We start from the raw sequence: 144,179 nt of genomic DNA, 5'->3' as shown, positions 1-144,179 counted from the left end.
TGTCCTTGAGGCACGTCGTCTCTGCACAAACGAAACACAAACAAAACCAGCCCGGCTCTTTGATCTACCGGGTAGTCGGGGGGGGGGGGGAAACAGGGAATCGGTGCCACGTGCCGTGTGATAGCGGCACGCTTGCCTGTACCGGCGGTCATGGCGTGGAATTAATAGAGGCGAGTTCATGGTGGAAGTCAGCGGCGTGGACACCACTACTTAAATCAAATTTTACGGGGGGGATGACACGCCTTGTTGGTTGGCACTGACTTGCAAGACCCCGGCGGAGTGTGTTTGTGTGTGTGTGTGCGTGCACTCGTGCAAGTGCTGTGACAACATTAAGTGGTCAACTAACCTTAACTGTCCCGTTCGTCTCTGACATTGGTCTGCCCTCCCGGCTGCGGGGATGGGTGCACTTCAAATGATGCGGTGCATATTTAGAAACGTTTCTAAACACTTTTCAAATAAGAACCCCAGCCTCCAAGGTCACCTCCTGCAACGTGGTCCGCCGGTGGTGTGGAGAAAAAACGAAGTGGATAATTCTGACTCACTGGATTCTTCTTCTGCAAGTACGCAGTTAATAGATTCTTCTTTGTGCCCCCTTGAGCCGGCCAACGCCTACTCTCATCCTCACACCCAGAGACTGGGTTTTTATTTAGATGGCTGCAGCCAGGACACGAGAAGCATCAGCCTGAGAAACGATAAACATAATGCATGAGTGAAGGCTCGCCATCCCCTGTCCTAACAGCAGCCCACTGCAACCGCCAAACCTACCCGCAGGTTTTTAATGGCACCGTGTCACAATGCAAAATAATCATCCTAAAAAACAAAATCCAACCACTATTTCCTCTCTCGCTCACTCGCTCTCTATCCATCCATCCATCCATCCATCCACCCATCCATTATCCAAACTGCTTATCCTTACTCAGGGTCGTGGGGGTGTTGGTGCCTTTTCCCAGCAGTAATTTGACGGCAGGCGGGGAGACACCCTGGACAGGCCGACAGTCCATCACCGGGCCCACACACACATTCACACCTAGGGACAATGTAGTACGGCCGAGTCACCTGACCTACATGTCTTTGGACTGTGGGAGGAAACCGGAGCCCCCGGAGGAAACCCACACGGGGAGAACATGCAAACTCCACACAGAGGATGACCTGAGACGACGCCCTAGGTTAGACTATCCCGGGGCTCGAACCCAGGACCCTCTTGCTGTAAAGCCACTGTGCCGCCCTCTCTCTCTCTCTCATGTACAGTAATTTTTTAACAAATGAGGGAAATTTGGTTGTACAAGTGACTACATCGTCCTGGAAGGTTCTGGTTTGTCTAGAAGTGTGTCAATCATCTTCAGGTCACAAACGAGGGAGGAGCGTGTGATGCTTAACCAACCAATCGGTGACGTACTGAGCGCAGTCATCCATTGGGTTATGTTGATAAGTGAAGAGAGTCTGTCGTTAGTCTGGGTGTGTTGCTGTTGTGCATGACCAGGTGTCAGGCCTGGTGTGTTTGAACTGCTCCTGATGAGCAGGGTGCAGCCTCCACCGTCAGTGTGTGTGGATGGGTGGATGTGAGGCGTACACTGTAAACACGCCGAGTGGTCGGTAGACTAGAAAAGCGCGGTATAAATGCAGTCCATTTAATTTCATTCTTATTTTGTTGAAGTACCTCTTCAAGTGTTGTCTTCGAGAAGCCTCGTCTGTGGCTGCCAGACGCCAAACTTCACCGTTTCTTGGCTGGATCGCCCTCGAAAAATAGATCCTTAATCCCGAAGCTGACTTTCTGTTTCAATTGAGGGTAGATAAAAGAAAGTAAGAATAATGAGAATAGAAGGAACAAAGAAAAACAACAAGAAAAGCTTCAGCGGCCACAAAAGTTTAACAGTTCTCCCTCTTTTTTTAAATGTTCAAAATAGCCAAGAGGAACCCTATTTAAGGCATGGGGTGTGTGTGTGTGTGTGTGTGTGTGTGTGTGTGTGTGTGTGTGTGTGTGTGTGTGTGTGTGTGTGTGTGTGTGTGTGTGTGTGTGTGTGTGTGTGTCCCTTTTCCCCCCCAGTTGTATCCGGCCAATTACCCCACACTTCCGACCCGTCCCGGTCTCTGCTCCACCCCCTCTGCCGACCCGGGGAGGGCTGCAGACTACCACATGCCTCCTCCCATACATGTGGAGTCACCAGCCGCTTCTTTTCACCTGACAGTGAGGAGTTTCGCCAGGGGGACACCCCCCCCCCCGAACAGGTGCCCCGACCAACCAGCAGAGGAGGCGCTAGTGTAGCGACCTGGACACCCCCCCCCCCACAGACACGGCCAATTGTGGCTCTAGGCCAGTGTTTCTCAAACCAGTCCTCAAGGAACCCCTATCCTGCAGATTTTCATTGTAACCCTGCATAGGTAGCCCTGCTTGTACTTACTCAGTCAATCATCTCATAGCACTTAATTATGCAAGGTGTGCAAAATCTGACATTCATTGCTGATTGGTTGAATAACTACAAACAGGTACCTATTCAGGGTTGCAAAGAAAATCTGCAGGATAGGGGGTCCTTGAGGACTGGTTTGAGAAACACTGCTCTAGGCTCTAGGGACGCCCGACCAAGCTGGAGGTAATCCGGGGATTCGAACCCGTGATCCCTGTGTTGGTAGGCAACAGAATAGACCGCTACACCACCCAGATGCCCGTGTGTGTGTGTGTGTGAATGTGCATATGAAATGTCATGTATAAAGTGGCCAAGCACCTTTTTTTTACTCTTCATATTTCCTCGTTCAGGCAGAGCGAGTGCACCGCTAGCCAAGAAGCAGTTCAGATGAGATTCAAGTCTTTGTCGGCACCAGAAGTCCAGCAGCTTGTCGTTACAAGGTGTGGATATTAAACGAGGATATGAGCCGTGGGAATGGTGTGTGTGTGTGTGTGTGTGTGTGTGTGTGCGCTCCTAATGATGAGGGACAAGTCGTGGGTGGGCTCAGTCACTGCTCAGGGAAAAAGAGCGGCTTCACAGATTGTGTATTTTGGAGATTGTGATAAGAAAAGCGTTTTACATTTCCCAACTTGTGTTCATTAAATTGAGTCGAAGAAACAAGAGAAGCAGCGGCTCGTGACAGTAATGAGATGCTTTCCAAAACTGCTGTCATGTTACGCTCACGGCCACCGCTGATGCGCAAACCACCAAATATTTAAAATTCATTCGGGGGTTCTGGAGGGGGGGGGGCTTTTCCCGCTGACTTGGGTTCAGTTCTGTTCAACGGGGTGAATGGATCGCGACCGTCTTTCAGAAGGTAGCGTCTGTAAGTAACACGTCCTGTTTCTGAGCAATACTTCTCATATGAGGCTTTCTTTAAAAATGTTGGTCTATTCTGTGGTCTATTCCGTTGCGTACCAGCACGGGGATCGCCGGTTCGAATCCCCGTGTCACCTCCGGCTCGGTCGGGCGTCTCCACAGACACAATTGGACGTGTCTGCAGGTGGGATGTGGGTATGTGTCCTGGTCGCTGCACTATCACCTCCTCTGGTTGGTCGGGGTGCCTGTTCGGGAGGTGGGGGGGGAATAGCGTGAGCCTCCCACGCGCTACATCCCCCTGGTGAAACTCCTCACTGTCAGGTGAAAAGAAGCGGCTGGCGACTCCACATGTATGGGAGGAGGCATGTGGTGGTCTGCAGCCCTCCCCGGGTCACCAGAGGGGGTGGAGCAGCGACCGGGATGGCTCAGAGAGTGGGGTGATTGGCCAGATACGATTGGGGAGAGAAAGGGGAACCCCCCCCCCCCAAAAATTTTTTTTTTTACTTTGGTGCACGAGTGAGCAGTATGGGAAGTAACTTATAGGAAACGTATGGCTTTTTGAAGTATGTCCCTATTTTGTACACAGTACTCTTGTAGTCCATGGGTAGGTTTCATTTTCAGTCATCCATCCTATTCTTCATACTGGACTCACAGCTCCCGCGTGTCACCTCCAGTCCAACGTAATTAATGGAGGACAAATCCTCATCTTCCTCCAGTGTAAAAACACTCCACGGTTCAGACAAACTGTTACTGTGTCGTCAACAACACAATAACTACTGTTTCAACTTGACATCATTTTGCAGTTGTAGTTGTGTTAATTGAGGTCATATTTGTTGAGTTGATGTCGTATCTACCGTGTTGTCGAGCTCCAACGTGGCGGTACGACTTAGCGTGAGCTAAGGTAACTGAGGCCCTGTTCACATGTGGCATTAACATGCATCTTGGGTAATCCCATCAGAAGTGTTAACAAGGTAACTAGTTAGTTAACTAAGCTAGCTTCCTGGCAAATTAGTATTAATTTGGGCAACAGTTCAGAGCTAATTTAGGTAAATGGTTAAAATGGCTAGAAAGGATTGAAGAGGCAAGAAGAGGCGAGTCTCTGAAGGTGGATTGAGCTTGTCATTAGCTAGCATAGCAAGCTAGCGGTCCTCATCTGTATTTTTGCTTTGTGTATAGATTGACATTGTTGTAAAGTGTTATGATATATTTTTAGTATTTATGATTGAAGTTAGTCAGAATGTGTAAATACTTAAAACAATTTTAGCTCAGTAGCTAGCTTGGCCAAAATTAGCATTATAAAAACAATTTTTAGCCCTCCTTTGCTAACGGAAAATTGTCCCTAGGTGTGTGTGTTGGCCCTGTGATGGCCTGGCGGCCTGTCCAGGGTGTCTCCCTGCCTGCCGCCCAATGACTGCTGGGATAGGCTCCAGCATCCCGGCAACCCTGAGAGCAGGATAAGCGGTTTTGATAATGGATGGATGGTTCAGACAAAGTTAACATGATGCTGCAACAGTCTGTCTTACTGAATTCAAAGAGTCATTTTAAAACTTTACAGTTTTTTTATGGTTGCTTGAGGTCGCTTCTAGCTTCTTACAACACAGCCTACAGCAGATGACCAGCAGGGGGTGCTCCACTACGCCACAGCAAAGCAAACACAGAGGGAATTTAGCAATTATAACTCACATAAATGTTTAAAATGATTACATTTGGTATGGTAGACTGCTGTAGCGTCATGTTAGCTTTGAATTGTGGAGCGTTTTTTTAACGGTGAACGAGGATTGTGGATTTGTCCTCCATTAATCACATTGAAGTGTAGATGGAGCCGCGTGTCCCGTATGGAGAAAAAGATGGATGACGGTGGAAATGAAACTACCTATGAACTAACTACACAAGTGGTGAGTTTAAAACAGAGATAGACCTCAAAAATGCGGAATGTTACCTTTAGCTAATGTATAAATGCATTAAAGTAAAAGTTGGACTAAAGCAAATGGACTGCAGGTTCGAAAATTCTCTAAGATAAAGATGAAAAAAGGAAATATAAATGTGATATTCTGTATATACGCTTGTTAATAGCCACAACATATTTTTCATATTACTCCTTGCACTATATGACAGTACTATTTTGCCTAATTCTGTACATGGTAGTGTTTGTTTATTGACTGTATTCTCTAACCCGACCAACCTTTCTTATTACTGTTTAACTTTCCTCTTGTTGGATGTTGTCTAATGTTGATCCATGTGAGCCAAACCGAGACAAATTCCTTGTATATGGAAACACACTTGGTCTCTAAATCTGATTTTCATGCTCACTGCCAACATGAAAAGTCATGCCAGCTCACAAATATATATCACATAATAAAAACAGCAAGTTTCATCCGTTTTATTAATCGCACAACTTGTGGCTTCTGAGGTTGTGGCAGCTGCTTCCTTATAAAGGATATATCACATTAAGTGCTGAGTCAGATGGCTCTCCACCTGATCTCGCCACATTAGCATTCAGACGCCTCCACGTCGGGGCATTTGTCAGCGATTTCATCACGGGGGAATATCTTCATTTCCATAAAGATTCGGTGTCTTTATTATTAATATGAGGTGATTACTATGACTGCCGGAGAGACGAGGGAAACCTTTCCCAACAAAAGGCAGCTCAGACTCGGTGAGGGTGAGCCTCTGCTCTCCTCCGGTTGTCATGGTAACTTATTAGACATGGAGAGGTTCAGAGGCGAGCGAGCGATGCACATTTTCCAGCCCTGTTGGTCTTTTTGGGAACTCGTGCTTAGTGATCTTAACCTTGGCAGTAGGCATCATCTCAACTCTTGTGTGTATGTCAGGATCAGAAATCAGGAATCAGGAACACTGTCATTTCATTTCATGTACTTGCGTACATGAAATATCGTATCCCTCAGCCCACAGCAGTGCAACACAAAGGCAAAAACAAATATCTTAAAAACTACAAGTACACATATATCCAAACTAAGAACACATACTCTATATGTACAAAAGTGTTGGGACACATCTCTTAATCATTGAATTCAGGTGTTTCATTCAGACCTATTGCCACAGGTGTATAAAATCCAGCAGCTAGCCATGCAGTCTGCATTTACAAACGTGTGAAAGAATGGGTCGTTTTGAAGAGCTCAGTGTATTCAAGCGTGGGACTGTCATAGGATACCTCCTTTGCAATAGGTCAGTTCATGAAATTCTTCCCTGCTAGATATTCCATAGTCAACTGTAAGTGGTATTATTGAAAAGTGGAAGCGTTTAGGAACAACAGCAACTCAGCCACAACGTGACAGACCACATAAAGTCACACAGCAGGGTCAACGAGTGCTGAGGCGCATACTGCGTAAAAGTCACCAACGCTCTGTTGACTCAATAACTGCAGAGTTCCAAACATCCTCTGGCATTAACATCAGCACAAAAACTGTGCTCCAGGAGCTTCATGGAATGGGTTTCCATGGCCGAGCAGCTGCATGCAAGCCTTACATCACCAAGCACAATGCCAAGCGTCGCATGGAGTGGTTTAAAGCACGCTGCCACTGGACTCTGAAGCAGTGGAAACGTGTTCTGTGGAGTGACGAATCACCCTTCTCTGTCTGGCAGTCTGATGGATGAGTCTGGGTTCGGGAGATGCCAGGAGAACGTTACCTGCCTTACTACATTGTGCCAACTGTACAGTTTGGTGGAGGAGGGATAATGGTATGGGGTTGTTTTTCAGGGGTTGGGCTAGGCCCCTTAGTTCCATGACAATTCTATGCTTCCAACTTTGTGGGAACAGTTTGTGGAGGGCCCTTTTCTGTTCCAGCATGACTGTGCTCCAGTGCACAAAGCAAGGTCCATTAAGACATGGTTGGGTGAGTTTGTTGTGGAAGAACTTGACTGGCCCGCACAGAGCCCTGACCTCAACCCCATCAAACACCTTTGGGATGAACTAGAATGGAGATTGTGAACCAGGTCTTCTCGTCCAACATCAGTGCCTGACCTCACAAATGCTCTTCTGAATGAATGGACAAACATTCCCACAGACACACTCCAAAATCTTGTGGAAAGCCTTCCCAGAAGAGTAGAAGCTGTTATAGCTGCAAAGGGGGGACCAACTCCATATTAATGCCTATGGATTTAGAATGGGATGTCATAAAAGCTCCTGTAGGTGTAATGGCCAGGTGTCCCGATACTTTTGTCCATATAGTGTATATCCAAACTAAACACATGAATCCAACTAAGCAACAAAAAAATCACTACAAGAGAACGAACGCCAGCCAGGATGACTGTTAGAACTGCCAGTCTGCATAGGCTGGCAGCTAGCCCAGCCCACCCCGTCTTCGTGTTCCGCCAGACCGCCCTCGGTGCCCCCCCCCCGGACACAGCTCCAGCAGGGCTGCGGTCCCTGGGCCCACCAGACGCAGCAGGCCAGGCTCCCCCAGCCGCTCCAATGCCAGCTCTCCCAGCCAGACACCCTCGACACACCTCTCCGTACTCCACACGACGACACCAAAAACACAGTCAACGCTAGGTGAGGCTGCCATCAGACCACCCTCGGTGTTATCGGAACTGCCGGTCTGCATGGGCTAGCAGTTAGCTTAGCCTGCCCCGCTTCCGCATCCTGTCAGACCGCCCTCGGTGTGTCCTCTTTGGGCACAGCTCCGGGGTACCTGGGCCCACAGGACGCACCAGACCAACTCTCTCAGCTGATCCAGCGCCAGCTCTCCCAACCATCAAACAAAGACACAGACGTGGACAAAGACACTGACTGCATGGACAGTACTGGGTGAGGCTGCTGCAAACGTAAGTTCGTGCCGCCATCTTCCCACACCGGTACTGGGTGAGGCCGCTGCAAATGTGAGTTCGCGCCGCCATTTTCCCACACTGGGCGTCTTCTGCTTCCGGTGTGTGTGTGTCCATGTACACAAATGTGTTTGTGTTCCAGTGTGTTGATTAAGGACCTGTGAATTTCACATACATTTTTCAGCAATATGCAACAAGTTTCCAGTTTTCCATTTTCTCATGAGATCATTTCATTTTTTTACAACACGGGTCTTACTTTTTTGGTTTTTGCCATCAGCCTAGGAGGAGTTCAAAAAAGTAGGTTTTGCATATCTTGCAAGTTTGCAGAGAAAGTATTTATAGACGGAAATGGGCGTGGCTTATATCTCGGGATTCAGCTCAAGTCGGGAAACGGGTGCATGTAAGGTTTGTGAATATGCGATGTAAAATGTGTGTTACTCGCCAAAACGCACTTACCTTCCTCCGGGTGCTCCGGTTTTCCTCCCACAGTCCAAAGACATGTAGGTCAGGTGAATCGGCCGTACTAAATTGCCCCTAGGTGTGTGTGGTGGCCTGTCTGGGGTGTCTCCTCGCCTGGCGCCCAATGACTGCTGGGATAGGCTCCAACATCGCCGCGACCCTGAGAGCAGGATAAGCGGTTCGGATAATGGGTGGATGGAATAATAATAAAAACCTGAGCGATTACAATTGGTCTCCCAGGACCACTGGTACTAGGAGCCACATTGCTTTGCAACACGTGGCCCCCAGCCCCCTCAGCTTGGACCCCTAACAAGCACAGTAGTGCCAGTATGTTTGTGCCTACTGCTTGGCTGCAGGATGCAATTGTTGTGGCGTGCTACTGAGATGCGTCTCTAGAGGGACCTCACACATTTTTAAAGCCTACAAAGCCGCGCTGTATAGTCGCCTAAGCTACAGACGGGATTGTAAGATGATGTCGAGGGAATCCAGATACGAAATGAAAGTTCAGTTTCTTATACATCTGCACTAATGGCGTTATTCGTCTTACTGCATCAGCTGGTTCATGGTCATTGCCACTCTCTCACCGTAAGATGTGTCTCGATGGTAACCCTAGATTTGGGGAACTCTCTCACCCATGCACACTTGATTCAGCACAGTAGCACTTGACAATCGTTAGGTTGAGGCTGAGGTTGGGTTACAAATCCCGCGGGAGTTTCACAAATCTAGGGTTACCATCTAGACACGACCAGATATATGGGGCCGTGCGCCATTCTGAAATTATCGTGGCAGGCACAAACCAAAGGGGGGGGCGGCATCCACCCACCCATCCATCCATCCATTATCCAAACCACTATCCTGCTCTCGTGGTTGTGGGGATGCTGCAGCCTATCTCAGCAGTCATTGGGCGGCAGGCGGGGAGACACCCTGGACAGGCCGCCAGACCATCACATGGCGATATGAGGGCACCCATAATACACTTTATTATTTCAAGCAATTATGTGTATCTTGTATTGTCTATAGTGGTCCAAGGTTGTTGTGCTTCATCTTAAATTTAAATAATTCATCATTAAGATTATTATGATGGTCATTAGGTTGCTGTGGTGCCACTACGCCCAGCACCTGATGGCGTGTGTGCGTAGCGGCGGCGCTGCTTTTTCTACTTAAATAGACTAAGTTGTAATGACATGGCTATGTGGAGTACTGGGACAACAACACGAGTGCTCTGCTGACAACATGACGTGTCTCCCCTTCAGGTCGTCAACATTGACAACTGAAAACCTCAAAAGGAACCGAACGTGACGTGAAGTTGGCCGGTCTTCTCATTTACGAGCGATAACGCAAACGGCCTTTACACCACCCGACTACAAACACAGCAGGAGTGAAGGCGGACGAAGGCTGCAGCAGAAGGTGGCCCCCAGTCGTCTTGGTTCTCCGTGCCGTTGGACTCCGGCCACCCCCCGCCAAGGACCGTGTGGCGGCTGCGGGCGCGTCGGCCACTCCACGTAAAAGCTGTCGCGCGCAGGCGTCCTCCCATCGTGTGGCTCCAGCGCTGACCTCTACGCCCACCCGAGGACCCAGAGGGAGGACGGTCATACTCGACCCCGAGTGACCGCCGATGACGGTGAGTGTCTATACCCACACACAGACACTTGTGCGTGCCAGTTGTCTGCACTGAGCTGTCATACACCAGTTCTGTTTCCTTAATCCCTCCACGTGAAGTGATGGACTCCACGCCGCGGCTGCCAGCCGGCTCCCACACTACAGCACAAATGTGTAAATAAGGCCTGTGTGTGTCCCCGACACGCTGCCTCTGCAGCGGAAGAGGTGTCATTCCGATGGCAGCGCCAGTAGAAAACGCAGCAAGGCAAGCCCTGTGCATGCTGCCAGATGGTGGCCTTTCCCCTGCCTGCGTGCCTGTGGGCACAAACTTTGGCTTTGTGCGATGGCTCGGCGTCAAAATGTTAAATAGACACGGAGCCCACGGGCGCCATCATCCCGAGGACCGCTGGGGAATTTTGAGCGGTGCAGCGGTTCAAATTTAAAGAGCGCTCCTCACACATCGTGTGGCTCAGCGTCTCCCAAGAGTGTAAAGTAATTATAACATGTAAATAGGAGGCGGCACGGTGGCGCACTGGGTAGCGCGGTCGCCCCACAGCAAGAAGGTCCCGGGTTCGAGCCCCGGGGTAGTCCAACCTTGGGGGTCGTCCCGGGTCGTCCGCTGTGTGGAGTTTGCATGTTCTCCCCGTGTCTGCGTGGGTTTCCTCCGGGTGCGGCCATACTAAATTGTCCCTAGGTGTGTGTGTGTGTGTGTGTGTTGGCCCTGTGATGGACTGCTGGAATGTCCAGGGTGTCTCCCCGCCTGCCGCCCAATGACGGCTGGGATAGCCGCCAGAATGTAAATAGTATACTATATATTATAGTTTATATATTAAAGCGACATTATGTTACTTGGGTTGAGCGGGTGCGATCTCCTCTTTTTTCACTTGGATGGCAAAGTCATGACCCGCTCTACTCTGCTCTCGTGGCTCACCCTGGTATTCTTACCCAACCAGGGAAGGTAACGAGTACTACTAGCCAATCGGAGGCAGAGTAGGGCGGGTCATGCCTTCGCCGTCCTAAGAAAAAAAAATTCGCTCACAGGAGATCGTACCTGTTCAACCCAAGTTACATCAGAATCAGAACACTTTATTTATCTCCGAGGGGGAATTGGGTTCTATTACAGACACTCGCGCTCTAATAACTAAAAACTAACAAGATAAAATAGAAATAGAAATAAAAGATAAATAAGAAATAGAAATAAGAACAAAATATATCAACAAGCATGGTGCACATAACACCCTATCTATACTGCACTACCGCAGCACACAACAAGCAGCACAAACACGAGCCGGCAGGGCCGGTCCAGTGACCATTAACTCGGAGGGTCTGACAGTCTGAGTCTGAGGGAGTTGTAAAGTTGTTGGCCGCTGGCAGGAATGACCTCCTGTGGCGCTCTGCGCTGCTTTTCGGCAGAACGAGTCTATTACTGAAAGTACTCCTGTGCCCAACCAGCACATCATGGAGCGGGTGGGAGACATTGTCCATGGGGGCACGTAATTTCAACAGCGTCCTCCTCTCCGAAACCGCCGCCGGATAATCCAGTTCCACCCCCACAACGTCACCGGCCTTGCGGATCAGTTTATTGAGCCGGTTTGCATCCGCTACCCTCAACCTGCTGCCCCAACACACAACAGCAAACAGGAGAGCACTGGCCACCACAGACTGGCACCACATCCCGAGCATCGTCTGGCAGATGTTGAAGGACCTCAGCCTCCTCAAAAAGTAGAGACGGCTCTGTCCCTTCTTGTAGAGGGCATCAGTGTTCTCAGCCCAGCCCAGTTTATTGTCCATCTACACCCCCAGGTACTTGTAGTATTCCACAGTGTCCACACTGACCCCCTAGTAGATGGAGACAGGGGTCACTGGTGTCGTGTCCCTCCTTAGATATATACATAGTGCAGGAGCAGGCATCCGGGGTGCGGAGTGGGAATGAAGTCACCGTTCTCCCTATCACAAGTCAGCGTGCCATCAGAATGATTTTGAAGCTGTTATTTTAAGGTAAAAAAAGTTACACAATGTTGCTTTAGGGAAGTATTATTTATATATTATATCATTGTATATCATATTACACTATAGTACATTTATTTACTATATACTATATTACTTATATTATTATTTTATAGTTGTAATTATATTTATATAATTCATATTATTATGATATAATGGTATTAATTATAATTATATATTATTACTTACATTTATATACTCTATTACATTTATTTAATTACATTCATATCAAAAGTGTTTTCATGTTCATATAAATATCATATTCGTATTATATTTCAAAAATATAATTGGCGTTAGAAGTGGCATTAGTAGCCAGTACTGCCTCCTTGCACCTTAGTTTTCATTCAACAGTTCTGCTACGCAAGCCTGCAATTCTACGCCACGTTGTTCCTTTACACGACAATAAAGTTGAATTGAACTGAGGTGAACTGAACAAGGGTGGCTCGGTGGTTAGCACGGCCGCCTCACCGCGAGAAGGTCCTGGGTTCGAGTCGCGGGGTAGTCCAAACTTGGTGGGTCATCCCGGGTCGTCCTCTGTGTGGAGTTTGCAGGTTCTCCCCGTGTCTGTGTGGGTTTCCTCCCACAGTCCAAAGACATGGAGGTCAGGTGACTCGGCCGTACTAAATTGTCCCTAGGTGTGAATGTGTATGTGTGGGCCCTGTGATGGCCTGGCGGCCTGTCCAGGGTGTCTCCCCACCTTCCGCCCAGTGACTGCTGGGACAGACTCCAGCATCCCCGTGACCCTGAGAGCAGGACAAGCGGTTCGAGTGATGGATGGAAGGATGGACTGAACAATACATCAGATAATCTTGATTTTCCTCAACAGTACTTTCTTTTGCTCCTTATTGCAACAGTAATTACTGTGGAAGATGGTGATGACTAAGACCGGGATCGCATGCAAGAGAGAGATGAACTTAAAATCCTTTACGATGGAAGTTATGTCCTCAGTCCTCTTTAACTGCGTATGTAAGAAGTGTTCTCGGTGAGTCGTAATAGCAGGAGTCGGCCTTTCCATGAAAAACACGCATGATTTCAACCCAGTCGTCAACCGTAGGTGCCTCTGGTTTTGACCAAATCTTCGTTATCACATTCTTGTTTGCAGTCTTTATGGGCTTTTCAGAATATTTGTGATATTACACAAGAAAATCACATCAAACTTAAACTCATTATGCCTCTTTTTTAATTTAACGATGAACATAATAAATGACTCTGGCTTAACTCGACCTCATATTTAGTGCAATACTCTGTAATGGTACTATTTATTTCTCTATATTTGTTTTTTGTTTTTTTATTCTTAACAGTGTGGCAGACAGGAAGCCAGGAATGAGGTAGCCATCTTGAATCGGACCCAATCTGCTGGTGAGGCTGCCGGGCGCCGGGGGAACGCCACGGCGGACCACTGATCTGCTGGATCAGCGACGGGGGGATTTATGGAAATGCCACTCGCCACGTTATCTCAGTTTGGACAGCTGGCTGATGGCGCCGCGGTCGCCATGGAAACCTGCCCAGGTTCTGATGGAGAGAGGGGGAAAAAAAACAACGAAAGGCCAAAAAGGAAAGTAAGTTAAGAACCTCTGCTTTTTGTACAAAACGCTGTCTCATCAAAGGCCACAATGTGGGGGGTTGTTTATAAACCAGGTAGACGGTAGTTATCTGAAGATGGTGGTAACTGGGGGCAGATTGGTCTTCATATACTCAGGGCAGCATGTTGTGGTTGTAACCCCGCCGTGATCCCCGCGGGTTCGAACAGACCCGTCTCAGGGAGGTGAGGTTAAGCTGGCCGGTTTGTCTCATCTGAGGTATCGGCTGAGCCGTCGTCTAATTGCCCCGCTGTTTGTTTGCCAGCAGGGGCTGATGAGAACGTCTGAAGACTGCCACGAGGCACAGCGCCCGGTTATTAGAAATAAAAATATCAAAAAAAAAAAAAAAGCTTTTTACAACCAGGAAAGTAGGGCCAGCACAGATGGTTCATATTTCCTTGCGCTTTTGAACTCCCACTAAACTTTTGTATTTTTTTTCCTCTCTCTCCTCATTCCCTCGTTTTTTTTGTTTTTTGTTTTGACGGGCAGCCATCCGCGGCCCTAATGATGATGTGAAGTTTGTGAATGTGTCAGAAGTCAAAATCACCGCTGGCAGAAAACCGACACCTTGTTATCCCGCACGGTGTTTCAAGAGAGCTAATTTGAAAATGGGGGCAGAAAATGTCTTCAGGTAGGGGAAACCGAGACACCGTGTTGCCGACGGACAGGGCTTATATACCCACCCGTGAAATAGCAGCTCTGTATCTGGACAGAACATGGTGTCATATTAAGATGTGGTGCTATGGGTAAGGGATTCACAAAGCTTTCCACACCGTGACCCACACATGGGAACATTTTGTGGCCCGGGACCCAACAAATATGTTGTGCTGTAAAACAAGTAATAATGTCTCCTGTCAAAAAAACAAGATAACTGACAGTCCTCTCTATATTGTTAATCTGGGCGGCACGGTGGCGCAGTGGTTAACGCTGTCGCCTCACAGCAAGAAGGTCCTGGGTTCGAACCCCGGGGTTGTCCAACCTCAGGGGTCATCCCAGGTGGTCCTCTGTGTGGAGTTTGCATGCTCTCCCCGTGTCTGCGGTGGGTTTTCTCCGGTTGCTCCGGTTTCCCCCACCATCAAAAAGACATGCATGTTAGGGTTAACACTCCTGTCTGTGCCCCTGAGCAAGGCATGGCAAGACGAACTGGAGTTGGTCCCCGGGTGCTGCGTGGCGGCTGCCCACTGCTCCTAGCTACACAGCTAGGATGGGTTAAATGCAGAGCGTAATTTCCCTACGGGGATCAATAAAATATATCCAAAAAAAAACAAGAATTGATGCGGCGCTCTCAGTTTCCCTCCTCAGTTACGGCCTACAACAGACGAGGCACGTCGACATTAAACATTGTTTTAGTGATATTTTGGAGTGAAATTACATCATTTTTGATTACAGTATTTTGAGGGAATGCAGCCGCATGCATTTTTCGCTGTCTCCAAAATAAAGTGTTTATCGTGCTCATCCTGCAAGACACATGACCCCCTGCTACAACCCATAGAAAACCCAATGATAGCAGACAGATGGACAGTAGACGGATTGACAATTTGTTGTCCTACTTGAGGAAATTCAATGCCACAGCTTGTATTCAAAATACAAGTTCACCTCAGTGTCTCTAGATAGATACACTGTTGAGCCAAAACATTACGACCGCTGACAGGTGAACTGAATAACATTAATCATCTCCAAACAAGGGCACATGTCAAGGTCTGGGTAGATTAGATGGTAAGCGAACAATCAGTTCTCATTGTCAACGTGTTGGATGCAGGAGAAACGGGCAGGAGTAAAGACCTGAGTGACTTTGACAAGTGCCGAATTGTTATGGCCAGACGACTGGGTCAGAGCATCTCTGAAAGGGCAAGGCTTGTGGGGTGCTTCCCCAGACCAACAGTGGTCTGAGGGGGAAAAAACTACAAACCTGGCGTCAGGGTGTTGGGCGCCCAAGGCTTATCGATGTGCGAGGGCAACGAGGGCTATCCAGTCAGGTCCAAAACAACAGAAAGTCTACTGTGGCACAAGTAACAGAAAATTTTAATGATGGTTACGGGAGGAATTTGTCACAACACACGGTGCATCTCACCTTGCTGTGTATGGGGCTGTGTAGCTGCAGACTGGTCAGAGCGCCTACAATGACCCCTGTCCACCATCGAAAACACTTACAATGGGCATGTGAGCGTCGGAACTGGACCTTAGAGCAGTGGAAGAAGATCGCCTGGTCTGATGACTCCTGTTGTCTTTCAGATCACTTGGATGGCCGTGTACTTGTATGTTTATGTAATGTTTTTTTAGATGGAAGGACTGAGAACAGAACATGAGCGGGGTGGCTGGTGTTCTTAATGATGTTTTGGGTTTTCCTTTTTTCAGAGAGGGGTGTAAATATTATGAAGTTGTGGTAGTTCCATGCCAGTGATTTTCACTGCTGTCTTTACAGTCCTTTGAAGCAGTGTGCGGTCAGGTGGCCAAACCACTCTGTGACACAGCCTGTCAAGACACACTCGATGGTACTGTGATAAAAGTTCATAAGGGGAAGCCTCAGAAAATACAGTCTCTGCTGTGCCTTCTTGAGGATGCAGTTGGTGTTGAGAGACCATGTGAGGGTGTCTGTCATGTGTAAACCGAGAAATCTAAAACTGTCGACAATTTCAACAGATGAACCATTGATGGAAATAGGAATGTGATTTCCTCTGATCTTTCTAGAGTCAACAATGATTTCATTTGTCTTATTGACATTTAGAGAGAGGTTGTTATCATGGCTCCATGTGGTTAAATCTTCCACTTTCCTCCTATAGGCCCTCTCTTCACTGTCACTTATTAGTCCAATCACTATGGTGTCATCCGCGAATGTAATGATGCTGCTGTTGTCATATTTTGCAGCACAGTCCTGTGTAAACAGACTGTACAATAGGGGACTGAGACAGCAGCCCTGAGGCACGCCGGTCCTAAGAACTAATGTAGATGAGTATGTTTTACCTATTCTTACAGTCTCGGGCCTGCCTGTCGGGAAATCAAATGGCCAATTACAGATAGAGTTGCCCAGACCAAGACCTCTGAGTTTCACCACCAGTTTGGATGGTACACTTGTATTAAAAGCAGTACAGTAATCAATATAGAACATTCTGGCATAGGTATTTTTCTTTTCAAGGTGAACTAAAGCAGTATGCAGAACAAGTGAGATGGCATTATCTACGGATCTGTTGAAACACTAGGCAAACTGTAATGGGTCAAGGGTAGCAGGAATGTTATATTTTATATATGATATAACCAGTTTTTCCAGGCACTTCATAATAACAGAGGTCAAAGAAACTGGTTGGTAATCATTACGGCAAGACACAGGTGTTTTCTTAAGTACAGGTACAATGGCGGTTTTCTTAAACCACAGCGGAACCACACACAATGACAGGGACAGGTTAGAAATGTCAGTAAAAACCTGAGCTATCTGAGTCTTAACATGCATTGAGGACACGGGAAGGGATGCCGTCTGGGCCAGCAGCTTTGTGAGCCAAAACCCTTTCAGAAGTTTCACTTATATCAGCCTCTGTCACCTGTAGATCGACTTCATCAGGTGGGCACTGTGCTGCTGTCACTGGGTCCAAGTTGTTAAACTCATCTGGGGGAGAGGCAGAGGGGTTGATAGCCACAATAGGTTTAGATTTATAGTCCGTAATGGCCGCCTGCAGCACCGCGAGTCACAGCCACAGTAGTCATTTTCCAGTTTGTCTCTATATTGTCTTTTAGCGGCTTTGATGGATCTCCTTAAGTCATACCTGAATTTTTTTTGTAACATTCCCTGTCCCCTGATTTAAAAGCGGCAGTGTGCTCCCTCAACCTCAGACGAATGTAGCTGTTAATCCAGGGCTTCTGGTCGGGGTAGGAGCAAATAGACCGTACTGGGGTGCAGTGATCGACACAGAATCAAGCATAGCCAGTGACCAGTTCAGCATAACCTTTCAAACTCGAGGCCGAGTCCTTGAAGATCCAGCAGTCTGTAGATTGAAAACATCGGGATTGCTGCAGTCACAGCATTGTAAGATGGCGACAGATGTATAATGACCGAAACCAACGACCAGTTTCATGACCGAATGTGGGTGTGCCCATTAACTAGAGTTTCGATGGCCATGTGTACTGTTCACAGAGGGTTGGGGAATAGTTGCAATCACAACATTGCAAGATGGTGACAGATGTACTCTTAGCCCCCCCCCCTTGGTTCAGGGATAGTCGTTCTCTGCTCACATAGATGGCCTCTTTGACTCCCCATTCAAACCATCATTCCTCCCTATCAAGGATGTGCACATCCTCATCCCTGAAAGAGTGGCCACTGGTCTGTAGATGGTGTAGACTGGAGTCCTGGTCTGACGTGTTAGCTCTCCTGTGTTGTGTCATCCTCTTGGCCAGCGTCTGTTTGGTTTCCCCAGTGTACAAGTCACGGCAGTCCTCCTGGCACTTGGCTATATTGCTCCGTTTGTGCCGGGCGACCCAGTCTTTTGGGGGTGGACCAAACTCTAGTTAATGGGCACACCCCCATTTGATCATGAAACTGGTCATTGGTTTATGTCGTTATACATCCGTCACCATCTTACAATGCTGTGACCCAACAATCCCTAATCTTCTGTGAATGGTACACATGATCAGTGGTCACGCCATATTTGCATAGGAAGCTGGTCGTTGGTCCAGCCGTAAGGGACTGTATTGTACTGTGCTGTTTATACGGGTGGGGCACCTGCAGTCAGTTGAGACTGAAGAGGTCACTCGGATGATGATGAAACGTGTCTGTCGACAAACACCGTGTCCCGATGAACTGATTCAGCTTCTTTGATGAGTGTACGAGGCAACACTTAAAGACGAGAACCTGACCGCTTTTTTGCATCACGCCATATGTCAGATACCTTGTTTTTTTTTGTCCTCTTTTTTTAACCGGAGACAGTTCTGTGAGCTCTTCGGGCAAAACAGGCGCAGGTGTCTGCTTCTCTCCCGGCCCATCCTTGTCTATTTCCAGATTAATTACTCTCTGGGAGAGAAAAAGAAGAGAAGAAGAAGAAATGGCGGAAGCTTCGAGGTCCCAGAATAGATCTTCTTTCCACCCGCCCACCTTACCAGGAACCCTAAGTGCCATTTGTCTGCTGTGGATAAGCACGCCGTCAGAGCCGGCGCTGTTCGGCTTTTACAGCGGTGTAGTGCACTCAGGAGACTCGCCGTAGTCCGGTCATCACACACACACACACACACACACACACACACACACACACACACACACACACACACACACACACACACACACACAGCAACAGGCTGAGGCTGGATCAAGTTAAGCGTGAAAACTGACAGAACGATTTTTTCTTTTCCTCTCTTTTGTTGTTGTTGTTGTTGACGTGGCAGATTGGTGATGGTGCAGAATTTGATGTCGTTTCCTTCGAGGGCCATACTGGCAATGTTCAAGCCACCTCCGTCAACCCCCGTATCTCGTGAAGGAGGGACTTTCTCCTTTCTCGAAAAATAAAATAAAGCAGATGAAAGGCTTTTCAGGGGAGGGAGGGGGGGGTGTCAAAGGTGAGCCGGCTAACAAGCACCCACTCCAACCTTCGGTCTGTGGGTACTTTAGACCCACCCGGCAGCCCCCCCCCCTCCCCCCAAACTTCACCTCAACCTCCACCTCCACCTCCACTCCTCACTATTTCTCCCTCCTTCCATCCGCCCCCACTGGCAACGGTCAAAAATAGTCTTGTAAAATTAACCAAATGTGTGTTGTGTGTTTGTCTGTACGTGTGTGTGTGTGTGCGCGCGCCTGAATGTTTGTGTACTTGTATTTGTGTACATTTGCATGTATTTGTGTGTTCCTATTTGCCTGTGTGTGTGTGTGTGAGATAGAGAGAGAGAGAGAGAGAGAGAGAGAGAGAGAGAGAGAGAGAGAGGGAGAGAGAGGGAGGAGAGAGAGAGAGAGAGAGAGAGAGAGAGAGAGAGAGAGAGAGAGAGAGAGAGAGAGAGAGAGAGAGAGGAGAGAGAGAGAGAGAGAGAGAGAGAGAGAGAGAGAGAGAGAGAGAGAGAGAGAGGGAGGAGATGGAGAGAGAGGGAGGGAGGGAGAGCGGGAGAGAGAGAGAGGAGGGAGAGAGAGAGGGAGGGAGATAGAGAGAGAGAGAGGGAGGGAGATGGAGAGAGAGAGGGAGGGAGAGAGAGAGGGAGAGAGAGAGGGAGAGAGAGAGGGAGGGAGAGAGAGAGGGAGGGAGAGAGAGAGGGAGGGAGGGAGATAGAGAGAGGGAGGGAGGGAGAGAGAGAGAGAGGGAGGGAGGGAGGGAGAGCGAGAGAGAGGGAGAGAGAGGGAGGGAGGGAGAGCGGGAGAGAGAGAGAGGAGGGAGAGAGAGAGGGAGGGAGAGAGGGAGGGAGAGGGAGAGAGAGAGGGAGGGAGAGAGAGAGGGAGAGAGAGAGGGAGGGAGAGAGAGAGAGAGAGAGAGGGAGGGAGGGAGGGAGGGAGATAGAGAGAGAAGGAGGGAGAGAGGGAGGGAGAGGAGGGAGAGAGGGAGAGAGAGAGAGAGGGAGGGAGAGAGAGAGAGAGAGAGGGAGAGAGGGAGAGAGAGAGAGAGGGAGGGAGAGAGAGAGAGAGGGAGTGGACGGCCGTGTCTGTGCGTCAGCTGCTCCATGGCAACCCAGCTTCCGTGGTGACGCGGTCCTCTGCCTCCCCCCATCAAGCGCTTCTCTTCCGTCAGCATCGAACACACAAAGAAACACTCCTCCCTGATATTGTTAATAACTGCCTTCTGTTTGTGGTCTGTTGTGTAATAAACACACAAACTCACACGTACACAAAAAAGCAAAAACGAACGCCGTGAGAAATACACTTTCTCTCTCCCACATGTACATGAAGGCCGGTATCTGTGTGTGTGTGTGTGTGTGTGTGTGTGTGTGTGTGTGTGTGTGTGTGTGTGTGTGTGTCCGTTCGGACCAGATGAGGCGTAATTGAGGTTGCGTGGGATTGATGTTAAAAATATGGTTTTAATGACACGGTGGGGTAATAAGAAAAGAACTGTTACCAGATTAAAGAGAGACACAACTTTTAAAAGAGCAACGGGTGGACGGGCTCCCGCTGCGTCCAAATCGCTTTACCGAGAAGTGGCGGAGCGCCGCAGACGCACGTGTCCCCGGGAATTTCAGCTGTGAGACGGGATTTGCAAGGAAGGACGTTCCCTCCGCCAGGCCTGGAAGGGGATATTGTGTGTGTGTGTGTGTGTGTGTGTGTGTAATCTCGCATACTTCTGGACCTATCGGCCTAATATTTATTGTGCTCAGTTATGACTGTATAATCAAGAACCTCTCGTGGTTGCGGTTAGCGATGTCCTGATCCGATCTCCGGCACCGGATCAGGCCGATACTGGCCCAGAAGTCTGGATCAGATATTGGAGGGAGAGATATGATCCGGTGTCTATCCGATACAAACCATGAGGAACTGTAGCTTAAGCGGCGTAGCGCGTCAAGTGATAACAACAGTAGTAGCCGTATGGCGCCTAATTAGTCTGAAAACCTGCGGACATACAAACCAGACACGTGCACAGACCAGTATCCATGAGCAGGAAAACCATCCTACCGAGGGAGCATTTCCCAAACGCAGTCCTGTGAGCACGGGGCTGTGACGAGCGTGAGCTCGACCTTCCCTACATGCTCACGAATGCTCAACGCTTGCTCGTTAACCCCCCCCCTTTTTTCACCCCAATTGTATGCGGCCAATTGCCCCACTCTTCTGAGCCATCGCGGTCGCTGCTCCACCCCCTCTGTTGATCCGGGGAGGGACTGCAGACTACCTCATGCCTCCTCCGATACATGTGGAGTCAGTCGCCAGCCGCTTCTTTTCACCTGACAGTGAAGAGTTTCACCAGGGGGACATAGCTCGTGGGAGGATCACACTATTCCCCCCCAGTTCCCCCTCCCCCTTGAACAGGCGCCCCAACCGACCAGAGGAGGCACTAGTGCAGCGACCAGGATACTTGCCCACATCCGGTTTCTCACCCGTAGACACAGCCAATTGTGTCTGTAGGGACGCCGGAAGAAGCTGGAGGTAACACGGGGATTCGAACCGAGATCCCCATGTTGGTAGGCAACGCAATAGACCGCCACGCTATCCGGACGCCTGGTAAGTTGACTTTTGGTGACTTTGGAGTTTGGGATGGAATAGACGGTGGCTGATGTCTCCGCTGCTTTGATTGTTCACTTTGAATGCTGACCATAACCTTTGATTGGCTGTTTGGTTGGATCACTGACACAGTCGAAGACAGGCAGTCGCCTAACCATTTTCATGTGGCCATCATGTCGGAGGAGCAAGTAAATCTCGTGTCGGGATCAGACTACATGATTTCAGCCCGATTTTGACACAATTTTGTCGTCGCTGACAAATTTCCAGCATCGGGCCCAATTATGAATGTTGTAAACTATGAACAGACATCTTTACTCCCTGTAGTGTGACGTAATCGAAGAACAGCGGTGTGGCGTCTGGGACGCGACACGACACTGACAAAAAGTCTAGCATGTCAGAATTTTTTGCATTTTCCTGCCTAGTTTGACAACTCCTACGATGTATTCTTATGTGTTATTATTATTATTTGTTCAAGAGAAACAAAATATTGGATTGATATCAGTATCGGCAGATAGCCAAAGCTGTGGTATTGGAACAGCTCTAGTTGAGAACTTGAAAGACATTTGTTCTCGGTACTGCCGCTCCCTCTCTTCATTCACTCTCTAGCTAGCTCGACCAACGCTGTGCTATGTTGCTGCCCAATCTAAGTCAACCACAGATGTGAGTTGTGCACAGTTGACTTAGATTGGGCAGCAACACTGTCAAAACAATGTCAAGTCAAGTCAATATTATTTGTATAGCCCAATATTACAAATTGGCCTCGGAGGGCTTTACAGCAACACAACATCCTGCCCTTAGAACCTCACATCGGACAAGGAACAACTTCCTAAAAAAAAAGCCTTTAACAGGGAGAAAAAATAGGAAGAAACCTCAGGGAGAGCAACAGAGGAGGGATCGCTTTCCCAAGATGGACAACGTGCAATGGCTGTTGTGTGTACACAATTTACAGAATACAACATTGAAAGAGCAGGGTTTCAAATTACACATTGGCTTTCAGGGGAGCCTTATTTTCCAGTGTGCTACTACACATCACATGCACGCACATACATGGACATGCGCGGTCAATTGCAGGGTTACTATCAAAAACATTCTACTACATAGAAGGACAAGGAGAAGGACAACAGCTGCCTAAGCATAAACCAGTGGTGATTCCGTACGTGGCGGGAGTGTCGGAACAGTTGAGACACGTATTTTCCAAACACTGCGTCTCAGTTGCTTTCAAACCCCAAAACACGCTGCGCCAGAAATTGGTCCACCCCAAAGATCGGGTCCCCCTGCAGAAATGGAGCAATATAGTGTACACTGTTAAGTGCCAGGAGGATTGCCGTGACTTGTACATTGGGGAAACTAAACAGACGCTGGCCAAGAGGACGGCACAACACAGGAGAGCTGACGGATCAGACCAGGACTCTGCAGTCTACACCATCTACAGACCAGTGGCCACTCTTTCAGGGATGAGGATGTGCACATCCTTCATAGGGAGGAACGCTGGTTTGAATGGGGAGTCAAAGAGGCCATCTATGTGAGCAGAGAACGACCATCCCTGAACCAAGGGGGGGCGCTAAGAGTACATCTGTCACCATCTTGCAATGCTGTGATTGCAACTATTCCCCAACCCTCTGTGAACAGTACACATGGCCATCGAAACTCTAGTTAATGGGCACACCCACATTCGGTCATGAAACTGGTCGTTGGTTTCGGTCATTAGGCTGACCATCCGTCAGCCTAATCATTTTTGTGCACAGTTATGACTGTATGATCAAGGACCTCTCGTGGTTTGCGTGACTCAAAACCTCAGAAGAACCTGTTTTAAAATGGAATTGAGTGCTAACTCCTCAGCTGGTTTGTCGCCCAAGTCGGGAGTACGGCAGAAGAGGAGATACACCTGGTAGCGGTCTGAACTGTACTGTGTGAGCACTACTAGTTCAATTTGCAATTGTCTGATGGATGGCTGCATGCTGTCAACATTCATCTGTTGTCAAGTCAAATTTTTTTGTGTAGTTCAATATCACAGATTACAAATTTGGCTCAGGGGGCTTTACAGCAACACAACATCCTGTGCCTAGACACTCACAGCGGATAAGGAACAACTCCCTAAAAACCCTTTCACAGGGAGAAACCTCAGGGAGAGCAACAGAGGAGGGACCTTTCTCCCAAGACACACAACGTGCAATGGATGTTGTGCGTACACAATTTACACAATACAACATTGGAAGAGGATAACACAATTATAATGGAATTATAAGATGTATGAAGAATATGATGAGGAGGATGCTAAGCAATGTCCAGACGCCACCGGAACAGCCCAGGACATGAACCACACGACCACCATCACCATGGAGACCTGGGAGGAGGACAGACTACTCACGCACACGGGGAAGACTCCCATCACACCATTCATAAACATGGGGGACAAGAAAAAAAATTCGATTCCTGTCCTCCGCGATTGTTTGCGTGTGTGTGTGTGTGTGTGTGTGTGTGTGTGTGTGTGTGTGTGTGTGTGTAACTACCATTAGGGAAAGTGGAGCTGTCGGTAAACTCTGCCAGTCCACCAGTTAGCAGATGTTTTCAGTATTCCAACTGAGTCATGAAAAAGAAGATAAGACGATAGTGAATAGACTCCTGTGGCATTTACCCACAAGTCTTTGTGACAGCAAGCAGCCACCGACATGAATACCTACCATATAGCAAAGGACAAAAAGAACATGACAGACCTGCTTTTGTGTTTCTTTTTTTTTCTTCAAGTATTTATAAGTACAGGTATCTTTCAATGATGATATTCTGGTTTTCATATTTTTTAGAGACGTGTGGGGTTGACTGGTCAGTTTTGTCTGTGTGTTCTGCACGCGGTGTGTGTCGTGTCGCTGACATCAGCGGAGACTCTGTGAGACATGACAAATCGAATTGAGTTCAGCTTGTCTGCCTCGCACACACACAGACACACACCCTGAGGTGGATGATGCTTGAGGTTAAAGGAATTGACAAACAGAATCAAACAGTGAGAGTAGATGGGAGATGAGGCGTGACACGTGTGTGTGTGTATGTGTGCGTGCGTGTGTGTGTACATGATTAAAGCCAATCTACAATCTAGGCTTACCTTGACGCGATGCTCAAATGCTCACACCGTCGCCATTCTTCCATCAGAAGCCCACGGCGTTGTTAGCACGTTACAGTGATTAGAAGTGTCTGATAACCAGGCAAACAAGCAGCCGTGCACGAAGCTGCCAAAGTAACAACGCCGCTTGGAAAAAAAGAAATGGAGAAGTAATTTGTTTCTGCAGGGTTGGGATGCAAGGCAAGGCGACTTTATTTATATAGCACATTTTGCACACAGGGCAGACTCAATGTGCTTCACATAAACAAAACATATACAATAAAAAAAAGGATTTATCAATTAATCCTTAAAAAGACATTTAAATTGAAGAAAATGAAAATGTAATGCAAGGTTTACAATTCTGCAAAAGTCAAAAGTGCAGGGTTTGCAGTTTAGCAGAAAGCAGTGGTAAGCATAACTGTTTTTGATATGGTTTTAAAAGTAGTCTGTGTTGGAGCAAGTCTCAAAACTTGTGGAAGTTTATTCCAGCTATTTGCTGCATATTCGCTAAAAAGAAATCAAAAGACATGCATATTAGGGCCAACATTGCCGTCTGTGCCCCTGACCGAGGCAAATTTATCAATATAGCACATCTCCCCAACAAGGCAATTCAAAGTGCTCCACACAAAAGGCATTGAGAAGCAACATAAGGCAATAAATAAAAAACTCAAAAACCATTACAGAGTAAAAGTTACAGTGCAGTGCAAGATGAAAATCAAAAGCTTCAAGCCTTATTCAAGACAAGGCAGCGGCAAAGAGGACAGTCTTCAGCCTTGATTTAAAAGAACTGAGAGTTGTAGCAGACCTGCAGTTTTGAGGGATTTTGTTCCAGATATGTGATGCATAAAAACTGAAAGCTGCCTCTCCATGTTTAGTTTTGACTCTGGAGACAGAAAGCAGACCTGTCCCAGACAATCTGAGCGGTCTGGGTGGTTCATAGTGTAGCAGTGGGTCAGAAATGTATTTTGGCCCTAAACCATGCAGTGCTTTATAAACCAAGCGCAGTTTTAAAATCAATTCGTTGACAGACAGGGAGCCAATGTAGCGACCTCAGGACTTGAGTGATGTGATCCACTTTTCCAGTCTCCGTGAAGACTCCAGCAGCAGTGTTCTGAATCAGCTGCAGCAGTTTGATCGATTTAAAAAAAAAAATTTTTTTTTAAGGAAGACCTGCAAAGACACCATTACAGTAGTTGAGTCGACTGAAGATAAATGCATGGACAAGTTTTTTCAAATCCTGCTGAGACATAAACCCTTTAATTCTTGATATATTCTTCAGGTGATAGTAGGCGGACTTTGTAATTGTCTTAATGTGGCTAGCTAAATTCAGGTCTGAGTTCATGACTATACCAAGATTTCTGGCTTGGTTTGTGGATTTTAACATTACTGACTAGCTGAGTGCTGACTTTTAGTCATTCTTCCTAGGCTCCAAAGACAATTACTTTAGTTTTATCTTTGTTTAGATGAATAAAATTCTGAGACATCCAATCATTGATTTGTTCAATGCACTTACGTAGTGCTTCTATGGGATTATAGTCCCCTGGTGATATGGTTATGTAGATCTGTGTGTTGTCTGCACAATTATAGTAACATATTTTGTTGTTTTCCATAATCTGGACAAGTGGGAGCACATAGATGTTAAACAGAATTGGCCCCAGAATGGAGCCTTGGGGAACTCCACAGGTAATTTTTGTATCCTCAGATTTGTAATTACCTATAGACACAAAGTAGTCCCTGTCCTTTAAGTAGGGTTCAAACCAGTTTAGTGCTGCGCCAGAAAGTCCCACCCAGTTTTCCAATTGGTCCAGTAATATGTTGTAGTTAACTGTGTCAAATGCAGCACTGAGTTCCAATAATACCAGGACTGAGATTCTGCCACTGTGTTTAAGCAGATGTCATTAAAGACCTTAACAAGAGCAGTCTCAGGGCTGCGTTGTGGTCAAAATCCTGACTGGAAGACATCGAAACTGTTGTTTAGGGCCAAAAAGTTGTTGAGCTGCTGGAAAACGGCTTTTTCAATTATTTTACTCAGAAATGTGAGGTTTGCTATGGGCCTATAACGGTTCGTTAGTGAAGTTTCTAGATTATTCTTTTTTAAGAGTGGCTTGATGACTGCAGTTTTCAGGGCCTGTGGGAAGAGACCCTAGAGAAGAGATATGTTAACAATTTGTAGAAGATCTGAGGACAGAGGACATGCAATTAGAAACATTTTTGAAAAAGCCTGTTGGCAGACTATCAAGGCAGCAGGAGGAGGATTTCAGATGTTGTATAATGTCCCCCAAGTTTTTATGGTTGATGGGATCAAATTGTCACATGCTATTTAGATTGATTTTAGGTGGACTTAGTGACAACACATGCCCTGTACCTAGTATGGAGGCACTGGTTGCCTGTCTGATTTTCTAAATTTTGTCATTAAAGAAGGATGCAAATTCATTGCAGGCACTGGTAGATAGAAATTCAGAGGCAACTGCGACTGGGGGGGGTTTGTTAGGCTGTTGATAGTAGAAAACAAGGCACGTGCATTATTATTGTTTTTGGCAATGATATCAGAGAAGTAAGACTGCCTTGCATTTCTCAGTTCCAAATTATAAATGTGCAGTCTCTCTTTATAGATTTCATAATGAAAAATAAGATTTGTTTTTCCACCACCTGCGTTCAGCTTTACGACACCCTCTTTTTTTCTATTCTGACCAGCGTGGCACATCTCCTTGGAGGTATTTTATTACCAGAGACCACCTTCACCTTAGCAGGTGCAATAGTATCAATTACATCTATAATTTTAGAATTAAAATGATCTGATCTACAAGCTCACTGACTGAGATCCGAGAGAGGGCAGGTGTGGAAGAGAAAGCCTGAATAAATATTTCACTGTGCTTTCAGTGATATGCCGTTTTGTGATTACCTCTGTTTGAGCATTTGTGTGCACGGAGATAGTACTCTCAAAGAAAACACAGCTTGTTGTATTTGACTCGGCGGGGGTCTTTGGTCTTGCTCCTTGGTTTAGCCAATAGCAAATACCCAGAGCCGATGTGGTGTCGGTCTCAAGCGGGTTCGGGCCGGACCAGGGAAACGTGTCTGCATAGTCATCGGCGTGGGGCTCATTATGTCCGAAAGCTGCTTTGCAGCAAGTTTCATGCCCCTGGTTCTGATCGTCGGCCAGTTTCGGGACATCAGCTTAGTAGCAAACAAGAGTGTCAATAAGTTTTTCATCCCCTTGTATTTGGTAGAGCAGAGAGATTCCTTTTTCAAGCTCTGTGGTTTTCAGGCTGAGCGTGGCACAGCTGCTGCATTCAGTGGAGGGAGAAGCGAGGGGAGGCATTTCTCCCAAAGCACGAAGACTGAAAATGGAAACACAGCTATATTTCAGAAATGGAAAAAAAAAGCTCTGCGAGGAAGTATAAATAAATAAAAATAAAACTGCCGATTACGACCACGGCAGAGGGCTGAGTCCTTACAGTTTTCACCCCATAAAGTGCAAGCGCTACGGAGTCGGACACTCCAGTGTGAGCAAGTCTGTGCAACAATCGATGAGCAGATAAAACCCAGAAAATTGTACAGACAAACCACAAACTCAATTAAAAGTTGGTAGAAGTTGTTAATAGTTAAAAGTAACTTAAAGTTGTGGTTGCAGGTGAACTTATTGTACGCAGAGCTCAGAACAGGACTACGCATCTATCCATGCATGCATCCCTCCCTGGGTCTATGTGCGCCGGTCAGTCGTACCCTATAGGATGTTCGGTCGGTTCACAATTACCCCTTAAGAAACCAAGGCATGTCTGCAACTACGTGACCAAGGTGAGGCGGGCAGACTGCAACACCAAAAACATGACTCTTACCCTCCCGTCTCAGGATTCATGACTTTATTGCTCAGTAAAGGGAGACACACAGGTGTGAAAAATCTTATTGCTTACAGTTTCGTCAGTTTTGATGGATTTGGCGACGCACCCGTATGGTGGTCTCAATAGTTTGCTTTCATACTGCAAATCCCAGCATTCCATTCGAAAGGAACGTGATCCTGAGTGCACGGAAAGCCATCACGTGCATGTCACAACTTGCACCGGTCGCAGATTTTGGTGTTACACCAGCAAAATAACCTAGCGTGTCAGAGTTCATCGTAAATTACTTGAGTAGAGCTTTAAGGCTGTAAAACGTGTACATGGTAAATAGTAGGTAGGAAATTATCGACCTGCATATTTCTAAAAAATAATTTCACATTTTAAAGCCCTGTGGTGGCCTGGCGGCCTGTCCAGGGTGTCTCCCCGCCTGCCGCCCAATGACTGCTGGGATAGGCTCCAGCATCCCTGCAACCCCGAGTAGGATAAGCGGTTGGGATGATGGATGGATGGATGGGCATTTTAAAGCTTGCGCCTTGATCCCTGAGGTGAAAACTCTCTTGGGCTGCATCTCGTTCACATAAGGTTCGATTTTTCAAATATTGACACAACAAAAGAGCAGAGGAAAGACGGTTGATATTTACAGATACTTTACATCGTCCGAAGTCATGTCACGTCCTGAGACGTTTCACGATGAATGGCGTCAAGCAGGTTCCCTGTTGTAAATTCGAACCTTTGACATATTTCACACCCCTCCGTGTGTCTGGATGTCATTCTGGGTGATTCTGAGACGGATCTCTGGCTTCGACTTTCTCCGCCGAGGCCCCGGGAAGCTGGACAGCGGCGGCAGAGGGGAAGATGGTCTGGTGGCGTCTGACTCGCATACGAGGATGTGAAGGAACGTGACCGGGGGCTCATTCTGGCTTCCTCAGTGTCAGTGTCTGTTACTGCTCTGGGAACCTTTGTGATGACAGACGTCTGTAGGAGTAGATAACAGGCATATCTGTCCTCCCTGGGCATTTGGAGAAAAAAAACCCAAATTGGAAATACTTTCTTACATTTCCTGGAAACACCCCCCCCCCCCCCTCTGCTAAACCAGATTTCCTTTTCCTGTTCTGGTCTCCTTTTCTAACGCTGGTTGTTGTCTGTTCCTTCCTTTGAGGTGTAACAACGACTCAGGTTTTATGTTTGGACTGACATGTCAGTGGTTGTTTTATTTTTTATTGTTTCTTTCAGTTTTGACTTCATGTGTGTGTGTGTTTAAGCATTATAGCTGCCATACAATATTCTGGGTCACGTTTGAGCTTGTTTTAAAGGATTTTGGGGAGCAGAGCAGCATGAAAATGCAACTAAAGAAGAGAGGAGAAGGAAGAAGCAGCTGGATGGTTGGATGTGTATAGTGAAGTATACAAATCAAATGTAGTATACATATAAAATGGACCTGAGGAGAATTGAATAGATGATGATGAGGATGAAACAGAGGACATACATACCTATTAACTAGCTCCAAGGTGACATGTTTGTCTTTATATATATATATATATATATATATATGTATGTATGTATGTATGACGTCCATAGGGTTAGTGGTTGTGTCAGGAAGGGCATCCGACGTAAAATTTTGCCAGATCATTATGCGGATTGACAAGACCGCCATCGGTGTTGTACCCTCACAGGGTACCGATGGAAACTCTCGATTCCGCTGTGGCGACCCCTGGGAAACAGGGAACAAGCCGAAAGGAGAAGAAGAATATATATATGTGTATGAGCTTGTATTTGTCTACTTGTGTATATCTCTATGTGTGTGTGTGTGTGTGTGTGTGTGTGTGTGTGTGTGTGTGTGTGTAGTTTGTTTAGGGCTGTCCAGAATGCTTTTTTTTTCTTTCTCCCCAAGTGTATCTGGCCAGTTACCCCACTCTTCCAAGCTGTCCTGGTCGTTGCTCCACCCCCTCCGCCGATCCGGGGCGGGCTGCAGATGCCTTCTTTTCACCTGACAGTGAGGTGTTTCACCAGTGGGACGTAACACGTGGGAGGATCACGCTGTTCCCCCTCCCCATTGAACAGGTGCCCCGATCAACCAGAGGAGGCGCTAGTGCAGCGACCAGGACACATACCCACATCCGGCTTCCCACCCGCAGACACGGCCAATTGTGGCTGTAGGGATGCTCAACCAAGCTGGAGGTAATACGGGGATTCGAATCAGCGATCCCTGTGTTGGTAGGCAATGGAATAGACCACTACATTACCCAGACGCCGAGCCGAATGCCATTTTTGGGCTGCGGAGCTTCGGTCGTAACCAACAACGAATATGGGGGGGGGGGTGGCATAACTGGGGAATGAATCAGCCAGAAGTTTCTCCGTTGTTGGCTGAGATGGATGGAATAGCAGTGCAACATGTGTCTTTTGATTTAATTAAAGACATTAATTGTTAAGGATTCTGTTATTCTACAGTATTGTTTGTGTTATTATTCGTTAATAAAAAACATTTTCCAAAAGGTTTGATGTGTTTTATGCATGTTTGTAATCCCAAGGGATTTGGTTGAATGAGGTCCTATCTGTGCACTTCTTGTGACATAATAAAAGCTTGTGACATTTTTTTTCTTACCATGGATAAATTATAGACCTACATAAATGCTCATTATAATAGGCTCCGAACCCGAGACAAAGCCTGAACCAGAAGCAAAGAAACCGCATACCAGCTCCAACAAATTTAAGATTTCTATTTATATAAGGTATGTTTATCTATAATATAACAAATAATCTAATCTTCCATTCTTTCAGAAAGTACCAGAGACAGTTGTATATCAATGACTTTCAACCCATACAGAAGAAAACTATCTATATGAACCTTTCAATTGGCTTTCAGGGCCTGTCACTCCACTGAAACTGCTCTGACCAGAGTGGGGAATGATCTTCTACTAGCTGTGGACTCTGATTCCACTTCTGTGCATCTACTACTGGACCTCAGTGCAGCCTTTGACACCACTGATCACTGTATACTATTAGACAGAATAAATTGTAATTTTGGTGTCTCTGGCTAAGCTCCAGCTCGGCTTAAGTCCTACTTATCTGGAAGAACACATTGTCTCTGCTGTAGTAATCCATCCATCAATTATCCTAATCGCTTATCCTGCTCTCAGGGTCATGGGGATGTTGGAGCCTATCCCAGCAGTCATTGGGCGGCAGGCGGGGAGACACCCTGGACAGACCGCCAGGCCATCACAGGGCTGCTATAGTAATATTACATCAAAATTCACTGACATTAAATATGGTGTACCTCAGGGCTCGGTTCTTTGCCCTCTACTTTTCTCTCTTTATATTTCACCTCTTGGCCAAATTATATGCAGTCATGGAATAAATTTCCATTGCAAACTCCTCAGGACAAGACTCAGCAGTCTATCTACACCTAAAGGAGAAGACACACTCCTTCCAGGACAGCAACGTACACATTTTGGACAGAGAAGATAGGTGGTTTGAAAGAGGGGTGAAGGAAGCCATCTATGCGAAACTGGAAAAACCATCCCTCAACAGAGGAGGAGGTCTGCGACACCACCTATCTTCCACCTACAATGCCTTGCTTTCATCTCTACCCAGGAGACTCAAGAAGCCTAGCCTCCAAGACCAACAGTCGCTCACTAACGGCTCCAACGACTCTCATGACCACTGAACAATGAAGTTGAAACTAACCCCCCCAACGACCGTCGCTGCTAAACAAATGCAAATCAACAGCTCCCATGGCGACGGGCCCGGCTGGACATCGGAGCACAGGAGAGCCACGCATATCAATAGCTCCGATAGCGACGGACGCGGCCATAACATCAGTACACAAAAGAGCCACTCAAGAGTCTCATCACCAGCCAGTCAGACTAGCTTGGTCTAGTCAGAAAGGTACGAACTGAGGAAGCCTCTTGGATGAGAGGCGAAACGTCTTCACGGATATATACCAAGTCCAGTTGCACTTGATTCAACTCCTTTGGTTAACTCCTTACAGTTTTAACATCTGAACAGCTCCCATTAAGAAAAATGGTTTGTGTCTTATTAGTTAAATACCTCTTCATCCATGATAATGCAGACTGAGCAAAGCCATACCATTTTGGTTTTTCCAATAATAACTGATGATCAATAATATCAAATGCCACTGTAAAGTCAAGTAGGACAACACCTGCTATTTTCTTCTCTTCAGTTTCTCTCGATCATCAGTGCTTTGAGTGGCTGCTGCAGCTAGGAGAGTGCTATATAAATGCAATCCATCCATCAGTCCGCATGGGTCAGAGCAGTAGCTGTTGAATGCCCCTCGCTGTATGCATGTCGGGAATCGGTGGTTAAATTATGTGTGTGCATGTGCGCGTCTAAAGAAGGATTCTGAGTTGACAGAAAAGGTGACTGTGAGTCCTCAGTGACAGTAATTGGAAGGACTTTGATTTGACTCATTCAAGTTCTTGTCAACCTCACTATTAACATTAGAAGGAAACGTCCATCAAACGGCCTGTGTCACTAATCGGACTGTTTAGGACCAAACAGACAGGCTAGGGCAGCTTGACGTGGACACACACGCACACACACGTATCCCCTTGAAACTAGTTAGTAGGGCAAGTCATGTCTTTTGAGTCGACAGTTATGAATCATCATACTCATCATCATCATTATCACAATTCATGCAGTTCTTCCTCCCTCGCCGTGCACATCCAGCTGTCAGGCTGCTTTATGCTGCTGTACTGTACCTGCTTTTTAAAATAAAAAACAGGCTAATACATAAATCTTGCATTGTTATTTTCTCCGTAATCTCAACAAATCAACCGTGGAGCGGTTTACCGTTTACTAGTGGCTGAGATGTTTTTGAAATTAACTACGTATAGTGATATCGGTGAGGGTGAATCTTAAGGTACTAGTTCAAGTTTTACTTTATTGTCATATACATATAAAAGGAAAATGTACATCCAAATGCAATGAAATGCATGGGCCCTGGCTCTCTCATTCCTTAAAAACTATATATAAGGAAATGATAACAAAAATAATAAATAAGGAATCAGAAATCCCACAAAATAATAAATCAGTGAAGTTATGTAAGGTGCCTTCTGTTCATTATTTTGGCCTCCCGGGTAAAAACTGTGTGCGAGGCGGCTGGTTGGAGCTCTGGTGCTCTGTAAGCATTGTCCTGAGGGAAGAACAGACCATGTGCTGGATGGCTGGTGTCCTCCATCATACTTAGGGCCTTCCCTCTGCAACGGGTGGTGTACATGTCCTGAAGCTGTGGCAGTGCTGTTCCTGTGATGTTTGAAGCTGTTTTTACGGTCCTCCTCAGTTGTTTGTGGCCCTGTTCAGTCAGGTTGCCAAACCACACCAGTATGCTTCCAGTGAGGATGCTCTCTATGGTGGTCTGATAGAAACTGACCAGGGTTTTTGTGGACATTCTGAATTCTTTAAGACGTCTCAGGAAGTATAGTCGCTGTTGTGTCTTCTCAATGATACAACTGGTGTTTAGAGACCAGGAGAAGGGAGTCTGAGATCTGAATGCCTAAAAATTGGAAGTTCTTCACAATTTCAGCATTGTTGATGTAAACTGGTGTCTGAACCGTTTTGGACTTCCTGAAATCAACAGTTATCTCCTTTGTTATCTCAACATGTAGGGAGCAGTTATCTTGACACCATATGGATAGGTCCCTCACCACCTCCCTATAGGTCTATAGTCCTAACAGTCCAATTACTGTGGTGTCATCTGCGAAATTCACTATACTGTTATGATGTTTGGCAACAGTCGTGTGTGAACAAACTGTAGAGGAAGGGACTAAGCCAACAACCCTGTGGTGCTCCTTAGTAACTCTCATGATAACTCCTATAATGAACTCTTACGATAACATCTGTCTGATAACTATTACGACAACTTCTATTATAAATTTTAAGATAACTATGATAACTTATGATAACTTGAAATCACTGTAACAATAATTCATAAGATAACGTATTATAATGGTAATGATAACTCTTATGATAACTTCTACAATAAATGTCATGTTATCTGCTTCGGTAACAGTCAGAATATTACTCAGTATTCATTTCCCTGCCTGTTTGTTGGAGATTTGAATTTAAAGTGTTGTGAGAAATATTTGTAAGGAACTGAAGCCATTCAGGAGCCTCATCTGTATGATGGGGACTCGATGTATGTATGTGATTTCCTTTTTAAAATTAGACAAGACCACTAGAACATGTTAGTACAGCCAAAGTAATACGTGTGAGTGAAAGGTAACTTGTATTTCTTTCAAAGTTTTCTGATTAAAGAAAAAAAACCCTCTCTCTCTCATTCTCTCTCTCTCTGTAGCAAGGACAAAGTGGCCCTTGTCTCAACTCAGTTTGACTGACAATAGACTGGTTGGGAAGGCACACCGTCACCAGTAAATCGTTGGGGTCATTAAGGAGGAAAAGGCTCGCATGCATGATCAACTCCCAGGTAAGAAGAGGGACTTTAGTGGTCAGCGGCTGTGTCGTCCATCACGGGGGATTATGCTTATCGATGTCCTCCCTCAAGTGATCCCTGCTTGATTTAGTTCCTCCTGCCTCGGTCCCACAGAGCCCCAGACAGCCGTCCTGAAAATTACAGTGGGTTGTAATTACTCTGAATGGTCCTTGTGCTGACTGCCAATAAATCAGCTGTTTGTCACCGCAGGTCCTCATCGACAATTGTCTGAGAGATGACACTTAAAACAAACAAATATCTCCACTCTCTCTCTCTCTTTCTCTCTCTCTCAGTAGCTGTGGTTACATGCAAATTCTTTCATTCTGATTGAAATCAATCAAATTTCAGAATAAAAAGCTTCCAAATGACACTTTAGATAAAAATAAATATTTTATATAATCAGTGTTGAATTGTCTTTCCGCCATAGCTCAAACAAGTCTGAAGTAACATATGGGTGCCAAGCATGTCAGTGTTAGCATGCTGGTGTTAGCATACAAGTGTTAGCATGCTGGTGTTAGCATGTCGGTGTTAGTGCTGATACAAGAGCAGGCAGTGTTAGTCAAAATACACCTGAGTGCAGCTGAAACAAAAACACATCAACTAAACTGAGAAAGTAAAATGGATCACCATGGTCACTTGGGGGAGATTTTACTTAGCTCGCCTGTTTACCTTCACAAGTCACATTCACAAAAAAGTTGAGATGTTATTCAATTGTCTGTTTGACTGATTCTTCCAACCATTTAATTTTTCTTTATTATCACATCACATGGTATTGTGTCGAGATGAAATTCTGATCTTGTCATATTGTGATATGTTATTGTCTTTGTCTATATCAATAATAAGAATCTCTGACCTAAAATTTCTCACAAAATGAAGTGTGAAACATTTTATGAGTTATTATTTGAAAACTAGTTTTGACATTATACTTTACATTACCAGTCAATGTGATGAACCTCAGCTGGATTCTTAAGCATGGCTTTTTGAGTGGATATTGTGAAATAACATCAATATTATTATGTAAATTTCCCAGTGATACAATATTTTCTATATTGCCAGCACAATGATCCAGCTACACTGTGAGAGCTTATTGACGGATGCAAAAAAGTGCAGACAAATGAAACTCTTCCTGAAATATTTATGACGTACCTCGTTTTAGTGTTGGTGTGTAAACTTTATGGTCAAACGTGTTGAAGTATCCGGGGTCTTGTTCACGAGTGAGGGTAGGATGCAGCGGGAGATTGACAGGCGGATTGGTGCAGCATCAGCAGTAATGCTGACATTGCACCGGACCGTTGTGGTGAAGAGGGAGCTGAGCCAGAAGGCAAAGCTCTCAATTTACCAGTCAATCTTCGTTCCAACCCTCACCTATGGTCATGAGCTTTGGGCAGTGACCGAAAGGGTGAGATCGTAGATACAAGCGGCTGAAATGAGTTTCCTCCGTAGGGTGTCTGGGCTCAGCCTTAGAGATAGGGTGAGGAGCTCGGACATCCGGAGGGAGCTCGGAGTAAAGCCGCTGCTCCTTCGTGTCGAAAGGAGCCAGTTGAGGTGGTTTGGGCATCTGATTAGGATGCCTCCTGGGCGCCTTCCTTTCGAGGTTTTCCGGGCACATCCAACTGGGAGGAGACCCTGGGGTAGACCCAGAACTCGCTGGAGGGGACTACATGTCCAGTCTGGCCTGGGAATGCCTCGGGATCCCCCAGGAGGAGCTGGAGGGCGTTGCTGGGGAGAGGGATGTCTGGAGTGCCCTACTTAGCTTGCTGCCACCGCGACCCGTCCCCGGAGAAGCAGCTGATGATGAGATGAGATGAGATGTGAAATTTAGAGATGAAAAATTCAGACTTGGTTTGCAAAGGTCTTTATTTTGTATAACTCTGGTTAGGCATGCATGAACATGCACTGCTTCACAGGAAACTAAGCAATTATCCAAAGTAGCAAATTAAGAGTACCCCTGTTTTCCGAAGAGAAAGGCTTGATATAAGGTTTTATCATAAAATAAAGATTATAAAAAGGTTTATGTATAAAAGAAATGGTAACACTACATTAAGTGCATGTAATAAGTTAATAGGTAATAAGGCGCTTATGAGTCCTTATTAAATGCTTATTAGGTGATAAGACTATATAAGTGTTAATAATAGCATCATAAACATGTTTTTGACCACTAGGTGGTGTTTGCGAACTATGCAAAACCTACTTCTTCACATTCGTCTTAGGTTGTACGTCTAAGTCCCTCATGATTACAGGTTATGTCCACAAAATGCTAAAGTTAAGACTTATAAGGGCCTTATTACCTATTTAATAATACTTATTATAATCTTATTAGCACATAATAATGTTAAGAATTTTGCATGGACTTATAAGGGCCTTATTACTTTGACCTAACACTCATTACATGCACTGTAAAGCGTTACCAAAGAAACCTCTCATGCTTAAGAAAGCTGTGTAAAGAAAATATGAAGTGAGTCCAACGAGAGATATAGTTTATTACTTATATTTTCTTGTGTGTTTGAAACAAGAGTGGAAAACGTGAATCCTTTATGTATCTATTTAGGACTTTGTAACATCCAAATACAAATGATACCTACAAAACTATTGCTCACTTAAATTTGTCTCTGAAATACATTTAAAAGTGTTTTACCACTGTTCTCCTAAAGGATTAAACCACAAATCTCATCAAACATGCTTTGAGTCAATCACCATCAGTTAGTATTCATTCCTTATATTTTTCCCTGTTTCAGTGACGTTTAGGAATCAGGAACACTTCGTCGTTTCATTTCATGTGCAACACAAAGACAAAAACACATTCAAAAACTACAAGAACACACATATCCAAACTAAACAAAGAAAAAAATCACTGTCCAAGGGAACAAACGCCAGCCAGGATGACTGTCGGAACTGCCGGTCTGCATGGGCTAGCAGTTAGCTTAGCCTGCCCCACTTCCATGTCCTGTCAGATCGCCCTCGGTGTTTCCTCCTCGGGCACAGCTCCAGGCAAGGCCGCAGTCCCTGGGCCCACAGGATGCAGCAGACCAAGCTCTCCCAGCCGATCCAGCGCCAGCTCTCCCAGCCATCAAACGAAGACAAAACTTAGACGTGGACAAAGACACTGCATGGACGGTACTGGGTGAGGCCGCTGCAAATGTGAATTTGCGACGCCATCTTCCCACACCGGAAGTGGAAGCATTCCTGATTATAATGCATAATCAGTATTACTCTTGTGAGAAATTTCAGCTCATTTTCACAGTTCAAGTCTAGCTTAAGTTCAAATCGGTGTACATGAGTTGGCTCTCATCCATTTTCAATTGGTGACATTTCACGTACAATGTCCAGTATGCCGCCGACAACAGCAGAAGTCTATAGAATAGACATCGGTGGAGTGGTTCAGATAATACAGTACTGCAAGTACAGTACTGCAAAAAGGAGCATACAGTACTGCTAGATAACGAGACAATAATAAGTAACATCAGTTCTGTTGGCTGTTCTCTCTCTGCCTCTCTCAGAATGCATTACTCTGATCCAGAGCTCATAGAGAAGGTCATACAATCGAATCGAATGGGAGGTCCAGCCTTCCCTCAGAGCTCATAAAGCTGCGTATCATGAATTCAGACGAGAGTCAAGAGTTGGACTCAGACGTCCGGGTGTATTAGATTTGACTCGGGCAGGCATTACAAAAGCCCTTTTTGCTTGGAAGATTGGTAGCTTAATGTTGCTATTAAACGTCTCTGTGCGGCTGCCAGAACAAGTTGTAATTCAACCTCGTTGTATCGTCTTGGACGGCCTCCCTCCCTCTTTCTATCTCTCTCTCTCTCTCTCATGCTCGTTCCTCTGGATCTAATTCGTAGCGCCGTATTACCGAGGTTATCGGTAGGGGTGGTAGGGTACGGTAGACTGGACTATAAATTGCTCTGGAGATGGACCGCCGGAGCACGCAGCGCTGGCCTGAGCAGCACACCAAGCATGAGCCGAGCCCGTGTCATCAGAGGTGAAGAGGAAAGAAGCGGTCTGTTCTGCTTTCCATATTATGATGTGGCTTTGCAGAAATATTGCATCTACCAAAAGCCATCCATCCATCCATCCATTACCCAAGCTGCTTATCAAAATCCGATGAATTAAATTCCCAACAATTTGAATTACACTGTTAGAAACTTTGATGACATTGTGCATTGGGGCATTTGTAAAGTCATTAGTTCTCCCCCCTCCCCCTCCCCCTTTGGTTTTCTCACCGTTTTTCTCTCCAGTTGCAGCTCCCCAGCGTCCCGGTCGCTGCCCCACCCCCTCTGCCGATGCCGGGAGGGCTGCAGACTACCACATGCCTCCTCCCATACATGTGGAGTCGCCAGCCGCTTCTTTTCACCGGACAGTGAGTAGTTTCACCAGGGGGATGTAGCGCGTGGGAGGATCACTCTATCCCCCCCGAACAGGCCAGAGGAGGCGCTAGTGCAGCGACCAGGGCACATACCCACATCCGGCTTCCCACCCGCAGTCACGGCCAGTTGTGTCTGTAGGGAAGTCCGACCAAGCCGGAGGTAACACGGGGATTTGAACCAGCGATCCCCGTGTTGTTAGGCAACGGAGCAGACCGCCACGCCACCCGGACGCCCCAAGTCATTAGTTCTTGACTGTAACAGTGCATGGGGCAATTTCAGGAAACTCCACATATTCACCATACACCCGAGGTGGAAGGCCCCACCCACATATTCACCATCCACCAATCACAATCTGCTTGGTGAAGCGTTTTTTTTAAGGACTCGTGCAGAATGCCCTAAAACCATCCTACCCCTCTTGTTTCTCTCCGTCCCGCCAGGTGCTCCCATCCTTCATGATGGTTTAGAAAAAAACTGGCGAGGTCAATTTAAAAAGTGGAACAGGTTCTCAAATCCAGTAATTTACAACCCCGCCGCTCATTAATAATGCTACGGTCATCGCCGTCCTTATGGCCTCCTGTCCTGAAGTACCGTTTTATTTTCTCACCAATGCTGAAGAGAGAGAAAAAGGAAGAAGAATGAGAAGTAAAAGAAATCCATAGCAGTCAGTGGCTCTGGCTGTGAGTGGAATTGATCCTGGCATCGAGAGTTGCAGCGTTGTTTTCACACTAATTATCCTGGGCTGAATGGACAGCCGGGGCATCCATCAGCAAGGACGCCATGGTCCCTCTTGAGGTGGAGAGCTATTAAAAATACAACAACTCCATCCCGACGAGAGGTTCGTTGTAATAATGCACCATTTCTGTTCACACACACACACACACACACACACACACACACACACACACACACACACACACACACACACGAGGTAATTCAAGTGGTTTATGATGACAATAACAATGTACTTCATTTTCAAAGTTTGTAAAGCCTTCAAAAAAAACTGTACAAAAGTGACAGAGCCCCAGAAACAAACACCTCTCATCAGTTTGACTGACGGGCCTTTTCCCCACCGAGCCGTCGGGCGAGTCATGTGACGCGTGGGAGGGTTCTAAGATTTCAACTTGCCGACTCCCGGACGAGGATGAAAAGAGCATGTGTATCATAGACGGCTCCTAAATATTTTATGGATCCGGGCCTTTGTCATCTGTTTTATTTTCCTTCTCCCTCTCTGCCTTTTGGATCAGCGCCAGTGCATAAGATATGGACCTTGGCCTTAATCCACGACGCACAACTCAAACATAAAGTCGCACCAGTGTAGGGTCTTTGGCATGTCGTGAAGCCAATTCCCTAAAGCAGAATTTATATTGTGCTAACGTTCAAAATGCTGCACATACATTTTAAATCATCATTGCTAAAAAGTTTGTGGTTCTGCATCTGAGAACTTAACGGACTCTGTGTGTTAAGGTTAGGGTTAGCTTGTCTTTAGCATTCTCTGTAGGGTTAGGGTTAAGGGGATACGTATAGGAGTAGTTCTTTTCCTAGGTGGCCTTTCGTGGGGTCCTAGACTGGTCTCCGTACACCCAGCATCATGTGAAGTGCAAAATACAGCCTCTCCACGATGAATGACTGACCGTCCGTGGTGAAGAGCCACACCCTCCTCGCGGTAATCCTGTTAACGTTGTCAGGAGACGGCAGAGCAGAACTCGGCGGCTCTAGACGAGTGAACCTCGATAATAAATCCTGCTATTCCTATGGGTAGCGGTAGTCCTAGGTGCATTCGTGGACCGGGGGACATCGTGGCTTTGCAGATGATCAATGCATCCTGATGATGGAAAGGCACAGAATCTCCAGTTAGCAGAGAACCATAGAACTGCATGTGGAGTAGCGCCCCAACCTTTAAACAAACATGCGCAACCGAAACTCTATATTGGGGCGTCCTGACGGACGGGCTAAGCAAGGTGAGGAGGTTTAGGGTTAGCTATTGTTGATTTGTCGTTTTACAGAGCAGGACTAAAGTGACATCCTACATTCCATCATCCATGAGCCAAACCACTTATCCTGTTCAGGGTTGCGGGGACGCTGGAGCCTAGCCCAGCAGGCATTGGGTGGCAGGCGGGGAGACACCCTGGACAGGCTGCCAGTCCATCACAGAGCCGACACACACACACACATTCACACCTAGGGACAATTTAGTACGGCCGATTCACCTGACCTACATGTCTTTGGACTATGGGAGGAAACCGGAGCACCTGGAGGAAACCCACGCAGACACGGGGAGAACATGCAAACTCCACACAGAGGACGACCCGGGACGACCCCCAAGGTTGGACTACCCCGGGGCTCGAAGCCAGAACCTTCTTGCTGTGAGGCGACCACGCTAACCACTGCGCCCCTAACATCGTACATTAAGTACCATAACTGCATTGGATATGTCCCATCAATACATTTGTGACAGCGATCAGTAATCATCCCTTTTTATTAAATATCAACTACCACCGCCGTTCTGCTGTGTCACGTCTTGTGGCCACCTCAGATTGTTCTCTGCACAAGGACATTTTTGACAATTTTAACTTTTGAAAGCTCAAATCAACAGGTAAGATCAATATGATCAATTCTGGAAACTCTGGCTTGTTTCAGTTGGAAATAGATACCCTTTCCAAACAGGTGGAGAGACAGAGACAGAGAGAGAGTGTGTGTGGTTTGCAAAGCCGCTGGCACACTGTCCAGATGACAAAGTGCTACGAATTAGACAGTGAGAGGACGCAACAGGGAAGACCAATGAGACGGGGCCGACCGAGACCGAGGCTCGGCAAACAGATGGCAGAAGACCCGAGTCACGACTGAAGGAAATCTGTAAGGGCAATTCTATTTCAGGACAATGCCCGCACTGATCTGTCACTACAGATTCCAGGAAAAAGGGACGCCATCGATGAGACATATACCGCCCATCCAGAGCAAAACAGCTACAGCCAAGGTTGGACTCAGAAGCGGTCAGCAGCAGTTTTCTATCGTTTTACCCTGCGGTGGTTTGAAAAGCGCCAGATTGCAACACAACAGACTTGGAACTCAACTCCTTGATTCCACCAACGGAGCTTTGTTGGAAATCAAAGAGATCCCATAAAATACACACAATGAAAACTCCAGGCAGAAAAAAATCATTGTTTACTGTTGCTTTTTAAGCCGAGTCGGGCGATACTGTACGCCAGGTTTGCACGTATGAAGAATTTCAGCTGGTGGGACGCTCTATAAAAGCAGAGGACGTAATGCAACGGTATAAAAATAAACACACCGAAGCGTGACTAGAATATTTAAAATTGAGTAATGACAAATCTAAAGAGCATCTATGTGTGGGAATATATTTTTTAGATGTTTTTTTTACATTTTGAATTACTCTGGCGCAGTGGTTAGCGTGGTCGCCTCACAGCAAGAAGGTCCCGGGTTCGAGCCCCGGGGTAGTCCAACCTAGGGGGTCATCCCGGGTCGTCCTCTGTGTGGAGTTTGCATGGTCTCCCCGTGTCTGTGTGGGTTTCCTCCGGGTGCTCCGGTTTCCTCCCACGGTCACCTCGAGTCACCTGACATGTAGGTCAGGTGACTCGGCTGTACTAAATTGTCCCCTAGGTGTGAATGTGTGTGTGTGTGTGTGTGTGTGTGTGTGTGTGTGTGTGTGTGTGTGTGTGTGTCAGCCCTGTGATGGACTGGCAGCCTGTCCAGGGTGTCCCCCCGCCTGCCATCCAATAAGCCCACTGAGGCAAATTTGTAATTTGTGATCTTGGGCTACACAAATAAAATTGACTTGACTTGACTAAGCGGTTTGGATAAAGGATGGGTGGATACTTTATTGATCCCCGCAGGGCAATTCTTCGTCTGCATTTAAGCCATCCTAGCTGTGTAGCTAGGAGCAGTGGGCAGCTGCCGTGCAGCACCCGGGGACCAACTCCAGTTCGTCTTGCCATGCCTTGCTCAGGGGCACAGACTGGAGTATTAACCCTAACATGCATGTCTTTTTGATGGTGGGGGAAACCGGAGCACCCGGAGAAAACCCACCACAGACGGGGAGAGCATGCAAACTCCACACAGAGGACGACCTGGGATGACCCCCAAGGTTCGAACCCAGGACCTTCTTGCTGTCAGACGACAGCGCTAACCACTGGGCCACCGTGCCGCCCAATATGTTCTAAAATGTTAATATTCACTTATCATGAGTATTAACACTGTCATAGCTGACAAGGGAGTGAAGGGGTTTGGGGAATAAGCGTCATTGTAGAGCGTGCATTATCAAAAAAGTTAACGGTAGAAAATCTGAACAGCAGAAAACCTGACTTAGAGCACAGAAATGTGACCTGAAACTGCCATTTGAAGATCAGTTTTGCAGCGCCTGTGATTTTTTTCTGCGTTTTCAGTTATAAATATGCATGTAATCAAACTTTTATAATCCCCCCAGACGGTAGAACCTGTAAAGAATGCAGCTCCCCAGCACAGAATAACAAGATTTTCAAAGATGGCTGTAAAATCTGCTGCCATTCAGGAGCATATTAGTGTGTTCACCGAGTTTGTTTTTGTTTGGTTTTTTTGGGGGGGGGCGTTGGTGTGTGAGATGATTATCTTAATATTTTTCAGATGGCTGAGCAGTTTATGATTGAATCTTGTAATTGCTAATGTTAAGTGACACCCCATTGCTTTCAAGATGGGATTTAAAGCTTTGTAACAAGCAACAATTTCTCGGAGGCAATTAGACGGGCACCCTTCCCTGAACGGGGGGAGACGGAAAGCCACTCATCAGGGGACCGGCTGATGGAGAGCCAATTTTGGGTGTAACGTTTTTAGAAAAATTATACTGCCGCCTTTATGCATGAGAAAAGGATTTGGACTCGGCAGCCCCCCCTAGAGGAGGACCACCCAACAACCTGCAGATAAGCAAACATGAGAGATGCTAAAATCATCACGCTGGTTGTTGCCAAATCTTTTTGTTATGAGGTGTCGGTCTGTCTATCTATCTGGCTGGCTGTCTGTCTGTCTGTCTCTCTCTCTCGCTATATATATATATAATCATACACATGCAGTCAGGGAAGGCAGAGTAGGCAGTGCCTACCCTGTGATAATTTAATCAATATAACCATACAACAAATTCATAACAACATATCAAAATCTCACTCTAGTTACAACTATGCTGTGTTATAACGTATTTTTAATATTTTTATGTCTTTGTCCTTTTTAAGTCCTTAAACTTCTAAGAGTGAAACACCATATAGCGTATAAGCTCGCCTACTTTTTCAATGGGAAGGGTAGGCTCTGCTTTTTTTTTAGGATTGCCGTTAACGTTGTGAATTTGGCGTTTGTGCATGCGTATTGCGTAGCTTAAGACGAAATCAACAGACGAGAAAAGCCACTTCTTATGGCGGGAGTGCGAACCAATCAGAGCCATCAAGGTGCTAAATTGCTACAATGTCATAGATATTTGTGCTATCAATAAAGCAAGCTAGCTCATTTGAATTTGTGCAGCTTAGCTACACTTCAGCGTGAAATCAGCAATGTCGTTAAGAGTTTTAATAAACTGGATTACCAGCAGGGCGGCATGGTGGCGCAGTGGTTAGCATGGTTGCCTCACAGCGAGAAGGTCCTGGGTTTGAGCCCCAGGGTAGTCCAACCTTGGGGGTTGTCCCAGGTCGTCTCATCCTCTGTGTGGAATTTGCATGTTCTCCCCGTGTCTGCATGGGTTTCCTCCGGGTGCTCCAGTTTCCTCCCACAGTCCAAAGACATGTAGGTCAGGTTAATCAACCGTACTAAATTACCCCTAGGTATGAGTGTGTGTGTGTGTGTGTGTGTGTGTGTGTGTGTGTGTGTGTGTGTGTGTGTGTGTGTGTGTGTGAGTGAGTGTGCGTGTGCGTGTGTTAGGGTTATGGTAATGCCTGGTGTTTATTGGCTTTGACCCCCTGCAGGTCTATCCATTTGGCAATTTCTGTAAGGACCTTGTCGTGCCTCCACCTGTATCGGCCTTCTCCCAGTGCTTTGGGACATCCAGTCAAGATGTGATTCAGGGTGCAAAGGGTTGCTCCACACTGCTTGCACAATGGGTCATCTTCTTTGCCCCAGATCTTTAGATTGTTTGGAGTTGGCAAGAGGTCAGTCACAGCATGCAGGAGGAAGGTCAACTTGCCCTGGTCGGTACCCCAGAGTTCTTTACAGGACAATGATCGTTCGAGTGCCTGGTCCCACTGTCCCTGGCAGTTGAGCCCTACCGCTTTTACACGGTGGTCTTCTTCCGCTGCCTCTCCGACCCTCTGCACCACTAGTTCTCTCTTGCCTTTGGCATTGGCCTTACTCCATGTCTTGGCATTATAGTTTCCAAATCCTGTCCATCCTTGACAGACTACCCCAACGATCTCCTGATGTTTCCAGTACACTTCTGCTTCCCTCACTGCTTCCTGAGGCTTTCACTTCCTGCCACACTTAATGGTCTTGTTAGCGTGTCTGACTTTGTCATCCTCAAACAGTAGTAGTGTACTGACTGCTCTTGCCTTGATGGCTTTCAATTCTTCTACCACTGAAGCGGTAGAAGACTGTCGGAACTGCCAGTCTGCATGGGCTAGCAGTTAGCTTAGCCTGCCCCGCTTCTGCACCCTGTCAGATCGCCCTCGGAGCATCTCCAGGCAGGGCTGTGGTCCCTGGGCCCACCAGATGCAGCAGACCAGGCTCCCCCAGCCGATCCAACGCCAGCTCTCCCAGCCAGACACCTTCGACACACCTCACCACACTCCACACGACGACACCAAAAACACAGTCAAGGCTAGGCAAGGCCGCCACCAGACCGCTCTCCGTGTTATCAGAAATGCTGGTCTGCATGGGCTAGCAGTTAGCTTAGCCTGTCCCGCTAGCTCCCTCTCACCTCACTCTTTTTCAGGTGGTGTGTGTTTTATAAGGCACACACCACCAAAAAAAAGGTGAGAGGGAGATTGTTTATATATATATATATATATATATATATATATATATATATATAATAGTTATATATAAAATAAAATCTCCCTTTTTCGAGTGGTGTGTGTCTTCCCTAAGGTCAGGTCTTCTACCAGAGGCCTGGGAATTTTAGGCTTCTGTGCAGTATCTTGGCTGTCCCTAGGGCTGTGCTCTTCTGGACAGAGACCTCAGATGTTGTTCCTGGAATCTGCTGGAGCCACTCTCCCAGTTTGGGGGTCACAGCCCCTAGTGCTCCTATTACCATTGGGACTACTGTGGATTTCACCTTCCACATCTGATCTAGTTCTTACCTCAGCCCTTGGTATTTCTCTAGCTTCTCATGCACTTTCTCCCTGATGCTGCCATCGCTCGGGATTGCTACATCGATCACTACTGCTGTTTTCTGTTCTGTGTCGACCACCGCAATGTATGGTTGGTTAGCCAGCACCTGCTTGTCAGTCTGGAACTTGGAAGTCCCACAGGATCTTAGCTCTGCCATTCTCAACCACCTTTGGCGGTGTCTCCCATTTGGACTTGGGGACTTCCAGTCTATTCAATACGAATATCCCAGCCACTTGGTTATGCCTTTCAGTGTACACTTTCCCAGCTAGCATTTTACACCATGCTACTAAGTGCTGGACTTTCTCAGGGGCGTCTTTGCACAGCCTGCATCTCGGGTCTTGTCTGGTGTGGTCTAGTGTTGTTTTCCACAGCCGCATTGGGTTCTTGATGAAAGCTATTAGTGTCCTGTTGGCTTTTTATAGTGCTAAGCACTCCAGTAACCATGTGTGGGTCATTGAATCATAGGCTTTCTTGTTGTCAATCCAGGCTGTGCTCAGGTTGGTCTGTCTGGTCTTAGAGTCTTGGGTGACTGGTCTATCAACCAGTAGCTGATGCTTTGACTATCTGGTGTTGTTCCCAATACGTTTCTGAGTTCCGCTCATGTATTGACTCATGTACCCATTCAGCTGAGCTGCTATGATGCCTGACAGGCTCTTCCATGTTGTGGAGAGGCAGGTTATCGGCCGGTAATTTGAAGGTGTTGTACCCTTGTGGGGATCTTTCATGGTCAGTTTTGTTCTCCCCTATGTTAGCCAATCAGGGTGAGACTCTGATGTTAGCAGCTGGTTCATCTGTGTCGCCGGGCGTTCATGGAGTGCTGTTAGCTTCTTCAACCAGTAGGCATAAATCATGACAGGGCCTGGTGCAGTCCAGCTGTTCATGTTTGAGACATCGTTGAGATGTCGGTCACTGTGATCATAACTGGTTCTTGCTCAGGGATATTGCTGTGGTCTGCTCTTAGGCCCACCAGCCACTGGGCATTAGTGTTGTATGATGCCTCCTTTTCCCATATATCCTTCCAGTATTGCTCAGTCTCTGCTCTGGGTGGGTCTGATGTTTTTCCCTTGTTACTCTGCAGCTGGGAGTACACTTTGGGTGGTTCTTTGAGGAACAGTCTATTTACTCTTTTGGCTTCTACTCCTCTAGTGTATCTCTTCAGCCTGGTGGCCAGATCTGTGAGCCTTTGTTTGGCAGTTTCTAGGGCCTCACTTATGGACAACTTGCTGTATTTCTTCAACCAGGGTCTGTCTTTCATCACACTTTTCTGCACCTCTGTTAACTGGCTAACATCTCTTCATGCTGCTTTGATCTTGGCTTCCAGCCTTCTCTTCCATGGTGGGTACTGTTGGTGACCTGTGTTCTTAATCCTGTACCCAGCCATCTCCAAGAGTACAGTTGAAGTTGCATATACAAGCTCACTGGTCTCTGTTATGGTGGCATTTGAGATATTGCCTAAGGTTGTGTTCACATCCGCAGGCAGGCTTTGTGATGGTACTTTGTCACTGAGTCGTGGAAGCCGTGCCCGGGAGTTGACTGTCTTTAATCTGGCCATGATTCTCATTTGAACATCGGCAGCTGCAGATGTCATGGCTGGTAGGATTGTTTCAGCTCATTGAGGTCTGTCCTCATGTAGCTCCTGCGTACTGAGCGGCCATTCGGGGTGCTGAACTGTATAGTCATCGTGTTGGAGCCTCTCCATCTCAAGTCGTGACAGTAGCTTCCTTCTATTGATGTTTGAGCATTGAACCACTAGCTGCTTCTGAGTCAGTGTGGAAGTAGGTCTCCTACTGGTCCACAGTTCCCACATTCACTTCGTATAGCCCCTTTCCAGGGGTCTAGTAGCATTCCGTCAATTCCAGGTTCTCAGCCCTTGTCCATGCATGTCTTGTTCCAGTTGCCCATTTCTCATCAGGTTGCCCTGGTTCCCCAACAGCTGACACGGACCTTGTTAACCCCAGCCAAATCCGAGCAGGAATGACTCTGTTCATGTTACTCTAACTCAAATCTGAGGTAGCTAGCTTGTATAGCATTAGTAGTGTAAGTTACGGACTCTTACTGGATGCTTGTCCCAATTGGGGTTTGAACCCCCAATGTCTGGCATGGAAAGCCAACATTCCTGGCACTTTCGTGCACAAATTGGGTGGCACAAAAGACACACAAAAGACTGCTTAGCGTGATGTTTATGGAGTGTTATCCTAACAAGATAGATAGATAGATAGATAGATAGATAGATAGATAGATAGATAGATAGATATAGTTAGTGTTTGAAATCAGGATTTTTTTTCCAAATGACATATTGACATCAGTAGAAGAAATAAAGTGAATGTTTTTCTGTAGCAGAGTACAGTCAGTCTTTACAGAACATGGAGTGACGCACAGGTAGTGTTCACACGTTTTCCCAGTATCCTCTCTGACCTCCATCATATATGCTCTAAAGCTTGGCCCCTGAGGAAAGCCTGACAAGAAGATTCAGTCTTCACCCTGTTGCCATTGGGACTACAAAATGCTTGCTGCAGGCCAGTGATTCATAGCCAGGCTACTTTGGCCAAGGAGCCTAAATCAATTTTAAAAACCACCACTGCCACAAATCCAGAAATCCTAGACCGGAGGGTTATCCAGCACAAGTTAAGAAGCCAGTTTCTGCTGGGAGGAAAGAGTCCCTGTGGGAGCAAGAAGAGGAAAAAAGAAAAAGAAAGAAAGATGAAGAGGGAAAAAAATACACAAGCTTCTTCAAAAAGCTTCCTTGCACTTGGACCGTATAAAGTAGGGCTAAGTTAAATCTCTCGCTCTCTCCGCTCTCTCTCTCTCTCTCTCCCTGTCTCACTGTCTCGCTCTCTCTTTTGTAGGAGATTGAAAATCACATCTGTATCAAATACCCATTGGGTTTAATGGCGGACCATGTAAGCTGATCGTTTACTTTTATGCACCCTCCTAAAAAAGGTATTCAGAAAAGAAAAAAAAATCTAGAGGTGAGCTGAGGGGTGGGGGGGAGGGGGGCACGGCGAAAAAGAATTCTGTGTTTCCTCTGAATCCCTCGCAGCGGAAGGCAGGAAATGTATTTAGACCGACAGAAAGAAGAAGAAAAAAAGAAGAAGCTCGCGGCTAAAACGTAGCGCTTCAATCCCCCTCCGGAAGAAAGGTGCGAGTAATGTGTTTAATTCCAGTGATTGACATTTCCATGCCCACCCGCCGACCGTCCTCCTCCTCATCCCTCGTCACCCTCTGTATTATGAATGAGCTCAGCTGCGGGGAGGACAAAGCAAGGTAAAAAGGGGGCTTATCATGAATTCAGCCATGCACATCGCCAGGAGCAGCAAGGTGGTGGTGGTGGAGGTGGAGGCGGGGGTCAGTATAACGGACACGTCCTTCATTTCGGGAGCGTGCACCTGCATGCCGCCGAACCTCTTATCCTTTGAAAGCCGAGGTTAGCCAGAACGGGAGCGATGGACCCGCCTGATAGACACGGAGGAAGACGTGTTGCCCTGCGGTCGTCGGCGGTGGTTTTCTGCAGAAGCAGGGTGCGGGCGGCGCGCGGGAGACGGCTCATACAGCTTTCCGTACTTTGCATTCGCTCGTAATGACCTCATTTTCCAAGCCACTCAATATTTCATAAGAGTAGTAAAGGAAGTGTGTACTATCCTGCCTGCGGAAGTGGGTGAGCGCTCATTTACATAAACGCCAGTCCCGGTGATTAATGCCCCACAGCTCCTCTCCGAGACTCCTCTTCTTCTTCTTCTCTCGGCTCGTCCCCTCTTTTTCAGGGGTCGCCACAGCGGATTAAACAGTTTCCGTCAGTACCCTGTGAGGGCACAGCCCTAAACCTAACCCTCGACAGATCCGGTGTGGTCTCGTCAATCCGCATCCCGATCCAGCTCCTCTCCGAGACTATTAAGCGATAAATACACACGTGCACATGAACAGGACACGTGATGAAGACGCTGGATGGTTGTTTCTGCTTGAAGATCCAGACTGTGAAGGGGGTCTTGGATGCACACGATGCACATGCAGGGCACGAGCAACAGAAAGAGACGACTGAAGTTCTGCACGGCGGTTTTCGAAACCCCCCCTGCAGAAGTCGGCAACACCGACGAGGGTTTTTCACGTACACACGCGGAGCGTTGCCAATACAAACTCTCCAAATGGAAAGTGCGACTGGATGGATGCTAAACGGGCCCGCGGTGATGTTCTAAAGCTATTACAACACGCACAGACACACACACACACACATTCTGGAGGTGTGCGTCGTGGGAGTGTGTATCATCACATGTAGAGTGCGTACTCTGGAAGGGGCCGTCGGTCTCGTATCGCTCCTGCACACACGCTTCCCGCTGGCCGAGCATCACACGGCACATTCCCCCGTGCGGCGGGCCTCGGGGCTTCCTGTTGGCCTGTTCCTCCTAGTGACGGACTCTGGCCTTTATCAAGGACCCCCACCCCACCCCCACCCCCCACCCCCCCGTACGCAGGCTCCTCACCACGCGCCGCCGCGGGACAGGCAGCCGCTCCCGGCGTCGGTCCGCGAGCCTCCCACACGTTCCAGCTGGTGCAGGGAGGAAAGCAGGGTGTGTCGCCTTGACAACGCCATATGTTCATGGTGTCACTCCAGATAGGTCGTCTATCCCTGCGATGATGCCGTGTTTGTGTGTAATGACATGTGTGTTACAACTACCTAGTCCTTTACTGGCCCGTACGGGTCACCTTTTAGCAGCATGTTAGCTCTGTGTGTGTGTGTGTGTGTGTGTGTGTGTGTTGCAGCTATCAAATATAGGCCTATACCAGCCTGCATGGGTGACATGCAAGTGTGTGTGTGTGTGTGTGTGTGTGTGTGTGTGTGTGTGTGTGTGTTGCAGCTATCAAATATAGGCCTATACCAGCCTGCATGGGTGACATGCAAGTGTGTGTGTGTGTGTGTGTGTGTGTGTGTGTGTGTGTGTGTGTGTGTTGCAGCTATCAAATATAGGCCTATACCAGCCTGCATGGGTGACATGCAAGTGTGTGTGTGTGTGTGTGTGTGTGTGTGTGTGTGTGTGTGTGTGTGTGAGTCACGGGGCTGTCTGACACCTCACTGACGTGGATGAGAAGCCGTCATGCCGGGTGGTGTGCGAGGCTGCTCCCGTCCTGTCTCGACTGACCTCCGAGCTTCATGTGCCCGCTGACTTTAGTCCCATGAGCAGAGGAGACGTCTCGGCTTTTAGGCTGTCATGTCCCATCAGCAGACGCTGGACCGGACAGGATGGGTGAAGTATTGCAGACGCACTTCTTTAGGTACGTGCCGACAACTTGCGGGATCGGGCTGACTCGCAGCGGCGGCGGGGCGGTGGTTTTTCAGGAGTCGGATGACCTCGCGTGTTTTTACAGTCCACACAGACTGCAGAGGACAGCAGAGAGACGCCGATAACACAACCGATGTCACGTCCGCACAACACTGATCATTAAAAACAGAGCTGTGTGACGTGGTGGGCAGAGTAGTTCAAACGCTGGAGCAGGGGACGACGGCGTGCCACATCCTCTCCTTTTCTTTTCCCCCCCGTGTTGCCTCACTTGCCCTCCGCCAGCAGTCCTCGGACTATCAGTGAGGAAGGATGAAGCTGTGAAGATGAAGATGGGGGACGTCGGTGGAAAGATAACGGAGGTGTTATGCAGCAGCTGCTGTGACCTTCAGCTAGCACATTTACTGAGACCACGAACCACAGCCAGTCTGCTGACACCGTGAGAGATGTGTGTGTGTGTGTGTGTGTGTGTGTGTGTTATAGGGGATGACTGGCCTCATTACTGAAGTAAAATGATGATGACGATGGTAGCTAATATTATTCTATTCTCTTTCCATGTCCATGATACCTGTATCATGGACATACCATACCATACAGGTATCATGATGTCCATGATACCTGTATGGGAGTGGCGTTTGTGTTGTGTTTTTATATCAGAATCAGAAACACTTTGTCGTTTCATTTCACGCACTTGCGCACTTAATATCAACATAAATCGCTGTCCAGGAGAGCGAACGCCAGCCAGGATGACTGTCGGAGCTGCCGGGTCTGCATGGGCTACCAGTTAGCTTAGCCTGCCCCGCTCCTGCACCGCCTTTGGTGTTACCGCTTCGGGCTCAGCTTCGGCCAGGGCCTGGTCCCTCGGCCCACAGGATGCAGCAAACCAGGCTCCCTCAGCTGATCCAGCGCCAGCTCTCCCAGCCAGACACCTTCGACACACCTCCCCGCACTCCACACGACGACACTGAAAACACAGTCAAGGCTAGGCGAGGCCACCGCCAGACCACCCTCGGTGTTCTCGGAACTGCCGGTCTGCATGGGCTAGCAGTTAGCTTAGCCTGCCCCGCTTCCGCATCCTGTGGCAGGGCCGTAGTCCCTGGGCCCACAGGACGCAGCAGACCAAGCTCTCCCAGATGATCCAGCGCCAGCTGTCCCAGCTATCAAATGAAGACAAACTTGATGCAGATGTGGACAAGGACACTGCATGGACGGTACTGCGTGAGGCCATCACAAACGTGGATTTGCGCCACCATTTCCCCACACCGAAAACGCTTATACGTGTGTGTGTGTGTGTGTGTGTGTGTGTGTGTGTGTGTGTGGTGATCGTATGTGGGCAGAGGTACATAGGTGAGTGTCAATTCAATTTTATTTGTATAGCTAACAAATACAAATTTGGCTCAGGGGGCTTTACAGCAACACAACATCCTGTCCTTAGACCCTCGCATCAGATAAGGAACAACTCCGTAAAAAAAAAAATTTTAACGGGGAGAAAAAATAGGAAGAAACCTCGGGGAGAACAACAGAGGAGGGGTCTCTCTCCCATGACGCACAACGTGCAATGGATGTTGTGTTTACAAAATTTACACAATACAACACTGACAGAGGTTCAGAATCAGCATCATGTTTATTGGCCATGTAGGTTTGCACCGACATGGAATGTGACTCCAGTTTCATGGCTTTCTGTGTACTTAACATAGAATAACAACACTACAACACAACAATCTTCAGATATATACACAAGGAGTGATTATAGAGGTGAAATAAGAGGTGATAAGGTGCAATGGTGCAGAGAATATATCAGAGATGCTGAAATAGATGTTAGCAGGTTACTTACACACATGCCTGAGGTAGATGGGCATGACAGAGTGTACCAGTATACGTACAATGTACAGTACAGTATATACAACATGGTTGGATTTATTTGACAATGTTAAGCGGTCAATTGAATGACAGCCCACTTAAAGAAACTTCTTTATCTGGATGTTTTGGAGTACATTGCGCTCTAGCGCCTACCACAGGGGAGGAGTTGGAACAGGTTGTTACCAGGGTGTGATGGGTCTGCAGTGATGTTGCTGTCCGTTTCCTGACTCTGGAGATATACAAGTCCTGAATGGAGGGAAGGTAGAAACCAATGATTTTCTCTGCAGACTTAACAGTCCGTTGTCGTCTGTCCCTGCCCTGTTTGGTGGCTGATCCAAACCAGACAGTGATGGATGTGCAGAGAACAGACTGGATTATTGTGGTGTAGAATTGAATCAGTAGTTCCTGAGGCAGGTTGAACTTCCTGAGCTGGCAGAGAAAGTACATCCTCTGCTGGGCCTTTTTGATGATTGTGTTTATGTTGGATGCCCTCCTTAGGTCCTGACAGATTGTGGAACCCAGAAGTCTGTAGGTTTTCACCGTAGACACCGTTCTGTTGAGTAAGGGGGGGCAGTGTTGGGGGGCTCCTCCTGAATTCCACTGTCATCTCCACCGTTTTGAGCGTGTTCAGCTCCAGGTTGTTATGGCTACACCAGAGGGTCAGCTGATCAACCTCCCATCTTTAAGCAGACTCGTCACCATCCCCAGTAAGGCCAATGGTGGTTGTGTCGTCCGCAAACTTGAGGAGTTTAACAGACGGGTCACCTGATGTGGAGTCATTTGCGTAGACGGAGAAGAGTAGAGGGGAGAGCACACATCCCTGGAGGGTGCCAGTTCTGATTGTCTGGGTGCTGGATGTGATTTTCCCCAGCCTCACCAGCTGCCTCCTTCCTGTCTGTCAGGAAGTTTTTAATCCACTGGCAGATGGGGGCTGCTACAGTGAGCTGGGTGAGTTTGGAGTGGGGGATAACAGAATTATAATGGAATTATAAGATGTATGAAGAATATGAGGAGGAGGATGCCAAGCAGTGTCCAGATGCCACTGGAACAGTCCAGGACCTGAGCTACGTGACCATCATCACCATGGAGACCTGGGAGGAGGACAGACCACATGTACAAAGGGGAGACTCACATCACACCATTAACATACTCAGGAGAAGAGAAAGGAGAAGACATCACTCAGAGAGCAGAGAACAGTTTGCAATAGTCAGTAACGTATACGCTATAATGTCGTCGGCAAAACAGTGCTCGGTAAATTCATTGAGACAGAAACCGACCTGCCAAGGCATCCGGGTAGTGTAGTGGTGTACTCCGTTACCCACCAACACGGGGATCGCCAGTTCAAATCCCCGTGTTACCACCGGCTTGGTTGGGCGTACTTACAGACACAATTGGCTGTGTCTGCGGGTGGGAAGCCAGATATGGGTATGTGTCCTGGTCGCTGCACTAGTGCCTCCTCTGGTCGGTCAGGGCGCCTGATCCGGGGGCGAGGGGGAATAACGTGGTCTGCCCACACGCTATATCCCCCTGGTGAAACTCCTCACTTGTCAGGTGAAAAGAACCGGCTAGCGACTCCACGTGTATGGAGGAGGCACGTGGTAGTCTGCAGCCCTCCCCGGATCGGCAGAGGGGGTGGAGCAGCGACCGGGATGGCTCAGAAGAGTGGGGTAATTGGCCAAGTACAATTGGGGAGAAAAAGGGGGACCCCCCCCCAAAAAAACGACCCGCCATGCAGTCCAGGTTGTAAAGCACTCAACTTAAAGGTAACTAATTGTAGGTTAAGGTAAAAAGATGAGTTTTAAGTGTGGATTTAAAGGACTCAACAGACTCTGACTGTCTGACGGCAGCAGGCAGGTTATTCCACAAGAACGGGGCCCGATAGGAAAAGGCCCTGCCACCAGCTGACCTCTTTTTAACTTGGGGTACACACAGGAGCCCTGTACCTTGAGAGCGGAGAGCTGGAGATGGACTGTACGGTTTAAGGAGATCAGACAGGTGAGATGGGGCTAGCCCATTTAGGATTTGATAAGTCAGCAGAAGCAGCTTGAAGTCTGATCTAACATGGACAGGAAGCCAATGAAGGGAGGCAAGACTTGGTGTAATGTGGTCAAATGTTCTAGATTTAGTCAGGACTCTAGCTGCAGCATTCTGAACCATGTGAAGACTTTCAGTACCAGCATGTGGCAGACCTGGAAACACAACATGGCAGTGATCAAGTCTGGATGAGACAAATCATGTATTAGAGTCTCTGCCTCAGCCACGGACAGGAAAGACCGAATCTTAGCTGTGTTACGTAAGTGGAAAAGGCCGTCTTGGTGATTTCTTTAACGTGCTTATCACAGTAAAGGCGGGGATCAAACCTAACACCAAGATGCCGCCACACTGTGTGAAACCAGAGTTGTGGATTGTTATGGTTACTGGATCAACTCGGGGTCTGTGTCCAGCAGGGCCAACGTCCAGCGGTGTGGACCGGCACACGAAGAACACGTGTTCTCCATGTAGTCCTACCTCCGTGCCCATACAGCGGTTCACCGGTGCTTCTGTAGTGCTCATCCACAGGAGGCGGCTCGGATGTATGTTCAGATTAGTGTTAAAGTTCATATCTATCTGAAGTGCAACTTCATAAATACCCCTTCACATGAACCGCCCCTGGCCAGCCGCCTGACGGAGATGACTCTGTCACAGCAAATGCCTTTATGTGGAGACAGTGTGTGTGTGAGAGGGAGAGAGACAGAGAGAGAGAGAGAGAGACGGAGAGAGAGACGGAGAGAGAGAGATGTGGGGGGGGGGTGAAACAACAGAATTGTAGTTACTGTACTCATGAGGGAAGTGGTGCAGAGCCAACAGAAAGAATTCCCCTCAATAAGACAACCAATGTACAAGCAAGCTGACCTTGTGGCTTCTGCTGAACAGGAATGTACTCAAACATGAGAGAGAGAGAGACAAGAGAGACAGACAGAGAGACGAGAGAGACACAGAGAGAGACGAGAGAGACAAGAGAGAGACAGACAGAGAGAGAGACGAGATACAGACAGAGAGAGAGAGAGACAGACAAGAGAGACAGACAGACAGACAGAGAGAGAGACGAGAGGGACAAGAGAGACAGACAGACAGACAAGAGAGTTAGACAGAGAGAGAGAGAGACAGAGAGAGGAAGCAAGAGATCAGCAAAACAACACAAGACAGTTGCGCAGCATTTAGTTATCCCAGGACATCTAGCTAACAGTGTGTTATTGTTGTGTAGCTGTGTGTTGTTCTGATCGCACATTGTGTTTGAATTATTCATATCGTCACATTTTACCCCATTCAGTGATACAATGTACTTTATTAATACTGTACACAACTACTGTCATGCTGAACTGAACTGACAGGAAGAGAGAGGGGGGTGTGAGGGGGGAGAGTGAGGGGGGAGAGTGAGGGGGGGTGAGAGAGGGGGGTGAGAGAGGAAATGCTTCACGAATCTGCGTGTCATCCTTGTGCCAGGGGCCATGCTAATCTTCTGTATCGTTCCAACTTTACTATGCGTTGCCGAAGCAATACAAAGGAGAGAGGGAGTGAGGGAGAGAGAGGAGGAGAGTGTGAGAGGGTGAGGGAGAGAGTGAGAGAGAGAAGGAGAGTGTGAGAGAGGGGGAGAGACAGAGTGAGCAAGGGGGAGAGAGGAGAGAGAGAAGGAGGGAGCCAGGGAGAGAGAGGAGCGTGTGAGAGGGTGAGGGAGAGAGGGGGAAAGTGTGAGAGAGGGGGAGAGATGGAGTGAGAGAGTGAGCAAGGGGGAGGGGGAGGGGGTGAGCAAAGGAGAGAGAAGAAGAGAGGGTGAGAGATGGGGGGAGAGAGAGGGAGCCAGGGAGAGAGAGAAGGAGAGTGTGAGAGAGACAGAGTGAGAGAGTGAGCAAAGGAGAGAGAAGGAGAGAGAGAGGGGGAGAGTGAGTGAGAGAGGGCGAGAGATGGGGAGAGAGAGAGAGAGAGAGAGAGAGAGAGCGACAGGACGAACTAGGAGTAAAGGCACACACACAGAATCGCCTTCCAATGGATACACAAATACACACCCTCCTCGCTCTCTCTCTCTCTCGCTCGCTCTTTCGCCCTCTCTCTCTCTCTCTCTCTCTCCACCCTCCCTTTCTGTCTCTCACTCGCTCACCCACTTCCTCAGTTGGTATCTCTTCATCTCTCTCTCCCTCTCTCAGACTCTCACTCCGCTCGCTCAGATGCACAGCGCAAAGGACTTGCTGGAAGAGAGCGCCCGTCTTTTCCTCTTTGGTGTTTCTCTCCCTCCCTCTCTCCCTCTCCCTCTCTCTCTCTCTCTCTCTCTCTCCCCCCTCTCCCTCGTGAGCTGTTGATCCCAGCCTGCTCCACAGGAACGAGCGCGGTCTGTTTTTATGGAGATGCAACAAGAAAAGAGGAGTAATCTAGGGAAGGAGCAACAAGGGTGTGATTGACTGAAGAGGAGTGACTGCCCCCCCCTCTCTCTCTCTTTATCTACTACTCTCTCTCTCTCTCTCCCCCCTCTCTCTCTCTCTCTCGCTCGCGCTCCTGCAGGGTTAAACAAGGTGGGTGAAGGAGAATGTGCGGTGTGTGATGACTGGTTTGTTTCTCTTGTGTTGTTGTGCTGTCTCTTCCCTCCCTGTCATGTGCAGCGAGGGATGTGCTCTGCAGCGAGGCACCTCGTCCTTCCTCCCTCCCTCCCTCCCTCCCTCCCTCCTCTTTATTTAGTTGCATGCAGTTGCGGAGCAAACTGAAAGCTTTATTGGCGAGGTAGTTCCTCCGCTCCGATTTCTCCAATTATGGTCTTCTGATTTCTTTTTCTCCTTCCAAAAAAAGAGAAAGTGCTTTAATTTGAGAGGTAGTCGGGTCGTGTTGGCAGACCGGCGGGTGGCGGGCTGTGTGTTTGTGTGCGTAAGTTTGACTCTGTCTCCAGCCTGACGTGCTTTCTCCGTTGTTGTTATTGTGCAGATGCTGGTGCTAAAATGAGTATGTGTATTGCTGCAGATCTGACCCAAGACTAGAAAAGCCGTGAGTAACGCGTCATAGCTGACAGCGAAGCGGCGTGACCTCCTGTGTTTTGCTCGGTAATGGTGGGGAAATGATTCTGTCTCCACCAACTTGCCCACTGACTCCAAACTAATGATGCAAGTCTGCAGTGGTCAGTCGGAGGGACGGGCCGGTACTCGGTATCGGTCGGTTATCGCAAGATCTGAGTCGGTATCAACAACGTGAAAGTGATGCCGGCGTGGTGTGAAAGTGATACCGGCGTGGTGTGAAAGTGATACCGGCGTGGTCTGAAAGTGATACCGGCGTGGTCTGAAAGTGATACCGGCGTGGTGTGAAAGTGATACCGGCGTGGTGTGAAAGTGATACCGGCGTGGTGTGAAAGTGATACCGGCGTGGTGTGAAAGTGATACCGGCGTGGTCTGAAAGTGATACCGGCGTGGTGTGAAAGTGATACCGGCGTGGCGTGAGAGTGATACCGGCGCGGTGTGAAAGTGATGCCAGCGCGGTGTGAAAGTGATGCCAGCGCGGTGTGAAAGTGATGCCGGCGTGGTCTGAAAGTGATACCGGCGTGGTGTGAAAGTGATACCGGCGTGGTGTGAAAGTGATACCGGCGTGGTGTGAAAGTGATACCGGCGTGGTGTGAAAGTGATGCCGGTGTGGTGTGAAAGTGATACCGGTGCGGTGTGAAAGACATACCGGCGTGGTGTGAAAGTGATGCCGGCGCGGTGTGAAAGTGATGCCGGCGTGGTCTGAAAGTGATACCGGCGTGGTGTGAAAGTGATACCGGCGCGGTGTTGCTGTACGACGCTCAGGTGGAGTCGTTCCACCGACACAGCAGCCGCTCCTGTCCGCCTTATCTCCCCCCAGAAGGCAATTAAATAAAGCCGGACTGGCGGCCGACTCCGCCGGTAACTTGGAAACGGGTAGGGATGGGAGAGATGCACGGTGGCACATGAGAGGATTTGTAAAGGAGGAGGAGGAGGAGGAAGAGGAGGATATTCCCTTTTGTTCATTCACATATAGGGACGCTCCTCTCCGAAGCATCATTAGGATCCGGTCGCTGGTCTGCGTGCCAGGGTGAAGTCTGGCTGGTGGGGCTTCAGTTGCCGGTTTCTGCTTAAGACTGTTTAAAATGTCGTGTCTGCAAGAGGCGGTCTGTATATAAACACCAGGGGTGGGTCTGTGTGTGTGTGTGTGTGTGTGTGTGTGTGTGTGTGTGTGTGTGTGTGTGTGTGTGTGTGACCATGGATGAGTAGACTCGCTAGCCCTTGGCTAACGGATCGGACCCTTTAGTCGACCCTTTAGCGTCCCGGCTGTGGCGGTTCCCGGCTGCCTCCCCCCCCGAATTTGCTACATTGGTGTCAGAAGTGGGACGGTGAGGCCATCGGAAGCACATGCGCCCGGAAGCGTGAGGGAGCTGATATGCTGAAGCGCCTCCTCGAAGGAGGGGGGGGGGTAGTGTAACGACCATGGATGACTGGACTCGCTAGCCCTTGGCTAACGGGTCGGACCCTATAGTTGACTGGTCGGCGCAGTCGCCCGTGATGCGGGCGACACGGGTTCGCATCCTGGACGCGAACCCGGGTCTCCTGCACCATGAGCGACTGAACTGACCAGTCAACTAAAGGGTCCGACCCGTCAGCCAAGGGCAAGCGAGTCTACTGATCCGTGGTTGTTATATGTATACATATATATATATATATATATATGGGTTATATGGTGTCTCTTCAGGGTTTTTCGGAGGAGACAAGTCCATTAGCTGCAGTCACACACACACACACACACACACACACACACACACACACACACACACACACAGGTGAGAAACTAACCTACACTCAACCTGCTGACTGAGAACACACTGTACCGGAGGACATAGCGCCGTCTCTTTAAGAGCGCCCCTTCTGGATGAACTCCTCTGTGAAATTTGGGGGATGAATGAGCGACCTGTTGCGCAATCCATGCGATGACCGTGCACAGTCTTGGCCCGCTGCGGCGTCGCGCACCACTGGCGCCATTACCTGCACGAGAGGGACCGTCTCCTCGGGACCAATAAAGAGCCGCTCCCCTCGCTGGTCTTCACAGCCCGGTTTAAAAAGGGAAGTGCTTTGTGGCAGTTAATTACGGCTGCAGAGTGTGTGTGTGTTTGTGTGTGTGTGTGTTTGTTTGCAGCCTCTGGCTCCCGGTGACGCGGGCGGAGGTGATCTGATGAATGCCGAGGTTTTCATAGAACTCGCGGCGGGAGGCCAGTTTGATTAAGAGTGCATTAAGTGGGAGGGGGGGGGGGAGACGAAGGGGAGGGGGGGCTCGGCTGCAGACCTCATTGTTTTCTCTGTGTAAACACAGGAAGAGGCTCGCACAACGATTACTCGCCACGGTTACGCGTGCTCCGACGCTCAGCTCCGGGCTGGGAGGCGCACGCTGTCTGTCCCGCTCCCCAGCCCCCCGCCAGCCGGGCCTCAGGCTCACAGAGGTGCGGCCCTGTGGCCCGCTGCCCCGCTGTAGAAACCCTGGCATCGACCTTGCGACTTCTGCTGGTTTCTTAGTCTCGGCACCGCGAGTGTGCACACGTGCGTTAAACCCCCCCCCCCCCCCGACCCTTATCGCGGTCGCCTCCGCACGACCGGCCGAGTTCGATGACCGACGGTCAGGACCGGCCTCGGTCGGCAGGTCTCAGACCCGGTGGACCGGGCCCCCGTCTGTCATGCACGCGGATGAATACGCGGCCTCACGGGGACTGCCACGGCGACTCCGATCAGCAGCTTGTTGACACTGGCCCCGCGGCGCGAGTTGTTGACTGTCAGGGAGGGTGTCAATACTGTTTGGCACAAACGCACACACATATGGCACTCACACACACACACAAGCACACACACACACACACACACAAGCACACACACTCAGGCACCTGCCTGCAGGCACGCTTGCACACAGGGATATGCTCATATTGGTACGCTCACATGCACTTTCAGGCACGTGTGTTGCTCACGCACAATTAGCAATTAGGCACAAAGACATACACCACCCCCCACACACACACACAAAGCAAGGCATGTGCACAAATGTGCTCATATGCATGCTCGCGCGCTGAAACCCTGGCGCCAGGGGAGGTAGGGCGGAAGGTAAGGCGGGAGCGGCGTCGTGACCAGTGTGCTGGCAGCAGCTCTCAAGGTGAAAGTGTTGAGTGAGCAGCATTTCAGATTCACAGCAGACGATCAAACCGGCGACTAAAATGCGGCGCGGCGCGCAGCTCCAGACGCAGATGGGATCGGGCGGAGAGCTGGGCTCGGGGCTCGAATCTCCGAACGAGAAATTCAGAGGAGCCGTGCTGAAACGAATACCGCTCGTGTCATATTTTTTTTGGAATTTCCCCCTTTCCCCCCCCAGTTGTATCCGGCCAGTTACCCCACTCCTCAGAGCCGTCCCGGTCGCTGCTCCACCCCCCTCTGCCGATCCGGGGAGGGCTGCAGACTGCCGCATATCTCCTCCCATACCAGCCGCTTCTTTTCACCTGACAGTGAGGCGTTTCACCAGGGGGATGTAGGGCGTGGGAGAATCACCCCACAGCCCCCCCTCCCCCGAACACGACCGACTAGAGGAGGCACTAGTGCAGCGACCAGTACACATACCCACATCCGGCTCCCCATCCGCAGACACAGCCAACTGTGTCTGTAGGAAGAAATGGGAGACATAACAGACGCCGTAGTAGAGGTCGTTGCTATAGGTGTGAGACCCGTGAAGGTGGTCATAATGACAAAGATGGAGCCCGACATGTACAAGACATGTACACATGTAGGCAAAGACCTGTAGGTCAGCTGAATAGGCCGTACTAAATTGTCTCTAGGTGTAAATATGTGTGTGTCGGCCCTGTGATGGCCTGGCGGTCTGTCCAGGGTGTCTGCCCGCCTGCCACCCAATGACTGCTGGGATAGGCTCCAGCATCCCCGCGACCCCAATTGGGATAAGCGGCTTAGATAATGGATGGAAGGGAAGCCGAAGGTAACACGGGGATTCGAACCTGCGATCTCCGTGTTGGTAGGCAACGAAATAGACCGCCATGCCAGCCGGACGCCCCAGTTGACGTTTTCTGACTGGATGTCATCATTTATTATCAGGCACCAGCTGTGTTGTGCACCAGTCCCAAAGTGAATACTGCCCAAGCAGTATACTGCAAGTTCACAGGTTAATATCTTAGTGGCAGTAGACTGCAAGTTCCTAGGTTAATATCTTAGTGGCAGTAGACTGCAAGTTCCTAGGTTAATATCTTAGTAGCAGTATATTGCAAGTTCCTAGGTTAATATCTTAGTAGCAGTATGCTGCAAGTTCCTAGGTTAATATCTTAGTAGCAGTAGACTGCAAGTTCCTAGGTTAATATCTTAGTGGCAGTATGCTGCAAGTTCATAGGTTAATATCTTAGTGGCGGTATACTGCAAGTTCCTAGGTTAATATCTTAGTAGCGGTATACTGCAAGTTCCTAGGTTAATATCTTAGTAGCAGTATGCTGCAAGTTCCTAGGTTAATATCTTAGTAGCAGTATACTGCAAGTTCCTAGGTTAATATCTTAGTAGCAGTATACTGCAAGTTCGTAGGTTAATATGTTAGTAGCAGTATACCGCAAGTTCGTAGGTTAATATGTTAGTAGCAGTATACCGCCAGTTCCTAGGTTAATATCTTAATGGCAATATACTGCAAGTTCGTAGGTTAATATCTTAGTAGCAGTATACTGCAAGTTCATAGGTTAATATCTTAGTAGCGGTATACTGCAAGTTCCTAGGTTAATATCTTAGTAGCGGTATACTGCAAGTTCCTAGGTTAATATCTTAGTAGCAGTATACTGCAAGTTCCTAGGTTAATATCTTAGTAGCAGTATACTGCAAGTTCCTAGGTTAATATCTTAGTAGCGGTATACCGCAAGTTCCTAGGTTAATATCTTAGAAGCAGTATACTGCAAGTTCGTAGGTTATATCTTAATGGCAATATACTGCAAGTTCGTAGGTTAATATCTTAGTAGCAGTATACTGCAAGTTCCTAGGTTAATATCTTAGTAGCAGTATGTTGCAAGTTCCTAGGTTAATATCTTAGTAGCAGTATGTTGCAAGTTCCTAGGTTAATATCTTAGTAGCAGTATGCTGCAAGTTCCTAGGTTAATATCTTAGTAGGGTAACAACCAGCCGTCAGAATCAGTAAAGGTCACGAGAAAATGTCTCTCTGAAATGTTGGGAGTTCTGCAGAAACCGGGGAATCCAAGGAGTCTGGAGAGGCTGCGTGCCAATCACACGTCAGTCACGGTCAGTAATACTACGACTAATGCTACAGCTTCCAACCGCACGTCAGTCACGGTCAGTAATACTACGACTAATGGTACAGCTTCCAACCGCACGTCAGTCATACAGGAATAGTACAGTTCCCTTTCAGGGCTGGAATTTCACCCCTGGAAATTCCTCCTCTACTTTTAGCTCTGGTGTAACTATTAGCTTTTTCCACATTCTTCCGGTCGACTGCAAACTCAAATAACGCTGACTTCACCAAACGCGGTACCAAGTGCGGACAGGATACCTCCCGGTTCCCCAACAACAACGCGTCGATATTAAAGTATATCTGCTTAGTAAAACATGAGGCTGCACAAACTGCAAACATGGCTGCCAGGCCGCGCCGTTGTCAGATCCGGCAGATAAACGGAGGCGGTGCAGCGTGGTTCCTCACCGTGGTTTGTACCCATCAAGCTCCTCGTTTTCCAACTTGTGGTGCAGAAAACTGCGTTCATTTGGTTTGTCTGCCGTGTCGTCATGACAGCCGTCTCTGCAGCGCTCGCAAGGAGTTCCCCCCGCCTGGGGCTGGGCTGCGTGTGTGCGTGTGTCTGTGTCGATGTGTGTGTGTGTGTCTGTGTGTGTGTGTGTGTGTGTGTGTGTTTGCTGTGATATGCATCATTCATGCATCATTTGTTTTCGTTGGCACACGCATGTGGATGAGCACACTAATTTGTGTGTTTGCGTATGTGTGTGGAAGTGCTTTGTGTGTTTTGTTCATCATCGCCATTGTGAGTCTGAGTGTCGGTGTTGAGTGTGTGTGTGTGTGTGTGTGTGTGGGGCAGCGCCTGACAGAAGCAGCCTGCTCCACGCTCCTCCGCCGTGCGTCCTGATGAGAAGCTGACGTTCTCTTTGATGCTGCTCCATCAGATCAGCTGAACAGATGATCATCTCACACACGCCGCGAGGAGAGAAGCAGGCGCTCAGCATCCACCCATCAGCCGTAACCTCTCTCTCTCCCTCTTTCTGTTTCTCCACACCTCACCTCCCTCCTCCTTTCTCTCTCCTCTCTTTTTCTTATTTCTCTCTCATCCTCTCTCTTGCGTTACCACGCATCCTTCACCTTCTCTTCCTCCAGCCATCTTTCACTTTCTCCTCCTCTCAGCCCCTCCCTTCTCTCTCCATCTTTCTCTCTCTCTCTCTGCTTCCCCTTCTCTCACTTCTTACTCTCGCCTCCATTCTCTCCTTCCCTCTTTCTCTTACCACTCCTTTCACTACTATCTCTCTCTCTTCCCTCACTTCCCTCCTCCCTTGTCTCTCCTCTCTCATTTTTTCACTCATCCTCTTTTTCTGTCTCGTTTCCACTCCTCTTTCACTTTCTCTCCCTCCAGCCATCTTTCACCTTCTCCATCTCTCAATCCCTCCTTTCTCTCTCTCACTCTATCTGCTTCCCCTTCTCTCTATTTCTCTCTTCTTACTCTCTCCTCCATTCCCTCTCTCTGTGTTACTACTCCTCTTTCAATATCTCTCTATCTCCTTCCCTCACCTCCTCCCCCTCTCTCTCTCTGGTCCTACATCTTTAAATGCTGTATCTGTGAGGCGCTGGGGTGCAGTGAGCCGCACAGATATATGTTCCATTACACCGTCAAGGGTCATATCACAAGCGTCCTTCCACCGTAACCTTCCACGTGTCCTGACTGGTCAGTTACACCACCGCCACCACCCTGCATTTCTCACAGTCACAGAGCAGGGCCTCCTCATTCTCTCTGGTCTCCTCCTTCTCTCTGGTCTCCTCATTCTCTCTGGCCTCTTCCTTCTCTCTGGTCTCCTCCTTCTCTCTGGCCTCCTCCTTCTCTCTGGTCTCCTCCTTCTCTCTGGTCTCCTCCTTCTCTCTGGTCTCCTCCTCTCTGGCCTCTTCCTTCTCTCTGGTCTCTTCCTTCTCTCTGGTCTCCTCATTCTCTCTGGCCTCTTCCTTCTCTCTGGTCTCTTCCTTCTCTCTGGTCTCTTCCTGCTCTCTGGTCTCTTCCTTCTCTCTGGCCTCCTCCTTCTCTCTGGTCTCCTCCTTCTCTCTGGTCTCCTCATTCTCTCTGGCCTCTTCCTGCTCTCTGGTCTCTTCCTTCTCTCTGGTCTCTTCCTGCTCTCTGGTCTCTTCCTTCTCTCTGGCCTCCTCCTTCTCTCTGGTCTCCTCATTCTCTCTGGTCTCCTCCTTCTCTCTGGCCTCCTCCTTCTCTCTGGCCTCTTCCTTCTCTCTGGCCTCTTCCTTCTCTCTGGTCTCTTCCTTCTCTCTGGTCTCTTCCTTCTCTCTGGTCTCTTCCTTCTCTCTGGTCTCTTCCTTCTCTCTGGTCTCCTCATTCTCTCTGGTCTCCTCCTTCTCTCTGGTCTCTTCCTTCTCTCTGGTCTCCTCATTCTCTCTGGCCTCTTCCTTCTCTCTGGTCTCCTCCTTCTCTCTGGTCTCCTCATTCTCTGGCAGGCGCATGAGACTGCCCATTTAATGTTTTCATTGTAACCAATTGTCAATATGTCGGTCAGTGTTTATTCACACCCTTCCTGTTTGGTGTGTGTGTGTGTGTGTTGGTTCGGCTCTTGCTGCTGTGTGTAATGGCCGGTGTGTGTGTGTGTGTGTGTGTGTGTGTGTGTGTGTGTGTGTGTGTGTGTGTGTGTGTGTGTGTGTGTGTGTGTGTGTTGGTTTGGCCCTTGCTATGTGTAATGGCCGGTGTGTGTGTGTGTGTGTGTTGGTTCGGCCCTTGCTGGTGTATGTGTGTGTGTGTGTGTGGGTGTGTGTGTGTGTGTGTTGTCACGGTGCGAGGGTTTTACTGGAGTCAGGGAAAAGCATCTTCTCTGCGTTTGTGCGGGAAGTGAAACGAGGAGCAGCAGGAGGAACGATCAAATATAGAACACTGTTGAGACTCCCCCCCCCCCCCCCCCAACGCGGCTCGTGAATACTAATGTTGTGTTTGTTTTGGCCCTCTGTGTGGGTTTGTGCGTGTGCGTCTCCAGCTCAACCTACAGGGGGAGTAGTACTGAATCGATCCACAGTCGTATGAGCATGTATTGGTATTGAGCCATTGAGTGATGTATTTACTAACTGAAGACCCCTGACACAATAATTAGTTTAAGGGGTCAAAGGTCAAAGGTTTATTAACGCAAGTGGAGAAATGTGTCTTTGTGATTTCTGGTCAGGATTTCACTCAGATAGTACACCGTCTTTTACCACATCATTCAACATAAGACCAGTTTAGTAATCACATCAAGCCATGAACTGTTAATTATTTTAGAATATGAGGGGTGTGGCGAGGGGGCCCCCGGGAGTCCACATCCCGGTGGGTGTGGCGAGGGGGCCCCCGGGAGTCCACATCCCGGTAGGTGTGGCGAGGGGGGCCCCCGGGAGTCCACATCCCGGTGGGTGTGGCGAGGGGGCCCCCGGGAGTCCACATCCCAGTGGCCTGTGGACACCGGACTCTATTGACTTTTACCGACGCCATCAGTCGTCTCTTTGTCGATTCTCATTATTTGGTGCACCGGACTACAGCCGGATGCTGCGGCCCCGCACAGCGCGACCTCTGACCTGTGTTTAACCTCTCGCTCGCTGATTACAGGTAACACGGGTAACGAGCGGACGCGTAATGCCCTTTTCTTTCAGCGTGCAGACGGACAAATAGATCTTTACTGTCGTCAGAGAGGAAAACAAACGGTCTCGGCAGGCTGAGTCGCCTGTAGTACACACAGGCAACAACACACAACGTACACAAACACAACCCATATCACCACAAACGCTACAGCGTGTTCGCATGCCCGCGGCGTGAGGCAAGCCAAGCCTCGTCTTTCAACCATTTTCTTTCTTCTTCTTTTTTTTGGAATTTTCCCATTTCTTCCCAACTGCATCCAGCCAATCACCCCACTCTTCCGAGCCGTCCCGGTCTCTGCTCCGCCCCCTCTGCTGAGCCGGGGAGGGGCTGCAGACTACCACATGCCTCCTCCCCTACATGTAGAGTCGCCTGCCACTTCTTTTCACCTGACAGTGAGGAGTTTCACCAGGGGCACGTAGCGCGGGGGAGGATCACGCTATTCCCCCAAGCCCCCCCCCAAACGGGCACCCTGACCAACCAGAGGAGGCGCTAGTGGACACAGCCGGCTTCCCACCCGCAGACACGGCCAATTGTGTCTGTAGGGACGCCCGGTCAGGCCGGAGGTAACACGGGGATTCGAACCGGCGATCCCCGTGTTGGTAGGCAACTGAATAGACTGTCAGACTACCCTGATGCCTTTCATCCATTTTCTGTGGAAGAAGGCAGCAGTCCTGTGCATAGGGTTCGGGTGGAGCAGAGTAGACGACAACAAAGTCCAAAAGTTGAATTTCTCAACTTAATTCAATTGAGAAGCAAATTTCATCGGGCAGCGGCCAATCCGATGGGGTGGGTGTGCCCCAAACATTTAAACAAGACATTGTTAAACTGAAATAAAGCAAGATTCCGCAACGGCGTGGTCTGTTACTCACCTAAAAATGACTGAGACAAAAATTCTGTTGGACTTTTTAGATGAAACAACATTATGGTCACGTCCGCCATGTTTGTTCAGTTGAAACCGGGATAAAAAAAACCCCAATGACAGACCAGCGAGTGGTGCGTTCGTCCAATCAGACGTCGGAATATCATGTGACACGCCGTCAGGCACATGTAAAACGTCTTTGTAAATTGCTGAACGTGACGTTCCGAAGTCTACGCCCATTCTCCACCGTGATTGGCCAGGTGTGAAAATGGGCGAGGTCTCAAGATCTTGTTCATTCTTCACATTTTGTATTTCCGCCGTCGTGTTGACCGCTCACCATGAACAGTTTTGAGAAAAAACTCTGTTTTAGTTTGATCCAGTTAAACGTCTTTGTAACTCGCGGATACAAAGACTTCTTGTTTATGATCCCGCCCCCTCTCTGTGATGGACAGCTTGTCATCCCACCGTCAACTTTAGACTTTTGGCAAACGTATGAGACTTTGCTGTGCGACATGGTCACACAATCATATGAAGTAGTCAGTTGGAAGCGCGTAGAACCCATTTAGACAGACTGTACTCCAACTGGAACATCCCACTACTGACCCCTGTGGCCATGTGTAGAAATGCATGTCTTTAATTGCTTTATTTCCCAAACTTGTAATTTTCCTGTGATAACGTGTCATTGCTTATTGATACCATCATTATAACTACTACTACTACTACTACTTTCGGCTGCTCCCTTTAGGGGGCGCCACAGCGAATCATCCGTTTCGATTTCTTCCTATCCTCTGCATCTTCCTCTGTCACACCAGCAACCTGCATGTCCTCCCTCACCACATCCATAAACCTCCTCTTTGGCCTTCCTCTTCTCCTCTTCCCTGGCAGCTCCATATTCAGCATCCTTCTCCCAGTATACCCAGTCTCTCTCCTCCACACATGTCCAAACCATCTCAATCTTGCCTCTCTTGCTTTGTCTCCAACCTGAGCTGTCCCTCTAATATACTCGTTCCTAATCCTGTCCTCCTCCATCACCCCCAGTGAAGATCTTGGCATCTTCAACTCTGCCACCTCCAGCTCCACCTGCTGTCTTTTCATCAGTGCCACTGTCTCACTACCATCTTGTAAACCTTCCCTCTAACTCTTGCTGGTACCCTTCTGTCACTAATCCCTACCATCGCTACACCATCATTATATAGTCTACCATTATAATGTTGTTGGGTTGTGTTTAGTGTGGCCTGGGTGAGCAGCCTACAGGCTCAGCATCCTCGTATGTGAAATCGATTCTGAACTCCTAAAATAGATAAGATAAAACAAGATGGACTTTATTTTTACAGTTAAGATGGAAATAGAAGAAAGGCTCATTCCAATGAAATGAACTCACAGATTAGACAGAAAGAAGGGGCGTCAAAGCAGCATCTGGGGAAGACCTCATCCTGGATATGTGGTCTTAGACCAGACCAAGATAGTTTCCCAACATATATACGGAGCCCTGTGGTTTGGCTGATCCCTCCCAGGGGCGGGACACTGGCAGTCTTGAAGATGTCCTGATGTCGCCTGTCACTTCGGTTTAAAGAGAAAAGTTTTTGTTCCCAGGTCAGAAAAAAAAGTGTCAAAAGCATTTTAATTACAGGAAAAAAGTTATGAGTGAGGTGGAGTGGGTGAATATTAACTAGTGCTGCACAATATGGGAAATATTACTACAATAATCATATAGAATTTAACACATATATATATATATCACACGATTGCTGCTAGGTCAGCACGGTAGCGCAGTGGTTAGCGCAGTCGCCTCACAGCAAGAAGGTCCTGGGTTCGAGCCCCGGGATACTCCAACCCTGGGGGTCGTCCCGGGTCGTTCTGTGTGGGGTTTGTATGTTCTGCCCGTGTCCGCGTAGGTTTCCTCTGGGTGCTCCGGTTTCCTCCCACAGTCCAAAGACATGTAGGTCAGGTGAATCGGCCGTACTAAATTGTCCCTAGGGGTGTGTTTTGGCTCTGTGATGGCCTGGCGGCCTGTCCAGGGTGTCTCTCCGCCTGCCGCCCAATGACTGCTGGGATTGGCTCCCGCAACCCTGAGAGCAGGATAAGCGTTTCGGATGATGGATGGATGGACAATTTCTGCTTTGCAAAAATACCAAGTTTAAGAATCCAACCGGGGTTCGTTACTGAATTGTTTGGTAATGTGAAGTGCAACATCATAGCGGAACTAGTTTTAAAATAATATTCCCTCAAATACTTCGGACCTCATTTTGTGAGAAACTTTTGGTAATAGATTCCCATTATCACTAATTGGGTTTCATGGTATGCCAATATCCCAATTTCATCCCAATACAAAACCACTGACAAGACGATAAATAATGACATTGAGCTACTGCACGAGTCAAAACTCCCAGCATGCACTAACTAATTGGGATGAGGTGTATAGCTGCTAGCATTAGCTGATTTGTAACTTGAATTGGTAATGTCTTGCTGCCTCGCAATTCTTCTGACATTTTAGGGTCGTTTGGCCGTTTCGGTTTTGGGCTGATTGGCGTGTAAAAGAGAGGGAGAAGAGGGGATGAGATACAGCGAGGGAGGATTAATGAGAGTAAAAGAAACTGGGACAGATAACGCCGTCTCACCAACCAAGTCAGACAAACGATAACCACAGTCTTCTGAGGAGACGTTCAGTGCTAATTCACATATTCCATTCAGAAAGAACTAACTGACTCTGGCTGTAGGTTTGACTATAGCTTTTATGCTACATCAACATTTGTGTCCTTGAAGAAACTACCTCCCACCCCCTCTGCCGATCCAGGGAGGGCTGCAGACGACCACATGCCTCCTCCCATACATGTGGAGTCGCCAGCCGCTTCTTTTCACCTGACAGTGAGGAGTTTCACCAGGGGGACGTAGCGTGTGGGAGGATCACGCTATTCCCCCCTCCCCCCGAACACGCGCCCCGACTGACCAGAGGAGGCGCTAGTGCAGCGACCAGGACACATACCCACATCCAGCTTCCTACCCGCAGACACGGCCAATTGTGTCTGTAGGGACACCCGACCAAGCTGGAGGTAACACGGGGATTTGAACCAGCGACCCCTGTGTTAGTAGGCAATGGAACAGACCGCTACGCTACCTGGATGCCTAGAGTATCTTTTTAAAACCCACCACAACCTGATATACAAATCAGCTAATATAACAAATATACAAGAATTACAAATGTAAATCTTTCTACTGGTATAACTCACGTCTAGACATATAGCCAATCGTCCGTCCTTGTATCCAAAGTATCTGGCAAAGTGAAAAAAAATTGGTCAGTCTATATCAGTGGTTCTCAATCGGGTCCTCAGATACCTCCAGTGCTGCTGGTTTTCTGTTGTTCCGGTTATTCCAGCCTCCAATTAGGGAGGTTTTACATCTGGAACAACAGGCGAATGCAGTGAACTGCCTGGTAGAGTAGAAAACCAGCAGTGTTCGTGGTTCCAGAGGACCTGATTGAGAACCACTGGTTTGATAGATGGCCCTGTGATTGACTGGCGGCCTGTCCAGGGTGTCTCCCCGCCTGCCGCCCAGTGACTGCTGGGATAGGCTCCAGCATCCCCGCGACCCTGAGAGCAGGATAAGCGGTTTGGGTAATGGATGGATGGTCCCATAGATCACTACATACACAGGAGCAGAGGTGGCATGTAAATGACCCAACAGGGGGCGCTATGTCGTAATTACAGATTTGGGGTCTTTGCGACTGGTATGCGCCACAAATAAACACCGCAGACAGAGGACACCTGAGCTAACAGAGGCAGGATGGAGGGACGATACAGCCCTCGCACAGAAAAATATACTCCATCTGTGTTGGCTATACGTTTGGGGTTAGCCCTGTCGCTAGAACAGAATGCATACTGACAAGAGCCGCCGGTGTACAGGGAAATCCTGAGTACAGATAAAAGGGCTTTGTGTGCCGGTGTGTATGTGTGTGTTGGCACTCCTGCGTCTGTGCGCTGTTATGTGCTTGCCGGCTTTGAAGCAGACGTGTGCTTGCTATCCGTGATGATGGAGAAGCAGCGATAATGCGTAATGTGAGGCCTCGCCATGTCTCATGCTGTAAATCACTACATCCATCCGTCCATCCGTCCATCCATTACCCGAACCGCTTATCCTGCTCTCAGGGTCGCGGGGATGCTGGAGCCTATCCCAGCAGTCATTGGGTGGCAGGCAGGGAGACACCCTGGACAGGTCGCCAGGCCATCACACAGGGCCGACATATATACACACACATTCACACCTAGAGGCAATTTAGTACGGCCAAGTCACCTGACCTACATGTCTTTGGACTGTGGGAGGAAACCGGAGCCCCCGGAGGAAACCCACGCAGACACGGGGAGAACATGCAAACTCCTCACAGAGGACGACCCGGGACGACCCCCAAGGTTGGGACTACCCCAGGGCTCGAATCCAGAACCTTCTTGCTGAGAGGCGACCGCGCTAACCACTGCGCCACCGTGCCGCCCTAAATCATTACAGTCACGGCTAATATTTCAAAACAGACATGATAGTGATTCGTCTTCATACGTTATCGTCCGCCGCCATACGACGCCAGCTGGCTCGATCGCTGTTCACGATGGCGATTAAACACGAAGTAGGATTCAGTTTAAAGGAGTTAGAAGTCCAAAATGCAAGCTCAGTCTCAAGAGCGGGTGGTCAGCTTAAATTGGCGAGCTCTGGAGGTTCAGTGCTGAAGTTATTCACATGCGGGGAGCGTCTCGGGACTCAACGTGAAGTTTTAATTGACAGAAATTGCCTTAACTTTATGCAAACTGAGGTGAGCTCGGTCTTCAGGGGGCAGAACGGTGCCAGTTTCGGTAATGAGAGACTCCACTCCGATTGTTATATTTTTTTTATCTATAAACACTTAATCCCCTGAAGGTGTAGGCTGTCGTTCGGGCAAGCCAGGCTGGCCTCCGCAGCACCCAGGGTCGAGTATCTCGTCCAAGGGTATTTCGACAGGTACGGCCCGTCATCCAACACTTACAATAATAATCCCTGGAAACGGCCCGCAGGAGCTCTGTGATTTTCAGGGTTTTCCAGCAGGCCATATAATCCGCCTGCCAAAACATCATTAGCATTTGGATCTGGGCAGCTGCAGTGGGGAACTGGAGGTTGCTGAACAGCACATTACCCCCACACACACTCTCTCTGAGGTGGTGTTGGCAGTAACGCGAGTCTGTGACCTTTGCCCTCGCTGACCCCAAGGCGTTTTTGCGGAAGAGGTCTAGTTTGCAGGTCTTAAGTAAGTGTCGACCGGCCGTGTCCGTTGTACCGGTACCTTGAGTGGCGTCTGGTTTGGCCCCGTTGCACATTAACCCTCTTCCCAACAGACGCCGGTTGTAGACAGGGTTATCACAAAACCCTCACACGCTCATCGTGGTGTTGAGAGAGCTGCTTCTGGATTTGGCACCGGGTGATACAGTCTGTGAACACCCACTCTGGATCAGGATGGGGATTACTTATCACTGTCTGGCCACACACACACACACACACAGCACAACTGAACACGCACCACACTGCTTTATTCATCTGTTAATTCAGTTTGTTGCTGGTCTATTAGCATGCAGAAGTGTGAATGGTGGATTATTTCACCGGGTGGAAACACCGAGCGGCCTCGGTTAATTCACCGCCCCGCTGTGCGAGACGACCACGTCCACGTTTTTAGAAACCGAGCGGAAAGTAAATCCAGGTGCTGTGCTTGAGTTTGATTTTCCTCACGCACCACCTCGGATGAATTTCAGCCCTTTCGTCTTCCAAATTCCTGGCAAGGTATCCGTCTGTGGATTGGCACTATTTCAGGGCCCAGGTCGGCGGGGTGGCGGCGGCGGCGGCGGCAGCACGGTGGAACCGAGCCAAGAGAAATGAGCCAAGTTCGGAGAGCACCGCTTCAGAGCGAGTCCAACCAAACAATGTGCCGCTTGTGTCGGGGGGGAGGGGGGGATACTGCACCGCCATGGCCGTCCGTATCAGAGTCCTTATAAAACAGGAGATTTGTCCCTCAGTACCAATGCCCACCACCAGCACCACCTCTCGCACCCCTCCGCCCGGACTGCTAAAACAGTCCAGTTTCTTCCACGTGAGTCATAGTCCTGCTTACTAGGGGAAACTGAGCCGGGGTGCCAAAGCGCTGAGGATTTGGCACGTCAGGGCTTCCGCCTAGCTCGGAGGTATGCTGAATTCTTATTGCAGCAGCAATTATCGAGGGCTCAATGTGGAAGTTAAATTCCTGGAAGGCGCTCCTTGGCCGTGAATATGACTACAAATTAAAAAAACTGCACTCTCAGGGCAACTCGGCAGTCAGTCCGACGGCGTGCCGTCTTCTGAGACATGCGGTCACGGTGGATCCGCCAGTGCTGGCGGTTGTTATGGAGGGACGACTAGCACCCAACCAGATGCCAGAGATGGAAGCGACAAGAAACAGCCACTCGGTTTCTGTAGGGGCTCCGACTTAATGTGGTTTTGTGCTTCATCTATTACATCGTACGTTCCTCATGATAAAGAGATATCTAAAGAACAGGCCGGACCCCCAACCACCCCCAATACACACACACACACAGACACACACACGGGGGTCGCTATCGCATAAAGATTTTTTTTTAGATTTTTCCCCTTTTTTCTCCCCAATTGTACTTACCCTCCTCTTCCGAGCCGTCCCGGTCGCTGCTCCACCCCCCCCTGCCGATCCGGGGAGGGCTGCAGACTACCACATGCCTCCTCCCATACATGTGGAGTCGCCAGCCGCTTCTTGTCACCTGACAGTGAGGAGTTTCGCCAGGGGGACGTAGCACGTGGGAAGATCACACTGTCCCACCCCCCCCCGGATAGGTGCCCCGACCGACCAGAGGAGGCGCTAGTGCAGCAACCAGGATACATACCCACATCCGGCTTCCCACCCACAAGAAAACGGCCAATTGTGTCTGTAGGGACGCCCGACCAAGCTGGACGCAACACGGGGATTCAAACCGGCGATCCCCGTGTTGTTAGGCAACGGAATAGACCGCCACGCTACCCGGACGCGCATAAAGACTTTCTGTACAGGCTCTATCGTTTCCTTTTCATCTAATACACTACACATTCCACCTGTTAACGGGATATCTAACAAAAGGCTTCTCACACACACACACACACACACAGACACACACACACACACACACAGACACACACACAGCTCCCATTGGCATGAAGACAGCAGTATTCATTGATATTATGGTTACCCCCGAACTTTGGAGATAGTGAGGGGGCAGGCTTGCATTATGCTGGATGGCGGGGGGGGGGGGGGCTCCAAGGATTCCCCCCACCATCTGACTTTGACACCTTGATTTGTGTAATGAATTCAACTCATTAGACTCCGACGCCGTCTCATTAGAAACCTCCTCTGCTCGCATGCATGTCATTATCAGGCAGCAAAAAAAAAAAAACTGACAAAAAGAAAGAAAGAAAGCCGATGGTGTTGAAATTCCACGGCACAGGAGGCAGGAAGCAGCTCGACTCTCCCGGGTGTTTGAACACCGTCACAATCCTCCACACAACATTTCCTGTGTGTGGCTGACTCTTAAGGATCTCCACCTATATCTTGTTTCCATCACACACGCGCCACTTCTGATAGCTGCTGCTTATTCAAGTCCAAACGAAGCTCGTGCGGCGGCGCTAGGTTCGGCGCTGGGGTTCGGGGTGGTGGTTTGGGGAGGGGGGGGGAGGAACTCCTCCTCCAGACTTTTTAATTTTCCCTGAGATTGGAAGTTGATACCACCTGCTGCAGGACTATTAACGACGTGCATTATCCATCTCATTGGCAGCGTCTCCACCACGGGGAGAACAAAGGGCCTCCACGCCATTAGCAGCCCGCCCCCGGGGAGAAAGGCGGCGCGCGCGTGACAACCTGAGGGAGGCGGGGCCCACGCGCTCCCTCCACCTGACAGATCTCAGCAGGTAGGGGAGACGGGAAGCCCGCGGCCAGCCTCGCTTTGATTGCAGCACTTCCGCCGTCTGCCGCCAAACCCCGTCCGAACCCCACCCACCCCAGTTGTGTCAGTTAGTGCAACAATGCATTCGGAAAGTTGAAGAAAGGGCAAGTTGATGCAGGGACGAGGTCTGTGCTGCCATACGGCTCAGCCCGAATACACCGGTGTACTGGCCAAACTCACCATAACAAGCTCGAAGACAACCATGCCATGTTATCCCCCCCCCAGGGCCACTGCCTCCATATCCTGTACACTACAGTAGGCACTCTAATGACTTGGATGTTTCCATTTTTCTCTATATATCTTTTCTTCTTTTTTTTGTGCCATAAATGTTTCCCCGGCAGCATCAAACTGCCGGGCCGAAGCGGGCGCCTCACCGCCTAGGCGGCGCCTTTGTTTGGATTATTTGATCTGGAAAATTTATTCAGGTGACTGATGATCAAATAAACCAGGGGAGAGACCTTTGTTCGTAACTCGGTTGCTCTGTCTCGGAGGGAGCGGCGATACGGCGCTACTGAACACACAGTTACTCTGAGAGCCGCCTCTCTGAGAGTTTATAATTGAAAGATCCCCGGGCCCCGTGATCCCCGGGCCCCGTGTCTGCTGTGTTGCAGGGAAACATTGACGGAGAGAGTGAATGGAGACAAATTTTGAACGCGACCACAAAGAGAAAGCAGTGTGGCTGCGTGGGCAGCAGTGTGTGTCTGTACAGTCTACACACTTGTAGACAGCAACTATGACAGTGATTTGTCTCATTTGCCGGATGCCTGAAGGGGTTTTTCCCGAGCTTTAGACTGGGTTAGACACATCCATGCATATCTGTCGCACACTTGGGAGAATTTTTTACTTTCATTCCCTTCGTCAGCCTAATTGGAAATTTCCAGTCCCCTGTTCTGCAAAAGTCCAACCATTATATGACCCCTACGGTGGCCGGCGAGGGCGTAGACTAGCCATGCGCATCCTTCCAGTACACGTGACTGCTTCTCTTCACTTGCTAGCTGCAGGTTTCTCTGGGGGAACGTATGCGTTATGTGTGGAGGTACATTAGGCCTTCCAGCCCTCCACCCAGTAGCACTGCCAGTTGTGCGTCCTTCGATGCTCGGCCAAGCCGGAGGCGAATTCAAACTGTGAACCTCAGCAAATTAGTCCGTTGCGCCCAACAGATTGTATAAAAGAGTGGGACATAGTGCTTGTGACATCACCCATTGGTTTCTGAAGGGTCATTTTGAAACCTAGTTTAGCTTTATGCTTGTCGTCATCTTGCCAGTTGTTGGAGCCAGAAAATCCAAGCTTAAGTAATGGGACGGACCATGGGTGGAACTGAGGTGGGCCTCAGAGGCAGACAGGTTGACAGACCCGTCAATCAAGAACTCAATGTGCCACTCTTTTAATCCTTAACATTTTCTTAATGGAACAATAATTTGATAATTGACTTTGTATTTGAAAGTAGGACGTATTTGAGTTGAGAATTCTTTCATTGACTTACATTGCACCGGAAGATTTTTGGAGCCAGCCACCTAGTGGCCTGGTTAAAAGCGCATCTTACTTAAGGCACTTCCACATTGACTTCAACTTTAAGCCCTAGTGGTCGCCGCTTGGCTGCACCACTCAGGCGCCCCCTGGAGGTATTTTTTTATTTGCTACCGTCATTTTGCCTTGCTTGGTTTTGGTCCAATGATGTTAGCATACATGTGACGTGTTTCTTGTATAGTTTCGAATCAAAGGGTTTACAAATGATCTGAGCCCTGTACACCACAACATAATTTATCAAATTTATCAATATAGAGCGCAAAATGCTAATAATGGATTACATTTATATAGCGCTTTATCTAGACACCCACAGCACTTCACAGTGAAAGGGGAAACTCACCTCAACCACCACCGATGTGCAGCACCACCTGGGTGATGCACGGCAGCCATTTTGCACCAGAAGGATCACCCCACATCAGCTTGAGGCTGAGACGGAGGAGTCATTGGGTTAATTACATGGGGGGATGATTAGGTGGCCAGATGTGGGGATGATTAGGTAGCCAGGTTGGGAATGTTGCCAGGACACTGGGAACCCTTACTCTTTGTGATAAGTGCCCTGGGATCTTTACTGACCACAGTGATTCGGGACCTTGGTTTAACATCTCAAACAAAGGACAGCCTCGCCTACAGCACAGTGTCCCCATCGCTGCAGTGGGACATTTTTGTTGTTAATGGGACTAGAGGGAAGACTGTCCCCTACTGGCCCAACAACACCACTTCCAGCAGCAACTCAGTTTTCCCGGGAAGTCTCCCAAGTACTAGCCAAGCCCACACCTGCTTAGCGTCTGTCATCCAGCAGAACTGCGGTACATGTTGGTATGGCTGCTGGTGTAATAAATACTAAAACTTCATAATACTGAAGTTTACGCATGCAGTATGGGTATATGAACCTGCATCTGAGTGGCTTTTGCAGCTAGAAAAGCGCCATATAAATGCAATCCATCCGTCAATCTCAGAAGGAACATCGGAATATCAGAAAGAATACCAAAATATTTTACATACACATTTACTTATTATGCAGATGCTTTTATCCAAAGCGACTTACAGTGGAGTCAGTCATTCACAGAAGGAATCAAGTGTAGGCAACCGGCATAGTGGAGTAATACACAGTAATTGTAGTATTATTGTTAAGTCTATATGCACCCTAGATTCTGAGGCGATAATACAGAAGGAATGATCAGGAGCAAACATAAAATCTCAAATCAGAAACTGGAAAAAAACTGCTGGGCAGGTTTGGTTTAAAGTGACAGCAATTTAACAACAGATCTGTCAAATCTATTTGGGGAGAGGGTATAAATATCCCAGAGGTACTCAGGAGTGTTTATCACAGCCAATTAAGGTTGAAAAAAATCCACCCATCCTTCCATTTAGCCGTTTATCCTAATTAGGGTCGCAGGATGTTGGAGCCTGCCCAGCAGTCATTGGGCAGCGGGCGGGGAGACACCTTGGACAGGCCGCCAGCCAGGCCATCACAGGGCCGACACATTGAAAAAAAATGTTAGACCAAATTTAACACTCCTGTGTGATCCGTCAGCGCCATTTCTAAGCTGGGGAACATCATGAAGGCGAGTCACCACTACGCACACGTGCACTAGCACTAGATATACTACATATGGGTATGATATGGACATGTTGATGTGAGTCTGGATTGGGGTTGTGGTAATCTGGTGATATAACTTAAATGTCATCATTCCCTGGTCTTAAAGGCTGCACTACAGTACAGTGAGACAGTTTTCTGAACTTACTTGACTGTTTTAGCCGAGTGAAAAGAACTATGAATGTCTCTGCCTGCTTGGTAATCATATCCACATCACTCTTCTTCTTCTTCTTCGTCTTTCGGCTTGTTCCGTTTCCCAGGGGTCGCCACAGCGGATTCGATAGTTTCCATTAGTACCCTGTGAGGGCACAGCACCGATGGCGGTCGTTCTTAACCCAGGCCTTGACCGATCCGGTATGGTCTTGTCAAGCCACGTCATGATTTGGCAAAAATGATCATTTATCTACATTTTCCTGAGTGTAAATATCCTACGAAAGCACCAATAGCGATCCTCCAAAATATCACATGATCAATATCGAGGTATTATCGTGATATTTGATTTATTTTTTTTCAATATTTCCAAGCCCTAACACGCACCATCTTCTGAACACAACGTCGCCAGACGAGCACGCCCTGGGCAGTCAATTTCAACTCGTTCAATCACGCCGTGTACAGGCCTCCGTGCCGGTTGGCAACTAGCAGATTAACACACCCAACATGGAGGGCAAGTCCTAAGAAAGGTTCTAATTTAAGAAATAAAACCCAAATGTATTTCCTTAATAGCTGCAGGGCATCAGTCAGACATAAGGGGGGTGGCGGTAAAGCTCCAAGTGGCGTTTGCGGTATGAGTTGGTCATTAGAATCGGAGGGGGGACGTGTTGATCATCCACTCCAAACTGTGCTTCACCCCCAGACGCCCGCTCACTCGTGAATTTTCAAGTGATTGATAGTGCATGTAGGGGCCAAGCCCAGCAACAAAGAAGAACACTTCTCGCTCGGGCTCTCAGCAAATCACGACCCTCATAACACAGAGGAATCATGAGTAACCGACGCCATCGCCCATTTTGGAGTTGCAGGAGGCAGATGGAATGATAAGAGAGTAAATGAGCGTCAAAAGTGTTTCATCTAAAAAAATAAATGGAAGACACGCGGAGAATAATAATTCTGCAAGAGCGTGGATCTCGGGAACAAAATTGGAAAGCTTTGTAGATAAAAGAAATAGACGGAAATAAATAAAGAAGTAACTTTAAGAAAGCACAAAATACATGTGACAGATTAGAGAGTGCGTGTTTGAACAAAAATGAAATGAGACGAAGACCCAAAAAAAAAAGGCAAAAAAAAAAAACGCAGAAAAAAAAAGTTCAGAGGACAGCATTAAGTGGATTATTTTTAGCTTGCCCCCCTCCATATTTCTAAATACACCAAAACCTTCAACAGCACTTTTTCTTACCGAGCTTTTGACAGATTTGGGTCTCCTGCTCTTTGGTGATCTGGAAATCTGCTGCAATAATTGGCAACTTAACGCTTCGTTCTCACTCTCGGGCCCGAGAGGCGAGCAGCAGGCAGACAAATAACCCAGTGTGTTTACTTGTTTGACTCTTCGCCTCTGGTTGCTGTGAGAGGTTATTTTGCTCAGAACGTCTTCAGTAGTTCCCCTGTCAGACTAAAAGTTAATTATGTCCTCTTCGTATCTCCGCACATTCAGATTAGACTGAAATCAGTAATCAAACTCAACTCCTCACGTCGACAAACCGTGACGACGGCATATTTTGTACGACTAATATGTTTTTATATCTTTACCCACCCATAAATGTTGTCCGTTGTCTCAAGAACCGAGAGGGCGTCCGCGCTGGTGTAGCGGTCTAAGCATCGGCTTTGTGTCGATGCAGTCGCCCAATGGGGACCGGGGTTCGCGCCCCGGTCTCGTCAGATCCGACTATGGCCGGACTCGATGAAGCAGCAATAATTGGCAATGCTGTCTTCGGGGGGGGGGGGGGGGGGCGGAGTCGGCTTGTGTTCGTCACATGAATGCATCTGTGTGTGTGGGGGAAAGCAGTGGTTCGGCCTGGAGTCGCCTTGTCACGGAAGTGGGGAGGCGTCTCCTTCGAGACTGCCGGCCGGAGAGATGCAGTTGGCGAACGCACGCAGTACGAGGGTGGGTGTTTGAACCAAAATAGGGATCGATTGGCCACTAAATTTGGGAGAAATCAGAAAAAGAAAAAAATAACAGAGGGGGCGTGGTCTAGCCCTCATTAATATTCATCAGCTGACCTTCGAGTGACACAAGCAAGCATTGTGATTAAGGGTGGGTGGGGTTTCATATTTTCATAATTTGATCTGATTGGCTGTATGTAAATGAGTGACTGATGACGTCATGGCCACAAAATAAGATCGGCTAACAGAAGATGAACTAGGGGCGCTTTTTTAAAAAGAAGAAAATAGGAAAAACTCCATTTTTAAACTTTGCATTAATACACTTTGTTTCCCCGCAGTGTTCCGACTTTAAATTATTGCCCATAAAACAATTATGAGACACACACAAGGCTGGCTGGATAACAAGGTAGAAAGTTACTTTTCTTTGTTTCTGGAACAAATCTCAACTTTAAGTCTAAAAAGTCGTGCATTTATTTCTCTTCTCCCTGCGCTTATCGCTCCACAAGGCGCTGAGAGGGAAACGATCACTACTTTCAACAGTAACCTCGTTTCCATCCAAGGTTTGGATGTCAAATAAAATCCCCCAAATTTGCCGAGAAGTTTCTACACTTGCTTGAAGTGGACGAACTTCTTATTTGATAAGAAGAAATGGGACAAGTTGCAGTTGAGACACGTTTGCCGAATAAAAACATGAAATGTGAATAGAATTTAACCACGTGATCTTTATCATCTTTTTTTTTTTTGGATTTTCCCCCCTTTTTCTCCCCAATTGTATCCAGCCAATCACCCCACTCTTCCGAACTGTCCCGGTCGCTGCTCCCTCCACCCCCTCTGCCGATCCGGGGAGGGCTGCAGACTACCACATGCCTCCTCCCATACATGTGGAGTCACCAGACGCTTCTTTTCACCTGACAGTGAGGAGTTTCACCCGGGGGACGTAGCACGTGGGAGGATCACACTATTCCCCCCAGTCCCCACCCCTGAACAGGCGCCCCGACCGACCAGAGGAGGCGCTAGTGCAGTGACCAGGACACATACCCACATCCGGCTCCCCATCCGCAGACACGGCCAATTGTGTCTGTAGGGACGCCCGACCAAGCCGGAGGTAACACGGGGATTCGAACCGGCGATCCCCATGTTGGTAGGCAACGGAATAGAGCGCTACGCTACCCGGACACCCTAGCTTTTTCATCATCTTAACTGCTCCGTCGTTATGGTGGTTGTGGAAGTATGGACATGTGATGTAGGACACACAGGCCTGCGTTCAGGGCTTCATTCGCTTAAACTGACCTGATGGAAACGCACCTTAACTCGCATGAATGTTTGCGACATTTAACAATTCACCTGAAATGTACTCAAAAGCTGAATAGAAACACAGCTGTTATGTCTCCATATGTACAGTACGGATAACACTCCATTACCAGCCATAACACTCAGCGGTCTTTTGTGCGTCTCTGAGATACCGCCAAAATTATGCCCACCCATGGAAGTCAGTGGTGGGAAAACTACAACCCTTACTTCCTGGTTTGCCACTGCCTTCTGTGGGCTTCGTCAAAATAGGCTGAAGTGTATAAAAAACTGTGAATAACTGAAGACGGTGACTCATGGGTCATCTGCCGATGACCTCACAATGCCGCGGCATTTCAGGGACGCACAGAAGCCTGTTTATTTGCACGGCTGCTAACGGCTCGTTATCCCTTCATCACAGACATATTACTGGAAAGCGTGACTGGTTCCCTTAAAGGAAAAAAAAAGGAAGAAAAAAAACAAACGAAACCTATGAGCGCACTATATCCTAAATAACAAGTCCTCCATTTCTTCTCCCGTTTTTCTCACACTTGCTTTGGCTGCGGGATTATTTGTCTTACAGCGATCTTTGGTTTTGCTCTTCGTTTCTCCGATGGGTGTTTTTCAAAAGCTCATAATGAATAATCTAAAAATAAAAACATGATTTACTTCTCAGGAGATGGAGAGAAAAAAACTATTGTGAACAGCGAAATTGCTCCTCTGGCTGTGTTTTAGTATGCTCTTGGGCATAAATAGTATGTAGCTAAGCGGCCTGATCCTCCATCTGCGTTGCATGGCTGCACAACAGGCCAGTATGTTCTGTTTTCAGTCCCATGGAGCGCCGCTCAGTTGGCGTCGCTCTGTGTGTTTGTGTATTGGTGTGCTAGATTTTTCTCTTTTTTTCCACGTGTGTGTGTATATACATAGGCGTCTGTATGTAAAGTAAGGGGCTAGCAAGCCCGTCAGAGTGTTTACTGTTATATGCTCTGCTTTCCTTCACATCTCATTACATAATCTGGCTCACTTCTCCTTTCCAAACATCCTCATCGCTGCACTGAATTGAACCACATCCTCCTCAACCGGCTGCAGCTCAGGCAAATATAACCTGGGCAATGAGACGATGAACAGACACCCTGGGTAAAAAAAAGAAAGAAAAGTATCTATCTATCTATAGGAAGAGTGAAAATAAAGAGTGAAAATTAAATAAAAAAACACGTGTTACGGACCGGAGGAGGAGGAACACTTTAGTATGGGGAACATAAAAAAACTTAATTACTAGTGAATTAGTAATGATCAAGATGTCACTTTAGTATGGGGAACATATTCTAAGTAACAAAAACTTAATTTACAGTAATTTAACACTATGAACACTTGTAGTTTTGTGTTTTGTTATGTAAGAACAGACCATATTCATTAAGTGTTAGTAAGGGAGAATAACTCTTCTTGTGGTACTACCACCTTATAAAGGCCATACTAAGCAAAGCATATTGAGATGGTACTACTAATAAGCAATACTTCTGAGCTTATAGAGGGAAAACTCATAGTTAATGGCTTACTGGTTGTATAATAAGGCCATGCAGAATAAGGCATTAATGAGTACATAATAATGACCAATTAAGAGCCAATATGTTGCTAGTTTGCATGCTAATAAACACCTAATTAATGGTGACTACGTTCCCCATACTAAAGTGTTACCGAAGGAGGGCAGTTTGAGAGGATGGGGTCCCTGGTCGTGCTGCACATGGAGTTTAACAGAACAGTGAAGCTTCTAGCAGAAGCAAAACAAAAGGCAGAAGAAAAAAATGCCACTCTAACAAGCCTCTGGGGACCTCAGCCGCTCGGCTCTGAAGGAGGAACAGCTTGCCTGATGCAAAATGCATTGAAAGACCCCAACAGGAACCGTGCGATACCGTACATATTATCCCGTCTATAGGGAAGGCTTTGTGTGCCTGTATGGATAGCTGCTATACTGTACTGCCAACTCTCTGTCACAGTGGGGCCATGGAAAAAAATAAGATAGCGGCACCATAAGAAGACTTGGCCCAGGGAGAGCAACTAGAAATATCTCACCTATTGTAGACACGCAGGTAGCAGCTCATGCTCAAACACCCAGGACGAGAGGTTCTGCTTCAATGAGTGTAGTAGAATCAGAGACATGGCACTCAACTATCTGTATAGAAATACACTTTATTACAATTATCCCGATAAAGCATGTGACGTATCAGTCGCTAAGACCTTCATCAGACATGAAATAGCAATGGCCAGTTATTTCGGATATACTGCTCCAATGGAAGCAGTGTATCTGATAAAAGTAATAGCCGGTCTTTGTGTAACCAAAGTGAGAGCTGTGTCCGCATTCTCGGCACAAAGTCAAACACGTTTTCGCTGGGTGTCGGACTCCGTCAAGGTTGTCCCTTGTCTCCGATTCTGTTTGTTATATCCATGGACAGAGTCTCAAGGTGCAATCAAGGTGAAGAGTGTGTCTATTTTGGGAACCTCAGAATTGCATCTCTGCTCTTCGCAGATTATGCGGTTTTATTGGCTTCATCAGAACATGACCTCCAGCATGCACTGGGGCAGTTTGCAACGGAGTGTGAAATGGCCGGGATGAGAGTCAGCACCTCCAAGTCTGAGGCCATTGTTCTCTACCGGAAAATGGTGGATTGCTCCCTCCGGGTTGGGGATGAGTTGTTGCCTCAAGTGAAGGAGTTCAAGTATCTCAGGGTCTCATTCACGAGTGAGGGTAGGCTGGAGTGGGAGATTGACAGGCGAATTGGTGCAGCATCAGCAGTAATGCGGACGTTGTACCGGACCGTTGTGGTGAAGAGGGACCTGAGCCGGAAGGCAAACCTCTCAATTTACCAATCAGTCTTCATTCCAACCCTCACCTATGGTCATGAGCTTTGGGTAGTGACCGAAAGGGTGAGATCATGGATACAAGCGGCTGGAATGAGTTTCCTCCGTAGGGTGTCTGGGCTCAGCCTTGGTGATAGGGTGAGGAGCTCGGACATCCGGAGGGAGCTCGGGGTAGAGCCACAGCTCCTTTGTGTTGAAAGGAGCCAGTTGAGGTGGTTCGGGCATCTGATTAGGATGCCTCCTGGGCGCCTTCCTTTGGAGGTTTTCTGGGCATGTCCAACTGGGAGGAGACTCCGGGGTAGACCCAGAACTCGCTGGAATCACTACATGTCCAATCTGGCTTGAGAACGCCTTGGGATCCCCCAGGAGGAGCTGGAGGGCGTTGCTGGGGAGAGAGACGTCTGGAGTGCCCTACTTAGCTTGCTGCCACCACGACCCGACCCCGGAGAAGTGGCTGATGATGAGATGAGATGGAAGCAGTATGTCAGGCACGTGAAGACCATATTAACAGATGTGGTGAATTAGCAAAGGAAAAGGAAGCAAGGCGAGGTAGAAGAGGCAGACTAGAATGAATTCTCTGTAGAGAAGCCGTTTCAATCGGTCACCATCTTCTAAAAGCTGCTGGGGATTAAGTTCTTGACCAGCAAGACTAGACTCATGTTTTCAATGGGAAGTCATCTATATCTAAAGTCCTGGAACACATATTATCTTTTGCATTTCATATTTTGGAACACGTAGTGTTAAAGTTTGTTCCCAAGGATGCTGTCATCACAGAAAAAAATTGCTTTTTTCACAATCCATGCTTGATCACATGCCGTATTTATCATCTCAGGAATCACTGAAATTACAACATTTAATTGAAGCCTGGTATAAGGCGGTCCTCTACACTTGTGTCATGGTATCAACTGTAAACAATCATGTTGTCCATGTTTTTAACCAGACTGTGTGATCAGAGCTACTTTAGCCTAAACAAAAGATGACCCACTCAGAAAATGGTCACCAGAGACACTTGAAGCTATATTTGCTCATTTCAATAAAGACTCGTGTCCATACTAAATGGAAATTTATCGAATGCAACTGACGTGACATATTTTTAGAAAATCAAGACTGATCGGATCGCTGCTGTTTCAAGTGGGAAATTTCAAATTTCCTATGTAATGCATTTATGCTATTTACTTAGCAAAAAACAAAACAAAACATGGATGCCCAAAGGAAATATTTAAAATTGAAATATCTTTATGCTATATTTTTTTCTTAAAATGCAATTACTTCCTACAAGTAGGATATATCTAGTTATTAGTTTTGTTCCGCCTTTCTTGCTGTGATGTCATCAGTGCTCAGGTTGGAGCTTGTTTTTTTTACTACTTCCAAGCTGTCTTGAACACAGCATAATACACAGTGTCCCAATGGGCAGTACCAAAAATGAAGTTGATGCCAAGAGGGCAAAGCACAATCCTATTTCAAATAAGGCACACAAAAAAAAAAAGTGTGTGTGTGTGTGGAACTGCCAATGCAAGGGAAGGAAGACACGCAAGTTTTTGAGTTGAACTGTTTTGAGTTGAAACTGCATAGTTAGTGAATACATATCCATTTATAGAAATATAATCATGTTTTTCTAAACTGAGCCCTTTGGAATAGACAGTGTAATGTGTGGATTCAGTAACGGTCCAGTATGGCTGATTCACACCTGTTAGTATGATTTTCCGTATGGCGACAAGTCCATGAATACTGGGGTGGCATCCCTGTGCCCCCGTCCATAGCATTAGTGGTTGTGTCAGGAAGGGCATCCGACGTAAAATTTTGCCAAATCCTCATGCGGATTGACAAGACCGCCATCGGTACTGTGCCCTCACAGGGTACCGATGGAAACTATCAAATCCTCTGTGGCGACCCCTGGGGAACAGGGAACAAGCCGAAAGAAGAAGTATGGTTTTCCATTGTCTTGGAGCAGCATATCTGCAGTCTGTTTATTGTTATTTCATAGATGAAGGTCTGAACAACGGAAATGTTACATGCTTTTTTTCTGGATTATCATAATACAGAATATTTTATTCAGACAGATCTGTGCTTCATCCCTCATGGATATTTTCAACACATACCATATCTTCATATGAAGGGAATTCCCTGAGGCCCTGTGCAAACTCCCAGCTATTTTTTAACCTTGTTTTTTGGCAGGGATTGTGTTGATTGTTTTGGGGGAACATGCCTGTTCTTGGCGTGTTTGTTATACATATTTGCATCTGGGTGCTGACCAGTAAAACCAGTGCTCTCTGGTATTGGACATGTGACAAGTCAACTGGAGTGATTGGTGTCTGGCACTTCCCCCAAGGGTGAATTGATGCGGAAGGAGAGGGGTTTTGCACACAGTATAGATGAGTGGTTTCCACAAATGTCCCATGCACTGAGGACGTGACAGCTGTGCATGTTCAGATGATGGCAAAGCAAAGAACAAGGCTGATTTGGAATATTTATTGTGCTGCAGTTGCCAGCATAATCACAGTAATGTTCTTGAAATTAAAATGCACCAGCAGGGACTGCTCTCCAAGTTGAAATTCCACTCGTTTCTTTTAGTAGTCATTTACCAACTTGATTTACTCATAATCCATAGAAAACAAGTCTACACGACGCAGTTCAGAGGGTGCTCTTATGTGCATGGTTAAGTCTCCCTGCACATAGAAGCAGCTGAAATCAACAGTTTTACAGCCATTTTTGAGGCAGATTTCTGGGCGGATGAGAGTGAAGACGCATTTTCGAAACCCTTGTCATCAGCAATGATCCTGTCTTTCATTTCAAATTTACCCCAAACGGACAGATATTAACCCTCATGTGCCGGTCCTGTGTCATGTCAGAAAACAACAGCTCAGATGACTGTCACAGTCTCATTCGGCAGACAGGAGACAGTCACACTAGCTGCAAAACCAAAGATACATTTCAAAGGTTATTTCAGGTCTATGATAATGTTGGGTTAGTCCAAACTTGGGGGTTGTCCCGGGTCGTCCCACAGTCTGTCCCGTGGTTTGTATGTTCTCTCCGTGTCTATGTGGGTTTCCTCCAGGTGCCCCGGTTTCCTCCCACAGTCCAAAGACATGCGGGTCAAGTGAATCTGCCTTACTAAATTGTCCCTAGGTGTGAATGAGTGTGTGTGTCGGCCCTGCGATGGACTGGCGGCCTGTCCAGAGTGTCTTCCCGCCTGCCGCCCAGTGACTGCTGAGAAAGGCTCCAGCATCCCCGCGACCCTGAGAGCAGGATAAGCGGTTTGGATAATGGATGGATGGGTGGCAATTAGCATAAATTTCACATCTAATAAGTTCAGATTTACGTCACTAATCAATAGGCTGAGACAGAGACAAACTACACCCAATATCGTCCGCCGCTAATGAGGAGTCGTGCATTCGCAACAAAGTGAATTCAAGCTTGTTTAAGCAAAACCGTGCTAGCCGCCATTAATCTCATTCAATACGAGTGTACAGACTGCTGTGGTGGAGGTTCCGGTGGCAGCCTTGCAGTGAAACCGCGAGTGTGGAAGACGGATGTTCCACCATTAACTCCCATGATGCACCATTTACCGGCAAACTCTTCTTCTGTGGTCCCACATCCACAGAGAGCTGACGAGGCAAAGCTCTATGCAACATTTCGCTTCATGAGAGAGACTGATTTTTCAGTCACGCAATCAGATGAAGACATTTTAACAAGAGAAGCAGAGAAAATACGACACGGACCAGTTTAGAGTTTCACCGCGCGAGAGAGAGTGTCGCCGTGTGCTAACTGTAATAATAGACAGCACAAGGAATTGGATCATGTACAACAAGGCGTGGGTTTTGTAAGACATTACTGTATTTATTGCCAAAGGACATGAGAGAACAAGGAGGGAAAAGTTTGACTAAAAACCAAATCAAGTATCTTGATAACTCAAATGTCTTTGCTTTTGTAAACGTATGCTGTCTCCTGAACGATATACATATACATGTTATCTGTTTTGCTTTTTTCTTTTTTCAATTTGCTTTTGTCTATAACTACCTGCTACTATTATACTAAGGTGCGGATGACATTGTGATCTGTAGTGAGAGTAGGGTGCAGGTTGAGGAGAGCCTGGAGAGGTGGAGGTATGCACTGGAGAGAAGAGGAATCACAGTCAGTAGGAGCAAGACAGAATACATATAGGTGAATGAGAGGGAGGACAGTGGAATGGTGAGGATGCAAGGAGTAGAGGTGACGAAGGCGGATGAGTTTAAATACTTGGGGTCGACTGTCCAAAGTAATGGGGAGTGCAGAAGAGAGGTGAAGAAGAGAGTGCAGGCAGGGTGAAGGGGGTTGAGAAGAGTGTCAGGAGGTTTACAAGATGGTAATGAGACCAGCTATGTTTTATGGTTTGGAAACGGTGGCACTGATGAAAAGACAGGAGGTGGCAGAGTTGAAGATGCTAAGATTTTCACTGGGAGTGATGAAGAAGGACAGGATTAGGAACGAGTATATTAGAGGGACCACTCAGGTTGGACGGTTTGGAGACAAAGCAAGAGAGGCAAGATGGAGATGGTTTGGACGTGTGGAGGAGAGATGCTGGGTATACTGGGAGAAGGATGCTGAATAGGGAGCTGCCAGGGAAGAGGAGAAGAGGAAGGCCAAAGAGGAGGTTTATGGATGTGGTGAGGGAAGACATGCAGGTGGCTGGTGTGACAGAGGAAGATGCAGAAGACAGGAAGAGATGGAAGCAGATGATCCGCTGTGGCGCCCCCTAACGGGAGCAGCCAAAAGTAGTAGTAGTAGACTATTATACAAAGATGATCTATCTATCTATATATACATATGTATTATGTATGTATGTATGTGTATTACTCTCATAATTCATGTTATATCTAAATAGGTTTAGACAAGGACAGGCTGGATTTACATATACAGTAGTCAACATAACATAGATTGTGTACTGGCCATTTTTCTGTTGTTTTCTGTGGTTAGGCTTTTGATTTTTGCACTTGACTAAGATACGTATGGCCTTTTCTCACTCTGCTCACTTAATAATTCTAGATGTAGAGAAAATCTCGTGTGTGTGTGTTTATTATGCAAGTGCCAGACCAAGTCAAATTCCTAGTATGAGAAAACTTCCTCCACGAACGAACGAATTCTGCTTCTCATTCCACCTGACGCCTTATCATTTCTCTCCGTGTCTTTTCCAGGCAGACTTGACTCCCAGCAGCAGCCATGTGAACTTAGGGTCCCCAGGATTGGCTGAATCGGACCGCTCCCCTCCCCCCTTCCCTCCTGCTCCCCCGCTCCTCCCGTGTGAGGACGAGAAGATGACTGTCACCAGTAGACAGTCCTTCAACGTCCTGACGGTCATCTTCCTCCTGCTCTCTACTGCAGGTTTGTCCATGTGTGAGTGTGTGTGTTTGTGTGTTTATCTCTCTATGCCTTCTGCATCTCAGAGAGTCAAGCTGTCGATGTGTGTTGGTGTTACAATAAGCCGTTTCCATCCAACTGTTAACAGAATTTTAAGCAAACTTTTTTGGAAGTTGCAAAAAATAAAATTCAAATTAGATGCGTTTCCATTAGCTCTGTTTAAGTGAATGAAACCCTGAGGGCATCCGGGTGGCATAGCGGTCTATTCCATTGCCTGCCAACACAGGGATCGCTGGTTCGAATCCCCGTGTTACTGCCAGCTTGGTCGGGCGTCTCTACAGAAACAGTTGGCCGTGTGTGCAGGTGGGAAGCCAGATGTGGGTATGTGTCCTGGTCACTGCACTAGCGCGTCCTCTGATTGGTCGGGGCACCTGTTCAGGGGGGAGGGAAAACTGCGTGTTCCTCCCACGTGCTACATCACCCAAGCGAAACTCTTTACTGTCAGGTGAAAAGAAGTGGTTGGCGACTCCACATGTATTGGAGGAGGCATGTGGTAGTCCGCAGCCCTCCCCGGATCGGCAGACGGGGTGGAGCAGCGACCAGGACAGCTCGGAAAATAGGGTAATTGGCCAAGTACAACTGGGGAGAAAAAGGGTGGGGGGGTGAATGAAACCATGTAGTTTTACATGTCCTATGTCATATGTCTAAATTTCAACACCTACGAAAAAGATGAACCAGTTAAGATGAAGAACCAGCTGATTGTGTCATTAGTTCTTTGATACACCATGTGGTACAACATGTGCACATCATCAGTGATGAGCCCAGGGTCATCACGTGTTGCGGGTCTTAACATCGGACACCCTAACCCGGGCAACCCAGCTGAGGGAGATCAAGCCCTAACTTTTGTCCCGGTAGTATGCCACTGCCTCTTCACCCAGAGCCAATGGGAAGCCTTTTCAGCGGCTTCCAATATGTTTCTAATGGCTCTTCTTTGCAGCCCACAAATCCTGAAGAATTCCAGGACCCAGTGTAGAGACTGGCCTGCAAAGCTCACTTCAACTGACTCATAGTGGGCCTTCCACCCATTCCTACGACACCCAGCTACAAGATCTGCATACCTGTCTCTCTTTCTTTCTTGTGCCTCCTCCATCCGGTCTTCCGAGGGCACAGTTAGGTCTAGCAAAACCACGTTGCCACGGACATCAGGACCATGTCTGGCCTGAATATGGTGGCTGCAATGGTGTCTGGGAACCTCAGTTGTCTCCCTAGATTGACTAGGAACTACCAGTCTTGCTGTTGCGAGTAGCCTACCATGGGCCTTTGACTGAGCCTGAAGTTTCTCCCCTGCTCGAACAAAGGCAATGGTGCACTTTGTTGGGTGTTGCTGCTTGCTGTAGCTGACGCCAGTGCAGGTGGTGTCTGCTACTGCCCGCTGAACTTGGTCATAGTGGTAATGATACTGCCTCTCTCTCAAGGCCTTTGGACAGCAGCTGAGGATGTGCTCCAAGGATCCCCTTTTCTGGCAGAGTGGGCAAGCATGTGAGTCCGCCAGGCCCCAGCTGAAGAGGTTAGAAGGGATCGGGAGAACATCATTCACTGACCCGGACCAGGAATTTGAATTGGTTGGGTTCCGCCTTCTAGAGTTCTGCCCAGGTGACCTTTCGGCCGGTTGTATGCTCCCACTTGGTCCTGCTTGCACATACCCACCATTCTGCTGTAGTGAATTTCCTCCACCTCTGTACATGCCTACTCCTGGATTAGCTTACGCCTCTCCTTTCCTCTGGCTTTACCGTAGTAAGGTCTTGAATTGCTCCTGAGCCCGGCCTGACCAGTTGCCACAATGCCCATCAGGATGCTGTGCTGCAACCTTGCCTCAGTCTGCTAAACTGCCTCCTGGGCGTGCCACTTCCTTCCTGTTCTGACCTCAATACCCACATAGGCTGTGGTGTAGGCAGAAATCACAGTGTGGGTGGGCACAGAGAAAATCAGCTGGGCCTAAACCATCGAAGACCACTCATACTTAATAGGTTCTGAAATGAATATGTAAACCAAAATAGGCCATTACAACTATACTTGCCTGAGTGCATGGCCATTTAATCATACAAGGCTTATACATTATCAGGTAAGGTTACAGGCACCAAGATGAACATTAACAGCATCGCATAGCCTGGCATGGCGGCCACATATTCACACACACACAGCTGACAGACCCAACATCATTATTAATCAAGCATATGGACAGAGGTATACACAAGGCCGCTGACAATTGGGGAACACCAGGTCAGTTGTCCTGGGGTTTGGGTCAAGGGAGGGTCCAGCTCCGATGGCTCCCACAGCCGCCGCCGCCGCTCTGTCAGCCCTTGGAGCACACAACGACGGACACACCACTGGAGCAGGGGGACCCACGCAAGCCCGGTTGGGATTGAGGTCCAGACTAGAAAAGAGGTTTACATACACACTACCTATGGGTGTGTACTTAAACCTTTCCCTTAGCATGCCTCAAAGTTTTGACAAGGCTGCCTTCTCTTCCTCACTTGCCTTTCTGTACTGGCTCTTGAGCTTCCTCAGTTCTTGTCTAAGTTGGGCGATCTTGACTTCCTGTTGATTTGGATTTGGTCCTGTAGTAGTTTTGGTGTCACGATTCTCCTTGATGCCGAACCTCTCCTAAGTGATACTGATTATGAAGGTGCTCATTGTCTGGAGCCTCTGGTCCACGTCACCCTGGGCTGTTGCTTCAAGGACTGATTCCACATCTTTGTCGAACTGGTGCCACTCTGACTCTTTGTTGGCAGCAGGGCACAAAACCTGGCGATGTTCTGATGGTCTACTTTGGAGTTTAGCTCACTGTGCTTGGAGATTCAGGGCACTGTGGGATGTCGCTGGGCCTAGCTCCTCCTCCCTCTCACCAGGTACTATATCAGGTGCTGGCACAGACTGCACTAGTAGTCATTTGCTCATTAGCTTGGTTCATTACCAGTATATCCATCCATTTGGGGTGCTCAGCCTCCCCCCCTCTCAGGCACCTCTGAGGGTATTTCTCTGAAAGGCTCTTCGTAGCATATTTGTGGGTGCTCCCTCTCAAGAGCTGCAGCTTGGGATGCTAACCCTCCCTGCCCCAGTTGCCATCTCTCCGAGCTGTCCACTGTCTCTCCAGTCATCACACTATTCAAGGTTGTCATCCAGCATTTTCCTGGAAGTCACTGGCATTGCCATACTGAGTTAGTTCTTTGATGCACCATATAGTGCAACCTGGACACATCATTGGTGATGGATTCATTACATTATATTTGAAATTGAAATTCTTATTCTACAAATGCATTTAGCACGTTTAGTGCATAAACTCTTTATTGACAAAAGAAAAACCCACCTCAAGCGAGCATACTTTTTGTGGGATATTAACGAAGTCTGATCAGATTTTGCCATTCCATTCAGCTTTTCTGATGCAGTACTTCATACTGCACGTAAAATGCATGGAAATATGGCTAATGTCACCTCACCAGCAGGGGTGCTGCTTTGAATTCAGGGCCCACTGACAAGATGTGGTGGCTAGGCCTCCAGCTATCATGCATCTAATATACAAGGCTGCACAATGCAAAGACCAAAGGGCCCCTTTTTCTATGGGGCCCATGGAAAGTATTAATCTCTTTTCCCTCATTAGCGGTGCCCCTGCTCACCAGCACAATATGATGTCGTCCAGAGGGCTGCATTAGAATTTATTATGATCCATCACTGAGAGGGACAGGGTTGTAAAAATTCATAGTTTAAATTTACCTGTTATATTTGTTTTCCTGTTTACTGATACTATATTTCACGCTGCTTTTGTGTATATGTGGATTATGATGTTTAATGCCCATGCCACAATAGGGCTTACTAGGGCTGCTAGTAGTCTACATAACACAGTCACCAAAATAACTGTCTGCCAAATAGGATGTTTTGATAATGCTTTAGCATAAATGGTTACTTGGATACCCTTTTCGAGACGTACATTAATTTCACTATACGATATTTGCTCCACACCAGTGTATCCACACCGTTGAGAGGAATATAAGAGAATTTTCTCAAAAAGCCAATTAAGCTGATACCTTATGTTGATTCCATCAAAACAACAAATGGCATTTGGAATTATCCATCAGCGCTTTTAGAACTGGGTAAATGACAGAAAATTCTTGGCTAATGCAACCCCTGATGCCATCCATCCATTCTCATAAATGATCTGGGTAAGGGTGGTGGTGCCAATAGAGTTATCATATCAGCCCAGACAGTGTTCATTATAAACATAATTAAACCATCAATCACGATTTTTTGAGTTGTTGATATGCCTTCTACCAATGAAATATATCAATGTCAAACATAATTTTAACATCGGCCAAGTGAACTCCACCAATTGCTTTCAATAAAAAAAAAAAGTGATCATGCCACCCTCATTTGATTGAAATTTTCACCCCTTGCAGAGCTGCCCCGACCCGGTCGGTGATGTAGTACCGGAGATTTCGAGGAAGTCTGAGGTCAGTGGGCAGAAACTAAAAGTAAAGATGAGAAACTGTCAAGAGTCAGAAGTAAATCACCACAACCCCAGATTTAGAGACACAAACCCTTGTCCTGGCGGCACAACGGTTAGCATTGTCGCCTCACAGCAAGAAGGTCCTGGGTTTGAGCCTCGGGGTAGTCCAACCTTGGGGGTCATCCCGGGTCGTCCTCTGTGTGGAGTTTGCATGTTCTCCCCGTGTCAGTGTGGGTTTCCTCCGGGTGCTCCGGTTTCCTCCCACAGTCCAAAGACATGTAGGTCAGGTGAATCAGCCGTACTAAGTTGTCCCTAGGTATCAATGTTTGTGTGTGTTGGCCCTGTGATGGCCTGGCTGCCTGTCCAGGGTGTCTCCCTGCCTGCCGCCCAGTGACTGCTGGGATAGGCTCCAGCATCCCCACAACCCTGACAGCAGGATAAACAGTTTGGATAATGGATGGATGGATGGACACCCTTCTCCCACTTCCCCTTCAATCCCACTAGCAAGTATTGTTCTGATGTCTTCAATGGAGACAAGCTGAGACCATGTGCTGGATTACGCTTTAACAGAGCTGCAGATTTTCTACTTTACACATTTTCCATTATTAATCGTTTGAGATGGGCGGCACGGTGACGCAGTGGTTAGCGCAGTTGCCTCACAGCATGAAGGTCCTAGGTTCAAGCCCCGGGGTAGTCCAACCTTGGTGGGTCATCCCGGGTCGTCCTCTGTGTGGAGTTTGCATGTTCTCCCCATGTCTTGCAATCTTTACAAAGATGGAATTTTTCTATAATGCAACACACCGCTTTTAAAATTTACTTGGTACAGTGAAGAAGTTCAGACTGACATTACACTGAAACTGCTTTCCCCAGTAAAGAGGCCCTGGATCTCTCTCTTTTTTTGGTTAGCTCTCATAGTTAATGCAAGAGCCAAAGCCTTTTCTGTATCCCACATACAAGAGGTGTTAATGGAATTAACAAGATGGCTATGTTTACAACAGTGCCTTGAACGGGAACAGCTGTTTTTCCCCCTTAAAAAGCTCAAGAATTCCCCCTGTCTCCTCTCTTTAAAAACCTTTAAGTCGTGCGTGATTAGAGGACTTTATGGTCCACTTCCAATGATGAGGCGCTTTGCTTCCTTACTGCTACCTCGCCAACCTATAACTGTTGACCCCTTCTTTATGTCCCGTGGATTTATGGGACGTTCACTATACGGGCTGTTTTCAGAACCGTCAGACTGGTGAAAAATAAAAATGTCTTTAAAAAAATGTCAAATTCTCCCGGGGGACATTTATGAATACAGTGGCATAATTCATCAGTTTGCCAATTATGATTGGACCTGGTGATTTAAAGAAACATTTTGTCAAGTCAAAGGAATACAAAAGTGGAACGGTTTGCAGATTTTCAAGCCATGATGTTTGTATTTGACCCTGGATGTTGTCTAGTAAGTGCCAAACTTAAATGGGCAGTGTTTTCTCTCATTGTGAAATCGGCACTTGACGTTCAATATTCACATCCACCCATCCAGTCAGCATCTGGTCAGTTTGACTTCATAGAGGCAGGATGGCCAACCTAATGGAAGCAAGTTCATTAAAACTTACTACTACTACTACTTTCGGCTGCTCCCGTTAGGGGGCGCCACAGCGGATCATCCGTTTCCATCTCTTCCTGTCCTCTGCATCTTCCTCTGTCACACCAGCCACCTGCATGTCCTCCCTCACCACATCCATAAACCTCCTCTTTGGCCTTCCTCTTCTCCTCTTCCCTGGCAGCTCCATATTCAGCATCCTTCCCCCAATATACCCAGCATCTCTCCTCCACACATGTCCAAGCCATCTCAATCTTGCCTCTCTTGCTTTGTCTCCAAACCGTCCAACCTGAGCTGTCCCTCTAATATACTCGTTCCTAATCCTGTCTTTCTTCATCACTCCCAATGGAAATCTTAGCATCTTCAACTCTGCCACCTCCAGCTTCACCTCCTGTCTTTTCATCAGTACCACTGTCTCCAAACCATACAACATAGCTGGTCTCACTACCATCTTGTAAACCTTCCCTTTAACTCTTGCTGGTACCCTTCTGTCACAAATCACTCCTGACACTCTTCTCCACCCACTCCACCCTGCCTGCACTCTCTTCTTCACCTCTGTCCTGCACTCCCCGTTACTCTGGACAGTCGACCCCAAGTATTTAAACTCGTACGCCTTTGTCACCTCTACTCTTTGCGTCCTCACCATTCCACTGTCCTCCCTCTCATTCACGCTTACGTATTCCGTCTTGCTCCTGCTGACTTTCATTCCTCTTCTCTCCAGTGCATACTTCCAAGACTTGCATCACTTGCTCCTCATGCAGCTCATCACAGGCTGGACCTCGGCCCAAATCCCAGCGGGTGGGGGCATCAATGATGATAATACTGGGTTACATTTATATAGCGCTCTATCTAGACACCCAAAGTGCCTCACATTGAAGGGGGGAAACTCACCTCAACCACCACCAATGAATGAGAGCACCGCTTTAATCTGGTTTTATCAGGTTCCCAACAGGAAGGACACAAAAGGCAGAGACAAAAGACCGGCTAATCGAATTTCTCATAAGTGCACTCTCCGCTGAAGAGCTGTGACGTGCCTTTGCATCGACAGTGAGAAAGCTAAAACAAGAACGAGATGAAAGGAAATGCAATCTGCCAACCCTGAAGCAACAGTCTGAATGAACAAAACACAGAATCAGAGCACAGCCAGCAGGCAATAAAAGGAGTACAGTGTAGTGTGATGTAGTGTATTGTAGTAAAATTTAACTGGGTGTTATGTGGTATAGTATAATATAGTGTGGTAAGTATCATTATTGTTGTAATTATTATCATCATTATTATTATATTATATATTATTATTGTAGTATTAATTCAACGTAGTGTAGTGTAATGTAATATACTGCCATGTAATGTAGTGTGGTGTACTTTACTGTAACAATGTAATATCATGTAGTTTGGTGTAATGTAGCTTAATTTCATGTAATGTAGTGTAGTATAGAACATACCCATCCATAGGATTAGTGGTTGTGTGATGGACAGGTTGACGGACAAGACAAGACAGGAGTCTCTGTGGACTATGAAGTTTGCGGATGACATTGTGATCTGTAGAAAGAGTAGGGTGCAGGTTGAGGACAGCCTGGAGAGGTGGAGGTATGTACTGGAGATAAGAGGAATGAAAGTCAGTAGGAGCAAGTCGGAATACATATGCATGAATGAGAGGGAGGACAGTGGAATGGTGAGGAGGCAAGGAGTAGCGGTGACGAACGTGGATGAGTTTAAATACTTGGGGTCGACTGTTCAAAGTAGCGGGGAGTGCAGAAGAGAGGTGAAGAAGCGAATGCCGGCAGGGTGGAGTGGGTGGAGAAGAGTGTCCGGAGTGATTTGTGACAGAAGGGTACCAGCAAGAGTTAAAGGGAAGGTTTACAAGATGGTAGTGAGACCAGCTATGTGGCACTGACGAAAAGACAGGAGGTGGAGCTGGAGGTGGCAGAGCTGAAGATGATAAGATTTTCACTGGGAGTGATGAAGAAGGACAGGATTAGGAACAAGTATAATAGAGGGACCGCTCAGGTTGGACGGTTTGGAGACAAAGCAAGAGAGGCAAGATGGAGATGGTTTGGACATGTGTGGAGGAGAGATGCTGGGTATACTGGGAGAAGGATGCTGAATATGGAGCTGCCAGGGAAGAGGAGAAGAGGAAGGCCAAAGAGGAGGTTTATGGATGTGGTGAGGGAGGACATGGAGGTGGCTGGTGTGACAGAGGAACATGCAGAGGACAGGAAGAGATGGAAACGGACGATCCCGCTGTGGCGACCCCTAACGGGAGCAGCCGAAAGTAGTAGCGGTAATGTGATGTAACAGTGTAATGTAGTGTGGTGTACTTTAGTGTAACATAGTGTACTGTAACAGTGTAATATAATGTCGTTTGGTGTAGTGAAGCTTAATTTGATGTAGTGTAGTGTAGTACAGTGAAGTTTAGTATATTGTAACTTGATGTAACGTAGTAGTGTGGTGTGCAGTTCACTTTGTGGGTGAGTGAATGAGTGATTAAGTGAGCAGGTATGAGCGACAGTGATTTACTGATATAGGGAGTGTGTCGGTTATGCGGGCATGTTTAGTGGGTGGTTGGCGACTCCATCACCAAAGTAAGCCTTTCCATCATGATTTCATCATGCTGTCCTCGCTAACGGTGATACATATGTGGTAGATTGCATCTCCAGGCGAAATTGAACGTTGATTCTCCGCGCTATATCCAGTAACAGACTGTGACAGGATGCCAAACAGCTGATCCTGATTGGTTCCGAGCGTGTCAGACAAGTGTTTTTTTTTGGTCTTGGGTCCGTCATGATGTGTGTGTTAACCATCGTCAACGCTGTAAATTGACACTCATTATACTCCGGTCCATTCCTCTGACAAGATTGGTAATTGGTGATTGTCTGGAGAAGCCTCAGCTGCCACAGCAAGTTTCCCTGATTTCAATTACAGACTGAAACCCTCTTCCTTGCCACATTCCATATTCCTTCTCTATACTGAAGACCTTTCTGAGCCTCCCAGAGAAAACAAACAACGTCCGGGCGTAGTGTCCACAGTGGGAGACCTGAATTTCAAATTTGCCCTTTGAAAGGGTTGCTGGTTCAACCGACTGACAGCATAGATTGTGTCCAAGTGCTCTTGAGCAAGACACTTACCCTTATCTGCTCAGCCATTGTGCGTTGCCCTGGATGACAGCATCATCTATATTATTAAAATGTAAATGCATTTTTAAGTCATTATTCGCAAATGAATCCGACCTCCTAATGTTTCTTTTTTTCTGGATATTATTTCGTCACCTTCCTAAAATAATGGCCTTAGTCATATATTGTCATAACCTTTTTGTGTGAAATGATTAAGAAATATCATATATTCTATATTTGTTTCAGTTTATTCTGTTTTTTGAAAAACGTGAAAATATGACTTAGGCCATTATTCTAAGAAGGTGATGATTTTTACCTCTCACCTAAAAAAGATGCTTTTCTGTCTTTCAGATGAACTGGAGGCAGAATAATTCTAATTCTAAGCAACAGAATGAAGTGATTCGTCACTGAATTCCAAATCAATTCGGCACAGTGGCGCAGTGGTTAGTGCAGTCGCCTCACAGCAAGAAGGTCCTGGGTTCGAGCCCCGGGGTAGCCCAACCTTGGGGATCGTCCCGGATCGTCCTCTGTGTGGAGATTGCATGTTCTCCCCGTGTCTGCGTGGGTTTCCTCCGGGTGCTCCGGTTTCCTCCCACAGTCCAAAGACATATAGGTCAGGTGAATCAGCCGTACTAAATTGTCCCTAGGTGTGAATGTGTGTGTGTGTGTGATGGCCTGGTGGCCTGTTCACGGTGTTGCCACACCTGCCACATAATGACTGCTGGGATAGGCTCCAGCATCCCCGCGACTCTGAGAGCAGGATAAGCGGTTTGGATAATGGATGGATGGATGGTCACTGATCCGAGTAAACCTCCATACCAGCTGTTCTTAATCAGGTCCTCAGGTACCACCAATACAGTTGGTTTTCTGTTCTGCAAGGTAGTTCATTACATTCACCTGTTGTTTCAGGACTAAAACCACCCTTATAGAAGGCTGGACTAACTGGAACAACAGGTGGCTGTAATGAGCTACCTGGTAGAACGGAAAACCGGCAGTGCGGGTGGTACCTGAGGACCTGATTGTGAACCAGTATCCTAGATGACGAAGAACTTCCTTCTGGTTTCTCAGCGTTTTCAGCATCCCTAAGACTCCTCTCTCTCTCCTCCACAGCCCTCTCAGCTCATTACCGAGTGTGTGAACCGTACTCCGACCACAAGGGACGCTACCACTTCGGCTTCCACTGTCCGCGCCTTTCAGACAACAAGACCTACATGTTCTGCTGCCACCACAACAACACAGCCTTCAAATACTGCTGCAACGAGACGGAGTTCCAGACGGTCATGCAAATCAACCTCACCACCACCGCCGATGGCTACGCACACAAGTGAGTCATAAAAATAATTTGAAAATAGTATATTAGTGACTGGTAATGACAAAATGTGTGGTAATTGTAGGAGCAGCTCTGCTGAATTATCCCACTAGGAATAATGGGTTCTGTGCCCCCAATTATAGTACCCCCATACAATGTGTTAGACATCTACTCTGTCAAGCACCCATCCATTCAATGGGTTGGCAAGAATCTTTAATTCCCTAAGGAATTAAAGAATGGATGAATGAAAGCCACTTTACTGAATGTACAACTATCATAGATAATAAGCAAATTCAGATTTCACTTTTTTCTGGGCGAGGGCCCATGGTGTTTCTGGTCCCAAAGGTGGGCCATTCATACTGGGTCTGTAATCCTGGCACTGGTAGCAATTAATGTCACAATGTTCTTATATCAACCTTGGGGGTCGTCCCGGGTCATCCTCTGTGTGGAGTTTGCATGTTCTCCCCATGTCCGTGTGGGTTTCTTCCGGGTGCTCCAGTTTCTTCCCGCAGTCCAAAGACATGTAGGTCAGACAAACCGGCCAAACTAAATTGTCCCTACGTGTGAATGTGTTGGCCCTGTGATTGCCTGGCATCCTGTCCAGGGTGTCCCCCCACCTGCCGCCCAATGACTGCTGGGATAGGCTCCAGCATCCCATGACCCTGCTTAGGATAAGCGGCTTGGATAATGGATGGATGGATGTTCTTATATTTATCCATTATCTGTGAATTATGAACTGTGGAAAATCATTTAAACTGCACAATAATACCGTAGTTGTACCTCATGAAGACCATCCTTGCGAGCACATTCTTCATGAAGATTTGAATTGCAGTGTAGTTAGAGAACATGTATTGTTCAGTAGAACCAAATATCAACCTATCACCAGAATACAGAAATTCTAGTGTTAAATAGTAAACACAACTGTAATAATGATCATAATAATCCATCCTGCAACAAAAACAGTGAAGGAACTGCAAATAAAAGCTAATACAACAAACAAACAAATTAGATTATGTTAACATAAACAGATGACCAAAGTGAAATTAAAAAATGATTGACAGAATTACATCAAACTCCAGGTGTCGGTGGCCCTCAGTGGATTTTCAATTTCAATGAATCGGAGCCACGCTGTTGGAAAATACGGTGCGGTCAAGTGGAAGCTCTTGCAGAGTTCTGAGAGTGAACAGTGAGGCGAAACGATGGGAAAACAGCTGCCTCCAGCCTTTCAGGAGTGACATCTCCTCAAATGAGACAGAAAGAGCCTCTCACGGGCTAGCTCCTCTGCCCCCCCCCCCCCCCCGGACAGTGTAACACTTATTGACATCATTTGCCTTCTGCACAAAAGGGTGCGCTGCCATTGATCTACACCCACGGTACAGCGGGACTAGAGAGATGCTGAAAGCAACCGGTGTGGTGTGAATATGACGCCTCCACATGGCAGCGCACCGGAGCAGCTAGGTGTCAAGAGCAGGATACTCCATCTAGTATCACCATCACACTGCACTGTGGACTGTGCCGTCGTACACAATCCTGTGTGAGGAGTCATGGCACTGTCTAATGCTGTAAACAGTCGTACTACGGTATATCAGACTATAATAACACACTACATACATTTTATACACATGCATACAGTACATGTACACATACATAAGGACATGAGTACAGATACATCTGTAAAAAAGACGGCCATGGGGCATCCAGGTAGCGTAAGCGGTCTATTCTGTTGCCTACCAACACGAGGATTGGCGGGTTGAATCCCCGTGTTACCTCCGGCTTGGTCGGGCTCAGACACAATTGGCCGTGTCTGCGGGTGGGAAGCTGGGTATGTGTCCTGTTCGCTTCACTAGCGCCTCCTCTGGTCAGTCAGGGCGCCTGTTCAGGGGAGAGGGGGAACTGGGGGGAATAGCGTGATCCTCCCACGCACTACGGCCCCCTGGCGTTACTCTTTACTGTCAGGTGAAAAGAAGCGGCTGGCGACTCCACATGTATTGGAGAAGGCATGTGGTAGTCTGCAGCCCTCCCCGGATTGGCAGGGGGGATGGAGCAGCGACCGGGATGGCTCGGAAGAGTGGGGTAATTGGCCAGATACAATTGACACTCACACCTACATACTTACTGATAGTAAATACAAACAGACAGACAGACAGTACATACATGCTAAGCACGTAGGTAAATGTTTTATGTTGTGTTACGTCTGACCACACCAAGCTGTACCATTCCATCGTCCCGTGTGGACAAATGGTCTTAATACACTCGCCACTCCACCGTGGAGGTTGGCGATGGAGGGAACTGGTCCTCTGGCTTCACGGGAGCTCTCAGAAGGCGGTGTGGGTGACAAAAATGCCGCTGTCTCTCCACTAATGTCCTCTCAGCGGGACTCTGCTTCTGGCTTGCCACACTGCCTCGCAGGTCGTGATATTTCATTTGAGCGGCAGGTCGCCTGGTGGGGAGCTGTTTAATCTTGGCTTTACTGGACAGCGGGGCCGGGAGAATGATATTTCTATTTCTAACGCCACCGCGGCGAGTTAAACTGCCCATAACCTGTCTCCTTCCCCCCTCTCCACCTGCCTGGTTGAAGTGGACAGAGATTAAAACTTTATTACCATTCAAGGTAAGATAGATATTTGCCTCGGAGGGGTTTTACCGTCCACGTATTGAAGTACATGTGCAGTAGTTCCTCTCGTAGAGGGATTTTTTTTTGCAGGCCAACACAGTTTATCTGTTTTGACTGTCTAAATTATATAGGATTTTGGTTAAACGTCTGAAACAGTGTGTATGGACATCTTGTTCTATGTTATAATCTTCAAAAATGAACACGAGTTTGAAGCATTAACACCACAGATACTACATAAGTGCTGCAAAATTCACAAGTTAAGATTTAACGATTAGTTTTATTTCACAGAACAAAACAGCCATATCTCTATTTGAGACGGACAACAAAAAAACCTTTTCTTGTCGCCCATAGAGGAAGAGCTGATGGAACCTATCGTTTTAAAAAATGTCAGCTTACTTCCGGGTTTTAAGATTTAAAACCTGACCAGTCAGGCAGAGATCTCTTTTTAATCGCAACTCCCGTGCCTTCCACGCCAGCTCGCCACAACTTTTCGTTTTAGTTGGCAGCCGCCTTATTTAAAACATCTTGCCGCGCACCTGCATGTGGTAGTCTGCAGCCCTCCCCGGATCGGCAGAGGGGGTGGAGCAGCGGAAGAGTGGAGTAATTGGCCGGATGCGGTGGGGGGGGGGGGGGGGTGTCAAAAAATGTAACTACACTGACGTGTTCAATTTTTTTCCGAGAAGCATTAATATGTATTTTCCCATTGAAATATACTATTCTCGGGTTATCTGGGTAGTGTAGCGGTCTATTTCGTTGCCTACCAACACGTGGATCGCCGGTTCAAATCCTCGTGTTACCTCGGCTTGGTCGGGTGTCCCTACAGACACAATTGGCTGTGTCTGGGTGGGAAGCCAGATGTGAGTATATGTCCTGGTCGCTGCACTAGCGCCTCCTCTCGTCGGTCGGGGCACCTGTTCGAGGGGGAACTAGGGGGAATAGCGTGATCCTCCCATGCGCTACGTCCACCTGGCGAAACTCCTCACTGTCAGGTGAAAAGAAGCGGCTGGCGACTCCACATGTATCGGAGGAGGCATATGGTAGTCTGCAGCCCTCGCCGGGTTGGCAGAGGGGGTGGAGCAGAGACCGGGACGGCTCAGAGAGCAGGTGATTGGCCAGGTACAATTGGGGAGAAAAGTGGGGGAAAATACCCCCCTCAAAAAAAAAGAAATACACTTTTCTATTCAACTTACATCACTTTAATGCTATTTACTTTGATGTATACTATGAACCTGTGTAATGAGGATTCATGTTGGCCCTAAAAACAGATGAGTCAACCATGGTCTGTAAATAAAGAGGTGGATAAACTGCATTTATGTGTTTACCCTCAATTACACCACTATTGTGAATGATTGTGCAGCTATTTGGGCCTTTTGTTGGACTCACAACCTGTCCATATTGTCTGCGATCCACCCAATGCATGCTGGGATAGACCCCAGCCTCCTGTGACTCTGATCTGGAATGAATGAATAAAGACAGTGAAGTAATGAATGAATAAGTGAATCCATAGCTGAAATGGGCTCGAAACGAATTGGCAGTGGGAATGAGCCATCTGAGAATAATGTTGGAAAAACACCACGAAAATCCACAAGTACAACTGACAGAAAATCAATTGCATCTCTTTCTCCCCCCTGAAGTTGTCACGTTTACTATTACATAACATTTGTTTTAGTTTTGTAGTGATGATTCACTCCTCCACAGACTACCTGCATCTTCTGGTTTGCTTAGCTGGAAAGTTCCCTTGGTATGGAAGGCTTTGCTGCCCTCAAAACCGGCTAAACAGACAAATTAAATTACCGACCAACCGTGAGCAGTGACTTAAAAGAGGTGAGGAGAGGTAAATGCAATTAAAAACACATTTAGATTTCGGTGCTGTTAAAGTATATGCCCGCTGTGGTGCTCATTCAAGCGACTCAAATGCATTTCAAACCATTTAGTCAGATAGATATCCCCAAGGCCACATCACTCTCCAGCAGAAACGGATTCAATTTGGGTAGTGGACTTGAAGAATTCGGGCGACTGTTTTTAAATAAGCTTCAATGACTTTAGTCAAAGACTCTAGGAAGTGTTTGTGTATGACAAAGGATGGATCTCTCACTAAATTCATCTGTTTGGGGGTTATTTCTTGAATACTCTGTCTCTAAATACCAGGAAAAAATGTCAGTAACACATTTTCTTTTCCCCTTAATGGATGTTGAGTGCCTCCAAGACCCTGAATTGGATTAAGTGGGCGTAGATAATGGTTGGTTGGATGGATGGATGGATGAGTGTCGCATTCAAACAAGACTGAATCACCTTCTTTTAGTGGTATCCTCCAATAACTCGCCTAACTGCATTAAATCATACATCACTCACAAAGACATTTATTATGGCTATCTTCTCAAGGGCTCCTTCTTTAATGTAGTATGAAACTATTGGTAACGGTTTGCCTTGTTGTAAATCTATGGACGTTGTCAGGCTGAGAGGAAATTCATTCCCACATTACACAAAAATCAGTTTGAGGTGGAAACCCGGATCACAAATTTAGCAAAGTTAGATTTGTCCAAATGAGACAGATCAACAAGTACTAATGAAATTCCTCATAAAAAAGGTAGCTAACGGAACAGATGGATGAAGGGTTTTTTTTGTGGTAAATCTTTTTTTAATGCAAAGCATACATGCTCAGTACAACCCTGCCTATATACATATTGACTCTGGATACCAGTTAGCTGAACTACAGACTTTGGTTTCGGTTTCTGAATAGGTTTACAGAAGCCCCTGAGAGACCAGACCAGTTCAAGGTCACCTTGATGGGTAGGTCTTACGCAAGCCGGTGCTGGTTAGCCTAATTTCTGCTTCCAACCAGAGATAGTTTGAATTATAATCAAGACAATGCACTCTGTTTAGAAAAGGACAGTTTTAAGTTCTAAGACGGCACTGACAAGTAAGACCATGTGAAGTCATGCTGTCAGCAAAACTGGCCAACCGAAGCACCTTTGTCTGCATATCATTAAGAATAGCAATTACAAGTGTAAAAGACTGCTGTAAACAATACTTGAATTAAAAATTGTAATTTCAATGATTCCTGAGGTGGTAGACAATGCATGCATTTCTTACATATCCTCATACCATACATGAACTTAGCGCTCACATGTGGCCTAGAGGGAAGTGACACGTTCACAAAGTAAAGAAATATCTGGAAATGGAAACAAGGAAAAGTAGAAGAGTGCACTTCGTAGAGTGCAGATCCCCGCCAGGTATATCTTCCCTTCTCCGGTGCTCGGACTTGGGCAAAAAACCAGCTGAGCAGTTAGCACTCAGCTGGGGTAAACAACAAGTTTTTCAAAGGTTTTGAATCACCGCAGCCTCAAGAAGTCCTTGATCATACAGCCATAACTTTGCACAAACATTATTAGGCTGATAGGTCCGGTAGTACGCGAGATTAGCAGCGCACAGATACACACACGGACAGAAAAAACAGTGTTTTTCCTCCCATTATTAGACTTTTGCGCAGCGCCCAAGTTGATTGAATTGTAAATTTGGAAAAAAAATTTTGAATATGCAGCACTCAAGCTAAAACGTTTAACTAATGCAAACGTTTTGCATGTCAGTCTGTGGATGTGCAGCCTCCAAGGTGGACACTCGCACGAATGCGACCAAGTTTAATATGAACTTGCACTTTCCAAAAAGAAAAGGTTTGCTATACGACCATTTTGGTCACAGTGTAGTAGCTCTGCCTTCACTAATGTTCCAGAAAACCACAGTTAGATCAGCTCTGGCTTCAGACAAAAGGCAGATCACAGCTGTGGTCGAGCGAGCTAGAGGGTAAATTAAGAGAGGGACCGGCAAATAGCAAGAACACACATTTTTCAAAAGGTTTTTAATCTCTGCAACTACGAGAGGTCCTTTATCATACAGTCATAACTGTGTACAAAAAAATATTGGGCTGATAGGTCAGTTTTTCCCAACAGCGCTACGGGTAATTCTGCCTCTGATTGGTTAAGGTTAGGGTTAGTCAATCACAGGCATGAGAACGCTTTTGTCAGACAGAAGTTCGATCTAAAGTTAGTTAGAAAAACAACAGATGTCTCCAAGCTACCACCTGGTGGACATAATAAACAAAATAAGAATACAGTGAGCAAAAACCATTGGTATAAATCAATTTTATGTTTCATCCTGTGTTGTGTTGCCTCCTTTGATACCTGCCATTGTTTTGGTTTAACGGTGATGTCACACTACCGGATATCCCTCCCTGTTCAACCAATCAGCTTTGGTTAAAGGTCTGTGGAGGAGGGAATCATCACTATAAAACTAAAAATAAACTTCAAATCCCTTCCTTGTCAGCAGACGGTAAATCTCAGCTTGACCACGTGCTCGAAGGTTGTGAAATTCTAGAAGCCATGACGCACATGAAAGGAGGGAAATCTGCTGGTCTGCTGCACTTCCAATTGAAATCTATGAACTATTTAAGGACAAACTGGTAAGCCCATTGAAGGATATGTACGAGGAGTCTTTTCAAAATCGATGTCTGCCTCCTTCTCTAAGAAGCGCATTAATCACATTGATTTTAAAACCGTATAAGCCACCCACCAAAATTGAGTGTTTTAGACCTATATCTCTTGAACTCAGATGCTAAGATATTAGCTAAAATCTTAGCCTTAAGATTGGAGAAATGCCTCCCATCTGTAATAGGTATAGATCAGAATGGATTTATAAAAAGAAAAAAAATTATTTATAACTTGTGAAAGAGGCACAAGATGCCAGTATTCTGTCAATCGATGCTGAAATACTATTCGATAGAGCTGAACGGTCCACAACAGAGCACTACAGATGCGATGTTTGCTTTGAGAATGTTGATGGACAAGTATAGAGAAGGCCAGAAGAAGTTGCATTGTGTCTTTGTGGATTTAGAGAAAGCATACGACAGGGTGCCGAGAGAGGAGGTGTGGTATTGTATGAGGAAGTCGGGAGTTGCAGAGAAGAATGTAGGCGTGGTGCAGGATATGTATGAGGGAAATGTGACAATGGTGAGGTGTGCAGTTGGAATGACAGATGGGTTCGAGGTGGGGGTGGGATTACTTCAAGAATCGGCTCTGAGCCCTTTCTTGTTTGCAATGGTGATGGACAGGTTGAAGGACGAGATCAGGCAGGAGTCTCCGTGGACGACATTGTGATCTATAGTGAGAGTAGGGTGCAGGTTGAGGACAGCCTGGAGAGGTGGAGGTATGCACTGGAGAGGAGAGGAATGAAAGTCGGTAGAAGCAAGACGGAATACCTATAGGTGAATGAGAGGGAGGACAGTGGAATGGTGAGGATGCAAGGAGTAGCGGTGACGAAGGCATATGAGTTTAAATACTTGGGGTCAACTGTCTAAAGTAACAGGGAGTGCAGGCAGGGTGGAGTGGGTGGAGAAGAGTGTAAGGAGTGATTTGTGACAGAAGGGTACCAGCAAGAGTTAAAGGGAAGGTTTACAAGATGGTTGTGAGACCAGCTATGTTATATGGTTTGGAGAAACTGGCACTGATGAAAAGCCAGGAGATGGCGCTGGAGGGGGCAGAGTTGAAGATGCTAAGATCTTCATTGGGAGTGATGAAGAAGGACAGGATTAGGAACGATTATATTAGAGGGACAGCTCAGGTTGGACGGTTTGGAGACAAAGCAAGAGAGGCCAGACTGAAATGGCTTAGACGTGTGGAAGAGATGCTGGGTAAATTGGGAGAAGGATGCTGAATATGGAGCTGCCAAGGAAGAGGAAAAGAGGAAGTTTATGGATGTGTTGAGGGGGGACATGCAGGTGGCTGGTGTGACAGAGGACGATGCAGAGGACAGGAAGAGATGGAAACGGAAGATCCACTGTGGCGACCCCTAACGGGAGCAGTCGGAAGTAGTAGTAGTAGTAGTAGAGATGAATGGTCATATTTATTCGAAGTACTCTCTCGTTTTGGTTTCAGTGTTGACTATCCAGTAGGTTAGAATTCTGTGCTTTTGACCAGTGGCAGAAGTTGTGACCAATAACATTATTTCTGAACTGTTCGATCTGTACCATGGAACACATAAAGGGGGCCCTCTGGCCCCCCTGGTATTTGTTTTAGCGTTAGAACCCATGGCCAACACTATTAGATATCACCCCATTAGAGGAATTTGAACTGCTGATGTAGCACATCATATGCAGATGATGCGCTTCTTTTTCTGACAGACCTGGATCAGTCTATTTCAGCTCTCACTGATATGATTAAGAGATTTGGGAAATTCTTAGGGTATCGAGTCAATAAAACTAAATATTCTATCCTCTTTCTCAATTAACAGGAAAGACTCCATCTCACAATTCAACATCCCTTCATGAATACTTCCAAAGGATTTAATTATCTTCGTATTTTTATTACCCCTCATCTGAGCACGTTAATCCCTGCCAATTATGATCCAGTCATATCAAAAGTGAGTGAATCTTTAAGCAGATGGATTTCTCTTCCCTTTTCCTTAATCGATTGCAAAATGAACGTCCTTCCCAAATTTCTATACTTATTTCAATCTATCCCACTCACACCCCATCTGAAGTTTTTCCCAAATATGAAGAAAGGCTTCGCCAATTTCATCTGGAACAATAGACGCCCAACTTTTGCCTCACTTTACTATATCTCCCATATGACAGAGGGGGCCTAAAGGTAACAAACCTATTATGGTACTATTGGTCAGCCCAATTAACAGCTGCCTTCTTGTGAGTTCCTTCGAAACCGCATTTACCCTGGGTAAAAATCAAATCATTGGCCTCAAACGGGCTAGGTTTAAATGCCTACTTGTATTCTGATTCTTGTAAGAATTCAAAGAAAATCACTCAACCCATTTGTTAGAAATACTCTGTTGCTGTAAAGCCCCTTGAGGCAAATTTGTCATTTTTGATATTAGGCTATACAAATAAAACTGACTTGACTTGATATGGCATGAGGTGTAGAATGCTCTAAGCGAAATTCCACCTCTATCACGCTTCTCCCCTATTTGGGGTAACGCAGACTTCAGACCTAGGGAGAATGATCTAGGAGTCAAGTAATGGTCACAAAAAGGCATCAATAGGATCATAGCTCGTTATAATGGACATTATTGATGTCATTTAATAAGCTCAAAGAAAAGCACAATGTTCTGCCGTCCCACATCTTTAAATACTTACAACTACGCAGCTTTATGAGTTCAAAGCAAAATCATTCACTTAAGTGTCCCCCTGTAATAGTACTAGAACAGTTCGCGACCCAGCACCAACATAGTAGAGGACAGATCTCTCTACTTTATATATTCTCATTTTAGTCTAAAGAATCATCTCTGACTCCAAAAGAACATAATGGAGTGACGATTTGTATGAGAATGTTCTGTATTGTGAATGGAGTCGGGTATGCACTAAGGCCCAAAGCCTCTCGTTAAATTCTAGACTTAAACTGATTCAATGCAAATAGATAATGAGAATGTACATTACCCCTGTAAAGATAAATAAATGTAATCCAGACATTATGCACACCTGTGTTATGTACTAAACTCATAAAGGAACCTTTTCCACTGTATTTGGGATTGTGAGAAGATGCAAACATTTTGGAAAGAAGTAGTAATTTCAATTTCCAAAGTAATTACTCAACCCATCTCTCTCAGTCCCAAACTCTACATCTTGGGCCTATACCCTGAAAATCTATCTTTGAGAAGACATGAGATTAAAATGCTTGATCTCTGCTTAATTCACACGAAACGCCTGATCTCTATCTTCTGGAAAAATGTGTCATGTCCTCATATCAGCCACTGGCTTAAAGAACTATGATCCTGTCTTGCACTGAAAAAACTAACATATAGCCTCAAATGTAAGCTCTATGAACTCTACAAAATCTAGGGCCTTTTTCTATGTCTTCTCGAAAGTGAATATCTGCAACACACTCACTCATGAATCCTCTCCTAGCATGTCCTATATAGGAATTTGATAATATAGTATGTACTTTTACATTGACAATATCTAGTATTTTTAAGCTATGCTCTACATTTGTATGACACACTTCATGTTTTTACTGCTCTATTGTCTGCACATGCGCTGTACTTTATATGTCTAAATGGAAATGCACTGTTTACTTTATCTGATTACCATAGCTGTCACTCCTGTTTTTGTTTGTTTGTGTGTTTTTCGTTAATCAATGAGATGTTTTGGGGTGGGGGGTCAAGTGTATATATTGTATGTAACTTATACACTTGTTCCTTGATTTGATTTTCATCAAAAATCCCAATAAACAACTTCTTCAAAAAAAATATATACACATGCTTGTTAGACAAAAGATTACAGTGTTCATGTGTTTGTAAGATGATGGCAGGACAGTACATATTTGTGCACAGATTTTGATTATAAAGTTTCAAGATTTTCCTCCAAGGAGAATACAGATTTTGTCATTGGTACATAAATCGTGGAACATGTCTACTTTTTGGTAGATTTTTGAAAAGTAAGTGTATCTAATGGCTTTGTATTATGGGAGAAGGAAGTGTTCTTCACTATATTTTTCAAAGGAGGTGTTGGATTCACTTAAAAGTGTTTTCCCAAATGTTTCTACATAACTGTGTTAAGTAACTTCTAAGCAACCTACATTATCAATATGTGCTCAAGGAATTCATGTTTACCTAACAGTTGTGCAGAACCAATTGACATAACATTTTTAAGTAAATCCAACATTTCATCATTTTGAGTGTGAAATGAAAGAAAGAATAATAATTCTATCCCTCGCTCTCTCTGCAGTAACTACACTGCCCTGATTGGCGTTTGGATCTACGGCTTCTTCGTGATGGTGCTTCTGGCTCTGGACTTCCTGTACTATTCGGCCATCAACTATGAGCTGTGCCGGGTCTACCTGGAGAAGTGGGGCCTTGGGGGTCGCTGGCTGAAAAAGGCCCGGAGTCAGTGGCACCAATCCCTCCCGGAGGAGAGCGAAGCCCAGGGTCAGGTCCAACCCATGATCCCTGGCCACTTCCAGCCCAGACACAGCCTGCGAGGGGAGAGCCACAGCCCCACGCTCCTAGCTCACAACACATCCACCGCCTGGTGAGTCACTGGTCACGTTTCCATCCAGCGTCCCAAGAAATTCAAAGCAAATAATTCAATGATGCGAAAAACCAAACACAACACGAATTCTAATGCGTTTCCATCAAATCAGTTTAAACAGATAATATCATGCAAGTGGGCGGCACAGTGGTGCAGTGATTAGCGCGGTTGCCTCACGGCAAGAAGGTCCTGGGTTCGAGCCCTGGGGTAGTCCAACCTTGGGGGTCATCCCGGGACGTCCTCTGTGTGGAGTTTGCCTGTTCTCCCTTTGTCTGCATGGATTTCTTCCGGATGCTCCGGTTTCCTCCCACAGTCCAAAGACATGTAGGTCAGGTGAATCGGCCATACTAGATTGTCCCTAGGTGTGAATGTGTGTGTGTGTGTGTCAGCCCTGTGATGGCCTGGTGGCCTGTCCAGGGTGTTTCCCCGCCTGCCGCCCAATGACTGCTGGGATAGGCTCCAGCATCCCTGAGAGCAGGATAAGCGGTTCGGATAATGGATGGATGGATATCATGAAAGTAGGTCTATGTGTCCTATGTCAGTTTCCTCCAATCCAGTGCTCAAGCTTGGGAAACAACACTCTATGATGTAACACCACTGAGAAAGATGGACAGTCGATGAAGAACTGATTTACAACCGACAAGTTTTTATTGCTCTATTGCAGCGGTGGCTAACCATGTGCCATGGAGAGCCATGTGTAGGCAGGTTTTCATTCCAGCCGGACTCCACACCAGGTGATTTCACCGACACATTGTTCCTCTTTGGCTGGAGGGTTGCTAATCAGTGAAATCACCTGGTGTAGAGTCCAGCTGGAATGAAAACCTGCATACACATGGCTCTCCATGGCACATGGTTAGCCACCCCTGACCTACTGGGTCATCTGATGGGAACATTTAATACTGTCCAAAAGGGAAGCTGAATGAAAGTATTACGCGTACACACACACAAAATGAGCGCTTAACTTGAAGTTAAGATAAAGAAACAGCTGATCTAGTAATTTAATTCCTTTCACAACTCTTTTTTTTTTATTATTAGGTTAATGTGTTTTCATTGCAATGTCTCACATTCCATTTTATCAAATAAAATGTCTGTCTAGTGTGAAAAAAATTATGCAAATTTTGGGGATTTTATTTATCATTTAATGTTTCCATTGAGCCTTTTGTATTTGAAAGGACAAAATTCACATAAAACACATGGATGGAAATACAGTTACTGTTTGTTACTCTGTTCACTTACTACAACTACACCATTTGGGAATTTGCTACTTTTGACTTTATGACTTATCTCTTCTGATTTTTTTTTTTGCTGCTCTTAAATGTCCATGTCGTCTACAAGCGTCACAGTGAGCAGGGCATGAGGTCGGTGACTCTCCGGTGTGTGAAGACGTACTTGGCAGATAAAAACAGGTTCTGATTGTTGTGAAGCTACAGTGATCAGCAGTCAGAGTATGTCTGGCGTTGATGAAACGATCCAGGCTATTAAAGTAACACATCATTAGCACACTACACAACAGAGGCTGGCAATGATTAAAAAACCCATAAGGCAGCCGGGTGTAATTGTAGTGCAAAATACTGAAGAACTAGGTCAAATTCTAAACTAGCTCGGGGTGTCAACAAATGGAAATTACCCAATTTTTCACTGTTCCTTTGCCTCTGTGTAGCTAATGTTAATCTGTGTGTTTTTCACTTTGTGCTGTGCGACTTGTGCTATTTAATTAGCGTCATGTGTATTTGAACAGACTGTGGCATCTGTACTTTTTTACCTTATCACAAGCCATTAGCTGGGACTCTGTATCGCCACGTTTCATATTCAGCTCCCAATTAGCGACGTTTCTATCAAAACGCTGCGTAAACTTTAAGCGAGTTTTGGGGCAGCTGACGAAGGAAAGTACGAGTCATTGAGTTTCCATCAGCTGGTGTGCCAGTAAGCAGCTATGTCACCGCCAGCTATTTGTATGCCACGCTGTTCAAGAGATGAAAATAAGGTAATGCAAGGATCAGAGTTATAATGGCTGAGGCGTCCGGGTAGAGTGGCGCTCTATTCCATTGCCTACCAACACAGGGCTCGCCGGTTCGAATCCCCGTGTTACCTCCGGCTTGGTCGGGCGAACCCTACAGACACAATTGGCCATGTCTGTGGGCGGGAATCCTGGTCCTGGATGCTGCACTAGCGCCTCCTCTGGTCAGTCGGGAGGCCTGTTCGGGGGCGTGGGGGAACTGGGGAGAATAGCATGATCCTCCCAAGCGCTACATCCCCCTGGTGAAACTCCTCACTGTCAGGTGAAAAGAATCGGCTGGCGACTCCACATGTATCAGAGCAGGCATGTGGTAGTCTGCAGCCCTCCCCATCGGCAGGGGATGGAGCAATGACTGGGATGGCTTGGAAGAGTGGGTTAATTGGCCAGGTACAATTGGGGGGGGTCCAAAAAAGAAAATTATAATGGCTGAAGCAATGGCTTTTGGCTTTATCTCCCATTCATCATCATTTATCCGTAATCAGAGATGTCTTTTATTCAAAAATTCTGGTTCCATCGCCTTCTGTGCATCTTCATCTAATCAGTACATTAACATTTCCACCTCAATTATGTGTAAAGCCTTTTTTCCGACGTTTAGGATTTTTGCTGAAATTTAGCATTTCCGTTCAGCTTCTCATTAGCTACTTCCAAATTTGCATAAAACACATCAGTGGAAATATAGCAACTCAATTACATCTACTGTCCTCCAATTATGAGTGAATGTGCACGTGCGCACACACACCCTCCAACATAACAGCAATACACTTTCCTTTCACTTCACAGCAATTAAGAGGTAACAGATGAATTCAGTTCAGGATATATTTGACCTTTGACTTGGAAAATTCAGCCTTGATATCAATACTTGATGAATTCCCCCACACTGTAATCCATTAGCAGATCAGTTTGCCCTGAGCGCCTGACTCGTATTTGTCTTTCATCTCAAAAATAGCTGCACTCCGTCTCAATACCAACCTTTCCTCTACCATTCATTCAAGCCACCTCATTATGCAACTGTCATTATTAATGAAGTGCACTCTGCAGCGCCAGCCAGGGGCAACCTGACCGTCTTGACTCAGAGTCAAATTAGAAAATGGTGATGATGAATTTTTCTTTCCTCCTTTTGTGAGAAACCACTGTCTTGTTGCTGACCTTTCAGTTTCTCTTCTCTGCCTTGAAGGGGAGTGACTCGGGTTACGGTTGTTCATCTCTCGGTTTGTTATGATTTAAAGTTTTTAGTAAAACATGCAAGATCATGTACAGAGATGAGGGGAGTGAACTCTGACAAACAGCCGGCTCCCCTGGGATCACCTTTAACCTCAGCAGACATGATCCGTGGTTCAACCTTTGGCGGTGCAGCAGGAATCAGGCACGATTGGCAAAACAAAATCGAAATTGTGAGCAGTCAATTTTTCATTCGGTTCAGATGCTGTTCCCAATCTGTCTCACCGGGGCCTTGGAGCCGCTTCCCACGGGCAGATTTCTGTCTTTTTCTCTCCATGGCCATGATATTTTAATGAGGGCAGAGGCTTGACAAATGGGTGGACTGAACTAGTCGGGGCCCCGACACAGAGAGAATCACCTCAGTGGTAGAGAAAGAGATCCCAGGGCCGCCCGGCTGGTGGAAATGTACTTAACCAAGAGTACACGCGTCCACCGAGGCTCCTCATTAGACAGAGAGTCAATGCAGTTTGAGAAATATCATCAATCTCAGACTGGGTAGGTTGACCTATGTTGGCATCCCTCCAGCTTTAGCGAGAGCTTGTCTATAAAAAGGCATCCGAACTGGAGCAGAACTCATCCTAGTGAATGACGACAAAGGTGGCCTTTGGGTTAGGGCATGCTGATGATACCTGCTTATAATGTTAACTTCTTGCTAACACATGCTAATAACACTGCCTTCTTAGTAATACCTGCTGAAGTAGCACATGAGTGATTGTACCTTCCCATTGAGCACTAGATCTGGTATCAACGTGGCGGCTACATGTTAGCGCTGATCTAGCTGATTATACAGTATCGCCAGCTAAACATAGCCCACTTTTAGACCAAATTATTTAATTAATTAGTTATTGCATAATTATGTGTCGCCCAAACAACTTCAAATGTCTAAGATACACAACACAGGACAGTATATTAAGCTAAAATGCTTACATTTGCCTTTGTTTTAGTAGTAACCTGTTAGGCTAAGATTTAAGGCGGTTCTACATTTGAGGACTGAACCAGTTTTTGCTCATGCAAGCTGTTCAAATTTAAAGACTGGTCTTAATGATCAGTCTTGCATGCTGTCTTGATCCTCTTCACACTAGGCTACAGCGAACAGGTTGAGTTTCACACGTAAGGACTCACTAACCCGATCATTCACGTCTCAAATTTTGTGGAATCTTGTCGGTTCAAAAAAGAAGTTTAAGAACAAAGAGCACAGCAGAAAAGTGCGAGCTTGGGCATCCAGGTAGCGTAGCGGTCTATTCCGCTGCCTACCAGCATGGGGGTCGGCGGTTTGAATCCCTGTGTTACCTCCGGCTTGGTCGGGTGTCCCTACAGACAAAATTGGCCATGTCTGTGGGTGGGGAGCTGGATGTGGGTATGTGTCTTGATCGCTGCACTAGTGCCTCCTCTGGTTGGTCGGGGCGCCTGTTCAGGGGGGAGGGGGAACTAGGAGGAATAGCGTGATCCTCCCGCACACTACGTCCCCCTGGTGAAACTCCTCACTGTCAGATGAAAAGAAGCACCTGGCAACTCCACATGTATCAGAGGAGGCATGTGGTTGTCTGCAGCCCTCCCGGGATCGGCTGAGGGGGTGGAGCAGTGACCGCGACGGCTCGGAGAGTGGGGTAATTGGCCAAATGCAATTGGGGAGAAAAAAAAGGGGGTGGGGTTGCACAGTGAAGAAGACATGGCTTGAGAGAAGACCGCTTCAACGCTTTACTACATAGAGAGTAATGGCAGCTACAATAGCCATTGTCTTGACCATTGTTATGAAATGTTTTTCCTTATGTGTGCTGGTAGAATTTATTGTTGATAAAATGTCTGCATGTCCTGCCTGTTCTGTTTATGTTCCAAAGCCTCAATCTCTTTGGCTGTTGACACAGCCGGTCTTTGACCCATTCAAACAACACAACACAGTCTTGACAAAATCAAACATGCTTTAAAGAAGTCTGCTGTAAAGACTCAAAGACTGGTCAGGACTCAGCGGGGTGGCAGAATCTAGAGTCTTGAGTCCTTTCACACTAGAGGATAATCTGCCACCAGTTATCTGCCTCCTTTGGCTTCAGTTAGCCCGACGCAAGAATCGGCCCAATTCTCGCCAAGTGTAGAGCCACCTTTAGACGTCCACTAGCCTTTCACTTTTCAACCCAGTTTTAGCCCTGACATGCTAGGCTAAAAAGCCTAGACGCCTTTAGCTTAGACATCCTGACACATAACTGAGAAACAACATTGTGTATCAAAGAAAGTTAAAGTCGTTTGGTCTACAAGTGGGCTACATTTAGTCTGATATAATCAGAGTTGGATGAGAGCTAATGCAGAGTCACCACATTGAAATTGAGTCTAGTGCTCGCTGGGTTCCTTCCCCATTGACTTGTCATATCAAGATGACAAATTTAAGAGAACAAGAACGACTAACTCTGAAGTACTGGCAAAGACTGTCTTGCTGGGAAAATGATAAGTATGCTATGGCTTCCACCGTCTCACTGCTTCCGGTGTGGGAAGATGACAACGCGAATTCATGTTCGCAGCAGCCTCATCTAGTACCGGTGTGGGTAGATGGTGGCGTGAATTCACATTTGTGCCAGCCTCACCCAGTACCATCCATGCAGTGTCTTTGTCCACATCTGCGTCTACATTTTTGTCTTCATTTGTTGGCTGAGGGCTGGCGCTGGATCAACTGCGACAGCTTGGTCTGCTGCGCTGTGGGCCCAGGGACTGCAGCCTTGCCCCGAAATGTACCCGAGGAGGTAACACTGAGGGCGGTCTGACAGGATGCAGAAGCGGGGCAGGCTAAGCTAACTGCTAGCCCATGCAGACCGGCAGTTCCGGTAACACCGAGAGCAGTCTGGCGGTGGCCTCGCCTGTCATTGTCTGGTGTTTTTGATGTCGTCGTGTGGAGTGCGGGCAGGTGTATCAAGGGTGTCTGGCTGGGAGAGCTGGCGCTCGATCAGCTGGGAGGGCTTGGTCTGCTTCATCTGACCACGGCCCCTGCCTGGAGCTGCACCCAAGGAGGAAATGCGGAGGGCGGTCTGACGGGACGCGTAATCCGGGCAGGCTAGGCTAACTGCTAGTCCATGCAGACCAGCGGTTCCAACAGTCATCCAGGCTGGCATTTGTTGGACAGTGATTTTTTTTTCTTTTTCTTTTGGTTTGGATACATGTGTTAGTTTGAATATATGTGTTCTTGTAGTTCTTAAATGTGTTTTTGTCTGTATGTTGCACTGCTGTGGGCTGGGGGAAATGGCGTTTCATTTCACTTCATGTTTGCAAGTACATGAGGTGAAATGACAAAGTGTCCCTGATTCCTGATACGGAGGGTATTCACAAGCTATAAGAGTTGAAAGCTACGAATATTTTACATAGTCATTCACATCCCTGTCAGAGAGGTGTACTTGACCCAGGGCAGTCACAAGCAAGATTCTCCCTCCGTTTTTCTGGGGCAAGATTAGAATAGCATGCTTTCAAAGCAAAAAAGCCATGTGACTGCTGTGTGAACTGACAAGTTTGCACTTTGCACAATGGAGCACTTACAGGACTTTTCAGCATGTAATCATAAATATGCCTTTTTAGTGGTAATAGTAGGCAACGCTGCCTTGCTTGAACTGCCTACAGTAGATGTTGCCCACACAATGCGTCATCAGATGGCCTTTGGTTCTCTTGCAGGGGCGGGGGACTAAACTTTATCCCCAGAGAGGACGTTGGGTAATGGCTGAGGCAACCAAGTCCACTTTTTAGTCAAACATCTGTTGGCCAAATGTAAACTAGCAGAAATAGGGTCACATCCCACAACTAGCGCAGCGGCATCTAAAAACAACCCAGTTGCACGGCGTGTCGGGACCCCATCATAGACGCTCACACGGTACGGCACAATAGTCTCAACACCCAGTCAAAGTATCAAATAATCTCCGCAGAAATCCTTTTTTCTCCAGGGAAAGTAAGGCAAGTAGCGTTTGACGTGTGGGAACACTGTTTACCTTGACGCCGTGTGAGAAGGCTGCTATGTGGCGCTTCAGATGCGTCTAGTGGGTTCAGCGTGGGTGGCCCGGGGGTCTGTTATTACTTTCTCGCTACGGATATCCTTTATTAAAGTTTGCTATTCAGGTATTCAGTTGGGTTCGAACAAATTAAAAAAAAAAACTTTATTATCGGTTCTCATCCGACAGTGAATGATCCATTTGTGAGCAAGTCTCTGCCAAGTTGGGATAATGTGGTTTGCCAGAAAGGGTACAATGTCTCTGCTCTTGGCAAGTTAGAGCTGGGAATAGCCAGTGAACATATGTTTAAGATTAACATGATGTTGCCTTTAATAGAAGCACAAGTCTAGCCAGATATTATCAAAACCTGACTCACAAGTACAGTCAGAATATAACCATAACCATAAACCAAAGTGGCAAATACAGATGCACCAGGTGGAGAGACACAATTATATGCCATTTCATTAAGAATTTAACCCGCATCGCTGGTCGAATCGGTGTCACACTTCTCAAATTGAACTACACAGGGTCAAAACCTGCAAATACCATTGGATAAAAAGGACCCAAGACCTTTCGATGAGAGATGCACCAGCCCGTCTCAATGCCATGAACACACACACACACACATATGACATCAGTTCTCTGGGGGATTTCCTTTTTAATCCCTTAAATGGCAGTAAACACAGCTGTTTCAGGACTCTCCCAGCATATTACCCATGATGCACTGCGCGGCATTAGAGCACCAAAGGACGAATCCAGCTGTTAGAACACCAAAAGTCTGGATAGGTCTGCTGTTTATGCCCACACCAACTGTCCCCACCCAGGAGTAAATCACTCCCCTCGAGCCTCGTGGCACCGAAGAGCAGCGGAGACGGCAGAGATTTCGAGGCGTCTGGTAGTTTTCGCCGTTATCAGCTCTTTCACATTGATTGCATTAGTGTGTCTAAGCTGATATTCTTCCCCCAAGCCTCCTTAAAAAAAAAGCCGATCCGCAGTTATAATTTGGGTCAGGGTTTACCGCACGCTTTGAACGAATATATCCCGGTGCTGAGCGAGGCTAAGAGGGTTACACTAACTCGAGACAAAAATGAGGCTGTCCCTTTCCTCTGGGTCTTTTATTTTGGGGGAGTTAACGTTAAATTACTTGAAGCTGGATTGATCATAATCTGTCTTACTGTCAAGCACCTTCTCAGATAGTAGGATTTTATGTAACTCTCACCCCAAGTCTTCACATGCTTGTATGTATTGACTTGAATGTCTCTGCATTGCTCACGGTGATCTTTAAAAACAACGGTTCAGACGATATAACGTCACAAAACCAAACGTAAAATAAGATTATATGTGATATCAATATGTACATAACACTGGCCTGCTGGATCGCTTGGTTATGCAGAATTTTAGTGCTAATGCTTGATATTTCACCAAAATATAAAGATATGGGGGGGGGGGGCGTGCGGGTGGTGAGGCGGTCTGTTCCGTTGCCTACCAACACGAGGATCGCCAGTTCGAGTCCCCATGTTAGCTCCAGCTTGGTCAGGCGTCCCTGCAGGCCCAATTGGCTGTGTCTGCGGGTGGGAAGTCGGATGTGGGTATGTGACCTGGTCGCTGCACTAGCACCTCCTCTGGTTGGTCGGGGCGCTTGTTCAGCGGGGAGGGGGAAACTGAGGGGAATAGCGTGATCCTCCCATGTGCTACGTCCCCCCTGGCGAAACTCCTCGCTGTCAGGTGAAAGGAAGCGGCTGGCGACTCCACGTGTATCGGAGGAGGCATGTGGTAGTCTGCTGCCCTCCCCGGATCAGCAGCGGGGGTGGAGCAGCAACTGAGACGGCTCAGAAGAGTGGGGTAATTGGGCGGATAAAGATAAAATCGATATTGTTGCGCGGTACAGTGAGTGTCCGTCCACAATAGAAAGTGAGGCCAAAACGAGGTGTGAGCAATGTCAGATGAGCCTTCTACACACCGAGTTCGGTGGTAATTAGTGAAATGTTTGGCAGCAGCTCACGGTGGAGCTTCCTGCTGTCTTCCATCCCTCCCTCTGAGGTCGGTTTGGAAGCTCGTCTGACCTGGATAAACCGCCTGTTTCACCACATTCACCACCATCGACTCCTCAGTTGTCGCCACGCTGCTGTTTCAGCATTGTCAGCCATCGTGCCATCCGACGAATAAGACTTTCCCATCACTTACTCAGGTCACCATACCTTACGTTGCTGTGGATGAGGACTTTATGAAAAGGAAACGTGCTCAACTGCATGGGCCGGTTTCCTGGCCACAGGTTAACTGAAATTTGAATGAAGATTCTCCAAACAAAAATCAGTTTAGTCCAAGACCGGGCTGAATATGTGTTCATGAAACCAGCCCACTGTGATTTTAGCTTGAACTAGATGCTGAATTCGACACGAAATACACAGCAAAGTTCAGCGGAATACTCCCGTTAATACTTTTTAAATAATCTTTTTTTTTCTCTCACACATGTTTCAGGCAAGGCGCCCATCTGAAGCTTGCCAGAAGTGACATACTATATACACAGGTGTGATCCATCAAATATACTGTCGACCAAGCACAACAAGTAGGAAGTCACAGACCCGGCGTCTGGGTAGCGTAGTGGTCTATTCCGTTGCCTACCAACGCGGGGATCTGGGGTTCGAATCCCCGTGTTACCTCTGGCTTGGTCGGGCGTCCCTACAGACACAATTGGCCGTGTCTGCGGGTGGGAAGCCGGATGTGGGTATGTGTCCTGGTCGCTGCACTAGCGCCTCCTCTGGTCAGTAGGGGCGCCTGTTCTGGGGGGGACTGGGGGAATAGCTTGATCTTCCCACGCGCTACGTCCCCCTGGCGTGAATGAAATTTGAGACGTGAATGAAACTCCACACTGTCAGGTGAGGAGTTTCATTCACGTCTCAAATTTTGTGTAATCTTGCAGAATCTTGTCGGCTCAAAAAGACGTTTAAGGACAAAGCAGTGTGAGCCTGGGCGTCTGGGTGGTGTAGCAGTCTATTCCGTTGCCTACCAGCATGGGGATCTGGGGTTTGAATCCCTGTGTTACCTCTGGCTTGGTCGGGTGCCCTTACAGACAAAATTCGCGGTGTCTGCGGGTGGGAAGCTGATGTGGGTATATGTCCTGGTCGCTGCACTAGTGCCTCCTCTGGTTGGTCGGGGCGCCTGTTCGGGGGGGGGACTAGGGGGAATAGCGTGATCCTCCCACGTGCTACATCCCCCTGGTGAAACTCCTCACTGTCAGGTGAAAAGAAGCAGCTGGCGACTCCACATGTATCGGAGGAGGCATGTAGTAGTCTGCAGCCCTCCCCGGATCGGCAGAAGGGGTGGAGCAGAGACCGGGACGGCTCGGAAGAGTGGGGTAATTGGACAGGTACAGTTGGGGAGGTAAAAGGGGGGGAAATCAAAAAAAAAAAAAAAGACGAGCAAGATTCAAATAAGCTGAAGATCGCCATCTTTAGATGAAGTGCCTCCACACCTGCCAGTTTGTCTGACAGGGAAACAACGCAGCTTCATTTCTTTTGTTCCTTGAGAACTCAGCCCCTCCTCCCGCGTATAGTCACATTCAGCTTTGAGACACAAATTTGACCGACGGCTTTCTTTTCACGAGGCAATAATAGCGTGGTAAATTATGAAATCACGCCTGCCCTGTCAGTCCACAGAACAGCGTGGCCAGACCTTGTCCAATTAGAGCAACACCCACCATGTGGAGTGGGAGCTAATTAACATCAGAGATGCAGCAGCAGACAGCCGAGCACAAAGTTCTGCTCAAGTTTTAGAAGGAAGAACATGGAGCAGTTTTACTTAGTTCTTAAAGAGAGAAAGTATAGAGTTAACGTTAGCACTGAAAAGTGTTGCATGGTTTTTTTTTTATTTCCCCCCTTTTCTCCCCATTTGTACCCGGCCAATTACCCCACTCTTCCGAGCCGTCCCCGGTCTCTGCTCCACCCCCTCTGCCGATCCGGGGAGGGCTGCAGACTACCGCATGCCTCCTCCGATACATGTGGAGTCGCCAGCCGCTTCTTTTCACCTGACAGTGAGGAATTTCGCCGGGGGGACGTAGCGCGTGGGAGGATCACGCTATGCCCCCCCGGTTCCCCCTCCCCCCTGAACAGGCGCCCTGACCGACCAGAGGAGGCGCTAGTGCGGTGACCAGGACACATACCCACATCCGGCTTCCCACCCGCAGATACGGACAATAGTTTCTGTAGGGACGCCCGACCAAGCCGGAGGTGACACGTGGGATTCGAATGGGCGACCCCCGTGTTGGTAGACAACAGAATAGACCGCCACGCCACCCGGACGCCCTTGTGTTGCGTGTTTTTTGTGCTCAGTGTATCGTGCGTGTTTAGTTTGTTTGGCTTTTTTTGCCATTTGAGATCCACTATTGGAATATGTAGACCTGATAAATCGGGATTACATTACATTCTAGGAATTAGACTGATGGTCTTATCACCACCGTGTAGTCCTACACGATGACTCACATTAAGTGCAGCCATAAAACAAGCTAATATTCATAGTTAGCCCAGATAAGAGCAAAACCAAACAGCAGGGAGTGTGAAGGTCAGTGCTGCAGCTCCCTGCAGTAAACATAACCAATATTCCCATAACCCTGCAGTTATCATTTACAGTATAAGAAATGAGGTAAGAAGGTCTTTCTTCGCTTTAACAAGTTGGAAGAGGAGGCGGCTGTGGGAGGTGGACGTAATTCAGTGGGGAGAGAGGGGGATGTGAAGCGTTTCTCCTAGAGAATTACTCACTCTTAATTCCTTCAGCAAACTAAACTGCTTTCTAAAATGCAGGACTGCTCTCTTCTCAATTGTGTTTGTGTTGTTTTTGGGGTTTTTTTCCCCAATCAAGTTGCATTTTGTCCTTTTCTAAACCATTTTAGCCAATGTTTTGTTTACGCAAAGGTCACCGGGGGGCCGAGAAGCCCAGAGCACACAGACTTATCCGGGGACAAATCCAATCTGCCGTAGAGAGCGTGTCACTGCTGCACAATGTGTTATTATCCCACACAGCAAAAGAAGACCCTCAGTGGAACTTCATGACCTTTAATACCGCGTCCTCATGACTTAAAAACAGCCAGTGCGGAGAAAGCGTCCATGTTTTCCTTTTTTTGTTGAGAGCTACAGTTGGGAATAGCCAAATTTAGGATGACGGCACTCTTAATAGAAGCACCAAGCAAGCCAGATACCTACTGTTTGTTATCTGATTGACGAGTATGATAGACATGAATGAATGAATGAATATTTCAAGTGTCACGCCCCCTTGTGGCTCATCCCACATGGGATTAAAAGGTACTTTTACAAAAACATAGAACACCACCTTTCTTGTAAAGACAAAATATAGCTTCCAGCTAGGCTGCTTGGGAAAATTATAAATACGCCTACACAAGAAGCAGAACATCTCACATCTTTACTGGTACAATGCCTTCTTCTTCAGGTCTCATGCTTCTGCTAAATAAATCACAAACCTAACTCTCTTCTTCAGTCACTTCTGTTGTTGTGAGTTAATTAATCATTACTAAACAGCAGATCACCGATCTTCCATAAAAAAGGACAATACTGAACAAAATTATACTCATTTTCTACTCCCTTAGACCACACCTACCGGCCTAACATAAAGTGACAATATACCAAGTTATCTTTCTTCCTCTGTAAAATGGTCATGTTTAATCTCACACCGAGTATGCATCTTTGGTTTACTCCAAATCTCATCTGCCTAGTCATGTCTGACATTATAAAACACCGCTCAGTTTTTCCTCAAATCCATATCATCCCTATCAATGTACCTGTTCCATCACCTGCCAGTGCATCTGGGATATAACACGTGCCAGTTGATGGCTTCTCATATCCAAAGGGCCAAATACAGATGTGCCACCAAAGGAAATATTAGTATTGCCCCTTAATTGAGAATGTAACTGCCATCTCTGGTAGAACTGGTGTCACGCTTTCGAGACTGAGCTGTAGCAGACCAAAACCTGCACATATTCAGCTGGCATCCGGGTAGCGTAGCGGTCTATTCCGTTGCCTACCAACACGGGGATCACCAGTTCAAATCCCCGTGTTACCTCCAGCTTGGTCAGATGTCCCTACAGGCGCAATTGGCCGCGTCTGCAGGTGGGAAGCCGGATGTGGGTCTGTGTCCTGGTCGCTGCACTAGCGCCTCCTCTGGTCAGTCAGGGCGCCTGTTCGAGGGGGAGGGGGAACTGGGGGGAATAGCGTGATCCTCCCACGCGCTACGTCTACCTGGTGAAACTCCTCACTGTCGGGTGAAAAGAAGCAGCTGGCGACTCCACATGTATCGGAAGAGGCATGTGGTAGTCTGCAGCCCTCCCCGGATCAGCGGAGGGGGTGGAGCAGAGATCAGGATGGCTGAGTGGGGTAATTAGCTGGATACAACTGGGAGAAAAAAGGAGGGGGAAAAAAACCTGCACATATTGTTAGACAGAAAGAGCTGAGGCCTTTCGGCGAGAGCATGGAGCGAGGCTCCATTACTTCCCCTGTCAGATTTAGCTGTCACAATTCAGTTTAGGGTCAGTGATGCTGCCCCTCTGACAATGTTGTCTTCCTTTTTTGACAGATTGATGCTGTAAGCAGAGGAACAGGAGAGTAGCAGCACCTTGTTCACCATACGGGGAGACGCACCTCTGGATCAACGGACACGACTCTGTAACATGGGCTTGCCTTTCTGGAGCAAGTCATTTGACGTCGACCATCCATTTCTTTCTGAGCACAAAACACCAGCAGACCTGCAGCAGCGAGTGGGCCGGCACGGCCAATAGAAACTAACAATGACAACCGCAAAGAAGGACCTTGTCCCTGCTGCTCAGAAAACCACAGAGGCAGCAGCAAGACTGGCTGAACTGGTCACAGCTGCTCGATGAACCCTGAAAATGGCAGGTAGGCACTGGAGGTCGTGCCCCCGCACGAATCTGGATGAACTGCAGGTGGAAGCAAGGAGTCTCGCCTGTTTCTAAAAAAAAAATAAAAAAAAATACATATCTTTCTAGATATAAAGTGTCTATTACACTACTGTGTCAAGTTTGTGTTGAGTAGCAATTAGGCACAGTCGTTGGGTTTACCCATTTGGTGATTTATTTACGTGACTTAGAGAATTGTGTGAGTGGTCAACATTCTGAACCGGTTAGCGCCAAGTGTGATGCTGAGCGTCTCACGTAGGATACCTTTTCTTACTTGTTTGAAAAAAACGAACAGCGGAAAAAAAAAAAACTCCAGCCATGTTGAGAATCAACATGTCTTATGAAATGCTCTCAATTGCTTTTCTGTAGAAAAAGAAAGAAAAACAGAGTCATTTCTCTATATTGTAACTTGCCAGACAAGGACAAAATGCCATACAGTTTACCTGCTGTACATCACCACGTTTTTACATAAGGTCATCAAGATTTCCTAAAGGCTCGGTGAAGGTGAGGAAAGGGCTTCTTGAAGAACGCGTCGATATTTTATCTCACCCAAAACTCAAACGTCAGTTGATCAGGGGTGCCTGCGTAAACAGTAAGGAGAGCTGGCGTCCTGCTGACCTTGGTCAAAACACATTATTTTGGCTACAGGCCTGTTTGTTGAAACTAAATCCATTATTTATTTGCAATGGGGAAGAATGTGAGTGGGAGCTTCCTACGTAGCCATAGTGGAATACATGTTCTGTGAGCAATATAACACAAATTAATATCAATTTGGATCATTTATAAAGCGGATTTATAAAGAGCACCGTTTTGTTCATCCCACAGCGGTAAGAGATTAGCCATAACAGAAAATGTAAAACCCGTGAAAGACCCCCTTCACTGTCAGCAATAATGTACAGTTGCTTATTGAGATGACTGGGGCCAAGTGAGACTCGAGACTGTAACAGAAATTATCGAGCGTCGGGTACATTGGGATAATCACCGAAGTGTACGACAGAGGCTTGAACCTGATGGAGGCTGAAGTCAGCATAAGCGATCACATGTCAGGACAATGAACTGGTGTTGAATAGGGTTGTCTGTTACCTCCCTGTCTGTTTATCAGTGAGAGAGAGAGAGAGAAGTACCCTGTGGGAAAAAGAAGAACATCCCCACACTGAAAAGAGAAAAATTATTGTGTCATAGAGTTAATGTGCACTTCCGAGCTAACAGCTGACGAGTGCTCTCTCGACTATCTGTGAAACGCCGTCTGCAGAGACCATATGATGAAAGACTGCATGAGAAAGGCTGGGGTGGGATGGGGGATGGGGGGTCAATGCAGGAGGAGGGACGTCTTTGTGTCCCAGTCTTGCAGCTGCCCAAACCCGTACATGCACACGCTGCCGTGTCCTTGGTGAAAGTGGGGGTCCTGACTTGGATCCCTAACAACTCCCCGGACAGGCAAAAATAAATAAATAAACAAACACATGGACACAAGGAGCCAGCAGAGAGAGACGATGTAGTTTGACTTCTTTCTTTTTTTGTATTATTCTGTCTCTTGTTCTGCAAAAGTTTAAACTTTGCCCAGCAGCCATGTGCCAGCACATTCTGTGTCGTCCAAATAGCTGCCCGGCTGAAATAATTGGCCCTGGGAGCTGCAGTGATTCCTAATGACTCTCTCTCTCTCTCTCTCTCTCCTTTTATCCAGGGAAGTGAACAGCAGTGGTGGGGTTGAGCGAGGGAATAGAATTTTACACTACAAAAGGGGATTTAATTGGGCCTCAAAGCTTGAGAGGTGGCAAAGATCAGATATGGTAGAGGAGTCCTCTCTCTCGGGAGCTTTGTGCTTCCTGTGCCGCCCTGTAATAAAGCAAAGGACGTCCCCTCTTATCACCGACATGAAGTGGTCACGCCCGAAGGAAAAGCTCTCGTCTTTGCCTCCGTTAAAAAGAAAAGAAGAAAAAAAACACATGCTGCAAGGGTAAAAATTAAATAACAGCCTAATCTAGTGTTTCCCCTTGGCTGAAGCGGCTATCACTTCCTCTGAGGTTTTGCTCCTCTTTTATTTAAAGGATAAATCTGTTTTTTTTTACAACCTGGGTCTTAATTTTGTAGTTTTTACCATCGTTCATGTCAGTTGTTTTGATGCATGCTCAATAATCCAGGTAACGAAATCACAGAACGGTGAATAGGTTCATCTGGACAACGTCTAGTGGGAGAAACGTTTCATCAGTCTCAGCTGACTGCAGGTGCCCCCCCCCACCACCACCACCCTTATAGACAGCACAGTGGCATAACAACCGAAACCAACGATTGATTTCATATGCAAATAGGTGTGACCATTAACTACAGTTACAATGGCCATGTGTACTGTTAACAGAGGATTGGGGAATAGTTGCAATCACAGTATTGTAAAATGGCGACAGATGTACCCTTAGCCGCCCCCCCGGATGATGAGGGAATGACCATTCCTGAACCGGGGGAGGCTACAGCACATGTCACCATTTTACAATGCCGATTGCAACTATTCCTCAATCCTCTGTGAATAGTACACATTGAGATTGAAACTCTAGTTAACGGTCACGCCTATTTATGAAACCAGTCGTTGGTTTCGGTCGTTATGCAACTGTACTGTTCATAAGGGTGTGGATACCTGCAGTCAGTTGAGACTGACGAAGTCACTTGGATGAGTGATGAAACGTTTCTCCCAATAAACGTTGTGTCCAGATGAACCGATTCACCTTTCTGTGGGTCATAGCAATTATGATCTCATTTTATAGACCATCTTCATTCAGCAGATGTTGGACATGGACCAACATCTGGCATTGAACCAGGAAGTAGATCAGCAATGTCATCCACCATTGATCATATTGGACATTTCAGATAATAACTTTTAACTTTCACATCGGTTTTCACTTCCAAATACAGACATTTAAAATACAAATACATTTATCCGGGCTTGGGATCGGCACTAAGAATGCACTGACTTGTGCACCCCCAGAGGCTGGGTTAGATACATGGTTTAGATAATTGGCTTACTTTGGACTTTCTGAAACATGTCAGATGCAGATTTTCAATTGTTCCATAAGAAACCATTGTAAAGCTGAGCCCAACAGTGATCCTGTGTTCAAAATTTCTACATTGATACCAGTGAGTGAAATTACATTATAGCCGATATGCACGGTGGCAAAATCTATGAAAATAAGACCCAGATTGCAAAATATTCATCCATTGACAAGTTTAGCTTGGTGAGATTTTCTGTCTTGTTTAGGACAGTTTTGATTTTGATCTGACCTGGTGAGAATCTCGTTGGGGAAAGACTGAGCCCTCGTCCGTCTCTAGTCTCTCCAGGTCATCATTTTAACAGTTGCCTTACAGTCAAATCCCCACCTGTAGACAAAAGCTTTGTAGTGGTCGATACCTCATTTTTGGGTGTGGTGGTGATGATGGTGTGCACCACGTTCTGTCTACGTACTGCTACTTAGATAGAATGTTCCGTACCGTTTTCAGTTGAATTGTTATTGCACTTGTTGACTTTGTATTGTTATGACAGGGAGAAATAAAGTTTTATCTTTTCCAGTGTGTTTAAATCACCGTATCAAGTGTTCTTGGGGGAGAATCATACATTAAAAAAAAAAATCAAAGCTAAGTCCCTGACCACATGAACTTTTCATTTGACTGTTCATTTTTTTCCCCATCATTTTCCAATCACTGAGGCTGTGTTTCACACCTGAAAAGTCAATTTCTTTGGTCCAAACCAATGAGACAGACAGACACTTTGCAGAATTTTGCGTTTGGTCCACTTGGGGTTCACACTGTCTTCTTTGCAAATGAACTAAAGTCGAAAAGACAATTAGTAGCTCATTTCCTTGGCCAATTTTGGTGACAGTGTGTCCTTAAATGTACTTCAAGACAGATGTAAAAAATATCTCAAGGGATTTTCAGAAGTGTTTGTGGTTGTTGTTTTTTTCAAAATGAGTTGAGGGCAAACTGTCCATGAGGGATGAAACTGACTATCTATGTAAGAAAAAATTATTCTCCTTCTTACGGCTGCTCCTGGTAGGGTTTGCCACAACCAAAGGGGGCATGCCAACCACCTACATGTATGTCCTCCCTCACCACATCCATAAACCTCCTCTTTGGCCTTCTTCTTTTCCTCTTGCCTGGCAGCTCCATCTTAAGCATTCCTCTCCCAATATACCCAGCATCTCTCCTCCACACATGTCCGAACCATCCCAATCTCACCTCTTGCTTTTTCTCCAAACCGTCCAACCTGAGCTGTCCCTCTAATATACTCATTCCTAATCCTGTCCTTCATTACTCCCAATGAAAATCATACCATCTTCAAATATGCCACCTCCAACTTCGCCTGTCTTTTCATCGGTGCCATCGTCTCAAAACCATACAATATAGCTGCTCTCAGTACCATCATGTAAACCTTCCCTTTCACTCTTGCTGGTACCCTTCTGTCACAAATCACTCCTGACACTCTTCTCCACCCACTCCACCCTGCCTGCACTCTCTTCCTCACCTCTCTTCCACACTCTCTGTTACTTTGAACAGTTGACCCCAAGTATTTAAACTCATCCACCTTCACCACCTCTACTCCTTCATCCTAACCATTCCACTGTCCTCCCTCTCGTTCATGCATATGTATTCCATCTTGCTCCTACTGAATTTAATTTCTCTTCTCTGCAGTGCATACCTTCTCCTCTTCAGGCTCTTCGTCATCGGCGAACATCATAGTCCATGGAGACTCCTGCCTTATCTTGTCTGTCAACCTGTCCATTACCAATGTAAACAAGAAAGGGCTCAGAGCCGATCCTTGATGTAATCCCACCTCCACCTTGAACCCATCCGTCATTCCTACCAGACACCTCACCACTGTCACACTGCCCTCATACATACACTGCACCACTCCTACATACTTCTCCGCCACTTCCGACTTCCTCATACAATACTACACCTCCTCTCTTGGCACCGTCATACAATTTCTCTAAATCCACAAAGACACAATGTAACTCCTTCTTACCTTCTCTATACTTCTCCATCAACACTCCCAAAGCAAACATCACATCTGTGGTGCTCTTTCGTGGCATGAAACCATACTGCTGCTCGCTGATCATCACCTCTCCTTAACCTAGTTTCTACTAACCTTTCCCATAACTTCATGCTGTTACTGATCAACTTTATACCTCTGTAGTTACTACAGCTCTGCACATCACCCTTATTCTTGAAAATTGGTACCCGTACACTTCTTCTCCACTCCTCAGGCATCCTCTCATTTTCCAAGTTTGTGTTAAAACAATCTAGTTAAAAACTCCACTACCATCTCTCCTAAACATCTCCATGCCTTCACAGATATGTATATCATCTGGACCGACCACCTTTCCACTCTTCACAGCTACCCTCACTGTATTCTTGCTAATCCACCGCACGTCCTGATCCAGTATCACCACATCATCCAACCTTCTCTCTCTCTCTCTCTCTCTCATTTTCTTCATTCCTTGTCTGCTCTAATTACTCCTTCCACCTTCTCAACACATTTTCCTAACTTGTCAGCATATCATTTCAGTCTCTATCCTTCATCACCCTAACCTCCTGCACATCCTTCCCATCTGGGTCCCTCTGTCTAGCCAATTGGTACAAGTCCTTTTCTCCTTTCTTAATGTCTAAACTCTCATGCAACTCGCCATACACCTTTTCCTTTGCCACCTCTCTTCACCTTACGCTGCATCTCCTTGTACTCCTGTCTACTTACTTCATCTCTCTGACTATCCCTTCTTTTTCGCCAACCTCTTCCTATGTATTCTTTGCTGTACTTCCTCATTCCACCACCAAGTCTCCTTGTCTTCCTACCTCTGTCCAGATGACACACCAAGTACCTTCCTAGCCATCTCCCTCACCATTTCTGCAGCAGTTGCCCAGCCATCCGGTAACTCTTTGCTACCACCCAGTGACTGTATCAACTCCTCTGTGTGAACTTTACACAACAGTCTTCCTTCTTCAACTTTCACCATTTGATCCTTGGCTCTGCCTTCACTCTCTTCCTCGTCTTGATCTCCATAGTCATCCTAAAGACCACCATCCGATACTGCCTAGCAACATTCTCCCTGTAACCACCTTGCAGTCTCCAATCCCTTTCAGATCGCGCCTCCTGCCTAAGATGTATTCCACCTGTGTGCACATTCCTCCACTCTTATGTCACCCTGTGTTCCTCCCTCTTGAAATATGTATTCACCACAGCCATTACCATCCTTTTGGCAAAATCCACCACCAATCCAAATCTGTCCTTCCACATTCCTCTCCTTGACACCATAACTAACTACCCATCACCTCCTCATCAGCTCCATTTCCATCACCATCATACCGATTGAAGTCCACTCCAATCACCACTCTCTCCTCCTTGGGTAAACGCTCCACCACTTCATCCACCTCACTCCAGAATTCTTCGTTGTCTTCCATCTCACACCCAACTTGCAGGGCCTATGTGCTGAAACATTCATCATCAAACCTTCAATTTCCAGCTTCATACTGATCACTCTGTGCAACACTCTCTTCACCTCCAACACACTCTTGATATACTCTTCCTTCAGGATTATGCCTAACCCATTTCTCCTCCTATTCACATCATGATAGAACAGTTTGAACCCACCTCCAATGCTCCTGGCCTTACTCCCCTTCCACCTGGTTTCTTGAACACATGGTATATCTGTCTTCCTTCTCACCAATTTAAAAGCCAGCTCTCTCCCTTTACCAGTAATAGTCAAATCAGTTTTATTTGTATGGCCCATGATCACAAATTACACATTTGCCTCAGTGGGCTTCACAGCAATACAACATCCTGTCCAATGCAAGGGCATTGGATAATGAACACCTCCCAAAAAAAAAAATTCTTTAACAGGGAGAAAAAAAATAGGAAGAAACTCCAGGAAGAGCAACAGAGGAGAGATTTCTCTCCCAAGATAGACAGACATGCAATGGATGCTGTGTGTACACAATTTACAGAATACAACATTGAAAGAGAATAACAGAATTATTATGGAATTATAAAATATATGAAGAATATGATGAGCAGGATGCCAAGCAATGTCCAGATGCCACTGGAACAGCCCAGGACCTGAGCCATACGACCCCCATCAACATGTAAATCCGAGAGGAGGACAGACTACACATGCACACAAGAGAAACTCACATCACACCATTCACATATGCAGGAGAAGAGACAAGAAAAAAACCAAAACAGTATTCACACATCGGCGAGAGAGAAGGACGTAACATTGTAACAGGACAACAAAATTACATGGCTTTATAAGATATATAAATAGAAAATGTAATGAGGGGGATGCCAAGCAGTGTTGAGGTGGCGACCACCGTCACCATGGAGACCGGAGAACAGACTACACGTGCATACAGGGGGGACTCACATCACACCATTCACATACACAGAAGAAGAGAAAGGAGAAGACATCATTCAGAGAGAGAGAAAAGACGTGAGAGAAAATAACAGTTTGCAATAGTCAATAATCTACACTCTATAACCTTGTCGGCAAAACAGTGCTTGGTAAATTCATTGAGACAGAAACCGACCCGCCCTGCAGTACACTTTGTGAAGCACTCAATTTAAAGGCAACTAATTGTAGGTTGAGACAAAAATATGACTTTCAAATGTGGATTTAAAGGACTCAACAGACTCTGATTGTCTGACGGCAGCAGGCAGGTTATTCCCCAAAAACGGGGCCCGATAGGAAAAGGCCCTGCCACCAGCTGACCTCTTTTTAACGTTGGGTACACACAGCAACCCTGTATTTTGAGAGCGAAGAGCAAAGAGCTGGAGATCGAGATGGAATGCATGGTTTAAGATCAGACAGGTGAGATGGGGCTAGCCCATTTAGGATTTTATAAGTCAGCAGAAGCACCTTGAAGTCTGATCTAACATGGTTAGGAAGCCAATGACGGGAGGCAAGAATTGGTGTAATATGGTCAGATGTTTTAGATTTAGTTAGGATTCTAGCTGCAGCATTCTGAACCATCTGAAGACTTTTAGTACTAGCATGTGGCAGACCTGAGAACAGAACATTACAGTAATGAAGTCTGGATGAAACAAATGCATGTATTAGAGTCTCTGTGTCAGCCATGGGTAAGAAACACTGAATTTCAGCTATGTTACGTAAGTGAAAAAGGCAGTCTTGGTGATTTCTTTAATGTGCTTATCAAAGGAAAGCCTGGGATCAAACGTAACACCAAAATGTTTGGTTGCCACACTTTGTGAAATCACAAAGTTGTCGATTGTTATTGTTACTTGATCAAATTGGTGTCTGCGTCTGGCAGGGCCAATGACCAGCCTCTCAGTTTTATCTGAATTTAAAGACAGGGTATTTAGAGACATCCAATTTTTCACAGCAGCCAAGCAGGCCTCTAAATTAGTCATTTCAGTATGATTGTGATTCACACATTTAGGAGAGGAGAGCTTGGGAGCAATACAACAGGGTAGGGAGACGGTCTCGATGTAACAGACAAAGCTGTCAGTCTGATAATCTATGAGAAATTCCCTGACTAAACATATTCATTAAACTGGTTGACTCCACATCCACACTAGATTTAAACCTAGTAGGCTCTCCAATCACCTGCAACCTGCTGAATGAGAAGTCCCTAGTGTCAAATTAAACATAGACAGCCATCTATATTGCTAGACAAAAGAGCGGTGCTGCCCCCAGTAGGGTAAATGCCATCCACTTTCAGCAGGTAAGGTCGGCCCCAGAAAGAAGGCCAGTTATCAACAAAGCCAAATCCCTACTCATTACAGTAACAAGCCAGCCAGTGGTTCATTGTGATGAGCCTACTGTACATCTTATCATGACCCCTCACAGATAAGGGACCAGAGACAATTAATCAATGCTGACACATCTTTCTAGCAAACTCAAGAGTCCTAACTAGGCTGGCTTTTGTGATCTCTGATTGCTTCATCCTAGCATTATTGGTGCCGCCGACATGAATAACAATGTTGCTGAAAGTAGTGGTGCTGTGTGCCTGGGTTCCCAGTTTCTCCCTCTGTGGTGCCAGCACTCTTAGATTATCCTCTATGTTGGAGACTCTGGCCCCGGGTAAAGAGTGAACCAAGGCTGGTGAAGCTAATCTGACATTGCAGGTAATGGGAGTCTCCTATCGCTACTGTGCTTTGCTATACTCTGTCAACAGGAGCGGGAGAGACACGCTGGCTGATAGGACGACCAACAAGGCTGGTGAGTGGCGAAAACCGGTTTGCAGTCGAGAGAGGTGACAGCAGACCAGGCCACACAACCGGTGGCTCGCTCTTCGGTCCCGTGCCGGTAAACAGAGGCAAACTCCGCTGCATCTGCCAACGAGGCTGAGCTAATGCTAACAGTAGTAGGTCTGCTGTCAGGCTATCTGGAGTGCCCGTCAAATCTAACATAATCCTAGCCAAAAGAAGGTGCTCTAACTCACGGACACGTCTCTCTAGTAGAGACAACCTATCTGTAACTGCGGAACAGTCACCACACACCATCATTTTAATGAGGCTGCTTTTACTGCAAATGCAATAAAGCTAACTGCTAAACTGGGCTAAGCTTGAAGCTAGGAACAAAAGGCTGCCCACTAATACACAAAAGTCATTTGAGAGAGAAAATAGAGAATCTAGCGATAAGTGAACCAAGCACAGGAAATAGCAAGGACAAATGAAGAGATTAGGGCAGACTATAGAGAAGAGATAATAGCATAAACAGCAGTTATCGATTTCACAAAGCTGACTCACAAAGGTGGAAGCCGGAAACAGCTGGCAGTGACGAGCAGTGAGGAGGAGGATCCAAGGTCATAGCGCCAATATTCAAAGTTCCAACTCTCACCTCCATACTTCTACCCTTCCTTCTCTCCCACTGCCTCTGGACATGCCTCCCCCCTCTCCTTCGCCCTTTGCCCAACAGTAGCATAGTTTTCACGACACCCTGCTGGCCAACAGAACCGGTGACGGCCATTGGTAACCTGGGCCTCAACTGATCTGGTGTGTAACTCTGATTTATGATCCGCATATTTGATCTGGCCAAGGTTTTACGCCAGATGCCCTTCCTGACCCAACCCTCCCCATTCATCTGGGCTTGGGACCTGTACTAAGAATGCACTTATCTTATGCATCCCCAGTGGCTGGGTTATCCATAGTATTTATATAACTTCGTTAAAAGAAACACTCAACGGTAGGATAAGTGCTCAACAAATAAGGAGCAAAATAATTCAGTGATTCAAGTAAATTCTTTATGAGACAGTACAGATGCATGCACACACACACACACACACACCTTATAATTATCCAAGTAACAGCATGTGATGTTTGGGTCCTTCAGACTTTTATCAGACATGAAATGCAAAGATCAGACATTGCAAATAAGAAGGTAAATGTGGACAGCTGATCTGCTCAAATGCTTCCTTTTTCAGAAATTATTGCATCATTTGGTACTGGTAGCATTCATACAATGAACGAACCACACTCCCCAGTTCACTTAGAAGTGGACCGTCTCAGTGTGATTCTTTGGTCCACATCAGAGTCCAAATGACATTCTTCACACCAGCCCAAATGAATCAAACTGAACAAGCAAATGCACCCGAGTTTGTTTAAAGACAACCTTAAACCTTAAGAGACACATTGTCCCACACTCAAAGCACTGACCGTCTTCAGCTTCTTGAGCTGACAGAATCATATCCAACACCTGGAATTTCATTAAGGCCAAGAGACACCAGCTGTACAGAGGTTCTTAGAAGGGGACAGGCAGGGACGACCTAATACAACTTAACAACTTGTTTCAAAATCGAACACCTGCTCCCGGTCAGTGCCGTCAAAGACCACTGCATCTGAGGACACATCAGAATTACTTACCAAGCTGTCGTTACCTCAGAGCTTCTCTAATGAGCTCTAGTTTCCAATTTTTACCCCAGGTCCTTTCACCTCTGTCCATCAACCACACATCGCCCTGCATCCTCACTTCACTTCTTATCTGCTGATATTTCCCTTCCTCTCTTCACCTTTCAAGCAAATCCCAACTTTTGGGACTCTTCTCATCAATTTATAACCTTTTAAAAACCACTGACTCCATTTTTTTTTAATTTGTATAGCCCATTATCATAAATCACAAATTTGCCTCAGTGGGCTAATGTGCATCCACATCCTGCTATTACAGAGGAGCCAGACGTGGTTTCATCCTGCCAATGTTCATCTGTTAAAATGCCATTAAACCTCCGTTCTCCATTAGGCCAGCTATGCCTTACCCGCTCAGGCCAGATCCTCGATGGCACCAAAACCACATTAAAATCCATTTCAAGTAGATGCTAACAAGTCCATTTGTTTTTTGCCATTGCTAATTTAATTAATTGCTAATTACTAGAGTTGTCCATAACTAAGAGACATATTAAATGTACTACAATGTATTTTAGGTCCGTTTTTTTTTTTGGATTTTATTAAATAATTGTATACGTATTATGTTTGAAATTTATGAGAGATTTCTTATATTAGTTACATTGAACATCAAATAATTTGCTGTACTTCTATTTGAACTTCTGTTCAAACAGCATAACCAGTTCAAATCACAGTAGCTAGAAATTTGTTTTTAGTCATCATGTTTAGTAGTACTGATGTTAGAATTTGTAAGATTATAAGTCACCTTATTACCAGTAGTGTTTGTAGTTGCAGTATTTTGATAACGGTGTTAGCAGTAGTAGTAATGTAATTTGGATTTTTGCAATTTAATCCCTTATTACTTGCCATCAGTATTTTGCAGTTACATTAATTACACTTGACATGACATATACTCCGGGCTATGAAACAATTACTTTAAGTGCCTGTAGGTTGACACACAAATATGTTTGATAATTGTGGACTTTGGATAAAAGCTGCTAAATGAATAAATGTAAGTGCAGTAGTGTTAAAAGCAGCAACAGCAGTGGCAGTAATACTAGTAGTAGGAGCAGAGTGGCAGTAGTAGTAGTTGTAGCAGCAGCAGTAGTAGAATGAGTTGTAATAGTAGTGCAGGTAGCAGTGATGGTTTAATAACAGACAGAATTGTAGTAATACAAGTAGTAGTTATTGTTATAGCAGTAGTGATTATTTAGCAGTAGTCGGAGTAGCAGTGGTAGTTAAGCAGAAGTAGGTGAAGGCGTGGTAGAAGTAGTTGTTGTTGTGTATTCTCATACAAAAGAATAAGAAACATGCAAAATAAAGTTCTCCTTATTAATTCAAGCACATTTAACAGCAAATATGGCATCAATGTATTTTGTTAACTGTAGCACAGCTTACCCTGCGGTAGTGGATACTGGTCCACATCCAACCACGATTGACAGTTACTTTATAATCACCGCAAATGCGAACTGATCCATCCTTCTCTGGTATGCACTCACTATGTTGAAGTGGTAAAATTACCCCTTGGCAAGCATTACAAAATTTTGCTGTTGCATCCGGGGATACATACAATGTGGCTTTCACTCCTGTAATGTACCCCAAATCTGTGCTGAACACGTCCTGGTACTCAAAACACAATTTCTTCACAGGATCGTCTATCCAGGTTACTGTTGACCAATCTAGTTTGATCCTTGGGATCCATGAATCCATCCATCCATTATCCAAGCCACTTATCCAGACCGGGGTCATGGAATGATGGAGCCTATCCCAGCAGTCATTGGGCAGCAGGCGGGGAGACACCCTGGACAGGCCGCCAGTCCATCACAGGGCCCACACACACACACACACACGGACAATATACAATGGTCAATTCACCTGACCAACATGTCTTTGGACTGTGTCTGGCTGGGAAAGCTGGCGCTGGATCGGCTGGGAGGGCTTGGTCTGCTTCATCCGGTGAGCCCAGGGACTACGGCCCCTGCCTGGAGCTGTGCTCAAGGAGGAAACACCAAGGGCAGTCTCACAGGACACGGAGGCGGGGCAGGCTAAGCTAACTGCTAGCTCATGCAGACCAGCGGTTCCAACAGTCATCCTGGCTGGTGTTCATTCCCTTGGATAGTGATTTTTTTTGTTTAATTTGGATATATGTGTTAGTTTGGATATGTGTGTTCCTGTAGTTTTTGGATATGTTTTTGTGGGCTGGGGGAAACGGCATTTCGTTTCATTTCATATATGCAAGTACATGAAAATGAAATGAAAAATAAAGTGTTCCTGATTCCTGTAAGCGTTTCACCCCCTAGCTGCTTATGGTTTTTAAATGTGTATTTTTCAGCCAGTGCATTCTTTTTGGGAGAATAAAAGTCTCTCTATGCCAAAACGTAAAATTTTGCCAAGTTTCCCCAAGCCTGCCTCAACTGGCTTAACAGGCACTACCAAGTCTTTTAATAAAGCAAAGGTCTTTGGTCTGACAACAGACAAAAAAATCAATTGGTTTATTCTTCTTTCATGCAATTTGTTTCTAAAAATTGTGGAGCCTCTCCTCATAGGTTTTGAAATCGTCTACCATTTCTTTGAAAAGCAGGCCTGTTTCACTGATACACAACGCCATTTTTTATTTCTGTCGTTAGCTTCTGAGCCAAGGACTTGATTTTAGAAAGAAAAACACTTTATTTTGTCATTGTACAGGTTACAATGAATTTGTCTTCTGCATTTAACCCATCATATTGTATACCAGCAGTGGGTAGCTGCAGTGCCTGGGGACCAACTCTAGTTCTTCTTTCCATCACCTTGCTCAGGGGCAAAGACAGGAGTACATACATGTTTTTGATAGCGGGAGGAAACCAGAGCACCCGGAGGAAACCCACGCAGCCATGGGGAGACCATGCAAACTCAACACAGAGAAGACCTAGGACGGCCTGCGGCTTGAACCTAGGACCTTCTTGTCATGAGGCAACAGTGCTCGTCACTGGGCCACCGTGCTGCCCATAATTTTGTTAACCTTAGGGGCTACCCACAGGTGCCAAATAAATAGAGATCCTACCCTTGTCGCCAGTTGTGTATTCTAAGAAAGCTGCAAAATAAAGTTCTCTCATTTATTTGAGCACATTTAACAGAAAGTATGGCATTGATGTACTTTGTTAACCATGGCACAGCTTACTCTGATTAGCGGCCATTAACTGAGCAACAGGTTACACACACCCTATGGTACTTACACACTTTCCATAAACTGATCAAGTGTGTTTACAACACAGTGACTGTAACTGCAGCAACAAAACATCAGTCAAGCTGACCTCCAATAAAAATGTACAATACTGCTTAAACTGTGTAACTATACACAACAGTAGCACAGTAATAGTAGTTGTAGCGGGAGAAGCATACGTGGCAGTATTCTTTAGTCCATTCCAAAACTCAATTTAAAATTCTTTTCTTTGTGATACACTAATGATACAGAACACACAACAATGGTTTTAACGAGGAGCTGAACAGATCTGTATTGAAACGTGTACTGCAATCAGAGCCTCTTCCTGTGGTTTCAGTGTGTCAAAGGCCACTACACTGGAGGACATTTTAACATTCTACCAAGCCGTCTGTCCAAATCTGTGCAACTGCAAAACCTATACCAGACGATGGGTCTGGTACGCTTCAATTCCTCTGTTGTACCCTTTATTTTCTTCCCCCCGCCCAAATCGTTTTTTCTTGTTTCTGCATTGACAAATTCAAGACGCAGCACAGCCCATGACCTTGCTGTGAGGTTGTTGTTGTTGTTTCATCTATCCACAGCTTCTTTCCCTTTTTCCTCTGACCTACTGAACCATAACCTTTTAAAGAAACAAATACTTTTCCTTTACACATACAATGCAGTATCCATACTGGTATTTTAAACGCCGATTAATACATATGATGTCAATAAGTAGGTATACAAACATAAATATATGAAAATGCACACAAATGTAAATATTCTTGGAAACGGATGATCTGCTGTGGTGACCCTAGCAGTAGCAGTAGTAGTACATAAATGTAAATATTCTCTTGCTTCATTACTTTGCAATAGTTCCTGATTCCAGGCTGCAACACTTTTGCGCACTAAGAACAAGTTCACTCTGAGATTTGCTGGGAAGTATAGAATATTTCATTCAACCAGAAGTATGGAAGAGTTCAATCTTGTTTAAGAATTTAATTTTATGGAAAAGTAGCCCGTAAGAAGTACTCACAGAAATGTGTCAAGTCACAGCAGCCTTTAAGAATTTTTCAGTTAATAATGTTTAATTCAGGGCGTCCGGCTAGCGTAGCAGTCTATTCCATTGCCTACCAACACGGGGATCGCTGGTTCGAATCCCCATGTTACCTCCGGCTTGGTCGGGCGTCCCTACAGACACAATTGGCCGTGTCTGCAGGTGGGAAGCTGGATGTGGGTATGTCTCCTGGTCACTGCACTAGCGCCTCCTCTGGTCGGTCGGGGCGCCTGTTCAGGGGGGAGGGGGAAATGAGGGGAATAGCGTGATCCTCCCACGTGCTACGTCCCCCTGATGAAACTCCACATTTATCAGAGGAGGCATGTGGTAGTCTGCAGCCTCCCCCGGATCGGCAGAGGGTGTGGAGCAGAGACCAGGACGACTCAAAAATAGGGTAATTGGCCAAGTACAATTGGGAAGAAAATGGGGGGGGTGGGGGGGATAATGTTGAATTCAAATGACACGCGTACTCATTACTCAGTCTATAATCTAAAGTAAAACCAGATGGAAAAATGTGAAAAACACAAAATTATTCCCAAAGAGGAATTGTAGATCCATCCATTTCCGTCACCCACTTACTCCTAAAAAAGGGTCAAGGGGGAGGTGGAGTAACGTCCCAGCATGCTTCGGAGGACAGAGAGGGAAACCAGACAGGTCGTCCGTCCATCACAGGACACACACACACACACACACACACACACACACACACACACACACACACACACACACACACACACACACACACACACACAATGATTCCCATACAATTCACCAATGGATGATTTATAGTCTTCATGCATTGATATTGTCCTTCATCCTTTGGTCTGTGGAAGGGAAGAGGAGTACCCAGAGGAGATCTGCACGAATTTCCCCACGGGGATTAATAAAGTAGAGCTTATCTCTTAAATCTCAGACACAAGGAGAAGGTGAATTTCCACACAGGAGGCCTACGTTGTCATCCACAAAGTGGCGTATTCAGATCTGGCCATGTTGCGCTCCTCGTGCCGTGACCCCGTTGCTGAAATATCTACCGCGTTGCATCAGTGCTTTGGGGTGTGCGAGTATTACTGTTAAATAACAGTTTTCTATGGGACTCTCTTGTGCACAGTTTTTCCACTGGCTCAACGTTATTCACCTTATTTGCACTACAAAAAGCATTCCCTGCCTATGTCTGCCATCACCCTCATCCAGCCGATTCCCCTGCTGGCACACAGACAACTCACGCCATCACTTTCTCCCCCATTAAGTCAGCTTGTCAGTGGGAGTCAGGAAATCAAGGTAAAAACAACTTATTATCATATCTTATTAATGCATTCATGATGGGAAACTAGAACACCTATTTAACAGGATAGTACTATAAAAATGAAAAATTACCCAGACTTTTATGGTGCATACAAAGCTTTAGTCTTACCTGCAAGTATGTCATATGATGTGCTGCCATTTTAGTTGGCTAGA

General features: G+C 46.8%; 1 protein-coding gene and 1 non-coding gene across 3 annotated transcripts; one reads left to right on the top strand and one right to left on the bottom strand.

The window, feature by feature from the left end:
• Positions 1–57,399: 57,399 nt before the first annotated feature.
• LOC130114875 (U6 spliceosomal RNA) lies at positions 57,400–57,500 on the bottom strand. The gene has a single exon (XR_008810468.1). It is a non-coding gene; the product is annotated as a U6 spliceosomal RNA (small nuclear RNA).
• Positions 57,501–58,419: 919 nt separating this feature from the next.
• Positions 58,420–127,899, top strand: shisal1b (shisa like 1b). Of its 2 annotated transcripts, none has more exons than XM_056282580.1 (4): positions 58,420–58,506; positions 91,197–91,383; positions 101,666–101,879; positions 113,204–113,510. In XM_056282580.1, exons 2-4 carry the CDS (start codon positions 91,317–91,319, stop codon positions 113,508–113,510), a joined length of 588 nt encoding a protein of 195 aa, XP_056138555.1. In that variant the 5' UTR covers positions 58,420–58,506; positions 91,197–91,316. The 2 variants fall into 2 exon arrangements, with proteins under 2 accessions (XP_056138555.1, XP_056138554.1); XM_056282579.1 differs by lacking the exon at positions 58,420–58,506 and adding an exon at positions 127,277–127,899 and having other exon boundaries at positions 91,229–91,383; positions 113,204–113,506.
• Positions 127,900–144,179: the final 16,280 nt, after the last annotated feature.

The sequence above is a fragment of the Lampris incognitus genome, chromosome 6 (assembly GCF_029633865.1).
Source record: "Lampris incognitus isolate fLamInc1 chromosome 6, fLamInc1.hap2, whole genome shotgun sequence".
Lineage (NCBI taxonomy): Eukaryota > Metazoa > Chordata > Actinopteri > Lampriformes > Lampridae > Lampris > Lampris incognitus.
The sequence above is the reverse complement of the archived record's forward strand: the minus strand, read 5'-3'. Positions and strand labels throughout refer to the sequence as shown.

Coding starts and splice junctions, on each gene's coding strand:
- shisal1b (XM_056282580.1), top strand. CDS start 91,317: ATGACTGTCACCAGTAGACAGTCCTTCAACGTCCTGACGGTCATCTTC. Junction 91,384..101,665: donor CCTCCTGCTCTCTACTGCAG/GTTTGTCCATGT, acceptor TCTCCTCCACAG/CCCTCTCAGCTCATTACCGA. Junction 101,880..113,203: donor GCCGATGGCTACGCACACAA/GTGAGTCATAAA, acceptor CTCTCTCTGCAG/TAACTACACTGCCCTGATTG.